At 40.1% G+C, this 144,179-nt stretch overlaps 2 protein-coding genes and 1 non-coding gene across 7 annotated transcripts; all 3 read right to left on the bottom strand.

Annotated features, from left to right (window-relative positions):
• Positions 1 to 14,931: 14,931 nt before the first annotated feature.
• pomt1 (protein-O-mannosyltransferase 1) lies at positions 14,932 to 53,968 on the bottom strand. Of its 5 annotated transcripts, none has more exons than XM_073052414.1 (20): positions 53,671 to 53,968; positions 52,435 to 52,573; positions 50,305 to 50,411; positions 44,792 to 44,842; positions 40,310 to 40,456; positions 39,566 to 39,677; positions 39,402 to 39,467; positions 35,702 to 35,795; positions 33,521 to 33,676; positions 32,088 to 32,218; positions 31,164 to 31,259; positions 30,664 to 30,756; positions 29,180 to 29,276; positions 27,532 to 27,624; positions 24,791 to 24,911; positions 24,104 to 24,201; positions 20,374 to 20,487; positions 18,780 to 18,906; positions 16,218 to 16,395; positions 14,932 to 16,049 (listed from the first exon to the last, which is right to left on the bottom strand). In XM_073052414.1, the coding sequence occupies exons 2-20, from the start codon at positions 52,554 to 52,556 to the stop codon at positions 15,875 to 15,877; spliced, it is 2,178 nt and encodes a 725-aa protein (XP_072908515.1). In that variant the 5' UTR covers positions 52,557 to 52,573; positions 53,671 to 53,968; the 3' UTR covers positions 14,932 to 15,874. The 5 variants fall into 5 exon arrangements, with proteins under 5 accessions (XP_072908515.1, XP_072908518.1, XP_072908519.1 ...); XM_073052416.1 differs by lacking the exon at positions 14,932 to 16,049 and adding an exon at positions 17,687 to 17,798 and having other exon boundaries at positions 16,261 to 16,395; XM_073052417.1 differs by lacking the exons at positions 50,305 to 50,411; positions 53,671 to 53,968 and having other exon boundaries at positions 14,933 to 16,049; positions 52,435 to 52,566.
• A 6,003-nt stretch (positions 53,969 to 59,971) lies between these two features.
• Positions 59,972 to 132,595, bottom strand: prrc2b (proline-rich coiled-coil 2B). The gene is given in 35 exon segments (XM_073052413.1): positions 59,972 to 64,919; positions 66,336 to 66,554; positions 67,844 to 67,949; positions 68,595 to 68,686; positions 70,218 to 70,397; positions 78,380 to 78,589; positions 78,591 to 78,615; positions 78,701 to 78,773; positions 78,776 to 78,827; positions 79,155 to 79,264; positions 80,676 to 80,868; positions 81,405 to 81,506; positions 82,174 to 82,260; positions 83,702 to 83,941; positions 84,395 to 84,622; positions 86,073 to 86,155; positions 90,310 to 90,487; positions 91,211 to 91,359; positions 91,890 to 92,110; positions 93,545 to 95,695; positions 96,362 to 96,572; positions 97,098 to 97,356; positions 99,863 to 100,041; positions 100,981 to 101,329; positions 103,132 to 103,306; positions 103,961 to 104,048; positions 104,520 to 104,665; positions 106,084 to 106,175; positions 108,283 to 108,527; positions 110,784 to 110,927; positions 114,488 to 114,566; positions 114,706 to 114,802; positions 115,553 to 115,730; positions 117,064 to 117,242; positions 132,328 to 132,595. Coding segments are annotated over 34 exon segments (7,257 nt in total). The 5' UTR covers positions 117,182 to 117,242; positions 132,328 to 132,595; the 3' UTR covers positions 59,972 to 64,721.
• Positions 88,090 to 88,175, bottom strand: LOC140731316 (small nucleolar RNA SNORD62). The gene has a single exon (XR_012099791.1). It is a non-coding gene; the product is annotated as a small nucleolar RNA SNORD62 (small nucleolar RNA).
• Positions 132,596 to 144,179: the final 11,584 nt, after the last annotated feature.

Genomic DNA, 144,179 nt, shown 5'->3' with positions numbered 1-144,179 from the left:
GGTCCTGTTTGCGCCCGCCCCCCCATAGATCCATGTTTTGAAGGAAATATATCTCTCCCGTGACATGGAAAAACCAAAACCACAAACAACACTTGCTTGAGCAAATCTCCTGCAAGATTTTCTAAAGATGCTGTCTATGTGCTGCTGTAAAATGCATTTTCTGCAATGTTCACACCTTAGTGTGGGAGGAGGTGAGCACAGCTCTGTCAATGTACTTCTTTCATAGTACTTAAGTTTTTAAATAACTCTCATTAAAAAAAATTACCTTGCAACCAGTAATTACTCATGACAGCAATTAATTTCTAACCACAGGGCTATGACATCTTCAGAAGGAACAAGTGGGAAAGACATTGAGAATAACCAGTAATGAGGAATGTGGAGGGAGAGTGGGAGGGAAAGGGAAGCAGGTGCAAACTAATATCATTTTCTATATATTCCTTCCTTATTAGAGATTAACATTGTCAACACTCCAAGATCATTTCTTATTTTAAAGATATACCTGTATTTATTAAATATATATAGGAAATACAACCAGGACTCCTCTTTCTCTACAGTTATTAAACCATCAAATAAATAGATTCTCTTACAATGCAAGTGTGCCATTCATGTTTGCTTTTTAATGAATATACCCACAAAGTGATTGAAAGTTGTCATACAGGATTCAGCAAAGTGGCGGCAGGTTGCTAGACTGTGGTCCTCCCCTGCACAGCCTTTGAAGTAACTGCTGAATTTAGTGCACCCCCCAGTATGTACACCTGCAACCTGGAAGTTGCTAGTCAGCAGCATTCCCTTCCAAATATCTTCTTACAGTGGAAGACCAACACCTTTTGGCCAGTCTTTCACCAGGTTGATGATCTTCCAACAGTAGTTGATATTTGTCTGAGTATGCGAACAGCCTATACACAGCTGACAATAATAGGGCCACTGCACCTTTCTCCAAAGGTTGCTGGAAAATGTACAGTCCATAAGGAGGTGGACAATTGTCATCCTCATTACAGCCATCCAGAGGGAGGGAAGGAATGAGACTCTGGCAGGGACAGGCCTTCTCATAGCCAAGCAAGGTCTTGGTGCTTGTTTGTGAATTCTCCCATTCAGCTTGGGAAAACATCTCACAGGACCCACTATGTTTCCTCATGCAGGACGTCCAGGATGTAAGCTGGTTTATTATTGTCACAAGTACAGTGATAAACCTGTTTTTGCCTACTGTTCATTCTAATGCATTGAGGCACATGGAACAGTACAGCACAGGAACAGCCCTTCCGCCCACAATGTTGTGCCAAACCAGCTAAAACCCTTAAAAACTTCTCTTCTACCTACACAATGTCCCTATCCTTCCATCTTCCTCACATTCATGTGCCTGTCTAAACGCCCCTTAAAAGCTTTTAAAGTATTTACCTCTACCAACACATCCTCTACTCTCTGAAGGTAAAACAATGGTAACGCAATAAAAGTGCAGAATAAAGAGTTGCACTTACAGAGAAAGTGCTGGACAAATGAACAATAAGGTGCAAGTTCATAATGAGATAGACTGAGGCCAATAATTCATCTTATTGTACTATATGTTCACTGATTGTTGCACTAGTGGTTAAAGATGTTTATTTGCAGAAAGTTTTTTTATTTCAAAAATATACTTTGTTCAAAACATATACAGGAAGTAACCATTGGTTTTCTAGACATGGCTGCAAGCAAAATCCAGGATAATATGCTCATCATAAAGTTGGAAGATTCTCATTTATGTTGCTGTGAAAATTCTTTACTTCAAAGAAAATTTCTCCTCTTAAAGTTAGCTTTCATTTCTGAGCTATCTTGTCTTCTTTGTGATGTTGCAAATTCACTGTATCAAGTAACTGTGAAATAATTTTTTTTGATAAGTGAGTAGTTCTGTTTTTTTTAACAAATTATTGTGGTTCTGTCAATGTGAACATCTGACTGGGTATTGGCTCCTGAGAGCTGTATAGAGCCTGATCTCCAGGGGAGAACCTGCTAGGTCAATGGAATCCCTTACCAATTGTTAGTGGTGACCTTGGGACCACCAACTCACCGGTGGAAATAGTTCCCTGCGAGTTCTATATTGGACTAGAGTTTCTGTTAGACCTCATTCAGTGATCCAGGCTGTGACTGATTTTATTTTCTTGCAAATGGAATGTTGAATGATGAGAGGCTTTGGTAAAGAAAAAGGTTACCTGATCTGGCCTGCTGACTTCTGCCAGCATTTTGTGTTTTTACCTGATCTTCAACACAGTTTGGAATTTGGAGAAATGGTGGGAAGAACAATTGTTAATATTAAACCAATATTTAAAACATAGAACATTATAGCACAGTACAGGCCCCTCGGGACCATGCACCCACCACTGCCTGTGTGGGGGAGAAAAACTTACTTCTGACATCCCTCCAATTACCTTAAAATTATGTCTCCCCATATTAGCCATTTCCATCCTGGGGGAAAAGTCTCTAACTATCCACTTGATCTATACCTCTCACCATCTTGTACTCCTCTATCATCTCCCATCCCTCTTAGCTCCAAGAAAAAAAATCCCTGGCTCACTCAACCTATCCTCAGAAGACATGCTCTCTAATCCAGGCAGCATCCTGATAAATCTCCTCTGCACCCTCTTTAAAACTTTCACATCTACTTTGTTGGAGTTAGATTTGGAAAAGTGAGTGGGGCCAGTCAGGAAATTTGTTGTTTGTCATCTTTATCAATGATCTTGGTGATAATGTGGTTAACTGGATCAGCAAATTTGTAGTGGACAGTGAGGGCTATCATGGCTTGCAGAGGGATCTGCATCAGCTGGAAAAATGACCAATGGAATTTAATGCAGACAAGTGCAAGGCTTTGCATTTCGATAGGACCAACCAGGTAAACACAGTGAATGCTAGGGCACTGAAGAGTGTGGTAGAACAAAGGGATCTGGGAATAGAGGTTCATAATTAGTTGCAAAAGGTCATAAAGAAAGATTTTGGCACATTGACCTTCATAGATCAATGTATCGAGTGCAGAAGAAGGGATGTTATGTTGAAGTTGTGTAAAATGTTGGTGAGGCATAATTTGGAGTATTGTGTGCAGTTTTGGTCACCTACTTACAGGAAAGATGTAAACAAGGCTGAAAGAGTGCAGAGAAAATTTACAAGGTTGCTGCCAGGTCTGGAGGAGCAGACATATAAGGAAAGATAGAATAGGTTAGGACTTTATTCTTTCAAATGTTGAAGATTGAGAGATTTGACAGTGGTATGCAAAATTATGAGGGGTAGAGATAGGGTAAATGTAAGCGGGTTTTTTCCAAAGTTTGGGTGGGATTACAACCAGAGGTCATTGCTTAAGAGCGAAAGGTGAAAAATTTAAGAGTAACATGAAGGGAAACTTCTTCACTCAGAGGGGTGCGACAGTGTGGAATGAGCTTCCAGCACAGCTGGTCCATGCAAGCTCAATTTCAAAGTTTAAGAGAAGTTTGGAAAGTTGAATGGAAAGTAGGGATATGGTCCAGGTGCAGGTCGTTGGAGGTAGGCAGTTTAAATGGATTTGGATGGGAAAGATGGGCCAAAGGGCCTGTTTCTGTGCTGTACTTCTCTGAATCTATGACTTTTCCTGGCAGGTTAACTTATTCTAAATCCCTTGTTGCTGAAAGCTGCTGGTGTTCCACTCCAAATGTTGTCAGTACCTATCTCAGGGAGTATAATCCACCTGAATAGCATGGTCTGCTGCAGAAACCACAGTGACTAACATAAATTACACTGTACTTGCAGATTATTGTATCACGTCTTGGTAATGCGCAAGAAGTGGGGAGCTTGTATCCTGCTCAGATATATGTAGCGTTAATTAGATCCACAGAGAACACTAGTCCAGCATGTAACATTTGCATTTAAGAATTTTTCCTTATTGATAGGTTACTGCTGAACTTTCTCTGAAACAATTGCTTCTTGTTATTCATCCAGTGATTACTCCCCAGGCTGTACTGATGAATAATAGATTAACCAGGGCAGCCATCAAGAGTTCAGATTGATTGAATTACACAACATAAATCTAATAATGTTAGTGCAGCACTGTTCCACTCAGTTGCATTATCTCTAATTTTAGTTTCACAGGACTATGGAGTCTTTCCGTTATTCTGCCCACTGAGGCCACTGTAGTACCTATTACTGACTAAGCTAGCGGAGCTCCTGTTCGATTAATTGGTGCAGAAATGAAGGAAGTAACAAGAGAATCATTGTAGTTATGAGTGACTGAACCAAAAGAATAATAAAAAAACAAAATGAATAGGAACTAATTAAGATCTATCCACAAATCTGGTAGAAAAAACGATATAAATCCATGAGTTACTAACAATATGGGAAAAGTTTAGCCTTTTCAGATCCCTGTCCATCATCAGGATTAAATATTAAGGAATATAATGCTTCCTTTGGGTCTTTCCAGTTAAGAATCCTGGAATGGAGCAGTCTGAATGTACCAGATAAAACTGTATCTGAATTAAATTTGGTTTTAAACACTTGAGAATGGAAAACCATATTCAGATAGTGAAACAAAACAGCTACTAGAAATCTATAGTCCAGGTAATACAGATGTATCCTAAGCATTTCCTACATTTGATGTTTTCACTTTGCATTCATGTATAACCTCAAATGAGTGGCTGATATATTACTGAATCTCCAGTATCAGTTAGTCACAGATCTTAATGTGATTCTTCGTACGTCTCAGTATTTAAAGACACCTACTATGGGGGCTCCATACCATAAAGCTTTGAGTTACTGGGCTATTAATCTGGAGCCCTTCCAATCCTACAATGAAATATAAAGAGACAGTAATAGTCACGAAGCCACTGAAATGTAAAAGCTGGTTAAGTACTAAAGAAACAACTGTACTCTCCCCTGATCCACAAGTGGCTAACTTTTGACTGTTCTCTGAATTGAACAAGCAACCTACCAAGCTCAGGGCTGTTGAGTTAAACAACAAATGCCTGCAATATAATGGATGTCGACATCCTGCAAAGTGCCAAAATCCCTTGAGCAGAACAGTATAGCATTTAAAATAACCTGGGAAGTAATGAAGCTCAATTTAAGTACGATGAAAAACCTGGGGCATTTATGATGAGTCTTGTGCTATGTCAGCCAAATGCAAAGTGAAAAGAAGATTAGACAAAATCCCACTGTGTTCATGACAATCCTTTGCAGAAGCACTGATGGAAACAAAAACCCTTGAGAGGAAGTTTAATACTTTGAGATTTCTCATGTAAAAGACTGGTGGGTCAACTTGCAGAAACATAAATTATGCATAATTGTTTAAATTATGCATACATTTTTAGAGCTTCTAAGCTTGGCCAGGTTAAGATGGCTTGAATTTGATAGTGCATCAAAATTTCTTTTTTCTTTTCAATTTGTTTAAACTTGAGTAAAGGATGAATTGAAGATCAGGCATAGAATCTTGATCATCTGGCATACATTTTTAGTCTAAGTATCATACATAACTGGCACATTTTGTCTGCTTTAATGCACAGGTCATTGAGGTACACTTACATCAAATTAAGCCATTGCATTCAGTGGAAGAAACAAAACATGTTTGGAAAGGCTTTTGGACTCCTTCCAAACATCTAAAATGCAACTTCCAAATGAAGCAGAGAGGGATAATGTCAAGGTTAGTGGACTCAACCCAAGTACGAAGTTTCCAGTTATCTGAATGAAAACCAATTTGGAATGTATTCCCCAAAGCATTTAAGTTTACTGCTCAACCCATTTCCTGTATCTTTCTCTGCATTTGGAACGCATGCTTTTACAATAAAATCAGTAAATTTTTCTACATTAAAATATGCTACATTTGGAGAAGATGTCAAAGCTCTTTGCTTTTTCAGTAAAGGAAGACTATTCAAATATACATCCACAAAGGAGAAACATTTCAGAAGTTTGGAAACCGTAAGTAAAAGTATCAAAAGCTAATTTGTTTGGAAGGAAAATGTTGATATTTTCACAATTATAATTTTGTATCTGTTTCCATATCTGTACTCCTATCACAAATCTTTCATACAAAGCAACCTATGTAGGAACCTGAATCAAATTTCTCTCATTTATTAGTATACTGTTTTGTCTCAATGTAATCAAGTAACCTCTGGATTTTGGAGGCAATACATAGATCATAGAAATTTACAGCACATTACAGGACCATGTAACCTACTCTAGAAACTGCCTAGAATTTCCCTACCGCACAGTCCTCTATTTTTCTAAGCTCCATGTACCTATCTAAGAGGCTGTTAAAAGACCCAATTTAAAAAAGAAATTTCTATGTCTTTGCCGGTTGACATTCTCGCTGCTTTGGAACAGCATCGACAAGATATTTTAAAGGAATTTAGAACTTCTTTCAACCAGCTGGATGTCAAATTGGATCGGATCAACGCTAGAGTGGACGAACATGCCGAACATTTATCTTGCATCGACTCAACTTCTGAAGATCTAAAACGCCGTGTCCAATATCTGGAAACCCTCTGCTCCAGCCTAGAGCAGCAGGTTTGTAAGCTTTTTTCCAAAATGGTGGACCTTGAAAACCGTAGCAGACGTTGCAATCTACGAATTCTTGGTTTGCCAGAGGCTACCGAACAGGGCTCTCCCGTGAAATTTTTTTCCGATTTTCTCTGTGAGATTTTTGGGAAAGAATTTCTTCCGACTCCACCTGAGCTTGAAAGAGCACACAGGATCTACGTTCCCCGTGCAACTCTGGGTTCCCGCCCACGGCCGGTAATTTTGTGCTTTCATCAATACCAGGTGAAAAACCGTTTGATTATGGAGGCACGCCGCAGAGGTACTTTTGCTTTTCAAAATACAGTCATTCGTTTTGTGGAGGATTTTGCCCCCCAGGTTCTGAAGATGCGTGCTGAGTTTAAAGGTGTAATGAAAGTGCTTTTTGATCGTGGTTTTAGACCCTCTCTTCGCAATCCAGCTGACCTGCGAATTACGCTTACTACTGGAGAATATGAGTGGTTTAAATCAGTGAAGGATGCTGAAGCATTTGTCGGAAGTCTTCCGGCTATCCCGTCTCCTCAGGAACCCGGTCTGACCTTCTAAAATGGTGGATAAGTACCTCTCGTAGTAAAGCTATTTTTTTTCCTGACTCAGACTGTACCTGAATAATTCAGACATTATCTATTGAGACTCTAAGGGCTGTAGACAATCTCTCCCTGGACTTGGTGCGTTTTTTCTAAATAGATAATCCGAGTTTAATGTTTCCCTGCGGATGTTTAGTTTGTACTTGTGCAATCTATTGTATTCTTGTATAACTTTATCTATAGAGATCTACAATTGACTTTAACTTGTTTTGGAGGTTGGGAGTTTTTATTGAAGGCCTCCCTGTTGGTTGATTCATAGTTTAAGTTTTGCTTTATTTTTTCTGTAAATGGTTGATAAGTACTCTCTTCGAATCTATAATTTCCCTCTTTTCTCCCTCCCCTTTTTTTTCTTTTAATCTTCTATAATTTTTCGTGGGTAAGTTAGTTTTGGTTTTCTTTTGATTTTCTTTGTATTAAGTCTCACACTTCTGCTGAAGCTGTTCCTATTTGTTATGTTTTCTAGTGCATAAACTAGTTACCATTTGCTATAGTATTTATACGGAACTGTTGTTAACGACACAGACTTGGGTTAATTTTTTTGGTAGAGCTAGCTGCTTTTTTTGGTAGCCGTCTAGTTTTGGGTTGGGAGGATGGGGTGGATTCTCCAGTTTCAACACCACTCACTGTTTCCTTTGCTTTCCTCTGTTACTCAGGACATGTTTCTGTTTTGATTCTACGAATCTATGTTTACATTTTTGCTCCCAGACTGTTATTGTACTGCTTGACTTTTTATATGCCTGCTGCCTTCTACGCACTAACAATTGATAATGGTTAATACACTTAAATTTGTGAGCTGGAATGTAAAGGGATTGAATCACCCTGTTAAAAGAAGGAAGGTCTTCTCACATATTAAACAACTCAAAGCGGACATTGCTTTCCTTCAAGAAACTCATATTCGTTGTTCTGATAACTCCCGGCTTTTGTCAAAGTGGGCGGGTCAGCATTTTCATTCATCCTTTGCTGCCAAAGCTAGGGGGGGTCTCCATCCTTATTAACTCAAATATTCCTTTTGAACTCCATAATAAGATAGCTGATACAAATGGCTGTTTAGTTATTGTTTCTGGTAAACTATATAATATTAAAGTTGTATTAGCAAACCTGTATGCCCCCAATTTTGATGATGTTAATTTTTTTGAACGTTTTTTCTCCTCACTGCCAGACTTAAACTCATACTCTCTTATACTGGGTGGTGATTTCAATTGTTGGTTAGATCCTAGTTTGGATCGATCGTCCTCTGTTACTAGACCACCTACTAAATCTGCCTCAGCTATTCAATCGTTTCTCTCTAATTATGGTATCTCTGATATATGGCGTTTCCTTCATCCTACTGAGAGAGATTATTCTTTTTTTTCACATGTTCACCATACCTTTACTAGAATTGACTACTTCTTACTCGACTTTCAACTCATTCCATTTGTCTATTCTTGTGATTATCAGAGTATACTGATTTCTGACCATGCCCCCAATTACTCTGTCTTTAAATTTTCCTGGCCTTCCTCAGAGGAATAAACACTGGCGGTTTGACTCGACTTTACTATCGGATGATGATTTTCTAAAATTTATCAAGGATCAGATAACCTTTTATTTTAACACCAATACATCACCTGAAGTGTCATCCCAGATTGTCTGGGATGCCATGAAAGCATATCTGAGGGGTCAAATAATCTCCTATACAGCAAATCTTAATAGAAAGCCCTGTGCAGATCGATTAGACCTCATTAATCAGATTAAAGAATTGGATCAACTGTATGCTCAAACTAAGAATCCTGAACTATACAAGAAACGTGTAGAACTTCAAACTAAATTTAATCTTCTGTCCACTCAACCTGTCGAACGCCAACTTCTTGAAAGTAAGAGTTGTTTTTATATTCATGGTGACAAATCTGGTAAATTTCTAGCCAATCAGCTGAGGCGTTCCAAAGCCAAACAACATATTACAAAGATCCGGAAGGAGAATGGAGACCTTACATCGGATCACTTAGAAATCAATGACGCATTTAAAAATTTCTATACTCGACTTTATTCCTCTGAATCTTTGAATGACAATATCTCTATCGATCATTTTTTAAATAATCTGAATATTCCTTCGTTTTCATCTGATTTTAAAGCCAAACTTAATGCGCCTATATCATCAGAAGAAATATCTTCTGCAATTTCTGCATTGTCCTTAGGGAAATCTCCTGGACCTGATGGGTTCCCCGTAGAATTTTATAAATCATTCTCTTCACTTCTCTCCCCTCAGTTACTTTCAGTATTATCTGACTCGTTTAACTATGGCAAATTGCCACCCTCTTTTAATGAGGCTTCTATTATTCTTTTATTAAAAAAGGGTAAAGACCCAACAGAGTGTTCCTTGTATAGGCCGATTTCATTGCTTAATGTTGATGTTAAAATCTTGGCCAAAGTTTTGGCTTACAGATTAGAAACTGTTATTCCCTCTATTATTTATGATGATCAAACTGGTTTTATTAAAAACCGTCTTCCTTTTTTTAACATTCGGCATTTATTTAACATTTTATATTCACCTCCAACTGGGATTCCTGAATGTGTTATTTCCCTCGATGCGGAGAAAGCATTTGATCGTATAGAGTGGCACTACCTTTTTGCAGTTTTAGAAAAATTTGACTTCGGTCTAAGTTTTATCTCTTGGATCAAATTGCTGTATTTGTGTCCTACTGCCTCTGTTTTAACTAAGTCTCAGAAATCCCAGTTATTTAACCTCAAACGTGGCACCCGTCAGGGATGCCTTTTAAGTCCCTTTCTCTTTGATTTGGCTACAGAACCTTTGGCGATAGCTTTTCAAAATTGTCCTGAACTGACCGGGATTTGGAGAGGGGGTGTTGAGCATAAAGTTTCTCTTTATGCTGATGACTTATTACTTTTTCTTTCAAATCCGTCTACATCCTTACCTCCAATGTTTTCACTTCTTGACCAGTTTAGCCAGTTCTCTGGATATAAACTTAATTTACATAAGAGTGAACTTTTCCCAATTAATAAAGAAGCACAAGAATTAACATTTCATGATCTCCCTTTTAAAGTAGTCCACAATCAATTTACTTATCTTGGGATTACGGTCACGAGGAAGTTTAAAGATCTCTTTCGTGAAAATTTTGCCAGTCTTTCATATACTATTAAACAGAGTCTGTTACAATGGTCACCTCTATCTATGTCTTTGGTAGGTTGTATTAATGTTGTTAAAATGTATGTTCTCCCTAAACTTTTATAATTATTTCAATCAATCCCAATTTTTATTCCTAAATCTTTTTTTGATTCTTTAGACTCTATTATTTTGTCATATCTGTGGAAGAATAAGCACTCTAGAATTAACAAAGTTTATCTCCAAAAATCTAAAAAAGAGGGTGGCATGGCTTTACCTAACTTTCGTTTATATTATTGGGCAGCCAATATACGTTGTGCTACCTTTTGGTCTTTTTTCCATGGCCAACCCGAGTGCCCTAACTGGGTGGCAATGGAGTTGAGCTCCACTAAAGAATTATCTATCTCTGCACTTCTCGGCTCTGTACTCCCTAGTAGTTTGTCCAGATTAATAGTTAATCCTCTTGTCAGACACACTTTGCGTATATGGGCTTAGTTTAGGAAATTCTATGGTTTCCATGGTTTTTCCTTTTCTAGCCCTATCTTACATAATCACCTTTTTTTTACCTACTACATATGACTCAGCCTTCCATGATTGGTATAGGAAGGGCATTAGACATTTTGAAGATCTTTTTATTGATAATCGCTTCCCCTCTTTTCAACAGCTCTCTGCTAAGTTCAATCTGCCTAATGCTCATTTTTTTAGATATCTCCAAATTAGACACTTTATTACTCCTTTAATCCCTAACTTCCCTGAAATGCCTGAGAAAAATGTTATGGACTTATTTCTTTCTATTAATCCACTAGTTAAAGGTTTAATATCTTTTATTCGTGATAAATTAGCAGCCCTACGACGTGCCCCTGTGGATAAAATTAAAATGGCACGGGAGCATGATTTAAATACCTCTTTATCCGATGAGACTTGGGACTTGATTCTCAAATCGGTTAATTCAACCTCTCTTTGTGCTCGCCATTGCCTTTTACAGTTTAAGATTGTTCATAGAGCCCATATGTCTAAATCTAAATTATCTCGATTTTACCCTAACATCAGTCCGCTTTGTGATAAATGCAAAAGGGGCGAGGCCTCTCTCATTCATATGTACTGGTTTTGTCCTAGCTTGGAGAAATTTTGGAAAGATGTCTTCATAACGTTATCGTATATTCTGAATCACCACCTAGAACCTAACCCTTTAATTGCTTTGTTCGGTTTCTGGGGTGAGACAGATTTACGTCTGAGTTCGACTAAGTGTCGAATATTATCTTTTGCCTCTCTCCTGGCTAGACATTTAATCCTTCTTAGATGGAGAGATGTTGCCCCGCCCACACATGCTCAATGGCTTAACGATATTATGGCCTGCTTAGACCTTGAAAAAATTCATTATTCAGTCCTTAATTCGGATTTAAAGTTCCATAAGGTCTGGGGACCTTTTATTGAGTACTTTCATAGCCTTCCTCTTAACCAAGGTTTTTTTTTCGGTCCCTTGCTTTCAGCTCCTTTTTTTTTGTAGTAGGCATTAATATCTTCTGTTGCTAAGTGTATTCACAGTTTTGGGGGTTTGATTGTCCTGATTTATATTCTCTATATTGTGTTGTGGTTGGTCTGGAGCTTTTTTTTGTTGCGGGGCTTGGGGAGGATACTAATTTTACATGTCTTCAATTTGGGTGCTTTCTCAATTATCTTTCTTTGTATCATATTATTATTGTATGTTTATTTTTGCACTGTATCAACGTTCTTCATTTTGATCCAGGGTTTTTTTTAATCTGTAGCTATGTAGAAAATGTATTAAAAAACTAATTAAAAAAAGACCCAATTTTATCCACTTCCATCACCACCACTGACAGTGCATTCCACGCACCCACCACTCTCTGTGTGAAAAACATACCCCTGACATCTCCTCTGTACCCATTTCCAAATACCTTAAACTATGCCCCCTTATGTTAGCCACTTCAGCCCTGGGGAAAAGCCTCTGGCTGTCCACATGATCAATGTCCCTCATTATCTTACACACCTCTATCAGGTCACCTCTTATTCTCCGTCGCTCTAAGGAGAAAAGGCCAAGTACACACAACGTATTCTCATAAGGTACGCCCTCCAATCCAGGCAACATCCTTTGTAAGTGTCCTCTGTGCTCTCTCTATAATATCCACATCCTTCCTGTAGTGAGGTGACCAGAACTGAACACGGTATCCAAATGAGGTCTGACCAAGGTCTTATATAGGCGTAACATTACGTCACAGCTCTTGAACTCAATCCCACGGTTGATGAATGCCAGCATACCATATGTCTTCTTAGCAACACTGTCAATCTGCACAGCAGCTTTGAGTATCCTATCGACACAGAACCCAAGATCTCTCATATCCTCTACACTGCTAAGAGTCTTACCATTTATAGACAAGACAATAGGTGCAGAAGTAGACCATTCGGCCCTTCGAGCCTGCACCGCCATTTTGAGATCATGGCTGATCAACTACTATCAATACCCGGTCCCTGCCTTGTCCCCATATCCCTTGATTCCCCTATCCATGATACCTATCTAGCCCCTTCTTGAAAGCATCCAGAGAATTGGCCTCCACTACCTTCCGAAGCAATGCATTCCAGACCCCCACAACTCTCTGGGAGAAGTAGTTTTTCCTTAACTCTGTCCTAAATGACCTACCCCTTATTCTCAAACCATGCCCTCTGGTACTGGACTCTCCCAGCATCTGGAACATATTTCCTGCCTCTATCTTGTCCAATCCCTTAATAATCTTACATGTTTCAATCAGATCCCCTCTCAATCTCCTTAATTCCAGTGTGTACAAGCCCAGTCTCTCTAACCTCTCTGCGTAAGACAGTCCAGACATCCCAGGAATTAACCTCGTGAATCTACGCTGCACTTCCTCTACAGCCAGGATGTCCTTCCTTAACCCTGGAGACCAAAACTGTACACAATACTCCAGGTGTGGTCTCACCAGGGCTCTGTACAAATGCAAGAGGAGTTCCTTGCTCTTGTACTCAATTCCCTTTGTAATAAAGGCCAACATTCCATTAGCCTTCTTCACTGCCTGCTGCACTTGCTCATTCACCATCAGTGACTGATGAACAAGGACTCCTAGATCCCTTTGTATTTCTCCCTTACCTAACTCTACACCGTTCAGATAATAATCTGCCTTCCTGTTCTTACTCCCAAAGTGGATAACCTCACACTTATTCACATTCAACATCATCTGCCAAGTATCTACCCACTCACCCAGCCTATCCAAGTCACCCTGAATTCTCCTAACATCCTCATCACGTCACACTGCCACCCAGCTTAGTATCATCAGCAAATTTGCTGATGTTATTTTCAATGCCTTCATCCAAATCGTTGACGTAAATTGTAAACAGCTGTGGTCCCAATACCGAGCCCTGTGGCACCCCACTAGTCACCACCTGCTATTCCGAGAAACACCCATTCACCGCTACCCTTTGCTTTCTATCTGCCAACCAGCTTTCTATCCATGTCAATGTCTTCCCCCCGATGCCCTGAGCTTTGATTTTACCCACCAATCTCCTATGTGGGACCTTATCAAATGCCTTCTGAAAATATTATATTCTGTCTTCAAATTGGGCCTACCAAAATAAACCACTTCATATTTATTTGGGTTGAAGTCCATCTGCCACTTCTCAGCCCAGTTCTGCATCCTATTGATGTCCCACTGTAACCTCTGACAGCCCTCCACACTATCCACAATACCCCCAACCTTTTTGTCATCAGCAAACTTACTAACCCACCCTTCTACTTCTTCATCCAGGTCATTTATAAAAATCAAAGAGGAGGGGTCCCAGAACAGATCTTTGTGGAACACCACTGGTCACTGCCCTCCATGTAGATTACAAACCATCTACAATGAACCTTTGCCTTCTGCGGGCAAGCTAATTCTGGATCCACAAAGGAAGGTCTCCTTGATTCCCATGCCTCCTTACTTTCTGAAAGAGCCTTCCATGGGGAACCTTATCAAATGCCTTACTGAAATCCATATACACTACATCCACTACTCTACCTTCATCAATGTGTTTTGTTACATCCTCTAAGAATTCAATCAGGTTCGTAAGGCACGACCTGCCATGACAAAGCCATGTTGACTATCCCTAATCAGATTATGTCTCTCCAAATCCTCATAAATCCTGCTTCTCAGAATCTTCTCCAACAACTTGCCCACCACTGAAGTCAAACTCACTGGTCTATAATTTCCTGGTCATTCTCTACTCCCTTTCTAGAACAGGGGAACAACATTTGCAACCCTCCAGTCCTTCAGTGCTTCTCAGGTCCCTATTGGTGATACAAAGATCATCGCAAGAGGCTCAGCAATCTCCTTCCTCGCTTTCCACAGTAGCCTGGGGTATATCTCATCTGGTCCCTGTGACTTATCTAACTTAATGCTTTTCAAAAGCTCTAGCACATCCACTTTCTTAAAGTCTATATGCTCAAGCGTTTCAGACTGCTGTAAGTCAACCCCACAATTGCCAAGGTCTTTTTGCCTGGTGAATACTGAAGTATTTATTAAGTAACTCCGCTACCTCCCCCTACTCCATGCACACGTTTCCACGATCGCACCTGATTGGTCCTATTCTCACACACCTCATCCTCTTGCTCTTCACACACTTTTTTTGCTCACTCTAGAACAGCTTGAAGATCTTACTACAAACTATCTTACCTCAGTGTTCAATTTTTAATAGATGCTTCAAGTAAACCATAGTAGTCTTAGGCTTCATTCCTTTCAGAATATATTGATGTGAGTTCTTAAATTTATTGTTGAAGTTTATCTGTTTCAGTTACAATCAGGACTGATGTTTTCTCAACTCAGAATTTACCTCAAAAGAACAGAACTTTAATGATTATGTTGCAAATATACAATCTAAATGCATACAAACATTAGTAACAATGATGTATTTCATGTATACAGTCTGTAGTCCTGATATTAACGTCAACAACGTAAACCTATTTAGAGCAAAGGTAAGGATAGTTTGAAATTCTGGAATTAATTGCACTAGTACAGTAGTTCATTAGTCCAAAAAACAATTCTATGTCAATAATTACAGAAAATTGAGAACTATTCTTCCAAGCAATTAAAATGGCATACAGCAATACTGTCCTTCTCATGTATTTCCAGATCCTTTAATGAAACTGATTATACCATAGATATCTTCACAAGCTCTTTGTGCCATTTCACAATCAGGCAACAGTTGATATTTCATACTTAGGCAAAATTGGCAGTAATTGCTCTGTTGTTATAAGGCACTAAACCTGGCACAATAATGAAGAACTTTCAAAATCGATCATAATTATTAAGGTGTGCAGGACATTATAATAATACTTTAACACTTAGAAGTCATGGAAATTTGACTCAAACTATAGTGTAATAACCACTGGGTCATGCTTAACTTAAGCATAGCACTTAAGAATTTTCCTTTATGCCCAGCATCAGAGGCAAACAGATGGTCCCACATCTGATGCACTGTACAGCTTTCAACACATGAAATGATTCTGAGATGACACTGCACTTTCAGAAGTCTGATCATTGCAAGTACAAAAGAAACAATTAATAGTCAATAACCTTACTCTTTGCCTTTTTGCCCAATTGCAAAATTAATGTAAATAGACGTATCTGTAATAATTTAAAGTGCTTGTGCAGGCTGTGTTCTGTCTGCTTTGGTAATCATTAATTGCTTGCTACCGTTTACGTATTAGAATGTCCCAGTTGTCTTTCCAGCGCAGTGCCGTTAACTCTGATGCTGAAAGAGCTGGGTATCCATAGGTGAGAGGACTAAATGTTTGATACACAAAGTAGACAGAAGAGATCCAAGCTAAGACCACGGCACTGAATGTGTTTCTGGAGACAGAAGACCTGAAATAAGAACAATGGCAGTTTAGAACTTCATACAACTAATGCTAGATTAAAATTAAAGCTCTGTTATAAAATCATGTTCTACTGTTAAGTTAGTTATTGTAAATATAAGAACGTTGAACTGGCAACTCAAAAGATGAGTAAATTATTAAAACATGAAGTACACACCTGAGAATGTGATTGTGAATGTGCTCAAGAACGATAGGTAGGAGAAGGATTTTGAAAGTGAGACCTGGCAGGTAGTGATATAGAAAAAGAGTTTTCTCCATCAAGAAGAAAGGTAGATAATTAACAGCCCATCCTCCAGTACAGACAGCTCCGGCCAGTACCAAGTGTTCCCAGGAATCTAACAGAATAAGAATATAAATAATGAGAATTCTGACCAACAATGAGACACCATGTTCAGTGTATTCTGGTTAAATGAGACACATCAGGACCAATACAATTAAATGGCGGCCCCAATTAGCTGAAGCTTAATGGAAATAGTTTAAAAAAGACAAACTACCATGAGTAACAAATTATGAATTTATGAAATACAGAACAAATTAGAACACTACCACTATTACTACGGTACTATAAAACTGTATTAGTTCCTAATAATTATCGATGGAGGAATTCATACAGTGTATGCTGCCATGTTCTTTTGATTGACAGTAAATGAACAAAAATCAGTGCAGACACCTAGTGTAGAAAATGGACTGCCTACATTGACTTCCTGCATGAAGTAGTGTCAAAAATCACTGCTTTTTAATTTGGCGTCGGTCAGTTCAAATGAATAATGTAACACAAGCATACACAAACTACGCTAATTAAAAACTGTGCAATCTAGTTTCTAGTTTGAAACTGCTACATCCTCCAAATGATCATTTTCATTATAACATTCAGGAAAATTGTCGATACCTTTAAATTCTTTGTAGTTCCTAACATGCTGAAGTGAAGAAATTGTTTCATTTTCACTCCTGGCTGTTTCTGGCATCTCCAAGCCTGAATGCTTGAAACCACAGTGAGCAAAACAATTCTGAATTGTCTTACTGCTTATTTCTCACCAGCTATCAGGGACAAAAGTCACTGATTTTTGAATATAAACACACATAATTGACACTACTTAAAAACTGTTTGCTCTAAGTACGGTGTGATGTCCAAAGGCCACACTAGTGCTTGTGACTGACGCTTAAGCACAGGGATGACTGGCTGTGCTTTATCTGCAGCCCCTTTCCCCACTTCCTGTATTGAGAGTACTTACTTTGACTGTACTACTGTGGAGCCAATTGAATTAGCACAAAGACTAAAGTTAAACTTACTGTATAAAAAATTAACATCCTCAGGTGATTATTGAAGTACCAATTAAGTGGCATAGTGTCCCAAATAAAGAAAATCCCAGCAATTTTCTTGGATTATTTTTTGCTCTTTAAGAGTTGTTCCAAATAAGTGGCTGCCATGATTAACCAATGGCCCAATTAACCGGAATCCACTGTATATAGTATTATGGGCATATCAAATTTGAATAACTTGATCAATATGAACTTGCCCAAAATTAATAATTAGCAATGGTTTTGACTGTTGAATTCAAGATTTTTCTCTAATACTGAAAGCTAATAGTACTTTAAACCAAAATACAAAGTAAAATAAGTACATACTGGGAGGTTGCCTAAAAGACTATAATCAGTAAGTAATCTTGTACTGTCGTCAAACTCCATGAAGCCAATTTTGCCGGGGAGAACACGTGCACGATGCTTTCAACCTGCTGGGCTGATTAAAAACTGTTTACGACATAGTAAATAATTACATGATTCTCTGCTGTTTAACTTCTATATTGTCAACAAATAGCAGCAACCTTGTAGATATTGGACTAGCCCAGTTAAACTATAAAGCATGGTCACATTCTAGCAGAGTGTTACTGAGTTTAAATTTATCTCACACATAACACCAGTTTTAATTTTCTTTTTAAAGGCTTGCCCTCAAGATTGGACAATTCTGTCAAAGTCATCTCTACAGAAGATCCCTAGTTACATTGTTTTTGATTTCTTTTTTTTTAAAAGAAAGGGAATTTAAGAATCCACTGAATTTGCATACCACGTATGGATGCCAACTGCCTTCTCTTAACGACGTTCATGAATGAGTTCTTAAAAAAAAAATCCCAAAATGATTAAACTCAATTTTATAAGTTGCTGCAATTGGACTGGAACTCTGTAAATGTTTTAGTACTTTAACCACTACTAATGTTGCACTTCCCAGATGAATGTAGACTAAGGCAGATAGATACATTATCACTTTTAAAATAGTGCAAGTGTCCCATTTAATAAAATAAACTTGTCATATGACTGAGAACAACGAATAAACAAACTATTTAGTTATCCTCACACTGGGAGTGCTGCACTAATTTAAATAAAGAGTTAAATTGAAACTATAACTATTCCTTCAGATTGAAGTAATGTATCCTATACTGTAGTCACTATTTTGAAGGAGCAGGTTAAAATCTCCCCCCATGTATCCCACACACCCCTCACTGATGAAACAGCCTATATTTGCACTTCAACATCAACCTCAATCAAATAGCTTATCTGGTATCTACCACATTTGCTGTTTCAGGGACATTGCTATGTGCAAAACCAGATCTAAGGTCAATGAGTTTGTTTTGAAACAAGATATTGTTTCTTGTTACTTGAAGAAGGAAAAACACTGATCTGTAAACGTATTGTTCAAAAAATACAAATTTTTCAAAAAGCTTACCTTGTGGAATTGTGTAGATTCTCCTGCGCTGGTGTAGTAGATACCAGAGGAAAAGTGTTGTATAAACAAGAATTCCAACAGTTGCTGTTGACCACGTTGCTATATTTCCAATCAACTGGATCTGTGCCTGCAGAATAGTCAAAATAATAAACTAATACCAATAATTTTAGGCTTTTCATATTTCTGGAATTATACTGATTGGACTTGAATCATGTGTTCATTCAAATTGAAAACGCTGTCTAAAATTGCTTCATGGAGTTAAATCTGCAAAGGAATGCAAAATAAACGAAGTGAACTAATTAAAGGAACACAGTTCTTTAGTGCCTTACTCAGCTATATCACTCTGCCCTCGACAGGCTGAAGTGGGACTCACACTTATTATTTTCCTCATTCAGCCTCAGATTGCAGTTAAATTTTGCAGGGAATTTCGTCAATTAGAATTAACACCACTAGCATATGTTGTGAAATTTGTTGTTTGCAGCGGCAGTACATTGCAATACATATTAATTAAAACATATAAATTACCTTAAAATATATGTATAAAAAATTAAATTAAGTACAGGTAGTGCAAAAAGAGAGGAAAAATGGTGAGGTAGTGTATATGGGTTCGTTTTCCATTCAGAAATCTGATGGTGGAGGGAGGAAGCTGTTCCTGAAATGTTGAATATGTGTCTTCATTCTCCTGTACCTCCTCGAGAACAGCAATGAGAAAAGGGCATGTCCTCAATGATGGATGCCGCCTTTTTGAGGCATTGCCTTTTGAATGTGTCCTCAATGCTGGTGAGACTAGTGCTCATGATGGTGCTGGCTGAGTTTACGACTTCCTGCAACTTTTTCCAATCTAGATTTTTTTTAAACAACTTAAAGCAATGTTATTTATTGAAGTATCCACGTCTGTGACTGTGGATTTAAGCTGAGTAGTCCTAAATGGGAATATTTGATGACTCCTTTCAAACAGTCAAAAGCGAACAGTCACCAATTCCTGGTACCATAATGAGCTAATGGTGACAAAGGTATTCTCACTAAATGAAGGAGTGCATCTAAGAGAGAGAGAGAAGTACCTGCAGAGAGGATCATTCCCACCAGAAATTTCTGAACAACTTAACATAATCACAAGGAAAACAAGTTCTAAGCTACCACAGTTCACTTTTCGTTGTTAAGTTAGATACAGAACAACTGCCGGGTGGGTAACAATCATTCCCTCAGTATAGTTTGTGGTGTAACCAAGGAAATAAATTTGTATCAATTTTAGAAGCAAATATGCTTTAGTCTCAGCATACTATCTTCTATATACAAAATGCTGGAGGAACTCAACTTTTTCTCTCCAGTCCTGCTGAAAGGTTTCGGCCCAAAACGTCAACTGTACTTTTTACCATAGATGCTGCCTGCTGAGTTCCTCCAGCATTTTGAGTGTGTTGCTCGGATTTCCAGCATCTGCAGATTTGCTCGTTTACTATCTTCTATAGACTGCCTGGCTTTTTACTCCAAAATGCTAATACTTAAACATCTGTGAACTGAAAGATAAAGGCTATAATCAAAAAGTACAGAAACAAACTGCCAATATCACAAATAAGTTTTTAAAATAAATCAGTACATTGGTGCTGGGGTGGAGCCAGTAAGCAATATTGGTGTCCATGTTTATCCACTCTAGAGGGGAAGAGCTGTACTTGTGCTCAGTCTCTTCATTCTTCAACATCAACATCTTCAGCTGCAGAAAATAAAAACAAAATTTGTATTAGAAAGAATTTACCACACAGATACAGATGAGTCAGTATGTACAATTGACCTTCACTAATCCGACTACCTGTAATCTAGTTCCTTCGATAATCCACCACTGATTTCAAATTTTCCACGCAACTGTAATTTCCAAATTTCCTGGGTCACCATACCAATCTGCTGTGTATTGTTTGGTTGCGCTAGATCTGTTCACGTGTTGGCGCGCTCTTGTAAGCACAGACAGGCGATTCCTGCTTGTTTTCCTGTATTTATTAATATCATTTGCATGAGGCACGGCCGCCTGGCACCTGCCCGTCTCACCCACCAGCGGTGGGGGAGCAGGCATGTGCTGGGTCAGTCCGCCTTCTCGCCCGCCTGCTAGCAGTCGCACATTGCCTGCTGGCGTAGCCCGGCCAGCGCTCCGTTCTTTTCTGCCTATGACCTCAGATCAGACGTGGTGATCTGCAGAATTTAAGCATATTACTAAGCAGAGGAAAAGGAACTAATGAGGATTTCCTCATTAACTGCGAGCAAAGAGGGAAAAGCCCAGCACTGAATCCCCGGCCACCTGGTGGTCGCATGAAACGTGACGTATAGAAGACCCCCTTTCTCCGACTTCTGCTTCTGCTCACCCAGATGTGTTGCCACCAACATCAACAGTTTTTCAGCACCAGTTCCTGATGCTTCACTCATTTTTCATGATGAAGATGTTGATGATCCTGACAACCCCACACTTGTAAACATGTAACTTTGCCTGAAGGTATATTAAACGTCTCACTTTAGAAGCGGAAGTGCTCAAACGTTCTAAGTTAATTCCTGTACATTTACCTGTACCCTTTATTTTATCTGTGCCTGCACAGTATGTTACTTTATTAAAATTTCACTTGCTACTCATTTAATATTTCTGTTTCATTATTATCTAACTTGTACTGATTTACAAGATATTTTAAAGGTATGATGAGGCGGTTAGCTATTGCTTAATGTGATCCTTATGTAATTTGGCATTTTCACTAATCCAGCACTCTGCAGGTCCCAATTGTGCCGGATTAGTGAAGGTCAACCTGTACTAGTAATCCCACCTAATTTAAGTTTAAACTTACCTCAATAGGCATCTAAAGATGTATTTATACTCAAAGAAGATTGACAGTTCAATTGCCTTATACTTAAGATCTATGCTTGTCTGATAATGTTCCATCATTTAAGCTTAGGATACTAATTTAAAAGAACTAGGAGTGAAAAATATCAAGAGGATACTGTTCATTTCATTAGCTGGCATTTGTCAGATTTGGAAGTCCAGAACTTTGGCCAGGTTCATATGCTACCTGACATAGTTAATTTAAGAATTGAGGATATATCAACAATACTTTCATACAATTCCTTGCATTTACAATGCCTTGGACGATTATTCAGCCCCACAACTATTTCACATTTTACTGTCCCATTTTCTAAATTTTAAAATATATTGAATTAAGATTTTAAATTAATCTACAAAACATTGTGCATCATGTTAAAGCAAATGAAAAATTCCAAGCCCTGTCAACAATTTACTAAAAATTGAAAGCGAACATTATGTTTGAAGTTGTATTCATCCCCTTTGTAATTACTACACTAACTTTCCTCAAGTGCAATACTGTGTACTACCTTACCTACACACCCAATTTGTTGATGTAGAATATTCAAGGATCACCTATTTTCAATGAATTCATAAGAATACCTCCTTTCTGTAAGGTCCAACTGTACGGTAAATTTTCAAAAGACCAAACCAAAATGAAGACAAAAAGAGCATTCAAGACAAGTCAAGAAAATGAAAATAAGGAAGCACAAATCTGAGAAAAGGTATAAGACTATCTCATAAGGCTCAGAACATATCTCAGTGCAGTCCATCAATAAAAGAGGAAAAAATAAGAAACCATAGCCACAGTGCCTAGGTCCTGCCATCCTTCTAAACTTAGTCGCTAGAGAAGAATGCACTTGTAAGAGAGGCTACTGTGATGCCAACAATCACTGAGGGAGCTGCAGATGTCAGTGCCTACAAATGGACATAACGTTCATGGCTCCACAATCTCTAAGGCCTTGCACAAAAAGGAAGAGTGGCAAGGAAGAAGCCGTGGCTTAAAAAAAAAGCACATCCTTTGCAAAGGGTCACTTAGAGGATACTGTAAGATATGGAAGAAGGTCTTGTGATTGGGTGAGACTAGAATGAAACTCCCTCCACATTGTCCTATCACATGCACCAGTGGTGACACAGAGTGACTCTGCCTCCACACCATCTAATAACACACTCCCGGGGTCAGACACAGAGTGACTCTCCCTCCACACCATCTAATAACACACTCCCGGGGTCAGACACAGAGTGACTCTCCCTCCACATCATCTAATAACACACTCCCGGGGTCAGACACAGAGTGAACCTACCTCCACGCAAGTGGAACTTCTTGGCCTCAGCACTAAGCAGTACGTGTGGTGTAAATCTAATACTACGCATCAGCCAGGTAACACCACCCCTACTGAAAAGTATAGTGGAGGTAGCATCATGCTATGGGAATGCTTTTCAGCAGCAGGGACTAGAAAACTGGGCTAGGATTGATGGCAAGAAGAATGCTGCTAAATACAGAGAGATTCTGAATAATAACCTGCTAGACTTTGTCAGAAAGCTTGGGGAGGAAGTTTATCTTTCAGCAGGACAATGACCTAAGAAGCACACTGCCAGAGCAATCATGGAGTGGCTTCAAATGAAGAAAATTGATGCCCTTGAGTGGCCCAGTCAGAGCTCTGACCTCAACCCAATCGAACATCTCTGACAAGAACTCAAGATTGCTGTCCTTCGCTGCTCCCCAACTAACCTGGCACAGCTAAACACTTAGCAAGGAGGAATGGGCAAATCTTGTTCCACCATGTCGTGCAAAGCTAATAGAGACTTATCCTAAAGGACAACTGGCTGCAAAAGCTGTGAGAGGTGGTGCAACTAAGTATTAAGCAAAGGACGACAGATACTTTTGAACTGCTGACATTTCAGCTTTTGAGTTTTTAGTTTATCATGCTTTAAAATTTTCCCTGTTTTTTTGGGCCCTATTGTGAAAAAAGGAGCACGTTATTGATAAATAAAAACTTAGTTAAATTGATCAAAATCCCTGGTTGTAATACTCATTTATGTGAACAAAGGATTGGGGACTGAATACTTTTACAAGGCACTGCATAAGCAACAGAGAACGTAGAGAACTGTTCCAACACTTACGGACTCTAGATTTAAAAATGCAAGTGTAATTTTGAAAGAGAGTATGAGTAGGGCAAATCATTTTAGGGCACTTATCCAGACTAGCAAAAAAAAAACAATAATGGAAAGCTTTAGGTTTCAAATTCTCTCATTGTTTCAAACGTTCAATAACCATGTCAGGTCTCAAACCATTCAATACCAGAAGTCCAAGTAATTCAGAACTACATTCAAGAGGGAGATTAATTTTAAGGATGGTTTTTAAAAGAGAACAGAGGGATTTAGGGGGGAGAATGACAGAGCTAACAGCAAAGCTGCCAGAAATGAACAAGGGATAGAGATGGGGGGTACACAAAAATCAAGAATATAGCTAAGAGCATAAAAATGTTTCTATTACTTGTAATTCCAGGAATTTGGCCATAAAGCTCATGTTCTTGCTGACATCCATCCGTGCTGGAGTTTGAAGCTCTAACTCTCTCTCCTTCTGCTCCTCACCTATGAGAACAAGGAAAATAAAAGTTAAATAAAACAGAGCAGACTTTGGAAATCCAAAATGATAAAGAGAAATTGACTTATCATTATTGACTCAAGCCAATTCCATTTTATTGACCAATAATTTAGTTAATAATTGCTGGCAGCTAATTGCGAGGCAGATTTAGGTGCTCAAATATCAATCTCAACAAAATTGTTTTTTGCTTTTAATTCATGTTTCTGAAGTTTGGTGACAGGGTTCTCTGCAAAGCAACTGTTAAATTTGACAGCTGATAAAGGGAGTATTAGAACAAGGAAGTAAATGTTAAGTTGAAGAGGTAGGAAAAGTGGACAGGGTAAGGGAAGGAAATAATGGGGTCCTGGTGGCTGAAATTGAGGCAGCCTAACATTGGTCACAAACAGGAGGCCAGAACTGAAAGTGATACTGTTGCAGAGTTGTGGGGGGGGGGGGGGGAGAGAGAGAGAAACAAGGCATGAAGAGATTTGAACACAAGGGTGAGATTTTCTAAATCTGAGGTTGGATCATTTGGTTTGTTTTCAGGACTTTAACTTGCTTGAACTGTTTTTGATAACCAAATAATACGAGCCTTACTTTTTCCATATCGGTGCTCTTCAACATTCCAAGCCATGTTTTGGTGATATATCTTTGAACTTTTATCTCCAACAATCTCCAGTTGGCGGTAGCCCCAATCAGGCAAAGCAATACCACTTAGCTAAATGGAAAAGTACAATTAAACATCAAAGGACTTGATGTTCACAAAGTAGAGAACCACTGGAAATGGCACTGATCATGCAAACCATTATTTTTTTTTTTTTACAAAAGATGGAAGAAATTAAAGCATAAGTTTTGCCAAACGAAAACCTTCCCCAACAGCAAAATGGAGATTAATATTTAAGGTATAATTATCTGGATAGTTAATTACATTTAAGGAGGAATGCATGATTAATTACAATCTAGAAGTTAACTTTGTGCATTGAGTTTCCTATTAGAAAACACACCTAATCCGATCTACACATTTATCCTTCAGTGTTGATTGCTATTTGAATAAGCACTTGAAGATGCTAATTCAGAAAGGCAGCATCCATCATTAAGGACCCTCACCATCCAGGACATGCCCTCTTCTCATTGCTACCATCAGGAAGGAGGTACAGAATCCTGAAGGCACCAACTCAACAATTCAGGAGCAGCTTCTTCCCTCTGTCATCTGATTTCTAAATGGACACTACTTCACTACCTTTTTTTATTTCCTATTTTTGCACTACTTATTTAATTTAACTATTTAATATAGATGTATAGTTACTGTAATTCACAATTTTCTTTTTTCTCCATCATATATTGCATTGTACTGCTGCTGCTATGTTACCAAGTTCCATGACATATGCCAGTGATATTAAACCTGATTCTGTACACAGGAAGTTCAACTTTTCAGTTTATTTATGGTAATTCAACTGGCTCCATAGCAGTACAGTCAAAGTAAGGAATCTCAATACACTAAGTGAGGAAAGAGGCTGCAAAAAAATTCACAGCCAGTTATCCCTGTGCCTAAGCAGTACTAACTGTTCTAGCATTCTTTGGGTATCCCAAACAATTCCACAGTGGAATTTCAGATATAGGCATCAAAATTAAAATAATTCAGAATTTCTTCCCCCTCAGAAGCAATTTTCTTTTGTTTTGCCAGTAAGAATGTGAATAAATTTAGCTCTAATTTTGATGCCCATATAAGTTTTCCTTTAAAAAAAAATCCAAAGCCCTCAATTTAAAAGAGTAGAGAATATTACGCCCCCCATTCTGAAAACAATCAGGAGACCAGCATGCAGGAACAGCACATAACTTACTATTTATGAGTAAGTGTCACAAGCTCACTAACAGCAACTGCTAATTGAAACACCAGGACCAGATGATCAACCAACCAGTTAAAAGGAAAATGCAGTGCAGAACTGGGATCACTACTTCACACTCTGTGATGAAAACCTAAAATAACTCAATTCCTGAATGTTTACATAGTTGTAAAGCCTCCACATAAATTCATAGCTATTCTTGGAGTTTACCCTATCTAACCCCATTTTCTATTTCCATCTTGGAAATCAAAATATTTCATTATCATTTATCATAGGCTCCAACAGCAAGAATTAATTCTGCTAATAAGCCTGCTCCAGGAAAGAAAGAAGAATTAACTAATAATATGAATTAAGCAATTTCTCTGCCATTCAGTTTCTAAATTGACATTTCACCCATGAACACTACCTACTTTTTGTTATTTTGAACTACTTTTTAAAAACTTAACTATATATATATATACACATACACACACACATGCACGTATACACACATACAGATATATATATATATATATACACACACACACACATATACACACACTTAATAGAGCTATTTTTTTCAATATTTAGTTATCATGTATTTCATTGTACTGCTGTCATAAAGTTAATAAATTTCAAGGCACATGACAGTGATATTACAACATTGAAAGGACATTTAAGCAAGTGCATGCATAGGAAAGGTTTAGAGAGATACAGACCAAATATAGGCAGACAGGACCAGATTAGGTAGGCACCTTGGGTGGCATGGACACATTGGGCCAAAGAACCTAATCCCATAACAATATGAAACTATCATACAAAAACACTGGTGGTGAACCATATGAGATTATAGGACTAAGGATCAAAAACATGGGTTTTAATGATTATTAGCCAAGTAATCTGGATGGTTAAAGGCACAACCGCAGATGGTGGATAAATTAATTTCAAGGATCAGTGAGATCAGACCTGAAGGTGTACTAATCTTAAATATAAATGAATGAGTTAACAGTAGGAGAAAGCCATTAAGACTCTCAAGTCTGCCATTGAGTAACATCATGGCTGATTTAAATAGTATCATTATTCCTGCATTCCCATCTACCTCCAGTAACCTTCTGCCACTGTGCTCATTAAGAATCTACGTAGATCTCCCTTAAACAGCAGTGGAAGCACAGTCTTCAAATATTTTTTTTAAGGAAAATCATCCTCAGAAAACATTTTGCCTCAAATCTGTCTTAAAAGGACTACTCTTATTTTTAAACAGATGCCAATAGTTCCATATTCTCCCCCAAGCGGAAACATTCTCTCCACATCCACACTCAGAATAGGGTGTTTCAATCTCCCTCTTTGATATTTAATTTCCCAAGCAATAAATAACAACATTCTGATAGCACTTTCATTAGCATTGTGAATATGGTTCATGCTACTGGTGTGACTAGTGTATGGGCACTTGAAAAACAATGAAAGCCATATAAATATCAATGCTATTAACATCTTGTGTTTACTTTACAAACTTACCTTTAATACTGCAGAGGTGTTCACATGTAAAAACTTTACTTCTGATAATATAGTTTTCCATACTTCATTCTCAGTTTCACGATTGACAATTTCCTGGAACAAAGAAAACATGCAACTAAAATATTGAGAAATATGGTTTTATAAACTTAAGTTTTGGGTCAGGATTATTCCAGAGCTCAGGAGACTTCAGTCAACAACAGTTTCCATAGGAAAACCAGAATCTAGCAAGCTTAAAAAAAAAATGCAAGTAGTGTGTTGCCACTCACTAGTCGGGGATTGAGTTCAAGAGGTGTGATGTGATGTTGCATCTCTATAAAATCATGGTCATACCACATATGGAATACTGTATTCAGTTCTGGTCACCTCATTAGAGGAAGGATGTAGAAACTTTGGAGAGGGTACAGAGGAGATTTACCAGGTTGATGCTTGGATTAGAGAGGATGCCTTATGAGGTTATGGAAGCTGAGCAGGATGAGAGGTGACCAAATGAAGGTGTACAAGAAGCATACATGGAATGGACAGCCAGAGTGGAAATGGCAAATACCAAGGAACATAACTTTAAGGTGAATGGAAGGAGAGAATATCTGAGGTAAACTTGCTTTTACAGAGAGTGGTGAGTGCATGGAACGCACTGCCAGGGTGGTGGTAGAAGCAGATATATTAGGGGCACTAAGAATCTCTTAGATAGGCACATAGATGATAGAAAAAAAAGGGCTATGAAGAATGGAAGGGTTAGATTGATCTTACAGTAGGTTAAAAGGTCAGCTCAACATTATGGGCTGTAGGGCTCTATGTTCTATGAAATCATTAACACAAAGTTACAGAAACTAATTTTAAATACAGCACTATATGCCAATCCTCAGGAAACAAAGTATGTGAGTAGTATGCTTTCAAATCAGCCTTCCTGGAACCCAAGGCAGAAAAGGAGAGATTTTAGAAATTCCCGAGCTCATTGCTTTTCTATATGTGTAGCAGAGAATTAGTGAAATTACAGCCCAGGGACAAAAAGACTATTCAGCCCAGTAAGTACCTTATTTTTATATCTTTCAGTTCACTTTTCTAACTTCCCTTGCATATTCTGTGTCTCAGCTCCATGCTGTGCAAAGTTCCTGATTTCAAATACTCTTTGTGTGGGGGGAAAAAGTTCTATCTGAATTCACCGCTGAGTTGTGATTACCATTCAGAGTTCCCAATTTTGGCATTCTTCCCCCACCAAATCCTTATCTACATATAACATAACAAAACCACATCATGATTTTAAAGTGCTCTCTCTTGGTAGCTCTCAGGCTTACTAACCTTACAATGGCCCCTTCAGTTCCCTAAGCCCTAAACTCCGGCATTAGTTCCTGCTAACTAATTTCTTTGATAACTTAAAGCACTCATGAAAGCATACATTTTGACCAGCTTTACTAATCTAGTCTAATAATTTCTACTGTATCAAATTTTTATTGATACTACATTCAAGTACTTTGAATATTTCACTATGTTAGAGATACTGTCTAAAAACAGTTGTTGCTGTACACAACACTAATATTTTTAGTTTTCAGTGTTGGGCAAATACGTTGGTTTAGAGGTCTCCCATACAAAAGTTTGAAAATTACTGTTCTATCATTTACCATGGCTCCAATAAGTATCAGGTAGCACTTACTACTTTCCATAGGTTCTGTGCTGTCATTGAAATGTTGTAATCAACATAACAAGAAATCTCTTGCCAATGAGGACTCATAGGAGCAGCAACATCATGCCTGAAAACAAATAACAGACTTCAAGAGAAAAAGAATTTTAACAAAGACAAATGTCTTGCTCTAAGTAAGAACTGGAATTCGATTGTAAACAAGGTGGCACAACAGAAATCTGATTGGATGATGAGGACTAACCAATCAGGAGGGACTGGGATGCATATATACACCACTGAACTAGACATGCCCAGGTATCATCCCTAATGAAGATGGCAGAGTTTGTCATCGAAACATTGGTTAAAATTGATAACTGTACCTGGCTGGAAGCCCGAGAAGAGTTTATTCGAACAGACTTCAAAGTTAGTAATAAACTCAGTTTTTTATTGTTCAATTGTTTTTAAATATTCAGTAGATCAAAATTCACTCTTCTTAATACTATCATCAGGGAGAACGTACAGGAGCCTGAAGACCCAAACTAAATGTTTTAGGAACAGCTTGTTCTCTTCTGCCATTAGATTTCTGAATGGTCAAGGAACACTAACTCATTATCACTCTTTTGCACAACTTATTTTGTAACTTAAGGTAATATTTATGTCTTACACTATATTGCTACTGCAAAACAACAAATTTCACAACACAATTGTTATAATAAACCTGATTCTGACATAACTTGGACAACACTCGTGGATGATGTACTTATGGCACAGTTTCCACTCTGTTCAGACACACCAACAAACTTAATATAAATAACAATCTTGAAGTTGTGGGTTTAGCAAGGAACTTGGTGCAGGACATAGTGCAAAAATTCTTAACGCCTTGCTGAAAATTTGAGCATTGCTGGGAATTCTACTAGATGTGTTTATTCAAAACTACCACACAGAGAAATTTCTAAAATTGGAGAGCTCTTTCAAACAATTAGTGCAGACAGAATGCCACTTCCTTTTGATATTACCTTTATCACCATTCTACACACATCTTGCCTGTAGATAATTGAAAGCAAGAACCAAGCAACAACCTCAGGTTACTTCTGAGTTCATTGAGGAATGCAACAAGCAGTAAGCAGAAGAAAAATATTTTCTTAACTACATTAATGTCACAAGCAGCCCCTTTTATTCATATGTAAAACTGTCAGTTACAAAGACAGAGAGAGGCTTAAATTTAAAAACCTTGGCATACCATCTACAAAATTTTTTTTAAATGCTTGTGAATATGCTGCCTATTTCCAAGGTATTTTGCTTTTATTTCCAATTTCTGGCTCTTCATTTGAGAAACGATAATGCTGTGGTTCAAGTAAATATTTCAAATATAAATTTCTACATGTATGAAATTTGCTGCTCAGATTTCATACTTGGGAACGGCAAATCTCAATTATTCAAGTGAGCAGAGTGATCACAAAAATGCAAATACAAGATAGTGGTAATGCCAGCAAGGTGACAGCAGGCGCTATACATACGTGTTAAGGTAACGAGCTGTCATTCCATGGACTAATTGCACAATATCACCGTGGCGGACTGAACGAGGTGGATTGCTGACAACCAGCTCCTGTCTGAATATAAAAGAAATTACAATACAGGGTCCATACATATAGACATAAATAACTGTCTGCTAAAAATCCAAAACAGGGAAATTCAGAATAAATATTCAGCTCCCAAACTTATCTAACATTTTTAACAATATTAAAAGACAATACCCCATTTCAAATGTGGACAAGAATATCGTTGAATGTCAAGCTTAGGAATCAAGTAAAATAAATTAATATTCTGTTACTGAAGGAAAACATTAATGATATCATTTACCTTTTGCTCTGAATTAGCACTGGTAACAGGAATAGTGATCAAACTACAAGTTAGAACTACAATTGCAGAAACAATGAATTTACAAATAAAGCCTTTTCAGCTTCCAAAAAGTGCATCTTTTTTCATTGCTATATTTAAATGCAATATTCTCACATACCTGCCAGGGTCCTTTATTATCCACCAATTATTCACATCCTTAAAAGGATAGCATGTTACTTGTTGCTGGTGGGAACTACCTCTTCCACCATCATACCTGCAAAAATCACACATCATTTCAGTAATTAAAAGCAGCTTTGACAGCATGAAATTCCCTTAGCTATGAGCTAAATATCAATTTATTGTATGCATCTTCAAATGCCTTCTTGGTATTTATCTCCTTAGGATTCACGATTAAGTGCTTTTAAGTAATAGCGTACAATCTAATGAACTAAGTCAACGCAGGCCTGCTGATCTTTTATTATGTATCCAAAACACTGATGCCTGTATTTTAACTCACATCAAATCCTCTTCACCAATCATTTACTGACCTACACTTGTGCCAGCTCTGTCAGCAATTCAGCGTTAAAATTATCACCCTTACCATAGCATAAATTGGATATAAAAACCTTCAGGAAATCTGTGCTCCTCAAATTCTGCCTTCTTGTGTGGTTATACTGTAATTTCTCTAGTACTGAACAGTGAACCCTTCAGTGCTAAAGTACTTCTGGACTCTCCCTAAACCTGTCTGCCTCTACCTCTTTCTCCTTTAAAATGCTGCTAACTTAACGCTTTACCAATCTTTTGGTCATTTGTCCTATATTTCCCTATGTAAAACAGGGGTTTGATACCTTATGTGAAACACCTTCGAGAGTTACATTGATGACACAATAAAAATTGAAGTTCTTGCATGCACAATACAAAGCCTTAATATCAAAATTTGCAGACTATTGTCGGAAGATTGAAACACAAGCCAGTTGCAGCAATTAACAGCATACACAAATTACCAGAATTATCCATAGTCTAATGCAACTTGCCTGTCAAAATCTCTGCACCCAGTTATAAACAGGATCAAAATGTTCCACTCCATCACCTGAACCATTACCTGATTGGATACATGTTCTTGTGTGAATGGAGCCAGCATGGAACAGGTTTACTCCAAGTATTCCTCAGTGTAATCTGGGACCCATAGGCTATTTCAAGAGGTTGACCCTGTGTGATTCTTGCTAGGCCACCCTGCAAAGGAAACCAAGTGTAACTTTCTAATCTGCTTGGGAAGTCGTGTTCAACAATACTTTTCAGAAAACATTTATGCTAATGCAATGAGATTTATTATTTTTGCAGACTTCTACTTGCCAAACCTGCCAGCATTCTCTTTTTCTTTCCTCCTTTCCTAAAGCTACAGATGATTCACTGTGACTCACTGTTTTCCCATGATTCTTTGCTTATGAGTTATGAATGGTGCCAGGCTAATCAAAGGCTATTTTTTTTCCTCAGCTCATTAATTTTGGCTGTTGGACTGTGGACAGATGCAGGAACCAGGCCTGTCACCCATCATGAACCAAAGGATACAGAATTCAGTGCTCTGTACTCCTATGACATTCACACTGAATTGAACAAATATTATTCAAAACATGTTATGAATGACAAATTAATGTCCTTAACTAAAACATAGGAAGAGCAATTTTTAAATTCAATCAGCAGAACACACATGTTCCATTATAATTTGTAACCTGCTTTGATATGCAAAGGTCACAGGTTAAATGCCATGAAATCTTTGAATTTAAGCTTCCTGCCAGCCTTGGAAATATCTAACTTTTGCTGTTCCTTATGTTTACCAATGAAATTATCAAATTGAACACAACCTGTTGCCAAATTAAACTCCTGAAACAATCCGAACTATCTTTTATTTCTTAGCATACCACAGCACCGGAGAAATGTCAAAATATTTTGCTTATATACCCTGCCGCTGCCAGTAAGGAGTTTGTACATTCTCCCCATGAACGTGTGGATTTCCTCCGGGTGCTCCAGTTTCCTTGCACAGTCCAAAGGCAAGCCAGTTGGTAGGTTAATTGGTCATTATAAATTGTCCTGTCGCTAGTCTAGGATTAAATCGGGCTTGCTGGGGGACGTGGTTCAAAGAGCCTATTCTGCACTATATGTCAATAAATAAAATGTGTGCGTTGGCAAAGAAAAACAATTAAATCTGTTTAAGTATACTGAAACAGTATCATCATCATATTCTTTCACAACAAAACAAATAAATGTGGAATCATAACTAGTTAGATTAACTCACAACTTCATTTCAAACTCAAGCTCTTTTCCATTTCTGACTCCCATTCTTTGGTGCTCTTCTCCTCCCTTCTGGAAGTACTTCAGATAGTCCCTTGTTTGCACTTTTCATATTAGTTATCCTCACTATATTGATATTATTGATTATTATAATGTGATATTATTTATGTGCAATTTTTCCCATTTTCTGCATTTACTGTTAGAGTAAGAGATAGCATCACTCAGCATATTAGTCAGTGATCTTACCTCCAAACTGGCTTGGAACATGCTGGTCATAATTTGATCATGTGGCCCAGTACGGTACAACAAAGTCAGGTGGATGTAGAAGAAGCCCAGATACAAGATTATTGGGAGGACTAAAAGTGCACATACACGAGCCAGAACATGATAAAGCACTGTGACCTGCAAATGAGATTCACAGAAACAGCAAAGCTTACTTTATCTTCAGATCAGATGGCATGCTGATAATAAATATCCCAACCAACTAGACCACTGTTTTCTTGAATCCACATGGGCAGAGAGTTCCTTTTTCCTGTTCAAAGTTCTGCTTTAGTTGACCAAAATGTCAACAAGCAGTCAACGTATAACTAAAATTATAATTCTAGTACCACACACTTAGCTTAATCCATGAAAGTAAAATGACAGTTCAGGGAATGAGCAAAATTCCAAAACATACTTATTAGAACAATAGCATGGAGGGAAAACAAACAAGATACATATACATTGAGCTGAAGCATTCATTTATTTCACCTCCACAGATGCTGTTTGATCTGCAAATTCTTCCAGTATTTCTGATTTCTATTTTGTTGTTTGGAGGGAGAGTTAAGCGCCAGGCCAGAGTAAAAAGTTCAGGGTGTCAGGGCCCAGGGTGAGGTACAAACTGGTTTGGATCGCTGTACCGAGACGTTTACTCAGCTCTGCACTGAACTACGGAACTCTCTTTAAGGACTTCAGTTCAGAAACGCTATTTATTTGAGGATTGCTTGTACGATTTCACTTTCATTGTACATTGGGTGTTCAATGGTCTTTTCTTATAGGTTATTTTATTTTTTATGGACATGATGTTTTTACTCTGCACATCGGGTGTTAGACAGTCTTTTTTATATACATATATATGGTTTGATTTTGGGTTTCTTAGTTCAGTGGCTGCTGTTAGAAAACAAATGGATGCATACATAGATAATGAATATACTTTGAACATCCTAAAAATCTGAGGAGTGCTATATTAAAATCGAGCCTTTGCCTGATTTATGTAGTTCTTCTGTTGCAACTGTTTCATGTTAAATGTTGCAGCACTTCTCAATGAACCAGGGTTATTTTGAGCTAGAAATTGTGCTAGTGTTCATATCTGATGCTGCTTCATGGATATGTAGTTTTTGAGGTGCCAGTTCTGTTCGGAGTCTATCCTGTTTAGCCTGATTATCATACCACTCAACACAATGGAGGGTTTCTTGGGTGTGAAGACAAGAACTGCAGAATCTACCAATGTTATTATTGTCAGATGGATCTGCCTTAACCAGATTGTTGAAGTTGGGGTTGAGTAGCTGTTGGTTCATTCATTATTTGCCACAGACCCTGTTTGAGAGATACGGCAAGTCTGTTCTACTACTAGGATAGGTTGTACCCAGGGACTGTGATGAATGAATCGGAAAGCTATGAATCTGTGATTACAACTATGTCAGGCAGTCGCTTAACTAGAAAGTTGTACAACACTCTCAATTTACACATTGGTCTCCATTTACTTGAGAGGAAGAAATGCAAAATTTAATTTTTATTTCTCTCTTTGTTTCAACAGAATAGCTATGGTATAACTGAGTGGCTTGTTGAGTCATTTGAGAGTTCTTGGTGGATCTGGATTTACAGGAAGGCTAAGCCAGGTTATTAAGTGAGAATAACAGAAATCAAAATGCTGTAAACATTATTTAAAAACAGTAAGTGCTGAAAAAACTCAGCAGGTTAAGTAGAAGACGAGGAAAGGGAAACACAGATTTAAGACACTTCTTCAGAACTGGAATTGTAATCCAGAGGTCCGGACTAACATTCCATAAATCCAAGTTTTTATCCCACTATTGTAACTGACATTTCAGTTCAGTTAACATCACACAGCAGGTCAATTCTAATGGAGTCTTTGAATTGAAGTATTAATAGATGCTGCCTGATTTATTGTGGGTTATTTAGTGAATTTAAATGCCACAACTACCATGGTACAACTTGAAATTTGATCTCTGGAATGTTAGACCTTTGGATTTGAACTCCAGTAACTTAAGCACTGAGCCATCGCCACACCTCTTTCTTACCACAGCAAAGCCAGTGCAGCAGTAGTATTAAAGATGTATATTCAGGTTCTAAAAATGCTAAACGAATTAATACACCACACAAAATCTTCACCATGCTAAACTAATGAATAACAGAAGCATAGGTACCTACATTTGATAATGTTGTATCACCAATTAACTGCCATGTATGTGTTCCAGCAATAGCCAACAGAAGTATGTATGTAAATAAGCCCATATATTTGACCCTGCAAACATATCAAAATAAAATTATCCACTGAATGTTCAGAAATCAAAAGTTTACACTTATGATTAAATAACAACTTGCACTTATACAATGCAATAAAACATTTCACATCAGCATTATCAAACAAATTTTAACAGCAAGCCATAGTGATATTACAAAAAATGACAAGAAATTTGGTCAAAAAGTCAGGCTCTAAGACAAAGAGAAAATATTGAGGGAGTGAAATGCAGAGGTTATACTTTAACAGGTTTAACACTAGTGATTCAACAATTAACTTACCTAAAGGACAATCGAAATGTAGAGACTGCAGAATATTGTGAAGGAGGATGACAAGGAGATTTTGGTGGAATAGGGAAGATGAAAATTTTGAAACTGAGGTACCATTTTTAACTAAGTATAGTGTAGTTAGAGTAGCGATGGCAGGTGAATGAGACAGGGCAAGCTGTAGCGTAAGCAGTGTTATGAGTGAAGATTATCAATTGTACATTGGGACAATCAAGGCTAGTGATAACTAGACATGGATGAGGGATCAGCAGCAGATGTACTAAAATGGGGGATGATACTGGGTGAAATATCAGATGAGATTACAAATGGAGGAAAAGGCTGATTTGAAGTAACTGGGTGAAAAATGTATCAGTTGGGTAGAAAATGGAGCTCATGAAAATAGTGACTTTGATCTTTCAAATGCTTAGCTGCTGGAAAATTATGATTCAGTTTTAAGTGCCAAACAAGTAGTCTGACTTTATAGAAACAGAAGAGGTCTTGAGTGTAGAGAGAAATGGTGGAGAGATGAATGAACCAAGAAGCTATCACCAGATTAATCCTAGTTCAGTGAGAAGTACAGAATCAGACTTATCAAAAACACAACAATTGGTGCTGCGAGGATAGCTATCACTTATGATTCTTTGATTTCAATTGAATACACAAGAATACAATAGAAAATGTTTCACCATTTATATTCTGTCATTTGAGTTTTACTTGTTATCTGTTTTGAACATTCACTATTGAAGCACAAATTAATTTAGTGGTACACATAAAAAATATCATGAAGCCTTACAAAACACAGCATGGATACATTATGGATACGCTACAATGCCTAGTTAAAATGCATCTGAAGACAAAAAGCTTGAAATGCAGGAACTGCCTTTTGTTGGAATAGAGAGGGTAAGTTGAGGCCCAATGGAAATTAATGCAAAGACATTTTGATTGCCATCTAAAGAAATGTTTCTGGAGAGTGGGTTGAAAAGCTGAGAAATCATTTAAATCATCCAACAAAAAACAAACAGATTTTAAGAGTGAAGACAAAAAAAAATCTAGCACTTCATGGAAGCTAGTCCTTACTTCTGCTCTAAAAGGTCACCCCTCAATTTTGAGGCTTGCCCTCTAGTTCTGGATACCCCCACCAGAGGAAATATCCTCTCCACATCCACCTTATCCAGTCCTTACAACATTTGGTAGGTTTCAATGAGATCCCTAGGCATTCTTCTAAACTCCAGTGAGTACAGGCCCAAAGCTGCTAAATGTTCCTCATAAGTTTACCCCTTCATTCCCAGAATCATACTTGTGAACCTCCTCTGGACTCTCTCCAATGACAATACATCCTTTCTGAGTTAAGGGGCCCAAAGCCGTTGACAATACTCCAAATGCAGCCTGACGAGCGTCTTATAAAGCTTCAGCATTATCTCCTCGTTTTTACATTCTATTCCCCTTGAAATAAATGCCAGCATCGCATTTGCCTTATTAGTGCAGACTCAACCTGTGAATTAACTTTCTGGGAGTCTTGCACAAGGACTCCTAAGTCCCTCTGCACCTCTGATGTTTGAACCTTCTCCCCATTTAGTTAACAGTCTGCACTATTGTTCCTTTTTCCTAAATGCATTATCATACATTTCCCAACACTGTTATTCTATCTGCCACTTTTTTGCCCATTCTTCCAATTTGTCTAAGTGCTGCTGCAATTGCATTGCTTCCTCAGCACTACCTACCCCTCCACCTATCTTGGTATCATCCACAAAGCCATCAATTCCAGTATCTAAATCAAAGACAAACAATGTGAAAAGTAGCTGTCCCAATTCTGACCCCAGAAGAACACCACTAGTTACTGGCAGCCAACCAGAAAAGGCCCCCTTTATTCCCACTCGCTGCTTCCTGCCTGTCAGCCACTCCTCTATCCATGACAGTATATTTCTTGTAACACCATAGGAATTTATCTTGTTATGCAGCCTTATCAAATGTCTTCTGAAAATCCAAGTAAATGACATCCACTGCCTCTCCTTTGTCCACCCTGCTTGTTACTTCCTTGAAGAACTCCAACAGATTTGTCAGGCAAGATTTCCCTTCACAGAAACCATGCTGACTTTGACTTATTTTATTATTCGTTTCCAAGTACCCTGAAATCTCATCCTTAATAATGGACTCCAACACTTTCTCAACCACTGAGTCAAGAAAGCTTATCAGCACTAATTTTTCAAGAGGTTAAAGAAATTTACAATGTTCCCTTTGATCCTCATCAATTTTTATCAATGCACCACAGAAAGCATCCTATCCAGATGCATCATGACTTGGTATGGCAACTGCTCTGCCTGTGATTGCAAGAATGAAGACCGTTGTGGACACACCTCAGTACATCACAGAAACTAGCTTCCCCACCATGGACTCTGTCTACACTTCTCACTGCCTTGGTAAAGCAGCTAGCATAATCAAAGATCCCAAATACCCCTGACATTCTCTCTTCCCCCCCTCTCCCATCCTTCAGAAGATAATTCAAAGAAAGCTTCTATCCTGCTATCATTAGACTACTGATCATACGCTACCATTGTATTAAGACAGATTCTTGACGTCACAGTCTAGCTCATTCTAACCCTGCATCTTTGTATCTACCTTCATTTCACTTTCTCTGTAACTGCAACACTTTATTCTGCATTCTGTTATTGTTTTACATTGTACTACCTCAACTCTCAATTGATCTGAATGAACATTATGTAAGACAAGTCTTCCACTGAACTTCAGTACATGTGACAATAGTAAATCAATTTACCAAATTTTTGAGGTTAATTGATTTACATTGGTGATAAAGTGACCAACTTTGAAAAGGGAACCAAGTTTATGGACAAGCTGTAGAGGGGGAATGAATTTTGCTGCTCTTAGAAACAACTACGACTGACACAATGACTTAAATAGTCTTCTATGAGGAGATAAACTTCACATGAAGTGCTCACAGGCTTAGACCATATTATAGTGATCAACAGGAGGAATCCTGGCTGAATTTTCTTTCCCCACCCTTGTACAGACTTCTTTTCAACCTGGCTGAGAGTAGACAACTCTGCTTAGAACAGCATGAAATTTAGAAGCTTTCTAATATTAATGACTCAGCAACATGTGGACACAACAAAGAAATCTCAAGACACTTTTTCACCTGGTTCTTAATTGCATTGAAATGAAGTGTATATTAAGCGTGTTGGAAATACGAAGCAATCTTAGCCTTTTAGGGTTTAAGGTGTAAGTACAGTACACTGATTTAACTGACATTTCTGGTTGCAGCCAATAGTGCTGTAATATTAGCAGATAAGTAGCAATTGCTGGTTTAAATAAATGTGAAGGAACTCACCCAACAGCAAATGCACATGCTGTTCCGGTTAAGAAAAGCCAAAACCACCATTTCACTGAAAATGAGCTGAAACAAAGTGTAAATTGATATGAGGCCTCAAATTCTTCACTGCGTGCTCTCCAAAGTTTACAACATGAAGACAACATGTTAATGCTTCATCGTACCTGCTTCTCTGCATATTGTAGAATTTCAGATAAGACAAAACCGCCAGCAGTGCAAAGAAAATAAGAATTGATTCCAGAAGCATAAACCGTGACTGGGTTATTAAGGAGTTTTCTATTTAAAAAAAAAGAGAACTGTAATATTGGAACTAGGTAAAAATTCTGCACACATACATTTTATATTCAGATTAATATATGTAGACACCACACACTGGTAAACATAAAATCTACCACACAGAAGAACAGCAGCATAGAGTGTTCTGTTATGATTTGTTTACAAACTTTACAGTTTACAAGCAGAGACGCACTAACAATCTTCTGGCATCTCATATTGTAATGTTAAAATCTGAATATTGTAACACGCTTTTAAAGAATGCTATTTCACCGCATCCAACAAACCCACCCACTGCCACTCCAGAGCATTATGGAAAAAAAAGATGCTCCATAGATCTGCCGATTAATAGCTGTAAAAATTGCTGACAATTATTAGGAACTGATAAAAAGCAATCTAAAATAGAATGTAAACAAAACAACATGCAATGGTGCTCCTGTAAATAACTTGAAAATGAGAAAATTAAACCTGTACAATAAGAGGATTCCCCACAGCACACTACGAGTAGTTATATAAATTTTCTTACCACTATATTGACCACTATGTAAAACTTTTACATGCTTTTAACACTTACTAGACAACTCAAATATCCCATTTCCCTTTAATTATGCAACCAAATTATGCTGTCGAATTACCAAACATGATAAGAAGGGCAGCAATAAGAGCAGAGGTGTGAGAATACTTGAGCTCTATGATAATCTGGTATGCCAGTGAGATGCACAGTGCTCCAGCCAGAGCTGGAAAGAGCCTCAAATTCCAAACCGGGACATTCCCTGTGTATTCTGTGAAAAAGAAAACACGTATGTTACTGTATTATAATAATTTATCATTGAAATGGTAGAAATGCAAGATCAGCCACAATTAGCAGAAACATTCTTCATCCTTGACCAATATTCCAAAGTGCACAAAGGAATAGGAGAAATAAAAACAGATAATGCTAGAAAATTTTACCAGATGTTGGACCCAGAATGTTAAATTTATTTCTCTTTCCACATATCTACATGATCTGCTGAGTGTTTCCACCATCTTCTGGTTTTATTTCATATTTTCAGTACCCGTAGTTTCTTCAGTTTACAGAGTTGGAAAATACAGAAAATATGTTCTGCCAAAGTTGCCAGGATTAACTTGCTTGTCTTGCACATTTTAAACAGATGACAGGAAAGAGACTATTAAAAGAGGAAAATTTTATATGAATGACCCAGGTCTTTGAATTTACATTGGGTTAATTTGGCACTGTTATGCCTGCAGCCCCCTCCTTTGTGAGAATCACAAGATCACTGTTGGGTTGGGTCAGGGGGCCCAGGAAATGAGAGAGAGACGTGCGGAATGTCTCGTTCCCCGGCGATGTAAAGCTACGGGACATGGCCATTGTCTCTTGGAGACAAATTTGTGGATTGAGATACTATGCTACGTGAACGTCCTCAGGCAAAGTGGGCTGGTTGAGGGAGAGATTGCATCACCCCAACCTGATTGACATCTACGACCCTGCGAGTCAGGATAAAAGAGGGTCTGTAGGAACAGCCCCTCAGACGCACCAGAAGAAACGCTAGCGATCCCATAATAGCGGGAAGCCATTTGAAGGAGGCCACGTGCGTTCAGTTCCGTTGCCTGGGACTGGTGGCTGGTACCACGGAAAACGGCTTTTAGCTAACAACGGGGAAACCAACTCCCCCGACTCAAAAGGATTGGCATCATAAAAGACCTGGGCAAGTTTAAACCGTCTCTCTTAAACCCAAAACGCTGCAGCTTGAACGAACTAACAGTGACTGTTATATTTCCATCGGACAATATAGACAACGATAGAGCTATTTCTTATTGATTATTATTATACCCGCGCTTTTAGATTTAGTATTGACGACGTATATTATCTGTATGTTTGCATTAATCTTATTTTTGTGCCCCTTTATCAATAAACACTTTTAAAAATAGTACCATCAGACTTCAATGGACCTCTCTATCTTTGTTGGTAAGTGACCCAGTTACGGGGTATGTAACAGCACACCCCTAAAGAATATAACAGCCTTCAAAAGAAAGTGATGGATGTCAAATAAGTATAATACAAGTAAGCTCCTTTTCATATAATTGATTTAAATGTATTTCATTGTTTTAAATTGTTTCCTGGCATTTAAGTGTCATTACATTTTTAATTTTTAAAAAAATAGTATTTTTAACAAATTTCATATCACATGCCAGTAATAATAAACCTGATTCTGATTTAGAAGCCCAGAAGCATCTCTACTTTCTGCGAAGGCTGAGAAAAGTCCATCTCCCACACCCCCCATCCTCACCACATTCTACAGAGGATGTGTCGAAAGTATCCTGAGCAGCTGCATTACTGCCTGGTTCGGAAATTGCACTGCCTCGGATCGTAAGACCCTGCAGCGGATAGTGTGGCCAGCTGAAGGGATCATCAGGGTCTTTCTTCCTGCCATTACAGACATTTACACCACACGTTGCATTCGCAAAGCTAACAGCATTGTGAAGGACTCCACGCACCCCTCATACAAACTCTTCTCCCTCCTGCCATCTGGCAAAAGGTACCAAAGCATTCGGGTTCTTGCGACTAGACTGTGTAACAGTTTCTTCCCCCAAGCCGTTAGACTCCTGAATTCCCAGAGTTTAGTCTGACACCAACCTACACACACACACACACACACACACACTCAGCTCCCTTTGCAATTTTTGCTCATTTTTTCTCAATTCCTGCTAAAACATTGTTTACATTTACATCATTTATTATTATATTGTAATTTGCCCTTTACTGTGCCTATTGTCTTGTTTATTAATTATTGTACTGTCTTGCACTGTTTTGTGTACTTTATGTAGCCCTGTGTAGGTCTGAAGTCTAATGTAGTTTTGTGTTGTTTCATGTAGCACCATGGTCCTGAAGGAACATTGTTTCATTTTTACTGTGTACTGTACCAGCAGTTATGGTTAAAAGGATAATAAAAAGGGACTTGACTTGAGAAACTTTTTTGAAAATCAGAGGCGGTCATTAACATTCGATCTGTCATTTCATGATCTTGCATAGGGTTTAACCAAATGTTAAAGTAATTCAAGGGTTTCATTTCTCTGTTTTGATCAAAATGGTCCTGTAATGTGCTGGCCACGGGAATTAGTGGGGGACTCCAGGGAGTCTATCTTGTGCATCTTGAGCCACAATCACCAAAATTAGAATGAAGAAAATCAAAACTGTTGAAGAAAAAATGGCCATTGGAAAGGATGGAGCTCTCAACTGGTGAAGTCCTTCCTGCACATCCTAGAAAGGATTTTGTCAAGAAATACTAATCACAGAAGCAGGGGAGAAGTTGAACTAGCTGGTGAAGAGGAACTGGGTGTCACCAGCATGTATGTGGAATTTGAATAGTTGTTGGATGATGCCAGAAGCGCAGCCAAGGACAGAAAGGCAAAGACAGATCTATGGGGACCGGCTTATGCAGGAGCTCAAGAAGGAACTGCTGAATGTTATTGTTTGACTACATGTAGATAATGAGTGTAATCTGACCCTGAGTTAATAAATCCAAGGTCAAACCATGAAGTTGATATTTGGATGTTCTCTAGCTACCAATTAAGTGAAGAACCACCACTTTAAACGGTGGAAGTTGGAATACAGATGACAGAATACAGAGTGCATGCCTGGAAGGATGCAGCTCACTAAGGAGAACTGAAAGAATAAAGGAAAAGAGAGCAGCGCACTTTAAGGACACATTTCACGTTTCTCAGTAAAAAGTGTGTTAGTGCATTCCAGCAAGAAAGAAAAAATCTGCAAGAAGAATGCACCCCCACCTGGCTAACTACAGAAATTTAAGGATGGGTGAAAGATTGAAAAAGCCAATGTACTGATGCAAAGGTTAAAGGTCAGCCAAAAAATTGGGGGATTTTTCAGAAAACTATTTATAGAGAATGAATAAGATAAGGGAGTCTGTTGAGAAAACTATAAGATAACATGAAACAAATAGCAAGAGGTTCAAAAGGTAAATATGAGAGCAGATAAAGCAACAATGAGATTGGGAACCTAATAATAGATATTAGAGAAATGAAGGAGAGAAATATTTATTTTAGATTGGTCTTCAAAGTAGAAGACACTTAAAATGCTCTTATAATACTGGATAAACAAGTGGCCTAAAGGAACTTTAAATAATTTCTGTCAACTAGAGAAAAAAGTATTAGCAGCTCTGGATCCTGTTTGTTGTTTAGGTTCTCAATCAAATCTCAGCACTATCCTAGATAAATTAATTTGTTAAATTTGTGCACTTACCATCAGAATGTTTATTCAGCTTCTTTCAACAGGAAAAAAATGAGTGTAGCAATTCAATGAAGTTACTATTGACATCATTTCCTTTTTTTGTGACCTCTGCCATGAAGATCAAAATTAGCAATGCTCCATGAAGATCAATCTGGTTAATTGATACTATTTCCAGCACGGAATCTAATGCCCCTAAAACGTAACCAAGGACTTACTGACAGCTGCAATATCAGGTACTATCTGTAAAAGGGAAAAGAACATGGTGGAAATACTCAGCAGAGTTCTGACAGAACTAACAATTCGTGTTGGTGATATTTCATCTTGATGAATTTTTGTTTTTTTATTTCAACGGTTGCTGCCCAACCTGCTAAAAATTTCTATTACTTTCTGTTTTATTTCAGATATCCAACATCTGCAGTTTACTGCTTTTAGGTTACCCACAAAAGCGCTATGAAACTATTACTTTTTAACAATATGCTTGTTTAGGGTCTGGCCTAACATTGATTACAAACATAAATATTTTATCCAAATGGATTCAATATTGTAACAGGAAAGAACTGATACAGATGCAGAAGTGCAGTCAAAGTTTCATGCATTGACACTTGCTTATCTAATCAATGCAGAAGTTAGAAATATTATGACTATGGTCACAGACAAGGGTTGAAACAGCAGAAGGCTGAATACATTTTACCTTCTCCAGTGTGAATCAGCTATACACATTTGCATAACCCAAGCCAGTAGGTGGCATATGTGCAACAGGTAAATTTATTTTGTGTGAGCTCTTGTTCTTTATATTCATTTTTGCAACATCACTTAATTTGGGCCTTCAGATTACTACTGACTTCACTACAAAATTAACAATTGTATCTACCTGCACCGATTTTATTCCAGGTGAAATTTCCATCGAAACCACCAAGATATGCTGAAAATGAAACAAAGATGTTGCATAGCAATTAATACATGCTAAAAGAATTCTCAAGTCTTTGGCAACTTTTCAGTTTTGGAAAGAGATATTAGTAATACTCAGGACGAGGAAATAAATTGGATTCATCACTGGCTTTGTGGGAGAAGCCAGAGAGTGGTAATAGATGGTTGCCTCTCTGATGGGAGTGGTGGTGGTGCTGGGTCTGTTGTTTGTCATCTGTATCAATGATCTGGATGATAATGTGGTAAACTATATCAGTAAATTTGCAGATACAGTAACACCAAAATTGGGGGCAAAGTGGACAGCGAGGAAGGCTAAGCGAGCTTGCATCGGGATCTGGACCAGCTGGAAAAATGAACTGAGAAATGGCAAATGGAAATTAATGCAGACAAATGTGAGGTGTTGCACTTTGAGAGGACAAACCAGAGTAGGACTTACCATGAATGATAGGGTACTGAAGAGTGCGATAGAACAGAGGCATCTAGGAATACAGATCCATAATTAATTGAAAGTGGCGTCACAGGTAGGTAGGGTCATAAAGAGAGCTTTAGGCACATTGGCCTTCTTAAATACAATATTGAGTACAGAAGTTGGAATGTTATTTTGAAGCTGTAGAAGACTGTGGTGAGGCCAAATTTGGAGAATTTTGTGCAGTTCTGGTCACCTACGTACAGGAAAAATATCAATAAGATTGAAAGAGTACAAAGAAAATTTACAAGGATGTTGCCAGGTCTTGAAGATTTGAGTTACAGGAAAAGGTTCAATAGGTTGGGACTTTACTCCCTGAAGTGTAGGAGAATGAGAGGAGATTTGATAGAGGTATACAAAATTATGAGGGTTAACGTAAGCAGACTCTCCATTGAGGTTAGGTGAGACTAGAACTCGAAGTCATAGGTTCAGGGTGAAAAATGAAATATTTATGGGGAACCTGAGATGGAACTTCTTCACTCAGAGATTGGTGCAAGTGTGGAATGAGCTGCCAGTGGAAGTGGTGGATGTGGGTTCCATTGCAACACTTAAGAGAATTTTCCATAAGTATGTGATGGGAGGGGTATGGTGGGCTATGGACCAGCTATGGCTCAATGGGACTCCATAAAATGACAGTTCAGCACAGACCAGATGAGCCGAAGTGCCAGTTTCTGTACTGTAGTGCTCTGCGATTCTATTAGAAAAGTGATTGCCAATACAACATATCAAAAGAAAAATAAAGTACAAGTGGCAATTTTAACTTTTGTTATTCTGCACATTATAGCTCAAGTGTTTGACTGCTTTATTATTATTGGTACATATTCCAAAATATAGTGAAAAGCTTTTGTTTGTGTGAGCAACACATACAACATGCTGGAGGAACTCAGCAGGCCAGGAAGCATCTATGGAAAAGAGTACAGTCGACGTTTCAGGCTGAAACCCTTCAGTAGATTGGAGGAAAAAAGATTAGGAGTTGGAGCTAAAAGGTGGGGGGGAGGGGAGGGAGAAACACAAGGTGATAGGTGAAATCTGGAGGGGGAGGGGTGAAGTAAAGTGCTGGGAAGTTTGGTGAAAGAGATACAGGTCTGGAGAAGGGGGAATATAATAGGAGAGGACAGAAGGCCATGGAGGAAAGAAAAAGGGGGGGAAGAGCACCGGGGGAGGTGATGGGTGGGCAAAGAGATCAGGTGAGTTAGGGAAAAGAGGATGGGGAATGGTGAAGGGGGTGAGAGGAGCCAATTACCAGAAATTTGAGAAATCGATGTTCACGCCATCAGTTTGGAGGCTACCCAGACAGAATATAAAGTGTTGCTCCTCCAACCCCAGTGTAGCTTCAATGCAACAGTTGAGGAGGCCATGGATTGACATATTGGAATGGGATGGGAAGTGGAATTAAAATGTGTTGCCACTGGGAGATCCTGCTTCTTCTTTCCACTATAAAAAAAATGGGAAGAGCATCTGCAGTATGGTAGCATACCAAACTGCACCATTTTGTAGCATACTATTTGAATATATGCAGGGCTGAGACACAATTCTTTAATGGATGATTTTTGGTACCTTTCTTTGATGTACAGTATATGAATTGCAAAAGAGCTGTTTGATCAAGGCAGCCTAATCCTTTATGTGCGTTTGAATTTTCATTAAGAATCACTGGTGATACTCAAAGAAAAACTTTAGTATATATAGACTTATGCTGCAAGGCCACTTAAGCACTCTAGTAACAATTGGTTCTAAGGTTCTCCAAGGTCTGATCATCATCTCTAATGTCTAGATCTTTCATCACCTTTCCCATAATATTCTCATGCGGTCAGAGCATGAAGATAGTCTTAGTTTTAAAAAATATTTAAATATCAATTAATGCGACCATGACCAGAGTCTTCTATCTTTAACTTAGCTATTTTCAATATAGAACATAGAAAACCTACAGCACAATACAGGCCCTTCGACCCACAATGCTGTGCCGAACATGTACTTACTTTAGAAATAACCTAGGGTTACCCATAGCCCAATATGGTCTTTCCATAACAAGAAACTAGTTGCCAAGCTCAAGACCCACACATTATGTCCAGGAACAGTTAATATCCCTCAACCATCAGGCTCTGGAACTAGAGGGGATAACTTCATTCAACCCACCACTGAACTTTTCCCAAAACCTACGGACTCACCTTCAAGGACTCCATCTCACGTACTTGATATTTATTGCTTATTTATTATTAATATATTTTTCTCTTTTTGTATTTGCAGTTTGTTGTCTCTTGCACATTGGTGTTTGTTCACCTTGTTGAGTGTGGTCTTCCATTTATTCTACTGAGTTTCTTTGTATTTACTATGAATGCCGCAAGAAAATAAATCTCAGTGTTGTATACGGTGAATGTAATGTGGATTGGCCTGTACACTATTATAAACAACGTTGTAATACAGAGACAATGGCTGAAAAAATCTGAACATGGAGTAAACAACTAATGAGATGTTTCAGCTAAGATATCCAACATGCTCATTAAATAGCCACAAGTTAAAGTTCCATTTCAGTACAACAATAAATAAACAATTTCCTCTTTAAGGAAGAATGTTCTCAGGAAGGCTAGAGACACTCAGTTTGAACTTTGCCTAGTCAATTCCAAGGGAACTGCTTCTCTTTTGGGCTGAAGTCGAGACCAGGGTGTATAATTTGCATATCATTTTACCATTTAAAACCATAATGTCAATGTAATAAAGCTTGTTACAATAAAATCTGCTTTGTACAAATCACTAGTAAATTATCATTGCAAACAATCCAATATATTATCATTGGATCAAACACTCTTTTGGTAGCATAGGGGTTAACCTACTAGACTATTATTTCAGAGATTAGTTCAAAATTAAACATAGGTAATTAAAGCTCAGTAACAATAGCTGTAGAACTATAAGATTGCCACTAAGCATGTCTGATCCAAAAACATCGTCTAGGGAAGGAAATTTGCTAATCTGGCCTATTATACTGGTCCAGACTAATGTATTGATTCATAATCATCTCCCCAGCTCAAATTAGAGATTTCAGCAACATCTATACTCCAAGAATAAGCTCTTAAAAAATCATGCCAATCAGTTCATTTTCACCTTTATGAATAAGTCTCAGAGAAGTCAATAATCTGGTTTCCTCAAAGCTGAAGAATTCATAATATTAACAAAAATTAAAATAAATAGCTATTCCATTAATTTATCAGCAATTTTAAAAGGTTACTTGCTATTCTTTAAGCAATGAGGTATTTTTTCTCTTTTAAGAAAAGGTCAGTCCTAGAAAAGTACAGCATTGAATCAGGCCCTTCGGCCCATCTAGTCCATGCCAAATCATTTAAACTCCCTGCTCCCATTGATCTGAATCGGAATCATAGCCCTCCATACCCCTATTCTTCATGTAACTATCCAAAATTCTCTTAAACATCGAAATCGAGCTTGCATGCAGCACTTGCACTGACAACTTGTTCCACACTCTCACAAGTGAAGTTTCCTTTCATGTTCCCCTTAAACTTTTCACCTTTCACCCTTAATCCGTGATGTCTAGTTGTTGTCCCACCCAACCTCAGTGAAAACACCTGCTTGCATTTACCCTCTTGGCTGCTCAGAATTTTGGATACCTCTACTCTATCAAATTTCCTCTCAATCTTTTACTTTCCAAGGAATAAAGTCCTAATCTACTCAATCTTTCCATCTCACTCAGGTCCTCCAGACCCCGCAACATCCTTGTAAATTTTCTGTATTCTTTCAACCTTATTTACATTTTTCCTGTGGGTAGGCAACCAACACTGCGCACAATACTCCAAATTAGAAGTCTTAGACAACTTTGGTATAATGTTCCAACTCCTGTACTCAATTCTTTGATTTATGAAGGCCAATGTGCCAAAAGCTTTCTTTAACACCCTATCTACCTGTGATGCCACTGACAATGAATTATGGACCTGCATTCCCAAATCCCTTTGTTCTAACACATTCCTTAGAGCTCTACCGTTCACTGTGTATGACCTACCCTGGTTGGTCCTACCAAAGGGCAACACCTTGCACTTGTCTGCATTAAATTCCATCTCCCATTTTTCATCCCATCTTTCCAGCTGGTCTGGATCCCACTCAAGCTATTATAGTCTTTCTTGCTGTCCACTACACCCCCAATCTTGGTGTCATCCACAAACTTGCTGATCCAGTTAACCACATCATTCAGATTTTTGATATTAATGACAAACAACAATGGACCTAGCACCGATCCCAGAGGCATTCCTCTAGTCACAGGCCTCCAGTCTGTAGAGGCAACCATCTACTACCACTCTCTGGCTTCTCGCACGGAGCCAATGTCTAATCCAATTTTCTACCTCATCTTGAATGCTGAGCAACTGAGCCTTCCTAACCAACCTCCCATGTGGGACCTCTTCAAATGTCTTCCTAAAGTCCAGGTAGACAACATTAACCACCTTGTCTTCATTAACATTCCTCGTAAATTCCTTGAAAAACTCTATAAGCTTGGTTATACACAACCTGCCATGCATGAAGCCATGCTGATTATCCTTAATCAGTCCATGTCTAATCAAATACTGAAACATCCAGTCCCTTAGACTACCTTCCAACAGCATTCCCACTACTGATGCCAGGCTCACTGGCCTACAATTTCCTGGAATATTTTTAGAGTCTCTTAAACAATGGAACAACATTGGTTATCCTCCAATCCTCTGGTACCTCACCTGTCACTAATGATGATTTAAATATCTCTGCTAGGGACTTGGCAACTTGCCTCCCGCAGGGTCCATAGGGGCACCTTTTCAACCCTGGGGACATATCCACCCTATTTTGCTTCAAGACAGTAAACATCCCCTCTTCGGTAATCTGTATAGAGTCCATAAAGTTAATGCCCATTTTGCCTCACCTCTGTAGACACTGTCTGTCTCCTGAGTGAAGTCAGAAGCAAAAACTCAACAAAAATTATGTGTAATGCTCTAAAACTTTATTTTAGAAGCTAGTGTCCTTACCTCCAAGAGCCAGAATCATGTGACCAAGAGGAGGTCCACTGTCGTCAATAAAAAACATTTGTTTCATATATAGTGAAACAAATTGTCCATAATAAACTTCATCAAACCTGGGAAGAGATTTTGGATGTCATAGTCAGTGAACCGCTGAGGAGTAGAGAAACACTGAGCTAAGTGCAGTGGACAGCTCGACTGATAATGGTTTCATGATGAATCCAACAAAATACAGAGACAATGTTTTTAATATTAAACAGTAAGACTTTTTTTTTTAAAAAGTGGTCCATTATCTATTAAAACCAGGTTGGTTGCCAGTGTTCTAATCTTGCAATAACACTTTGACAATATTTTTCCCCAGAGCAAATATGATGCAATGTTAAAAATAAATAAGGATTTAAAAACATAGGATTAATGCAAACTGATTGTAGACATGGACTCGGTGGGCCAAAGAACCTGCTGCTGGGTTGCATGTCTATCCTGCTGATCCAAATAGAAAAGCCACTGCCAACCCATTATCGAGGCAGTTCCCTCAATAACTGCAGGCTATCCAGGCCCTGAGGCAGCAAATCAGTCCCAAACCATGATGCTCCTTCCACCGTGAGGATGAGGTTTTGGTACTGGTGCTGTGCCCTTTTCCCTCCCAAACACAGTCATGTGAATTTCTGCCATAAAGTTCAATTTTTGTCTCATCTGTCCACAGAACGTTGGCCCAGAAGCGTTGTGGAACATCCAGGTGGTCTTTTTCAAACTTGAGATGTGCAATTTTTAAGAGAGCAGTGGCTTCCTTTGTACTGTCCTTCTATAAATACTATTCTTGTTCGGTGTTTTTCTTATAGTGGACACATGAACAGAGACTCTAGCAAGTTCTAGAGATTTCTGCAGGTCTTTTGTTGTTATCCTTGGGTTCTTTTTCACCTCCTTCAGCATTGCACACTATGCTCTTGGGGTGATCTTCGCAGACACCCACTGCCAAGGAGAGTAGCAACAGTACTCAATTTCCTCCATTTGTAGACAATTTGTGACTGATGAACACTCAGGTCTTTAGAAATGCTTTTGTAGCCTTTTCCAGCTTCAGGTATCTCTACAATTCTTCTTCTAAAGGTCCTCAAAGTTGTTTTGATTGGGGTATGGTGCACAAAAAACAGATCTTTCTTGAAGAGTAGGCTGTCAGTAACCTGACTCTCTGCGTCTTTTTTATAGGTCAAGGCACCTCTACGACCTACACCTCCAATCTCATCTCATTGATGGAAATCATCCTTGTCAATATCCTGCTCCATTGTGTAAAATTATCAACCTAATTAAATGTCATTCTCAGTAACTTTACTACCTAAAAATACTTGCCCTGAACTATAGCTTTTAAACCGACAACATTGAATTGACTTTATTTTTTTTACATCCTTCACATACATGAGTAAAAATTTTTACTTTACATCTCCATCTAAATGTGCAACGTGCAATCATAGTAATTTATAATTTAAAATAAATAGAACAGTCATTGTAATATAGAGTATACTGAAGTCAACAGTCTGATGGCCTGGTGGAAGAAGCTGTCCTGGAACCTGTTGGTCCTGGCCTTTACGCTGCAGTATTGCTTCCCGGATGGTAGCAGCTGGAATAGATTGTGGCTGGGATGGCTTGGGTCCCCAATGATCCTTCAGGCCCTTTTCTCACACCTGTCTTTGTAAATGTCCTGAATCATGGGAAGTTCACAACTACAGATGCGCTGGGCTGTCCACACCACTCTCTGCAAAGTCCTGCGATTAAGAGAGGTACGGTTCCCATACCAGGCAGTCAGGATTCTCTCATTTGTGCCCCTGTAAAAAGTTCTTAGGATTTGGGGGCCCATACCAAACTTCTTCAACTGTCTGAGGTGAAAGAGGCGCTGTTGTGCCTTTTTCACCACACAGCTGCTGTGTACGGACCACGTGAGGTCACATCACGATGATTCAGAAAAAAGTTAAACGCAGTTGTAAGATGTAAACATTATTGACATTAGTTGTTCTGGGATCAAAGTCATACAAAACAGTTTTATCCTTACATGATCATTGCCAGTGGAACAAAACGGACAATGAGGACATGAAGATGGGGATAACTTGCTTAAAAATATTATTTTTAAAACAAGCAATATCTACTTACACAACAGCTCTAGGATACTGCAGTCCCCACAGTCTGCTTCCAATTCCCAGAATAGTAAGAATGGCTAGAACCACATCAACCTGTACAGTGATTATACATGGCATTTTCAGCAATTCCATCATTTTTCCATTTAGAAGTTCTGTAAGACACAACAGGTATTTATGCAGATGAGTAGAAAGCAACTTTATACTTTCAATTAAGTACAAATATATCTATCACATTCACCTCATCAGTCGCCCACAGAACTTGAATGGAAGCCATCCTTGAACAAAGTGCAGCTTAAGATAGCACCACAGATATCAATAAAATTCACTGGTCAGTTACTCTTATCATCTGCCACAAACAGGTCAAATAGTGAGGCCAGATTTAAACGTTGCCATCCTATTATCTGTATCTTGATCAGGCAGAAGAGTTTGCATACAGCCAATATACATATTCAATTAATGCTCAACTGCTTGTATAGTTCTCATCTGATGTATGCAAAAACTTCACTGTATTCATTACATCAGCTCATCGCTGGGAAGTTATAGAGATAGAACGAGAAGAGAGCGCATGCTGATAATTAGCAGTTTCTCAGCGTCGAAGGTTATTCATTTGTAAGTTATCCTTACAGTACCATTGCAGTAGTTCACTTGCTTTTATGGCACAGCTGGTACCAACTGATTTGTGTCTGGATTAATCATTTTGGGGGAAGCTAGATTTGAAAATGTTTCAAGTTAGGTACAAAACGCCTATGCTTCATTTTTCCCATTTAAAGGAGCGCAGAAGAGGCTATTCAGAACTTCAGATCTTGCACGCTGTCATTTATATTAACTCTAGCGTTATTTTGTTCTATAAAAAAGTAGACAGTAAGTGATTCTCCGCTGAACATTTTTCTGTACTTGGGAACGGTAAACGACTTTCAAACAATCGAATTCCACTTTAACAGACCTTAAAACCAAGAATGATTTGAATTATATTAACTCCATCAGGATCCACTTAATCTCAACCGAAAGTGGAAATTATGAGCGTATATTAATTACTTTAGCCGTGGGAAATGCATAAAGACCGAGTTCAAGTTTTAGGTTTGAGTCCCTGCTCAAAAGCCAGGCTGAGTTCCACACCAGACCTGCGTTGAAAATATGTTTGCCCCAATAAAGGCGACATTATTCCAATATACCAGCATCAGTCCCCGTTTGATCGGGGGGAGATTCGATAGGAGGGGAGACAGCTGGAGGTATTTCACCCCGCACTCACTCAATGAACAGAAGAGGCAGTACGAATCGGCTGCATACACCGAAGGAACGGCAGGGCGCTCGGCGCTCGGCGCCGCACGGGTCCACAGTCCGCCCCCGGCTCACACTATCACTTTGTTCTCTGCTCACTTCGCCTCACGCTCCTGCCATTACGTTTTATTTTTTAAATGGCAATTCACGGTCAAAGTCCACTGCGGGCTACCGACTGTCCGAGCCCCGGCCTTGCGCCAGGCCGCCCCGCGTGCGCGGAGAGCCACCAGCTGCCCGGGCTGACTCAGAGGACGAGGCCGAACCTGAGTGCTGACATCATCCGCAGCGTGCCTGCATAGCAACCGTATCTACGTTACGTCTGAGATGAGACGTGAGGGCTGTCATACGTCACGTTTGTATTTGCATATTCGCACCAGAATGAGAACCAGATTTAGTATCTCTGACAGATGTTATGAAATTTGTCTTTTGCCGATATGTTGCCGCTTCATCCTGACAACATAATAAGGCAGTTACCTTGGAGTAAGCCAATCGTTCTAATGCAAATTGAAACTAAAGCGCTTTGTTTTTACATCGGGAGATACTTTACCCTACTTAACCATGGAATCAATCATTTCTTTCACACAACCTTCCTAATGGGGCTGCGTGCTTCTCTGGGCTATTCCGTTACTGTCACTTTAGCATTTCTTTCTGCACTATTCCGTTCCCTGTACAGTATTTATTATGATGTGTACTGTTTACTCTGTGCCCTTCATGCAAGCAAGGTTATAGATAGATAGATAGATAGATAGATAGATACTTAATCATCCCCATGGCGAAATTCAACTTTTTTTCCAATGTCCCATACACTTGTTGTAGCAAAACTAATTACATACAATACTTAACTCAGTAAAAAAATATGATATGCATCTAAATCACCATCTCAAAAAGCATTAATAATAGCTTTTAAAAAGTTCTTAAGTCCTGGCGGTAGAATTGTAAAGCCTAATGGCATTGGGGAGTATTGACCTCTTCATCCTGTCTGAGGAGCATTGCATCGATAGTAACCTGTCACTGAAACTGCTTCTCTGTCTCTGGATGGTGATATGTAGAGGATGTTCAGAGTTATCCATAATTGACCGTAGCCTACTCAGCGCCCTTCGCTCAGCTACCGATGTTAAACTCTCCAGTACTTTGCCCACGACAGAGCCCGCCTTCCTTACCAGCTTATTAAGACGTGAGGCGTCCCTCTTCTTAATGCTTCCTCCCCAACACGCCACCACAAAGAAGAGGGCGCTCTCCACAACTGACCTATAGAACATCTTCAGCATCTCACTACAGACATTGAATGACGCCAACCTTCTAAGGAAGTACAGTCGACTCTGTGCCTTCCTGCACAAGGCATCTGTGTTGGCACACAGGTTATTGCACACCGGTGAATATAAACTCACCTGAATCCGTATCTAAGATTGAGGCGATGCTGCAAAGATTCAGCAAACTGGTTCCTGGGATGGCTGCTCGAGTCCTAGGGGAAATTGAGTAAACGATGTATCCGTTTTGTAGAGTTTAGAAGAGATCAGCTCATTGAATATCTGGGAATAGAAAAGAAAGCTGCAGTGAAGACCTTCCGCGTAGCTGAGCCCATAACCTCTTAAATAAGTAGGCTAATTTAGTACTGGAACACGGGGTGGGGGGATGGAAATTAGACAGATAAAAGCTCAAACAAGAGAAAATTTGCCGATGCTGGATAAAAGCTCTTCACTTCTGTGAAGGGAGGCAAATGTTAGGAATTTTATATATACCCCAGAAGGCTGTGACTTTAAAATTAGAGGTCTATAGCTTTCCAGGTATTTAATCACTCGACCAAAGTATTAATTCCTTGGAAAAGGATAAGAATTGGGTAAGATTACAAAGCAGATATGATAGTGAGGTGGGCGGGGGAGGAAAGCTGCTCTCCCCAAAAAGTTAGATGTGGATCAAATAAACTTTACAACAGCTATGTACAGTACAATATTTGTTGAGTTAATGTTTTAAAGGGCATTGAGCAAAGAATGGTAAATTGAATCATAGTAAAGAAAAAAAGTGTAATCTCGCTAATCTACTCTCATACACGTGTTTTTGCGGCGATATATTGTAACTATCGGCAGTACCACCACCAAGTAAATGAAGTTTTTTTGATCGAGGAAATGAGTTTGAATACTTCAAGATTTCAGATTGTCTCCAGCACCAGAGGCACCATCCAGAAAATAGTTCAGAGTATAAACTTTAAGCGGTAACCCAAGCTGGAAGTTTCGATCTACCCAATTGTTAAATGAGGCTTCTAATCTGGGGTCCATGAACCCCTCATTTCATGGTAAGGCTCATTGGCATAAAAAAGGTTATGAACCCGTGACAAATTTTCTTACGATCCAATATCAACAGTAGGACATTTACTTCTTGAAGGCAAAGCAAGTCTAATAAACAAGGCAAAGTGACAGGCAAGAAAGAATTAATTCGGTGCCACAGTACAATATCTAAACCCAGTGGCAAAATTTATCTTTGGAAGGACTTAAAAATTATAATGCATTTCACAATTCACAACTTATAGGGGCTCTTTTTGCTTTGTTGCTAGCTTGCTTTTCCTCTTTAGAGCAGAGTTGTGAAACGAGAACGACTTAATCACTAAGCTCTCTCTCATCAAATGGATGTTTCACACTATAGCACGCACTTTTGGAAAAAAATGTGATGGTGCTAATTTTAGGATAAGATATATAAAAAACTTTCTGTATGAAACAATGCCCTGGGATCTTTTACATTTCGATGAATGGGTGTTTACTGCCTCATCCAAATTCAGTAGCTTTGTCTTATGTACTGAAGTTTCAATCAGTCTGTGTTTCAACGCTGAAGTCTCTTAAATATCTGAACTTGATTCAAATAATGCAGTACAAAATGGCCCACAATTTACATCTAGCATTGCATTTAATTTGTGTTGCTTTCTTTATGCATATCTGAACTCAAAATAACCTCCAAGAAAATTTGTGATCCAAAATACCAAGAACTACAAGACACCTAAGGATGCTAAGCCTAAGGATTTGCTCATAACAAATGAATATTGCTCAAGGAATGAAAACATTATCAAGATACAAATCTATTTAAACTAACCATCAATATTTGACAGCCTAAGCTAATGGACCAGAAACCCAGCTTCAAATAAAAATCTCAGCAATCTTGGTATTCACGGAAAGCAAGACAGAAGAAAACTTATTTTATTTCATATTATCCCAAACTACCAATGAAATTAAGATTTTAATCACAACAGAATCTAGCAAAATGTGTAGAACTACCTGCTCAGTAATGAATTTAGATTCAGAATAAAACCAAAATATTGAAATATCGAATGTCCTATTTTCAGGTTGTGCATTCTGTGACAGGTACAGTATTGTATCATTTTCTACCCCATTCCAAAGCAATCTGCTTTGTTAATTTTTCATTCTAAGTTTTGCTTTATGTCCCTAGAATAAGCTTCTGGCAAAATCCTGTCCCATTTGCAGTATCTTGGGATTTTTACTCAGATTGGAGACACTGAAAAATTGTGCACATCAAATTCACCTGGCCGTTAAACCAATTGTATATCAATGGTAGTCTTGCATGTGAAAAGTTCTCAGTTCAGTCTTGAGCCGAGTTGCCGTTTAGCCAGCCTTCTGCCACAGATTTTGAGAACTTTCAACTCTGGCCATTCTCATGATTTTCAACAGTTGCCTAAAATTCTGGAGAAATACAGTGGCACAGCTGACAGAGCTGCTGGCTCACAGCTCCAGCAATCCAGATTCAACCCTTTGGGTGTCACATATGAGCAGTTTACACAGTCTTTGTGTTTCCTCCCACATTCATCATGTGCTGGTAATTAGCTGGCCAATAAATAACGCCTGTGTATGTGAGTGACAGAATCCAATTTGGTGGGGGGAGGGGCAGATCACTTGCAATATCAGAGGAAACAACCGTTACACTACCGTGCCCTCACTTCAGGAAGTCTGATCACCTGGCTGTACTTCTATTCCCCAAGTATAGGCAGAGACTGAAGACTGCAGCACCAGTAGTGAGGACCACGAAGGTATGGACAAGAAAAGCACAGGAACGCCTTTGTATCGGTAGACTGTATTCAGGGATTCATCTTCGAATCTGGATGAGAATGTTGTAGTTGTTACCGACTTCATTAGAACTTCTGTGGATGAGTGTGTGCCAACAAAGACTTACTGTACATTCCCAAACCAAAAGCCGTGGATGAACCAGGAGGTATGCCGTCTGCTGAAGGCTAGATCCGTAGCATTCGAGTTTGGTGACCCAGGCCTGTACCAGAAAACCACGTATGATTTGTGGAGGGCCATTTCAAGGGTGAAGAGACAATTTCAGACAAGGTTGGGGGTGACATCAGATGTACGTCAACTCTGGCAGGGTCTGCAATACATTACTTCCTACAAAGCGAAACCCAATAGCATGAATGGCAGCAATACTTCACTACCAGATGAACTCAATGCCTTCAATGCGCGCTTTGAAAGGGAGAATATAACTACAGCTGTGAAGAACCCTGCTGTATTTGATGACCCTGTGATCTCTGCTTCAGAGGTCGATGTTAGGCTGTCTTTAAAGAGGGTGAACCCTCACAAGGCGGAAGGTCCTGATGCAGTACCTGGTAAGGCTCTGAATACCTGTGCCAACCAACTGGCGGGAGTATTCAAGGTAATTTTTAACCTCTTACTGCTATGGCGAAAGTTCCGACTTGCTTCAAAAAGGCAACAATTATACCACGGCCTAAGAAAACTAACGTAAGCTGCCTTAATGACTATTGCCCGGTAGCACTCGCATCTACAGTGATGAAATGCTTTGAGAAGCTGGTCATGACCAGACCGGACTCTTGCCCCAGTGAGGACCTGGATGTATTGCAGTCTGCCTATAGCCACAATAGGTCAACAGCAGATGCAACCTTAATGGCTCTTCACACAGCCTTAGACCACCAGGACAACACAAACATCTATGTCAGAATGCTGTTCATCGACTATAGCTCAGCATTTAATACCGTCATTCCCACAATCCTGATTGAGAAGTTACAGAACCTGGGCCTCTGTAATTGGATCCTCAACTTCCTAACCGGAAGACCACAATCTGTGCGGATTAGGAATATCTCCACCTCGCTGACTATCAACACTGGTGCACCTCAGGGTGTGTTCTTAGCCCACTGCTCTACTCTTTCTATACCCATGACTATGTGGCTAGGCATAGTTCAAATACCATCTTCAAAATTTGCTGATGATACAACCATTGTTGATAGAACCTCAGATAGAGATGAAAGGCCGTATAGGAGCGAGATATGCCAACTAGTGAAGTGGTGTCACTGCAACAACCTTGTACTCAACATCAGTAAGATGAAAGAGCTGACTGTCGACTTCAGGAAGGGGGAAGATGAAGGAACACATACCAATCCTCAAAGAGGGATCAGAAGTGAAGAGAGTGAGCAGTTTCAAGTTTCTGGGTGTCAAGATCTCTGAGCACCTAACTTGGTCCCAACATATCGATGCAGTTATAAATAAGGCAAAGACAGTGACTATACTTTATTAGGAGCTTGAAGAGATTTGGTATGTCAACAAATACACAATACACTCAAAAACTTCTATAGATGTACTGTGGAGAGCATTCTGACAGGCTGCATCACTATCTGGTATGGAGGGGCTACTGCACAGGACCAAAAGAAGCTGCAGGGTGATGTAAATTTAGTCAGCTCCATCTTAGGTACTATCCTTCAAAGTACCCAGGACAACCTTCAAGAAGTGGTGTCTCAGAAAGGCAGCGTCTATTATAAGGACCTCCAGCACCGAGGGTATGCCCTTTTCTCACTGTTACCATCAGGCAGAAGGTACAGAAGCCTGAAGGCACACACTCAGCGATTCAGAAACAGCTTCTTCCCCTCTGCCATCTGATTCCGAAATGAACATTGAACCCGTGAACACTAACTCACTTTTAAAATATATATTAGTTTTTTTTGCATGATTTTTAATCTATTCAGATATGTATACTGTAATTTATTGTTTCTCCTTCTTTTATATTACGTATTACATTGAACTGCTGCTACTAAGTTAACAAATTTCACAACACATGCTGGTGATAATAAACCTGATTCTGATTGTCGATGGAAATGTGTGAATAGTGCAAAAGTGTACAAGAATCCCTACTGGACTGAATGTACCCAGTGGACTAAAGGGCCAATTTTTGTGCTGAAATACCAAGATTGAAGGTATTTTTCTGATTTTAAAAAACAGTATCTGAGAGCTGCTGCCATTTTAATCAAACACACTAGAAGGAAAAAAAGTTAACACTTTATTTGGTCAAGTGAAAAAAGCATCAGCTGCTTTATTTAAATAAACCAGATCCTTTCATATGGAAAGAGCTATTACAAATCACATATTTGAAAGGACAAACAATAGGTACTGAACTGTAAACCAGAGGCTAACACCCACCCAACCAGTTCAGCCTCATTAATAAATAACTCCTCAGTGTACACAACATATCCACTATCTGCCCTTTCAAATATCAAATCTACACGAAAACACAACAGATAAGGCCAAAAGACTATTATGCACGTTTCTGGTTACAAACAAAAAAAATGGTAAATGTGTTAAGGTACACCTTCAGAGCTTTTAACTCTTCTTGAAATAGAAGTGTAACATTTATAAAAAAAATATAAAAAGGTATTGAGTTGCATGGTTCAGAAAAGATATACTCAAAAAATACACTTTAAAATACATGATGTAAAAAAAAGCCTCTGATTCCCCACCCCCACAACACAACAGGTTTTGATATGAATTTTATTAGTTATGAACAAAAAAGGCATCTTTAGTATATTTCTGCCTGCTAAGTTGAACACACATTTTTGACCAAAAAAAATATAAACTCAATCAATTGATAAATTAAAACAATCATCTCCATAGCAGGGGCAAATAATGACAAAGTTGAAAGTGATTCTGCATCAATTAAATCATGCTGGGCATGCGCACTGCAAAGGACAATTTAACAATAAAATTTAGGCAGTTTGAGGGGATTTCTTACATAAATCTTGACAACTGCACTCTCCAGATAATCTTGGATATGTTTTCTTCAATTTCAAAATTACTGCCTCTTATTGAATGAGCCACTGTACACTATACATTCAAAACTACAATTAAAACATGTAAAATAACTACCTAATGTTGTACACTGTTTCTGTCAGATGCTTGAGAACAAGAAACTCAAGTGAACATTTGCAAATGGATTATTTAAGATAAACATTAACAAATTTCTGAAAACGTGCACGGGTCTTTTGGCCCCACCATTACACAGAGTTGTCAAGACAATATATAAATAATTGATCACTGTAAAACATACCCAATGCTGGTACGTTTCAACACATCAGTACATATTAAATAATGTAGTGTTCAGGAGACCATTGATTCAGAAGAACTCACCAGTGGGACTGCTTCACTGATTACACAAGTGTTCTGAGAAATGCATTACAGGGATATCTATTTTTATAGCAAAATTGTTGATCTTTAAAGAGGGAATCTCATTTTGTACATAAGGAAACCATTCTCCTTTGTCTGCCCTGTTGAATTGGGGCAAACATTCCTGTAGGAAAAAAGACTCGAGAACGCTAGGCTTCTTGCCTATAATATTGTCAAACAGCACTAGACAATAGGGGACTGCTGGGAAAGAGAATCATCCATCAGGTGGCAAGTTGGGTTATGGTTGCAGGAGCTAAAGGGCCAGGTCTTTAGAAGTGTTGCATATCCTTACAGTATTCAAGAAAATAAGCCCATGCGTAGTGCTTAAAATTATGGAACACCACACTGTTTTGTAAAGAGATTAAAATACCAATGACAGATAACAGAAAACCAGATAGTCAAGTTGACAGTCACAAAGATCCACGTTCTAAATTTGCCCACCAGCTAACTCCTTGGAAACTCACCTTGGTTCGCATGTGGCTTCGTTGGCAGAAGAAAGCAAATGGTACACTCAGATTATAAGCACATGTTGATTAGATAACATGAGCTTTACGACAGTCATCATGGAGAGCTTTAGCACTTGACACCTTACCAACAAACAATGCATCAGTATACCCTCTTTTTACCAAAACTTGAACTTCTGTCAGTACACAAAGCTTTCATTTAACTGCAGAGGCAAAGATCACCATGATGCATTGCTACCTTCTGAAACTACAAAACAAAATGAGGACAACTCTATTTCTCAGGCTGTGGACTTGAATCTCTTAAAAGTGCAGGCACCTTTACAAAGAATCATAATGCTACATAAATACCTGATAATGAACAATTCAGAGTATTATTTTACACTAGAAGCTGTTTGAATAGCTTTAGGTTCTTTAATAATAGTTTTGTCAACCATGCCCCTCCTGTTCACTTGCTCTAATTCCTTTCTTAAACGTTCTGTTGTTTATTGAAATTGACAATGCAAGTCACTTTTCTACCAAAGTAAATTGAAAAGATACTGCAACTGGAGGTACCAGTTACTTTCTCTGATTACTCTGCTGCATTTCACTTCAGCATATAGTTATCAAGGTAAATAAACATTGAAAAATTGGTGGCAAGATTTTAGCAGTTTAAAAACTGATGTCTGCATTGACAGGCTAGAATTATAAGTGCATGCACTTGACAGAGGCTATGAGCTTTCGATGGGAAAATAGGAAAATAATGCGAGATTGCATTCAACACCAACTCAAGATGAGCCCGAGATCAAAACGATACCTGTTGTTACTTAAATTCAGTTTTAAAAACTATGTCTCATTGCTTTTCAGATTCTCCAATCACATAATTATTGTCTCCCATCTGATCCCTCCCCATTTCTCCACAAATTATATAATACAAATTGAAAATTCTAAATCCATCATCTGCAGACAACTTAAATTACACCACAACTTTGTAAAACATTGATCGACACTGTTGGATTCCTTACAAATTCACACAATGTTATGGGATGTCAAGGTTACACAACACAATAAAAATATCAAGGTGATTGTTTTGCTTTATATAAATTAGCTGTCTGTTAACACTAATGACTACTTCAAAATGTGAGATGATAACCCCCTCCCCTCACAGGAAGAACCGGTGAGACCTTTGATTAAATCTTGCTGATTTTCATGAAATTTGAAAATTATAATCAAATGTATAAAAGTGATACCAAAATTAATGAATTGGAAACTCCCAGAGTAGAAATGTTAGTATGACAACCTTTGTTATACCCTCTTATGTTAAAGCAAACAACCTGAATGAGAAGTGGAGATACAGAAAAAACTGCTCTGGAGCTCAGTAAGAGGACCTGTTCAGTTGTGTGAGACACAATAACTGAACAAACAATCTATCAGCAAAGATATTAGTGTGGGTGAATTAACATACGCACATACTTATAGTTGTCTAGACCAGTTCACTGGCAATAAGAATGTTAATGAAGTGAACCCAGCAGTCAGCTGGAATGTGCCACGTACAACACGTTCAGTATCATCACATACAGTACTAACTCAAACCCTGCAATAGTGCCAAACAGACTTGTTTCTACTAACATAACTGATGACTGCAAATAAGCTAAGTTAAATCCTTCCACCCACATTTGATCCAACATAATGGCAGGTAAAATGTCAAAGGTCATTTACCAGAATGTACTCTTAAAATTTAAACTCTTGGATTTGAAATGCACATCTCATCAAGAGAATCCAGTCCATTAGACAAATGGAGGCCAACATTCATGATATACTTGTATACTAGTGAACTATGTACAGTGGAGTACAGAACTCTAAATAACAAAGGCAAGGATAGTTCAGCCTTACAGGACTCCCTGCAGTAGTCCGACAACATTGATGCCAAAGTTGCTAAGTTATTGCAATGCGCATGATTACACATGCACATTCATTTATTATATTTACCCACATGCACTATACAGGTCATGACTTGCAAGTATGGTACTATTTTTAACAAATGAGTACCTATTCCATTTTGGTGTCATGCTCCTCCAGGAAAGGATTCTCACTTTGCAGAACCAACAATTTTTCTCAACATTTAGCACATACAGAAACTACGGTGCTGGATAAGGATTTATATTTTGGGCAGTAATATGTGTGCTAAAGTCTAATTCAAATGGTCCAATTAGCCACTTTGGAAATACAGCATTATTCATAACCCATTTTTGATTGTAAAGGAGAAAATATGATGCAAGTAGTGAAGCTTACCAGTCAAACTCTAGACTTGTTATCAAAGTTGCCAACCAGCTTCAGTTGCAAACAATTAACAAACCATTTAGGTGGCACTTACTGAGTGTACAGAAATGAACTGAAATAAGCCATCAAGCAACTAATAAAACTGCATTCAGCTGCAATTTCTCCAAGTAAAATTACTACTACTGTGGGAACTGCAATTTCAGTCATTATGAAAATCACAAGTTGAAATGCACTACATCTTGGTCAACCGATTTTTCAGTGTAACATGGCCAAAATAAACATGATTGGATTATCAAGTGACATTCAGCAACTATGTCTTTCTGCAAGTCTGTCACAGAAATAATTTATATATTCCAATTTTCTGATTTCTTTCCTCCATCACAAAAGAACCAATGATTTTAGAAGTTAGCTGATGCACCATGCTGTAAAGCTGTGACGTCAGGTGCAATTTACTGTGTATGAAAGGAAACCAGCACATCAACAACCAGAACTCAGTACAATTCTTCTATGCAGTCATCCTGCACCGTTTCAAATGGATACTCTCTTGCCCAAGTTGGATACATATCCTGAATTCAACTGTGGATACTGAATTAATAATTATCCTCTAATGAGAAGTACAAAAACTTCAAGTTCACATTACCTTGCACTGGTATCAGTTTTACTCTCTGCTTTAAAGACTGAGCAGCAAATGAAACAGCATTTAAAAAAAATGAAGTCTTAGCATTCCAGATATCCCGGGTCCTTTCTGATTTTTATATACATATATATTTAGATATATATCATTTTTTTTAAACTGTAGGGGATCCTTATGCTTCCCCATCTTCTGCTTTAATGCCAATGTGTACAACTGGTCCAGTTCAAAGAGCTCTTTCCTGTGTCACAGCCTCGCTGGCTGGGTCCTGAATGTTTGATACATTTAAGGTTGAGCTTTCTTCTCCATGGTCAGCATTAGAAGTGGCTGGTTCTACTTTCTGGGTAAGGTTAGCAAGCTTCCCCTGCTGATGCTGTTCAAAGAATTTTTGGGTCAACTGTAGCACCTCTGCCCGCTGTTTAGCCTATGAAAATAAATAAAGGCACTTAATACTTTCATTATACAGTAGACTGCCCTCAACAAGATTATCACAAAAATGGCTTTGAACCAGAAATTTTGTCTTCAGAATCAAACTGTTCTTTATCTGTCTTGTGGTAATGAACAGGTTCTGTTTTTACATATATCCACAAGTCAAATTTGTCCACAGGTTGCAAAATACACAAAAACACCTGATATGGTAATCATAACGAACAGCATCAAAAGCACTTAAGTATGACAGGATCAATGACCAAATGTGGAGAGTGAGTGAGTGAGTGTGAGAGAGTGAGAGCGAAAGAGAGAAAATAAGTTAGCTCTGTTGTTCATAAGAATTAATTCATGCACGTAGGTCAAACTTTAGAATTTCAACAATTTTATGGCAGCTCATTTGCAAGTTGTTGGTCCATAACTTGGGCATTCTAACCTGGGGAGAGTATGTATAATCATACTTTTATATCCTAGTAGTTAATAAATAATTCATAATCAATGTAGGATAATTCCCACTGAACTGCAGCTGTATGTGCAACACACACAAAATGCTGGTGGAACGCAGCAGGCCAGGCAGTATTTTGTGTGTGTTGTTTGAATTTCCAGCATCTGCAGATTTCCTCGTGTAGCTGTATGTGATTTTGTTGACATTGTAGCCATGGGAAAAAAAAGAGCAACTTTGTGGGAGTTTGGAAAGGTTCATCAAAATGATGCCTGGGACACTGCACATTGCAACAGGAAAAATTAAGCAGATCAGTCCAGTAATCTCTTCATTTTAGAAAGATGAGAGGCTTTCTCATATGAGGGGCTCTGTGTCACATTTATCAATTCATAAAGGCTTTATAAACTAGATACAAAGCTTACATTTTCCCTCCTGAATTCTGCCTGGGGTGTCTCAAACTGTGAGTTGCAGTCACAAAATAAGGGCTGGACCTTCAGGAGAGATGAGAAGGAATTTCTTCAGATGTTGGTGAAGCTTAGTAATTCACTACCTAACTGAAGGCACAGTAAAGAATACAGGGGTTTGTGCAGGAAGAGATACTGAGATAAAAGATCAGCTACTATCTTACTGAATGGCAGAGCAAGCACAGGGGCCAAATCCTGCTTATGTTTTTATTGTGCCACTGATTGATTTCCTCCAATGGAGCTCAATGAAGAGCTTTAGGTCAGCTTTCCCAATCAGGAAGAAACTCATTATACACAGTTCTTATTTATTTCCATTTATAGCAATTGCACAAGTTGCAAATAGCAGTATCTTGCTTACTTCAAAGTGGACACTGTAAAATCTGGGTAGAGTAGAAAGCTGAAGAAAACAGACACCCAAAAGGAGGGACTTCACTTTTTTTTGACAATGTAGGAATGAGACAGGAAGCAGAAAGATCTTGGTGTTTTTGCACCATTTAGACATGCTCACCTTGATATCTTCTTCTCCTCTTTCAGAGTTGCAAGCGCGAATTGCTGGCACAGAATTTTCTCGACTGGAGCTATGCATTCGAGGCGGGCGTACTGTGATAGAAGGTGCAATGGGCCCTTTGTTCATTTGCATTACAGGACGCTGTATTGGAGTTGGGTATGTTCCTACATTGGGAGGCCTCATGTGCATGATCATGTTGCCCTGGGGTGGAGGTGGTATCTGAATAAATTGAACAAGAAATCGGGGAAATAAAACAAAATTAATTGCCTTTAAGTAGTTTCATGTTAGATTCCAACAATTTAATAAATATATTGGTAAAATATAATTGTGCATAACCCATTTCCATTCCTGGCATGGCAGTAGAGATTCAGCAGACTAGTCCTAAGCTCTTTAGTGTTTAAAAGAATGAATTGAAACAAATTCATGAGAAGCTTAACAGGGCAGATGGAGATTTGATATTTTCTGTAGTTGGGGAATCTATAAAACAGCTTTTATAATCTTAACATATGGGGTGGGAGGGGTGCTGTGTGTGGTGACTATTCAGTAGCATAAGAAAGTGGTTTTCAACCATATTTTTGTGATTTTCTATCTATGAGAGCTGTGTAGGCTCATTCCGAATGTACTGAAGCCAAGTTCAATAGATCTTTCAATATTAAGGAAATAAAAGATAATGGGGTTAGTGCAGGCAATGCCAGTCAAGTTAAAGACCAGCCACAATCTTAATGAATTATAAAAGAGTCAAGACTAATTCCAGCTTAAATATTTTCCTTTGATGCCACTTGTAATCTATAGCAAAACATTGCACACCATGATTAAACTTTACTAGACCTTCAGCCAGTGGGATATTGGATTTAATATTCCAAATCTTCTTAGAATAATTTCCATCAGATTTGCAAATAGCTACTCTATTCACAAAATGCTGAAACAACAAAACTTTAGCCTAATTTTGCTCAATACACAAATGTACCCAAGTTGTTTGAAGGAGACAGGTAGTTCTAAGGGACAAAGGAAAGTGAAATGTATGTCCATTTTGCCAGGGAAAAAAATGGAAATTACCTGAATAGAGATTACAGAAGCCTGAGATGCAGAGAGGTTCAAGTGTCTGTTAGCTTTCCCATATATTTCCCTTATGCTTTGCAAAAGGAAAGTATATGGAAAAGTTAACATAATTATTTATTGCTAGAGGTACTGAATACAAAGCAGAGAGGTAATTACTTAGATATACAGGGAGACTGATATACATTATTTGTCTCCTTAGTTAAGGAAAAATGCAAGAATGTTGGAAGTAATTTAAAGAAGGTTTACTGAATGAATACCTGGAATGGATAGATTATCTTACTAAGTTTAACAGCGGGCTTGATTGAAACATCTCCTCTTATATGCTTCCAGCATGTATTAATTGCTCTCGACATCATCAGATTTTATTCAAAGAACTTTGAGCACTCTTTTGTCATATCTCATATTTTTACATTCACATCAAAGTTCTATTCACAGGCGTAATCACAAACCTGCTGGGCGTAGTGGCCCTGGATAGCTCCGGGAATATTTAGGCCCATTGTGTTAGCAGCTGGTCCGGGTCCAGAAGTTTTCCCACTTGGGCTTGAACAACTAGGTCTGAAAAATACAAGTGAACCAGAACACACTGAAGCACGAAGCAAAAATACATGCAAACCCTGAATCTTTCTTATCTTTAAATTAACAGACATATAAAATAGCACAGGGTCTAATGGTTCATGAAATTATAAAAAAACTATCTAATGTGATTAATTCTTCCTTTGGTCAGGTTTCATTGTTCAGCCACTGGTCAATTTTACAAATGCATATAAAATATTCCCTCACCAGGTGTGAAACAAGTCTGTTTTAAATTTATTTTCTCCTCCCCATTTGATGCTAAACTCCTGAATTCAATCTGTACTTTAGCTTTAAATGGGTATCAGCATCTGAATAACCATGAATATGCGCTGCCAAAATGTGAACAAGTGATTATTATACTAAAATGAAATATCAACAATCCATATAGTAATTTATTAATAAGTTCAACTCCATTCCTCTTAAATCAAATTAAAGTGAGCTGTGCATGGAACAGTCCATTCACAAAATAAAACTAGATTTATTACACATGATAATGAAGCAACACTTAGCTTAAAACATCAGATTTGGCACAAATAGTACAAATCAAAACCTATTATAAGACAAAACGACACTGAATTTAAAAATAAACACGATTACTTCCCTAAACATTTTTCAAAAGGCAACTACCTGAAGAGGTTTGGTACAGGACCTCCAGAGATTCCAGAGGAAATCTGTTTGTTGTCTGCAAATTGAAAAGCTTTCAGATCCATTTGGGGAATCTGGAAAAAAAAACACATTTTGACATGAATCTATCTTCTCTTTACATAAATATTGTGCTTTGTGACACAACCTCACAATACTGCAATTATACTTGTCCAATACCAGTATTAGATTGACAGTGAAGATCTACACTTCTACCCTTTGTAACGTGCAATAACTTTCCTTAAGCATTCAGTCTAACTTCTTTGGAATTTTATTCAATGTTTATTTACATAGGTAAAGCAGATATCAAAACAGGAACATCAGTGTAAATAGTCAATATTGGAAATTATATTCCACGTCAGCCAAACTAACGGTCAGGCAGTACCTATGCAGAGAATAAACAGTCAATGTTTTGGGCCAAGACTTTTCATGAGGAATCACCAACCTGCTTACAGCCAACCCATCCTATTTACATTAACCTGCCCTGTTTCAATAACTCTTCATTCAATATTCCTTCAACACTCGTCTAATCCAACCTATAGTGCCTATAAAATGTATTCACCCCCAAGAAGTTTTCATGTTTTATTTTTGTACAACATTGAATCACAGTGGATTTAATTAATTTTTAATGTCTACAAATTGATCTAAATATGAAACACAAATTCATCACTGGTGCAGCCAATTGGTTTTAGAAGTCACATAATTAGTTCCGTTTTTGGAGCCCCAAGGTGTTTCGATTGATTGTAGTAAAAACACACCTGTATCTGGAAGGTCTAACTGCTGGTGAGTCAGTGTCCTGGCAAAAACTACACCATGAAGACAAAAGAACACTCCGAGCAACTCCGAGAAAAGGGTTATTGAAAAGCACAAGTCAGGAGATGGATACAAAAAAAAAATTACAACATCATTGAATATCCCTTGGAGTACAGTTAAGTAATAATTAAGAAATGGAAATAATATGGCACAGCAGACAGTGCAAGAAGGGGACTAGTGAGGAAAGTCACCAGGAGATCTAAGACAACTCTGGAGGAGTTACAGGCTTCAGTGGCTGAGATGGGAGAGACTGAGCATAGATCTGTTGCCTGGGTGCTTCATCAGTCGCAGCTTTAGGGGAGACTGACTTGAAGGGGATGAATACTTAAACAATCAACTATTTTGTGTATTATATTTGTAATTAGTTTAGATCACTTTGCTGAGATCTGTTTTCATTTTGACACAGAAATGTCTTTTTTTGTTGATCAATGTCAAAAAAGCCAAATTAAATCCATTATGATTCTATATTGTAAAATAATAAAACATGAGAACTTCCAAGAGGGGTAAATACTTTTTATATGCACTGTAACTGCCATCTTCATTCCTGACTCAACCACCAAATATGTTCTGAAGGGTCTCAGCCCAAAATGTCGACTGTTTATTCATCTCCATAGATACTGCCTGACCTGCTGACCTCGTGTGTGTTGTCATGGGAATGAATCCCAGACACAAAACTCTCAGTGTAAAGGTGACTGCTCATGGATATGATAAGCACTAACAGAGGCCCAAATGGATTTTTTGATCTGCTTTTTATTTTAAATCTCCACATGCCAAAGTGAAAGCAACTGATCTGACCTCTCTGCCAGTAGGTAAAATAGGAGGCTGTGATCCTGGGGGCAAGAGTCTTCTGGTCCCTCCAACACTCATGCTCTGCGCCTGGGGAAGCTGGATGGACTGCGTTAATGCAATCAATTGTTGCTGGCCCGAGCCAAATCTAGGTAGTGACAACTGGGATCCAGGCATGGACATGGTCACCTGTAAACACAGAAAGAAAAGGTAATTTAATTTTTGAATCTAATCATACCAATGTAAATTACATGATTCATGCATTAGATTCAATATGCTGCATGCACAACAGAAATCTACCATGTCTAAGTGCCACTGGAAGTAGTAAAGAGTTAACCATTGTCACATATCATTTTAAGTGAATACTGACGTTCACTAAAAAAGAAACAAACCTTTTACAGTACTGTGTAAAATTCTTAGGCATATGTAAAAAAAATCTGTAAAGCAAAATGTTTTCAAAACTAATGAAAGTTTCTAAATATCAAAATTTTTTTAAAGAGCAGTAAACAGTAAAAAAAACTAAATCAATATTTGTATGATCATCCTTTGCATTTAAAACGGCATCAATTCTCTTAGGTAGTCATGTAGTTTTGTAAGAAAAAAATTGGCTGATAGGTTGTTCCAAGTGTCTTGGAGAACTTGCACAGTTCTTCTGCAGACTGTGCCTGTCTTGCTTGCTTCTGTCTCTCCAGGTGATCCCAGACACTGTCGCTGATGTTGAGATCAGGGACCTGAGAGGCCATATTATCTGTTGTAGAACCCTTTCTTTTCGCTGAAGATACTTCTTTATGCTCTCAGCCATGTGTTTGGGTTCATTGTCCTGCTGCAGAATGAAGTTGGGACCGATCAGATGTCTCCCTTTTGATAGTGCATGATGGATGAGAATCTGCTTAAATTTCTTAGCATTGAGATCTGAATTAATTCCAACCAGATCACCAACTCCATTTGCAGAAATACAGCCTCAAACCTGCACGGAATCTCCGCTGCATTGACTGCAGATACTCACCCATGTAGCACTCTCCAGCTTGTCTGTAACAAACTGCCTCCTGCTTGAGCCAAATGTTTCAAATTTTGACTTGTCAGTCTAGAGCACTTGCTGCCATTGTTCAGTGAGTTGCTTGGCTTTGCTTCCACTTCAAAATGGCCTTTTGGCAACACCTCTTCCATGAAGACCACTTCTGACAAGACTTCTCCGGATAACAGAGGGTGTACTTGGGTTACACTGGTTTCTGCAAATTCAGTGATGGACTTCTTCCAATTTACAAAGGACCTCAGTTTGATGTATCTCTTGTCTGCTGCACTCAGTTTCTGTGTCAACCACTGTGCTTCTGGTGCTCAACCTTGCCCCTTTCTTTGTGCTTCTTCAGAAGAGCTTGGACAGCACATCCTGAAACTCTGTCTGCCACAAAATTTCTGCTTGGAAGAGACCTTGCTGATGCAGGATGACTAACTTGTATCTTGTTGCAATGCCCATTTTTGCCATGGTGTAAGAATTGATGATTTGAAGGTTAAACTGTCACATCTGCCACACCCCTCACCTTTTAGTTTGGTTGTCCTTCGCTCAGTTTGATTCCTTCTACACCCATTTCCGTTTCAGTTAATCAGTTTAGTTCATCCAACTTATTTTATCATTGATCATTAGCATCCTGCTTGTTATCTTTGTTTAATCATACACTGGGCTATATATCTACAAAGTAATCAAGTTTTTATTTGAAAAGGTAGTCTATTACCGTACTTAATATGTTACTGTAGTGATGTGCTACACACAGCGCTGAAATAACAACACGCAGTTGGTAAGTCGTTTCGAGACTAGTTTACTCAAACTTCGCGGTGCTGGCATTTAAATCCCTAGCGCCTGCCCTCTCCGGGCGGAAATGACGTCGGAGGTGCATTACTAAAGTCTCCCCCTGCGCGCTGGCTATTTGCGAGCCGGTTCGCCTGCGCAGAAAGTGGGTCGCCACACCCCCCCCCCCCCCAGAACCGGCGATACACCCCCCAATTTCCACAATCGGGATCAGCCTCAGTTTGGGAGGTCTGCCTCTGCGCCGCGGTGCCTGAACCTCAACCGGCTGCACCAAGTCCACATGGGCTGGTTTGAGTCGGTCCACCGTGAAAACCTCCTCTGTCCCCCCAATGTCTAGAACGTATGTGGACCCGTTGTTGTTGATCACCTTGAACGGCCCCTCGTACGGCCGCTGTAGCGGCGCCCGGTGTCCGCCCCTTCGTACAAACACAAACTTACAGTTTTGCAGGTCTTTGGGTACATGGGTCGGGGTCCGTCCGTGCTGTGAAGTTGGTACGGGGGCCAGGTTGCCGAGCCTTTCGCATAGCCTGTCCAGGACTGCTGCGGGTTCTTCCTCTTGCCCCCTTGGGGCTGGTATGAACTCTCCCGGGATGGCCAGGGGCGCGCTGTACACCAACTCGGCTGACGAGGCATGCAGATCCTCTTTGGGCGCTGTACGAATTCCAAGCAGGACCCAGGGAAGCTCGTCCACCCAGTTAGGTCCTCTCAGGCGGGCCATGAGAGCAGACTTCAAGTGACAGTGGAAGCATTCCACCAGTCCGTTTGACTGTGGGTGGTAGGCAGTTGTGTGGTGCAGCTGAGTTCCCAACAGGCTGGCGGTGAACTGGGCGCCTCTGTCGGAGGTAATGTGGGCCGGTACCCCGAAGCGTGCTACCCAGGTTGCGATCACTGCTCGGGCGCAGGAATTGGCAGATGTGTTGGTGGGCAGGACCGCCTCTGGCTACCTCGTGAACCGGTCTACCATCGTTAGGAGGTACCGTGCTCCTCGGGACACTGGTAGGGGGCCCACGACATCCACATGAATGTGGTCGAACCTCCGGTGGGTGGATTCGAACTGCTGCGACGGGGCTTTAGTGTGCCGCTGCACCTTGGCTGTTCGGCACTGCGCGCACGTTCTGGCCCATTCACTGACCTGCTTGCAAAGTCCGTGCCAAGCGAACTTGCTGGAGACCAGCTGGACGGTTGTCCTGATATATGGGTGCGCCAAACCGTGTATGGAGTTGAAAACCCGCCGCCTCCAGGCTGCTGGGACGATGGGGCGAGGTTGGCCGGTAGCCACGTCGCACAGGAGGGTCCTATCACCTGGGCCTACGAGAAAGTCCTGCAGCTGCAAACCCGAGACTGCGGTCCTGTAGCTGGGCATCTCGTCGTCTGCCTGCTGCGCCTCCGCCAGTGCTGCATAGTCCACCCCCAGGGACAGGGCCTGGACAGCTGGTCTGGAGAGTGCGTCTGCCACGATGTTGTCCTTCCCCGAGACATGCTGGATGTCCGTTGTGTACTCGGAGATGTAGGACAGAAGTCGCTGCTGGCAAGTCGACCAGGGATCAGACACCTTCATGAACGCGAAGGTCAACGGTTTGTGGTCCGTGAACGCGGTGAACGGCCTGCCTTCTAAGAAGTACCTGAAATGCCGGATTGCCATATACAGTGCCAACAGCTCCCGGTCGAAAGCATTGTACTTGAGTTCGGGTGGTCGTAGGTGCTTGCTGAAGAACGCCAGGGGTTGCCAGCGCCCCTCGATGAGCTGCTCCAGCACCCCACCGACTGCTGTGTCGGATGCGTCCACCGTGAGGGCGGTTGGAACGTCCGTTCTGGGGTGCACCAGCATCGCGGCATCTGCCAAGGCTTCCTTGGCTTTAACGAAAGCGGCCGCGGCCTCCTCGTCCCAAGTAATGTCCTTGCCTTTACCCAACATCAGGGTGTACAAAGGGCGCATGATATGGGCTGCTGAGGGGAGGAAACGGTGGTAGAAGTTCACCATACCAACGAACTCCTGCAGGCCTTTGACCGTATTGGGCCGGGCAAAGTGGCGGATCGTGTCTACCTTGGTGGGCAGAGGTGTTGCCCCGTCTTTGGTAATCCTGTGGCCCAGGAAGTCGATGGTATCGAGACCGAACTGGCACTTGGCCGGGTTGATCGTGAGGCCGTATTCACTCAGTCGGGCATAGAGTTGACGGAGGTGGGACAGATGTTCCTGACGACTGCTGCTGGCTATGAGGATGTTGTCCAAATAGATGAAAGCAAAGTCCAGGTCGCGTCCCACCGCGTCCATTAACCGCTGAAACGTCTGTGCGGCATTCTTTTAGCCGAACGGCATGCGGAGGAACTCGAAAAGGCCGAAAGGGGTGATGAGTGCCGTCTTGGGGACGTCGTCTGGATGCATCGGTATTTGATGGTATCCCTGGACGAGGTCTACCCTGGAGAAGATCCGTGCGCCGTGCAGGTTTGCTGCAAAGTCCTGAATGTGCGGCACAGGTTAGCGGTCCGGTGTTGTAGCCTCGTTCAGCCTGCGGTAGTCACCGCATGGTCTCCAGCCCCCTGTTGCTTTGGGCACCATGTGCAGGGGGGAGGCCCATGGGCTGTCGGACCACCGTATGAACCCCAATTCCTCCATCCGCTTGAACTCCTCCTTCGCCAGGCGGAGCTTTTCCGGGGGGGGGGGGGGGGGGGGGGGGGGGGGCCTTCGTGCGCGGGCGTGGAGGGGTGGTCCCTGGGTCGGAATGTGGTGCTGTACCCCGTGTCTGGGCATGGCTGCTGTGAACTGCGGTGCCAGAATCGATGGGAAGTCCGCCAGGATTCTGGTGAATTCGTTGTCCGACAGCGTGATGGAGTCCAGGTATGGGGCCGGCAACTTGGCTTCACCCAGGGAGAACGTCTGGAAAGTCTCGGCATGTACCAGTCTTCTCCCTTGCAAGTCGACCAGCAGGCTGTGAGCTCGCAAGAAGTCCACCCCCAGGAGTGGTTGGGCCACCGCGGCCAGTGTCCCACGTGAACCGGCTGGCACCGAACTGCAGCTGCACTGTGCGGGTGCCGTAGGTCCTTATGGTGCTGCCATTTGCGGCCCTCAGGGTGGGTCCTGGCTTCCTGTTGCGGGTGTCGCACCCCGTCAGGGGCAAGACGCTGATCTCCGCTCTGGTGTCGACCAAGAAGCGGTGTCCCGACTGTTTGTCCCAGACATACAAGAGGCTGTCCTGGTGGCCAGCCGCCATAGTCAAGTCATTAGCTGCAGCTGGCCCTGGCCCTGGCCCTTGCAGGGCGGGCGACAACAGCGGGCTTTTGTGCCCCACCGCTGGTGGTAGAAACACCACTGTTCACTGGCCTCCTCACTCCTGCCTCTGTGTTGTGTGCGCCCCCCTGCCAGGCCTGGTCTGGTCTGCTGTTGGGTGCGTGGCCTGGTAATCTGACCAACAGACGCCACGCTCTCCCTCTTGGCTTTCCACAGCACGTCTGCCCGGGCCGCCACCTTCCGGGGGGTCGCTGAAATCTGCGTCGGCCAGCAGCAGATGTATGTCCTCGGGCAGTTGCTCCAGGAACGCTTGCTCGAACATGAGGCAGGGCTTGTGTCCGTCAGCCAGGGACAGCATCTCGTTCATCAATGCTGATGGCAATCTGTCTCCCAAACCGTCCAGGTGAAGCAGTCGGGCACCCCGCTCATGCCATGAGAGGCCAAAGGTCCCAATGAGCAGCGCCTTGAATGCTTCATATTTGCCTTCTTCCGGGGGCGACTGTATGAAATCCGCAACCTGGGCGGCCGTCTCCTGGTCAAGGGCGCTCACCTCGTGGTAGTAACGCGTGGAATCAGAAGATATCTGCCGAATCTGGAACTGGGCTTCTGCTTGGCTAAACCACATGCATGGTCGCAGCGTCCAGAAAGTCGGCAGTTTTAGCGCAACTGCGTGAACAGATGAAGAGTCGGTCATCTTTGGTCCAAATCCCGTTTGGACCGTCGGGGTCACCAATGTAGCGATGTGCTACACACAGCGCTGAAATAACGACACGCAGTCGGTAAGTCGTTTCAAGACTAGTTTATTCAAACTTCGCGGTGTTGGCATTTAATCCCCAGCGCCCGCCCTCTCCGGGTAGAAATGACATCGGAGGTGCATTACTAAAGTCTCCCCCTGTGCGCTGGCTATTTGTGAGCCGGTTCGCCTGTGCAGAAAGTGGAACGCCACATTACTTTATTTAATTCTCTGTAACATGCAATTTTTAAAGAAAATTAATGCTTGGAAATCTAAATTTTGCACTTTTCTACTAACATACTAATGCAGAAGGCAAAAAATATACATCTAAAATGAAATTTAATTTTAAAACGTAGGGTGCCTAAGACTTTTGCACAGTACTGTATCTTGAACCTTCATAATGAACAAAGCCAGGGGTTAGATCAACGAGAAATCATAGGTGCATGTGTATGGAAATAGAAAATGCTGATATTTTAGGATTTAAAATCTGAGATGACAGGTTTAGAGTCTTTTCTGTTAGTTGGTTTCTTGCAACAAGAGGATGCAAACAAGAGTATGGTCATTCAGAAGAAAAGTTGGAAGGATGTCCACATGCAGTGGATAGAAGAAAGTTGAAACCACAAAAAGCAATAGATGTTTTCTGATTTAACTACCTTAGATCCAAGACAGATTGTTTTGATTAAAGCAGGACATAAAAAGTACTGCAACCAAAGTGAGCTGGGGATTGGAGTGAAGTTACACATCTGGCATATTCTAAATGAACGGGGTAAGATGCTTGAGGACTGAAGAACATGCTGTACTTAATACAAGATAAATTTTGGTTTATCTACTGGTAAAACCCAATAGTAGTAAAAGAACCAAGATTGAGATTTGAAAGTCAGTATGATAGAGATGTGCTTCAACATATTTGTTTCTTCCCCACTCAGTGCTACATCTGATCTTCTTCAGTTTTTCCACTGTGGCATCTGCTCTTTCTTACAATCTTTTCAGTTTCCCCACAACACAGGAGGCCTCTCGGAGTATTCCCATTTCTGCTCTAATTTTCTTGTGACTATTTTAACTCTCACATGTCCACTAGGATTCCCTTTATTAGATTCTTTTTGCTACTCAGCTACAACCAACTGGCCTACCAAAAACCTTTTGGATAAAAGATAAAACCAGAGCACGCAGAGGAAACCCATCCAGTCACAGGGAGAGCATGCAAACTGCATACTATCAGCACCTGAAAATGGGATCACACCTGCGGTTGGCAGAACTGTGCGGCAGCAGCACTAGCTTCTGTTTACCCTTGATCAATCATGTTCCCATCTCCATAAATATACAATCATTCTGTATTTGTAGCCTGATGTTTATCTGACTCATAGTAAAATTTTACAAAGCGATGTAGAGGATTGAGGGGTGACTAGACAGGGATATGTGGGATCATGATGTGCATAGACAGGGTGGAAGTACAGTCTTTTTCTCAGGGAGGGAAGACATATGCTTAACATCAGAAAGAAGAAATTTAAAAGGGACATAATCGGGGCCTCTTCTTCACGCAAAGGGTAGTGTGCCATAAAGAAACCAGGTAGTGAATGAGCTGCCATAAATAATGGTTGCAGCAGGCACATAGCAACATGCAAAAGCTATCTGTATCAGTATATGAACGAGAGTTGTAGAGGGCTGCAGGCCAAGCACAGGTGGATGTCACTACCTCACTGGTTAACACAGTTAGTGGTGGACTGATGGACCTGTTTCAATGCTGTACGGCACTACAACTCTATGAAATTCTAATTGCTCACAGAAATAAAATAATGTGCTACAAAAAGAGTTTGCCAAAATTTTGTATTACCACAGGACATAGCAGTAACACAGGCTTTAAACCTATTATACCTGCTTGATCTTTTGAGCTCACTTCCACTTTTCTCCCTTATCCTCATGTTCCTCAATATCTTTAGGATCTAAAAAAATCTATCAACCTCAGTCCTGGATACATTCAATAACTAAAGTAACCACAGCTCTTTGGAATAAAGGATTTTATACTTTCAAGAACATTATCTTCCTTGTTAGGTCCTCAAAATATCGTGAGGCTACTCATCTAAAAGCAGAGAATGATTAGAATTAGACTACAATCTCTCTTCACGCATCTTTTCCAAGAGGAATCAGTTGAATTTTTAAAAAAAATCAATGTAGATTTCTTCTAGGTAAATCCATGTTTTCAAATTAATTCAATTAAAAGAGAATATAAATAAAAAGTTTTAAAATGAAAACATGGGAGCAAGAGGTTCATGGAGAAGTACAATGCATTGAGTTCAAACCAGAGCACATCACAAGTGAAAATCTTAAGATTAAATTGTTTGATGGCAACAAATTATTACTGAAATAAAATTGCATTTTATTTGAACAAAGATCACAGTAACTTCTTAAACCTGTATCAGCTGAGAGTCTAGGATCTGTGAAGTGGTGAGCCCAGGTTGGTTTAGTTGACTTTCATACATGAGTGTTTGATTTCCTCCAATTGCTTGATAATGAGACCCTGGCTGTGGCTTTACCATATCGGAGGTTGGAACTGCAGGGAAAGCTGTATATGGAGTTTTCAGAGGAGCCCCGGACAAGACCATTGTGGATGGCTGAGACAGGACTGGCATGCATATATACTTGTGACCTGTGAACAAGATAAACTTCAGATTAATTGTTTTTGTATCTGTATAGGACAATTCCGTATTATTTTGAAATGATATGACTAGTACCTGAATGGCTGCATTGAACCAAACATCTCTTGAGATTGGGAGACAGGCAATCCATTTCTCAATCCAAGGGGTGCTGGGCCTGTAAGGATGTATGTACGGGCATTGGAATCTGATGTGCTGCAGCAGCCTAAAGAAAAGAAAAACAATCAGCCATGATAACAAGCACGGCACCCTGTTACAACTGACAATACTTATTTTTGCCCCACTATACCCAGAAGCCGTAACATAATTTTAACTGGAAATGCTGATATCTGTCAACTGTGTAGTGCTTTAGGCTAACAGTATCATAGAAGAACTCAAACTGCTGCACCTGAACAATGTCAGATGTTTTAGAATATCACATTCAGAAAGGCAGCAGACACACTCTACTATTACTGGAAAGATTTTCAGACTTTAAGCTGCAAATACAGGTAACAGGCCTCATTTAAAATATGAATGAAAACGCTGTCATTACCTGAGAGAGTCCAGCCTGGAAACTTTGCTGCTGTGGAATTGATTGAGGAAGGAGGCGGGTCTGACTGGCGAAAACATGACCATCCATGTACAAAGGGGAAATATGGCTCCCTGAAAAACCACAAGAAAATGTTTTTTTCCTATTTGCAGGTTCAATGTCTAACTTACAAAGACCCAAGTTAAAAACAAATATTAGTTTCCTAAGATGATATATCATTTTATTCAGAGAAAAAGGTGAAATACTCACTCCCCACAATCACTGGAAACTTTAAAATCAAGTAAAAGTGGATTTAATCTAGTTACCTAAAACTAATGGAGGATACTCTTCAAAACAGGCCAATTTGTAAAGCAAATTCATTTTTGTAGGATTAGTTTGCTTTCAGTAATTAAAAAAACTACCAGTTAATTTGTGAGCACAAACCCTGGGAAATAAGACCTAAGACATATGAGCAGAATTAGGCTATTCAGCTTATCAAGTCTGCTCTGGCATACAATCAGGGTGATTTATTTCCCCCTCAACCCCATTCTCCTGCTCTTCCCTGTAACTTTAAACTACTTAAGTATATCAATGACTTAGCTTCTGCAGATTCAACACCACCTGTCTAAAGAAATTCCTTCCTATCTTTGTTCTAACAGGAAGTCCTTGTACTTTGAGGCTGTGCTCTCTGGGCCTAGACACTCTTGACTATTGGAAACATCCTCTCCACATCCACTCTATCTCGGACTTTCAATATTTAGTAGGTTTCAAAATATCCCCCCCCCCCCCCCCATTCTTCTAAACTTCAGTGAGTAAAGGCCAAAGTCATCAAACACTCTTCATAGGTTAATCCTTTCATTCCCAATATCATTCTCATAAACCTGTTCTGGACCCTAATGCCAGCACATCTTTTCTTATTTATGGGCCCCAAAATTGCTCTGTGATCTGACCAATGCCTTATAACATTTCACCATTACATCCTTTCTTTTATATTCTAGTCCTCACAAAATGAATGCCCTCCTTACTACTAACTCAACTGCAAAGTTAACCTTTAGGGAATCCTGCACAAGGGCTCCTAAGTCCCTTTGCACCTATTTCTGAAATTGCTCCCTATTTAGAAAATTATCTATACCTGTATTCCTCTATCAAAGTGCAATCCCTACATTGTATTCAATCTGTGCTGTACCCCAGAAATTAGCCATGTCTGGAAGGATCTATATATTTAGTTTCTTTTTAAACAAGCAACACACATAAAGTTCCTTTAATTGTAAGGACTTATATTTGCATGGGCTGCTCTAATTACTTACGCTAACAGTAAATAAGTCACTAACATGCAATCTTTGGCAGACGGAAATCCAAGAGACTTCTTTCCCATAGCTAATGCTTTATTAATACTGTGCTATGATAATCGAATAGAATGTAAGTCAACAAGAAAGCATTGCCATAATTGTTTTACAATTTGACTACCAGAATTAAAAGTCAAGCTGTCCTTTAAGGTAATCAAAAGGCAAGCATTAATGTCAATAAGTATAGAAAATTACATACCTGGCAAAGATACTGAAGGTGCAACTGACACCATGGGCATAGGTGGCACAGAAGAACATCCAATTGAGCTGTAGCCTACACCACTAGGTGGGCCAGTGTTACATGGAGTCTGTGTACTGGCACTACTGCTACCAGGAGAGCTCTGCTCAGCAACATTGGGAGAATTTTCCCAGGCTTTGCGAGCAGATTCCATCTATTCAAATATAGAGAATAGTATAAAGTACAGAAATACTAACTGAAAAGCCTTAAATGCAAAAGCACTTTCTTCCAAATACCATGATTCATCAACACACTCATTTGCAAGGTATCAGTCATAAGTATACAGGCTACTTCAGAAAAGTGTCTAGTGAAAGCAGTTGTATAGGCAAGAAAAAGTTGAAATTTCATTTAGCTCAAAGACACAATGAAACATTCATTCAGAAGGGTTCTGATACAGTAGGAAGTTTCCTGTGGCAAATGGATTAGTAATCAGATACATAAACAGCAAAAGAATTAAAGGAAATAAAACCAGAATTTATTTCTAAAGAAGGTTGTAATCTGGAATGGTGGAACAGATTCCTCAGGAACTTTGAACAGACAAATGAATATGCATTTGAGGAAAAATAATTTGCAATAATTTAAATGACAGCATTTTCAAAGCCAAGCACAGAAATGATGAACTATGGTCATCCTGTGCTGAATGATTTTTAAAAGTTGAGACAACAGATATTGGATGGAGCAATTGCTTACCTTTAATGTAAGGTCTGTGCTTGATAGGGAAACAGGAGTGAGATTGGGACCCTGCTGGAGATGCTCTCGTCGCAGAATAGGGATTGACTGGCTCAGCGTCACCTGAAAAACAGTATTGTACTAAATAAGGACTTCAACCCAGCTTTGCACAAGGAAATGTTTAACAAGCCAGGCTTGAGTCTGCTAGCACTTAGAAACACAAGAACATGAGTGGTATGGCAGGGAGGATAATGGAAATTACATTTCTCTTGTGGGAGAATCTAAAAATAGAATCTGTTTAAAAATAGGTGAGATAAAATTCTCTCTGGGGTTAGAGTCTTTGAAATTCTGCTTCCACCGCTCTTTGAGGGACAAAGTTTTTCAATAATGGTAAAGGTAGATGAATTCTTGATATGCAAGATCAGCAATGATTTTAATAAATGGTAGACCAGATTTGACGGGCCAGGCAGCATATTTCTGTCCCTAATTTATTACATGTCCACACAAAGAGAGAGGAATAGTTATATTGATAGATTTAAATGAGAAAAGATCAAAAGGAAGGATACATGCCAGTCAAAGATTTATAATTTTAATTTCAGTAAAGTTGCATATGAAAATTTCACAAAGGTTGAACAAAATGATATCTTGAAGGGAAAAAGTGAAAAACTATTGCTTTTAAGATATTTAAATCAAGATTTAAAACCACAAATATATTTCCATTGCTTGGCCTTGGAACTTCAAAGAGAATTGAAAATACGATGTTTCAATCCCTTCGGAATATAATACTCACATTGTTCACCAATACATCCTGCAATTTAGTGATTGAGTTGGAAACAGAATTCGGCACGGAGTTCTGAGGCAAATTGAAATCAGAATCCTAAAATAACAAACAAATATCTTAGTTCAACAAAGCAAAACTATCAACAGCAACACCGACTGTCAGAAACAGAAACCTTAAACATCGCCGACTGCATACATCATTGACTCAGACCTCCATGATAATTACCAAACTGACTAAACAATATCCTGACCCATGTCATCCAGTAAAAGCTTCATTGAGAATTATCCCATATTAAGAGCCTAAAATAAACCTTAATTGATGAAAAGGGTAATTTCTTTTTAATACACAGTAAATTCTAGATCAGGTTTAGTGTAACTAAAATTAAGACTACAGGAAAGTAGATCAGGAAAAATACACTTTGTTCATCAACTACTCATCATACAGAGAAAACTTTCAATATCAAATAATGTACCTTCTCCAGTAAATTTTTTAATAGAATCAAAAAGCAATTAAGTCATTGAACATCAAGGACAGCTGCGCATAAAAGAAACATCTGCAAAGAACAGTGACATATAGAAGATAATGCAATGGTACCAGAACTAAAAAGTTTAAAATAGGAAAGATTGAACTGTAAAAAGTTATTAAAACCGTGAATGTATAGTACATTTAGGGAATAAACAAGACACCATACATATAAAAGTTACTAAGAATTTAAATAGAGAAATGGGAAATTATTTTAAAGAGTGCTCGAAAGTGAAAATCATTACTGCTAGAATAGGTTAATGCAGTACAACTATGAGACTATGCAGAATATGCAGTAAAAGATGAGATGAAACAGATGAATGGCAGAATTCTGAGGAGTCCAACAAAAGCACAAAGATGACGGCCAAATCTCTATTCTCTGACTTTATTGCATATGCTATGCATGAAATACATCAGTCTCTTTTTCAATCTCTTCCTCTGTCATCTACAATATACAGTGCTAAGCATTACTTGAACACATTAGTGAGGTGTCACTAAATATTCTAAGCAATTGGTTTGTGATTTCAGACAGACAGTCATACTTTATTGATCCCAAGGGAAATTGGGTTTCGTTACAGCCGCACCAACCAAGAATAGTGCAGAAATATAGCAATATAAAACCATAAATAATTAAATAATAATGTTAATTATGCCAAGTGGAAATAAGACCAGGACCAGCCTATTGGCTCAGGGTGTCTGACACTCTGAGGGAGGAGTTGTAAAGTTTGATGGCCACAGGCAGGAATGACTTCCTATGATGCTCAGTGTTACATCTCGGTGGAATGAGTCTCTGGTTGAATGTACTCCTGTGCCTAACCAGTACATTATGGAGTGGATGGGAGTCATTGTCCAAGATGGCGTGCAACTTGGTCAGCATCCTCTTTTCAGACACCACCGTCAGAGAGTTCAATATTTACATGAGCAAAAATTACACACTTCAGAGCTGCACACCGACAATTCATGGATTCGAGAGAATAACACTAGCTATTAACTTCAGCCTTCAAATAGAACTTACCTTTGGGCTCACTCCAAACTCAATTGGTGGAACTGGAATGACAGAGTCTACGTGCAAATCCAGCCCCGTTTTGGAATTTGCTCTGTTATCAGCTGCAGTTTTTGAATTGATGCCCCCATCACTTCGCTCTGCTCCTTCTGGTTCCAGACACTCCTTAGCCTTTTTGTTTTTCAGAGATCGTTCATTTCCTATTGGTCCAGGTTTGTGGTCTTTGCTCTGCCCTTCAGCTGGGTCTGGAATCTTTTTAAACACAAATAAAGGAAATAAAATCACTTTTTGCATGATTCTAAATGCTAGAAAGAAAGTATTTCATTTATACAACTTATCAGTTTTATTCAGATGTACCACTTAACTTGAATGACATCAAGTAACCTATAATATTGTTAAATCCAGTGAAGTCGTAACACACTCTGTACCCCCACAACTCTACCACACTCTATAAAACTAAGCCAAGTAATCCCACAGAAGACATCAGATTCCCAAATTATCTCATCAATAAAGTGAATCAAGTCAGTTCACCCAGTTATCCAAATCCTTGCTATCTTACGTTAATTCAAACATGATAGCATTTCTGATTGCTCTGTGAACCATTGACATGCAAGCCAATACAAACAACAAAGCAACTTAACCATGGTTTAGTGCAGTATTAAGAAATCTCCCCCCCCCCCCCCCACCCCACAAATACTCTGTTACCTTGCTCTCTGGTCTTTCTGACTTTTGCCGTGGTTCTTTCGCATCTTCTGTTTTTCCATTTGATTTATCTACTGATGAGTCTGCACTGGCTCCACTTACTTCAGTCACTACTCCTCCCTCTGGCTTCAGTGCGCCATACGGTGAGCTTCGCTGTGATGATGTTGCAGATGAACCTTGAGAATCAGCACTGAGTTCAACTCCACTGTCAGGTTGACTTGCCTTGAAACTCTACCAGAAATAATACCAGAAGTGTTAAAGTGCTAGCAGCTTAAGATACAAAAATACAATCATGTATCTTGTGTACATGACTCAATTACATTAAAATTATGTTTCTACATTGACATATATTTAATGTATTTCCCAGGTTGCCTTTCTTCAAAAAGATAGTATTAAAAATGCTACTGAGTCACAGGTTGCATGCCCACACCGCTTCCCTCACCTTATAGATGCACAAGGCAGCATGGTAGTGTAGTGGCTAGCACAATGTATTGGAACAGGTGCCCTGGGTTCAATTCGCAACACTACCTGTAAGGAGCTTGTATGTTCTCTCCATTACCGTGTGGGTTTCACCAGATGCTCTGGTTTCCTCCCATAGTCCAAAGACGTACTGGTTGTTAGGTTAACTGGTCATTGTAAATTGTTCTGTGATTAGGCTGAAGTTAAATTGGTGGGTTGCTGTGCAACATGGCTCGAAGGGCCAGAAGTACCCACTCCAGGCTGTAGCTCAATAATTAAACAAATATTGAGATGTAAAACTGTTTAAAATATTAACTGAAAATTCTGGAAATAGTCAGCACATTTGGCAGCATCTGCAGAAAATTATCTAATTATTGAGCCCATTCATCAGAACTGGGAAGGAGATTTTTTAAGAAAGTAATTATATGTGGTAGAGAAGGTGGTAGGTGGGTGGACAGGACAGAAGAAATGTTTGAGATAGAAGGAGTCAGACTTGCCATGCTGTAAATGAAGTTATCTGGTTGATAGATTAATACGGACCAGCAATGGAACATAAAAATTGCAGAATGCAAAGCTGTAGGACTCACCCAGCAAACCAACTGTGTTAATGGAAAGAAGAAAACTGAGTCAACATCACAGATGGACTAGATACAGAGACACTGGCTGAGAATTAAAGTAGCAGGAACGATGATTCTTGCCGATGTAGACTGAATGTGAGTGCTCCATTCTAGTGTTCTTGTCTTGTTATCAAATTCTATAACTTATTTTCTCTGTTTGTATCAGAATAGGTCACTACATCAATTAAATTGACAAGTTTTCCTTCTATTAGCACTGGCTGACCTGGACGACAGAAATGCAGTCTGTATTGTGTTTACATTCATCAATTTGCTTCCTCTCTCCTCCAATTTTTAAAAAAGGACCTTTAACCTGAAATATTAACTCCATTCCTTTCAGATTTTGAATGGATGCAAAAAATTTTTTCATGATTTTCATCTAAAAAATTTGGAACTTTATTTCACAGATGTATTAAGGGATATGGGGGTGTCACAAGGCAACTGAATTTCAGAATTGGCTCAAAATAAAAATGGTATACAGCCACTAACTATTAAACAATGTAAAACATCTAGGATTTTCATGAATATTACTGTACAAGATATAGTACGTTCATTTCAGTAGATCTTTTCTTACACTAATCATGAATGTTCGATATGAATATACTTACTTCAGTGCAAGTAGATTCAGACCCTGTGTAAGAATTCAAAGGTTTCGCCCAAACATCACTGCTGGTAGCCTGAACAGAAAGAGCTGCATAAAACAAGCATTTTCAGAATAATTGTGCCTGATACAATAATGGAAGAAGTAATTAGCATTTCATTATAAAGCCATATTGATTGAACTGCTAAAATAAATTAATGAATTGAATGCTGTAATGAATCCAAAAGTATAAACAGTTGCAAGAAAATGATGGCAAATCCTTTGCAATTACCTGGTTTTCTGCTTTAGTTACTCATAAATTATGGTTGATCTCCAAAGTCACAATAATAGACAAACACAGTATGCCCAAACTAATGACACACAAACAATTGTGCTTCTTCTCAATACTGAGTACACCATTTAATCTATAACAGTCTAGGTTCAAAAAAGTAAATGAACCTCTGGGGTAATGCCTTCTGCAACAGGTGTTCCAACCAATGAGATGAGATTGGAGATGTGAGCTGTAGAGGTGGCCCACCCATTAAAAAAGACACACAAAGTCAGGTTACTGACAGAGCCTGCTCTTCTCAAGAAATATCTGTTTATGTGTACCATGTCTCGATCAAAATATCTTTCAGAGGACCTTAGAAGAATTGTAGAAATGCATAAAGCTGGAATATACTACAAAACCATTTCTAAAGACCCGAGTGTTTATCAGTGCACAGTAAAAGAAACTGTCTACAAATGGAGGAAATTCAGTACTGTTGCTACTCTCCCTAGGAGTGGGTGCTCTGCAAAGACCACACCAAGAGCACAATGTGCAATGCTGAAGGAGGTGAAAAAGAACTCAAGGGCAACAACAAGAGACCTGCAGAAATCTCTGGAACTTGTTAAAGTCTCTGTTCGTGTATCCACTATAAGAAAAACACTGAACAAGAACGGTGTTCATGAAAGGACACCTTGGAGGAAACAACTGTTCCTCCCCAAAATAAAAACATTGCTGCATGTGTCAAGTTTGCAAAAGACCACTTGGATGTTCCACAATGCTTCTGGGACAAAGTTCAGTGACCAGATAAGACAAAAGTTGAACTTTTTGGCAGAAATGTACACACTATGTTTGGAGGAAAAAGGGCAATGGCACATCAACACCTAAATCTCATCCTAACTGTGAAGCATGGTGGAAGGAGCATCATGGTTTGGGGCTGCTTTGTTGTCTCATGGCATGGACAGCCTGCATTCTTTGAGGGAACAATGATTTCAAAATTGTATCAGGACATTTTACATGAGAATGTCAGGGTAGCGGTCCAACACCTGAAGCTTAATAGAAGTTGGATGATGCAACAATGATCCGATACACAAGAGTAAATCAACAATAGAATGGTTTTAAAAGAAGGAGGTTTATATTTTGGAATGGCCAAGTCAGAGCCCAGATCTAACCCAATTGAGATGCCATGGCATGACCTGAAGAAGTCTGTTCATGCAAAGTATCCCAGAAATATTAATGAACTGAAACAGTTTTGTATGGAGGAATGATCAAAAATTCCTCTTTGCCACTGTAAGTCTGATCAGCAGCTACCAGAAACGTTTGGTGGAGGCTATTGTTGCTGAAAGGAGGTTCTACCAGTTAGTAAGTACAAGGGTTCACATACTTTCTCCAGCCAGGACTGCGAATGATAAAACAAAGTGTTCAATAAAGACATGAAAAGTACAATTGTTTGTGTGTTTAGGCAGAATGTGTTTGTCTATTATTGTGACTTGGATGAAAACCAGACCACATTTTATGAGGAATTAATGCAGAAAACCAGGTAATTGAAAAGGATTCACAAACCTTTTTTTGCAACTGTATGTTTTTGTTTAAATATATTAGATCTGAATGATCAGGTTGCACCTATAATTAAAAAAGGTATTCCTCCTTGGATGATATACATTTCCAAATATTTAATCATAATGTATAAAGATACTTTTTGTATTTTATAAATAGCAAACAGCATTTTCATTCACTTAATTAACTTAGTACTGGATTATCAATAATTCTTTTTGGTTGGTGTATCAGTAAATCTTCCTCCTCATATCCACTCCCTCGAGTATGCCAAAGGAAGGGTCAGAAGGATCCATTGGAACATCATTTACACCTACACATGCAAAACAGGCTTCATATGCATCTAATACTATACACAAATGCAAAAATTTTATGTGAACACCACTCCCTTATATAAAGTTTATCTCATATTTTCCTTGTCAATCGGGGGGAAAATATGCTTTTTACTTTGATACTGACTTGTAAAGGACCAAAATATTACATTTCAATTTCCATTTCAGGTGCTGATGCATATAACCAAGCTAAATCTCTTTAATAATCTGGAAAGATCATTTTAGGTATCATTTAATGTGATAGTTAATAGCTCAGGTCCAAGACTCAGGTCATTTTATCTGGAAAAAGTCAGGAAGTTATTTAATGTTCTTTGATCGGTCATGTTTATTTTCTGCTTTAATTTCACGTTTTCAGCATGTGTAATACAGTGGATTCTTGTTAATTGGGCCATCAGTTAAACAAGGACAGCTGCTTATTTGGGACAAAAAACAATCGAAAAAATAGCCAGGATTCCCTTCGTTTATTTGGGACACCATGCCACTTAATTGGGGCAGGAGATGTTGCCAATGTTTCTATCTAGTGTCAGTTGCACGCACTTGTGTGGCTACTAAACCATGCTTAGAGCAAACAGTTTTTAAATAGTGTTGCTTGCACATGTTTGTGTTCAAAAACAGTGATTTCTGTCACCAATAGTCAGTGAGAAATAAGCATTAAGACAATTCATGACAGTTTCAAGCATTTAGGCTTGGAGATACCAGAAATGACTGGAAGTGAAAATGAAACAATTTCACTATGTCAACAAGTTAGAAACCATGAAGAATCTGAAGGTTTCGATATTCATCTTGAATGTTACAATGAAAATTAAGATTTGGAGGATGCAATCTTCAAAAGCATTGTATTACCATTGTAACCTAATATTACCATTATTTATGCTGATTTTGTTCACAGTGAATCAAAACAACACTGCAGTGTACACTCCAAATGAATTCTTCTGTTAACTATTAAGAACTACAGTTTTAGAGTATTGTTAGCATTCTAATTTGTTCTGTATTTCATTTACCTACATAATTTGTTACTCAACTAAGCAGTACTTGTCTTTTTTAAAAATATATTTTTAAACTACTTTCAAGAAATAGGGGCAGCCGCTTAGTTGGACCAAAATATACTGGTCCCAATGTGTGCTACTTAACGACGATCCACTGTAATTTGCTGTCACCTTTTTAACAATCTGATGGTAATAACTGGTCTTAGGATTGCTACAACATGAAATGAGGCCATTCAGCTTGTCAATTACAAACAATCCAGTTAATTTCAGTCCACTGTACTCTTCCCATTGCTTTACAAATGCTTCTTTCCATTTATTTATCCAGCTCCCCTTTGAAAACTACAATTGCTCCTGCTTCCACTAATACCTCTGGAAACATAATCCAAAAACTAATCATCTGTCATATATTCCAACCCCCAAGTCCCTTAAAGTTCTTGTCATTCACTTCCATTCCAATTAACCAGTTCTTCATCACTATGACAAAGAAAACAATTTATCTTTATCTATTCTGTTTTAACTAATTATCATTGCAATTTCTTCTGTTTCAAGGAGAATATCCCAGCTTCTTTAGATGCTGGGAGAGTCCAGTACCAAAGGGCATGGTTTGAGAATAAGGGGTTTAGGACATTTAGGACAGAGTTAAGGAAAAACTTCTTCTCCCAGAGAGTTGTGGGGGTCTGGAATGCACTGCCTCGGAAGGTAGTGGAGGCCAATTCTCTGGATGCTTTCAAGAAGGAGCTAGATAGGTATCTTATGGATAGGGGAATCAAGGGATATGGGGACAAGGCAGGAACCGGGTATTGATAGTAGATGATCAGCCATAATCTCAAAATGGCAGTGCAGGCTCGAAGGGCCGAATGGTCTACTTCTGCACCTATTGTCTATTGTCACATTGCTGAAGAACCTCATCTCGGAATAATTCTGTTAAATCTCTTCTGCATCTCATCCAAAATCATTTACATCTTTCCTAAAGAGACCTGTTGAATGTACTATCTCAGTTACGGCTTAACCGGTGTTTTTATATAGCTTCATTATACAGTATTTCCAGTCCTGTTTTGCTTTGTGCCCATATTCATTGAGTGAAAGAAGTCTGCATTAGGTCAAATTCTACATTCATATCCAAGTTACCTGCACTGGAGTTTTCCCAGATTTCTGTTCCTAGACTGCTGGATGTGGACTGCACCTTAGAGAAGCCTTCCTCTGTCTGTTCAGTTATTGCATTGGAAATCTGCTGCTTTTTGACAAAACGAGGAGGAATCTTGGATGAAGATGTCCAACTCTTCTCATTCCTACTTTTCCCAGGTGCCTGATTTGAAAATCCAAAAGTGAAAATGAGTAATTCCTATCCTCATCCACCATCTCACTTTAAAAGTAAACAATACCCCCTCAAGAAAAACATCTGTCAGTTTATATCTCTAAGGTAAATGATACTACATTTCCTTCTGCATTCTACACAGAATTGTTTTTAAAGAAAACAATTTTCACTTTACAATGACCCCTTTATCATATCATAACTTAGCCATTCCCTGTGGATATACAACAACTCAAATTTTAAATGATCAAATCAGTGCCCAAATCCATTCACAGATTACATACTTCCTGAATCAGTGTCCAATAAAATCTCAAGAGCTCTGCTTTACTCCAATTCTACTCTCTTGAGCTTCTCTAATTTTGCTTTTGTAATCATACACTCAGCTGCTTAGATCTTAGTTATGGAATTAGCTCTAACTCTTCTTATTCAAGAGCTTCTTAAAATTTTCTTTTTTGATTAAAATTTATTTGCATTCTAATATTTTACTTTGCAACCAAATCTGATGTTTTTATTACATTAAAATTACTATAAAATTGGAAATTATGTTAACTTAAGAACCCTGAATGTAAAAAGACAAAATTCTCAATATGATTGCATGAATGATATGATGCCAAGTAAAATTCATTTTAAATAACTTTGCAATAAGTAATGATATATAATAATGGAATACTACTTAGCGTACAGTTACTCTTACATCATAGAAGCCAGCCTGTTTACCTGCAAAGTTTGTTCTTTCTTCCTGCGCTCTTCTTCGAGCAAACGACGGTGCTTTTTTGAGATTACTTCAGTAAAACCATCATTCACAGTTGACACAGACTGCTGTTCCTCCACAGCTACAGCTGGATGATCATCAATAATGACAACACCTTAAAGAAAATAAACCATCAGAAAGCCACCGCTGATGAACTAATTCACAGATGACTGAATAAAGAGGAACTTCCTCATGAATAGCAACAACATTTTTAGCTCAGTGAGAAATGTCAGCATCAAGGTTCCATTTGAGAGTTTAGCACACGATCCAGACTAACATCAGTGGTAGTGTCACCTATCAGACAAGATGGTACTGATTTCAGAGAAAAGCAGAGAAGTTGCCCAGACAATATTTTCTCAACCAAGCTAAAGCTGATGATCTAGTTATCATCTCTGTATCACTGGAGAAATTACCTGAGGAAAATTTAGTCTTGAATGTTTTACAATGCAATATTAGAACTTCAAATTAGCAAAGGAACACTGACATATTGAGGGACCCTGTCAAATGCAGATCCTTTCTCTCACTACTTTCAACCACTGGTAGATAAATGCACAACAAAGATATATTAGAAACTCACAGTGAATGAATAGGAATATTGTTAAATGGGAGTTAATGATGATGATGCACATAAATATCTGTACTTACTTGCATAATTATTTAAATCAAACTGAGCCAAAGCATCAGTCTTCTCTTTTGGCTTTTTCACACCAGGTTTTACATCCTTTTCCTTCTTTTTATTTGATACGTCCTTCACTGCATTTTGTACAGCTGCTGGGTCATTGGGAACCACACGCTCGATACAATATACTGTGTTGACATTCCCTCCACTGACAGCTACCTGATCACACAGTTGATCTTCTACAAACCTATTTAAATCAAAAGGTTATTGAAACTCCAGCACAAAATAGCTATTCCCTAAGCAGCAATATGTAACCTAGATTTAATTCTCAGACTGACTGGATTACCTCATTTCCTTGTGAGTAATAGCACAATGTAAGTTTGATAGTTGTTCTCATTTGGTGGTAGAAATAAAAGCTGGTATAGGGACTACTTTGTTACCCAGCCCAGCACTGCTATTCATTCAAATTCAGCAATGCAGAGGCGGTGAATGAGGTCACATTTCACAACCTCTGGACTTTAAAATGAAGAAGAAAACAGGAAAAAAATCAACACCATGTAGTATGCCTTATGGGGAAAAAAGTAAATTTAACATATAAAGGTGAAATTACACATTTGAAGAGGGGCATGAAAAAGTTGTTGCCACAAATATATTTTGAAGTACATGGGAGGTATAAAACTGCCATTCTTAGTCACCTTTATACACTCAGTGGCCACTTTATTAGACACATCTGCTCATTAATGCAAATATCTAATCAGCCAATCACGTGGCAGCAACTCAATGCTTAAAAGCATGCAGACTGGTCAAGAATTTCAGTTGTTGTTTAGACTAAACATCAGAATGGGCAAGTGATTTTGACCACGGAATGATTGTTGGTGCCAGATGGTGTGGTTTGAGTATCTCAGAAACTGCTGATCTTCTGGAATTTTCACGCACAGACTCTGAAGTTTACAGGGAATGGAGCAAGAAGCAAACAACAATATCCAGTAAGCAGCAGTTCTGTGGGTGAAAACAACTTGTTAACGAGAGAAGTTAAAGAATGGCCAGACTGATTCAAGCTGACGAAAGGTGACAATAACTATAGTAACCACACAGTTGGCTGGCTGGTGGTGCAAAAGCATCAGCACCGGATTCCGGAGTGAAGGCTCCCGAGTCCCAAGTTCAAATCCAAATCAGGTCATACCTGAGCCCGCTTTCCAACCGAGCTGGGTTGAGCGTTGAGTTAGCCACTCGGCCTCGTAAAAAAAAACAACGGTCAAGTCAGGAACATTCATATCGTGACCTGGTTAATCCGAAAGGAGACCAATCCTGACACCACACGCTAGACAAGAATGGCTGACTGTCTGGTGTGACACGCTAAAAAAAATTATAACAGAGGTGTGCAGAAGAGAATCTCTGAATGCACAACACTTCAAACCTTGAAGTGGATTGGCTAAAGCAGAAGACCACGAACATACTCTCAGTGGGCACTGGGAGTACGCTGGAAAGATATTCAATCTTTTTTTAAAAGGCATTTTGAGAAGGATGAAATTAAACCATTTAATAATCAGTCAATTAATAATCACAGCTATTAATCACAAAAATCACAGCTTGTACAGTGCCAAGCAAGCAAAGTCTAAAAAATAAGAGCTGGTACAAAATTACATTTCAACCTGCCCTCTCAAAATACAAATTAATTTACCGTTTGCTTCTTGGTGGTTGACCAGATGCTTTTTCATTTCTGGGACCAGTTCCATTCGTCTTCGGAGATTTTCCACCGTATCCCGGATTTGCCCGACGGTTTTGTCTATCAACTGGGCGTTGGCTAGAGAAACTGCGTTTAGCCAACTCTTTTCTCTGCCCAAGTCCGGTGTCTGCCACATCTATCTCAGGAGGCAAGTTATTCAGGGATGTTCTGTTCTCTCTATCTCGTCTCTCAGTAAAGTCACTACTTTCAGAAGCCGTTTCCCACTCCTCATTTGCTTGATCCGAGGAATTTTGGTTAGATAGATCTGGAGACTTATTTCCAGCAACAAGGGAAGCCATTTCCTGATCATCTGTTCTTGTAGTCACGCTAGATATATAATTGTCTGCAGGAACACATACATCATTGTTTATCTCAGTGGTTGCATCTCTTTCTTGTTTAAGTCTCCTGAATCGTGGAGGCTTGTCCTGTCGAGGAGGTCTCCTTCTTCGTGGTGGCATATCCATTGACCGCTCCCTTTTGGGTGGCTGATCTTCTATGGCCGAGGTTCCAGAAAACGAGAGTTTGTCAACCACTCCATTTTCCTCTCCAGCATTTTCTAGTGCCACTTCCAAAGCCCTGTTAAGCGCTTTTGTAGATTCCTTTGGAGGCTGCCTTTTAGACAACATCAGGGAAGATGAAACATCTCCATTTAGCTGATAGGTACCATTTAGCTTGAACATACCTGTTCTGTTTTGTCTTGAGGGCATTCCACGAGGAACAAAGTTGCGCCCTCTCCCAGAGTTACTTAAACGAGGAGGTAATGCCCTCTCAAACATTTTTGATGGTCCTCTTTCATCTTCCATTTCACCAATGACAGTCCCATCAGGTATCCTCTTGGATCTCCTCAGAGGGTCTTTGAACATATTTTTACCCTCTCTGTCAGAATATGTTGACTCAATTGTGGCATCATTGCCAGTTCCAGACCCCCTGTGCCTCCGCCGCTTTGGTATATCTTCATATTCAGACCCTTCACTGCGTGTCTCACTAGCATTTCGACGTCTGTTGGAGTTCTTTTGTCCATCTTCTAATGAATTACAGTACTCCTTAGGATTTTGCCGACTTCCTCTGCTGAAATTATTGTAAGAGCTTCTGATCTCTCCAACTCTGCCAGAGAAATCTCCTCGACCTCTACCCCTTACACGCCCTTGGCCTCGATTACTAAAATTTTGTTGATCTTCATCTTCAATCCAGTTTCCCCTCTGTGGTGGAGGGAAATCAATGTTCTCTTTATTCATAGGTCTCATTTCCCATGCTTTATTCTCCTTTCTTTGTGGTTTCTCTATTTCCCAGTCAAATTTAGCTGGAGGCACTGGTGAGACAGACAGTTCTTTATGTCTGATGTTCAAACATGACATGGCAGTTTGTGATGGAGGTGCAATGCTTCCATTAGATTTCACCACCTTACCATCAGTCTTTATCTGTTCAACTTTATTCTGAAGGGTTTTCTGAAAAGATTCCAATTTTACTTTATCTGCCTCTTCATTCTTTTCAGTCTTGAGGTCTTTAAGAACTGGTTTTTTAATTGGCCCTGATCTCCTACCTATCATTTTCCCGACAGTCTCACGACGATCAACATGGTTTCCTTTTAATGATTGCTCCCACTGAGATGCAGGTTTAGACTCTATCTTTGACAACTTATCAGTTTGCCATATTTCAGTTCTAAAGCTTTTTTCCTCTCTGGTATCATCATGTTCATCATCCTTTGGGCTCGGATGCTCTTTCTGATGCACATAATCCCAGGTATGAGATACAATCTCTTCAATATTTTCAACACACTTTGTTGGCTCAGTGCTGTCTCTAGAAGGCCCATTCAGTCCATCCTGCTCGGATTCGGATGAGAAGAGTTCTTTATGAAGTAATGGGGGATTTGTTTGATGCTGGAAAAGAACATCCCTTCCAAGCACTGCTGACATATTTGGAGCCACTTCAGGTCTTTGATCTTTAATTAGCTCAGTCTGTGATTCTAAGCGAACTATATTTAGCAATTTGTCTGCTGGTGCAACCCTATATTCTTCAATCTGTTCCTCAAATGGATCTCTCTGTATCTTCATGGTTTGCTGGGAAATCGGATCCGCTCTCACAGGTGGAGTGGGAAGTCTTTCATTCCTACAATAAAGAAGATTTGCCAGAGTGTTAATTAAATTTTGAATTTAACAGAACAAAAATCCTAATTTTTCCTATTTCAGAAAATATAATTGATGTGTCACAGGATTATCAAGCCAATTGTTTCTCTTTTGTTGGTATTATCAGTGCAAGATTTTCTTTGAGTACAGTGATAGGACACCCAGAACGATCCACAGAAATATTATTTACACCAATTGTTTCTCGACAATAAGGAGCTGTAAATTATAATATCATGGCTATAATACCTTACAGCTGCCCTATTAACTGGTGGAAATTGTACCATGGCTTCTAAAGAACAGTAGATTACATTTTCCTTTTCAACCAAAATTCTATCAGGCCATGGCTCTTTAACTGCCTGCAAATATATCAAGCACTACCTGTGATTCAAAATACAATGGTGATATTTAACCAAGCACAATTGGCCTGACAAATGAGAACTTTAAACTTCAAATTTATTTTTAAACGGAAATAAATTTGTAAAAAATTACTGATTTAGGAAATTACAGTATTTTCTTCTGTCATCAGAGCCACATTAAAAATATTGTGAAAGAAACTTTCTATTCTATCCCACCTACTGTAGGTTTTTAATGGAACAGGTCCAATCCCAAAGTGGACACATTTTAATACCAGTAAAGCAAGGATACTCACCTCGTTCCTCTCTCTTCTGCAGCACCATCCTGAGAATTTAACATAAAAGCCCTGTTTTGAGCAGTTGAGTAGTCGTCTTGACTCCAACTGAATTGTGGCTCTGCCGGTGGAGTTCTTTTTTCTTGTAACAATATGGGGGACCTCTCTTGCTGCTCAGATCCTGAAGTAACATTGTCAGAGTGATCGGGGCGCATCACTGGCTTCATCATTCCTACAAATAATTAATATGTAATCAACTGAAAATTAGTTTGAGATCATCTATATCCTCAACTTAAATATTGACAAAAAAAATTTCTGATTTGGTTAAGTCTTGATGACTTTCCATTAAATCAAATCTATCAGCACGAGACGATAGGACAAGGCAGATAATCGCTTGCTTTCGTGCATTACATTTATGGACTAGAGATTGGACTGTAGCTTGCCAGCTATCCTGGTTCCAGTTTGTGGATGGTCCAGAATGGTGTGGTGCACAAAGGAAAAATAGTCAATACAATTATCATCCTGTCCTCTATTATATAAAGTTATTTCTGATCAACTTGGTAATAGACAAATAAGACTTTGAATTCCACATTTGTAGCCACATTACAGTATCAAATGTAGCATGAACACTGATAACTGATAGACAATAACTAACAAATCTACATGTATTAAGCAAAGCTTAACGCTTTAGTGGGAAATGGCAGATTTTGTCACAAGGAGAAAAAAATAGCACAAATTTGACCATCTCACAACTTACCAGAGGGAAGAACACTCGATGGGTAAAAGTCAATGGGTGCTCTCCCAGGGGTCAGTCGAGGATCCATATACGAAGGCATCATCATCCAACGAGGATCATAGCCAAGCATGTGTGGAGGGGGTGGACCAACTGGACTTGGATAGACATGCCTCTGAGTGTGGGAATGTGGTGGTGCAACCGGTGGTGGTATTAAAGGTCCCTGTTGTTGATGTTGTTGATGTTGTTGCTGCTGCCTCTGCTGCATCTTTAATAGCTGTTCCTAATTGTGCATGAACAGGCCAAGAGAAAGAAAAATATTTAAGTGTACATCATATTACTTTGCATATCCGTTTCTTTTTTATAAATGCTCACATTCCCCTGCATAAAGAATACAATCCCCATCCGAAAATTATAAGTCATACAGTGCAGAAACAAGCTCTGTAGCCCATCTTATTCACACTGATTATCAAGAACCCTGCTTATTAATCTCACTTAACAGCACTTGGTCCAAAGCCTTTATATGCCTTGGATAAATCAAAATTGTTTAGTCTTTCATAATAGGGGATAACACTCTAACCCCCAACCCAATATATCACTTCTTGACTGCCTGTAATGCTAATTCCAGCACAGGTCTTTGGCAGTACCAGACCAACAAGTTTTCTGCATCACTTGATGCTATTCCTATTGTTAACAAACCGCACTTTTATTTCATTTTTCCTTTTCGTGTTACATTATAGTCAAAAATTTTCAGTGAAAAGTATGAAAATATTGGGAGAATTTATGCTATACAGATTTCTAATCTCCAAATCTTTTATTTCCTGGTGAAAGAGCAGTTTAGCTTGCTACCTAATTGAATAGCATGACTAAATTTTATCATAAAACATAGGAGCTGAATTAGACCATTCGGCTCATCAAGTCTGCTCTGCCATTCCATCATGGCTGATTTACTATCCCTTTCAACCCCTTTTTCTTGGCATCTTCCTGTAACCTTCAAAGCCCTTACTGATCAAGAACCTATCAATCTCCGCTTTAAATGACTTGGGCTTCATAGTCATTTGTGGCAATTAATCCTGCTTAGAACAATGCAGAAGGAAAATGTAAACATTGCAGGTATGTAAGCAGCCTACCATCACACAGATAATTATTGCTGTAGAGGTGCTTCTGTGAAAGGAGTTAAATGTGAGTTATATATTTGGAAAGCAGATGAAAGGTCACTGATTTTAAAACCGTTTCTTTGTAAGAAGTTTAGTTCTTTCATTAATTACAACCGTTACCTGTTTGCTTCATTTACATAATACATTTAAATAATAAAACTAGCTCATCACTGGGCAAAATTTAACACTGAGGCACAAAGTCTTGTTCAAATATTAAAGAAGTTTTTAAGGAACATCTTATGGGGAAATAACTTTAGAGTGTGGGGGGGGGGGGTGAGGGAGAAATTGCACAGGATAAGCCACAAGTACAACTGTTAATAAAGTGGATGACAAAATCAGGTAGGCTTGGAATATACGCCAAAAACTGAGAGGCTGGCACAGTGAACTTGCTCTTTGTTAAAGAGTAGAAAATTTGGGAGAGGCAGATAATCTTCAGCCTTTCTGAGCACTAAAGAGTCACTAGCACGGTTACTGAAGCCCCGCCAGTTCCATTGATAGACCGAGAAATTCAGTTTGCTTACCTTATAGCAGCAAGATTCTTGGGTCAAGCACAAGAATCACAAATTTATGACAACTGACAAAAAGCCAAATAATTGGAAAGAAAAATAACTTCATGATTTAGAAATTAGAGTACAGTCGGCCCTCCTTATCCGCGGGGAATTGGTTCCAAGACCCCCTGCTGATACCAAAAAACGCAGATGCTCAAGTCCCTTATTTAACCTGTCTCAGTGCGGTGGTCTTCAGGACCCAGTGGAACCCTGGACATTATTTAACCTGTCTCAGTATGATGGACATTAGGACCCAGCGGTGCAGTTCTGAATCCGCAGTGTTTCTGTTCACGAAAATAATCACGATTACGATTGAAAATAAGGTGGAAGAAATAAAGCAATCAGAAAGAGGTGAAATGCCATTGGTCATTGGAAAAGTGTTAGGCTACAGTCAGTCAACAATTGGAACAATTTTAATGGAGAATGTAAAAGGCCCTGCCCCGATGAAAGCTACAATTATTACTGAGCAATGTAGTGGTTTAATTATTGAAATACGTATGTTTCTTAAGTGTTTTATATGCATAGAAAGGTAAAATATGTACTGTATACTACAACAAACGTTTGACTAACTGACGCTAAATAATACTAGATGTACCTGTTCCGACTTCAAATCTGATTTAAAGACGGACTCAGGAATGGAACTCGTTCATAACCTGGGGACTGCCTGTACTTTTAAGTCATTTCCAGATTACTTATAATACCTAATACAATGTAAATGCTATGTAAATAGTTGTTATACTGTATTGTTTGGGGAATAATGACAAGAAAATATAGTCTGTACATGCTCAAACAATGAGTGCTGGAGAGAGAACTTCCAGGTTTTCCTGATCCATGGTTGGTTGAATCCGCACATGCAGAATTCGCGGATAAGGAAGGCCGACTGTATGTTAGGATAGTGAAGCATGTTTAGTAATGGCTTTTAAAATGCACTGGACAAGTACTGAAGAATAAAAGCTGCACAGCTACACAAGCACAATCTCTTTGAATGGTTGAGAAGGCTCAAAAGAGCAAGCAGTCATTTGTGATCACATTCACAACCTGAAGTGATTGAACCAAACAATTGGTCTGCTTTATTGATAGCTACCTGTTGTTGCCGTTGGAACCTAGGCGGCAAAGACTTATGGAACTTGCCATAGTTCTGAATTGGCGGTGCAGGCTCAATACCCTGTGCATTGTTCTCATCATCGCTTTCAGCAGTGGCTGCAGGAACTTCTTTTTTCACCTTGTCCTCGGCATTGAGTTCCACAGACAGCTCACGTTTTTCTGAAATTCATCCCAGAAAAATCAACTGTTAGTTCAAAGATCCAACATTCCAAATAGAAATGAGGTCAATACAAAACCGGCACTACTTAGATCTCCTGTATAAACACCAACTTTCTACTACCCTGAGAATATTGGAACAGTATAATATAAAATATACACTGTTGAATTCCACAGCCTCTTTAATCATTAACATTAATCTATACACAACACCCTTAGCCCCAACCTCATAAATTTCTCAAAGGACTCTCTTACATCTCTTGTCGTAACAGCTAGTCTCTACTGGGGTTTCAGTACTTTGCCATTGTTTAGACTTAGAATCTCAAAATATTCTCAATCATCCTCATTTCTCCATTCTGCTTCATGGAAGTTTCTCTGAAATTCACTCAAACTTACCCAACTGACTGTACCCTGGGCTACCCTCCTTAACTTCTTGGAAGTCTGCTTGCTTTGCAAAGTGCCTTACATGAAGGTAGCTGTAAATCTGGATGAAAACATCTGAGGTTTGACTATAATGTTATGCATAAAATAATCATCCTGTCATGGCAAGTTTTGACACTTTTGACCAGTGGACAATGAAGTTGGTATGATGTGGATTTTTTTCATGCATGATGATACTTTTTTCCAGGCTATTACATTACTGATTGGTTCACACTAACTGCAATTATTGTAAATAACACACTCCCATTCATTTTAAAATGATGCTTTTAACATTTACCCAATTTAATTTAGTAAAAATACTGGTTGCAAGTACAGCACAAAAAACAATGCAGGATTCAGTGATCCTGATTCAACATATGCAGTCATATCATACTTAATTTGACTATTATGAAAATCAACAACATTGCAGATTTCCCACAACTTGTATCTATATTTCCTTAAAAGAAACAGTTTTAATACAAGAAATTGTTTTAAATCCAGTTCCTTAGTTACTAACTGCACCTTTTGGTAAACTCTGCTTGTTCTCAGTGTAGGGCTTCTGCTGTGTAGACAGAGGTACAGAGTCCTTGCTTTCCTTAGTTTCAACATCATCTTTTTTCTGCATGTCAAACTTAACAGAGTTCTCTACCACTCCACGTTTTTGATCGAGTTTCTTTAATTTCTCAGCACAAGCAGCTAGTCTCTCTTCCTGAGCTCGACGTTCCTCTTCTTCACGCCTCCTCCTGACTCGCTCCAATGCCTCAGAACGTTCATTGGTACCAGAATTTGGCCTCTGTCGCCAAACTTCGTCTTTCTCAACATGAGAATCTGCCCACCTATTAGCTCCTGTCAGTTTTTGGAAGACGCCAGTCTGAAAAGAGAAACAGTAAAAAGAATGAAACTTCAGTACTGGTCAAACTGAAGCTCTATATTCCATAGTGCTCCAATGCACATAATCTAGCTAATCAACTCTTTCATTTATTCCACATCCAAATTCATTCTGAATTTTGTAATATTGCTCTGAAACTCAAACTTCAACAATACATCCCTGAAACAATCCAAAATATGTAAATTTTATTATTCAAATTATTACAAGGTAATGGGGTGAAAAAGGTCTATGTAAAGCACACTAGTGAGACTACTGGACAACTGTTTCACTCAACTTACTTGAGGAGGGTGATGCCTGCATTGAAGCAATTCAGAAAAGTTTCACCAAGTTGACTCCAGGGATTAAGGATCATCTTACACCAACAAACAAAAAAGGAATAGGACATTTGGCCTGTCAGGCTGGCTTTACCATTTAATTTTATTATGGCTAAACTGACTGTAATCTCAACACGCCATTCCCATCAAGCCAAAGTAACTTTTCACCTCCTTGCTTATAACTATGTATCAATCTCTGCCTTGAAAACATTCCAAGACTGCTCCACTGCCTTTGGTAGACTGTCAAATAATCAAAACATTGTAGAAGAAACGTTCAGTAGTTCAGAAGAAATAGAGGCTTTATTGAAACATTTGAAAGACTAGTCTGCTGTGGTTTTAATGCTTCCCCTCATCGAGCTAGGGGCATAGTTTCAAAATAAAGACATTTGCACAAGAATTTATTCCAAGAGTCTCAGCTGTAACAGCAATCCAAAAAAGACCCACTCTTTTGCCCTGTCCCTACACAGTAATTTACTTCCTTTCACATATTTAATCAATTCCCACTTGAATGCCAGAATTGAATATGCCTCCACTAGTATCTCTGTCCCACCTTTCAAAGTTTAAATGTTCAGTAGTTTTTTTTGTTAATTTGGGTACTTGCACATTAGGAAGAATGAAATAAGTCTGACTAAAATTTAATAAATCACTATCTGATTTTCATCTAGAGCACTGTGACCCATTTCCTGGCACCACATCGTGAAAAGAATGTCATGGGTTTATGGAGGTCATAAAATGGCGCCAGGCTTGACATCAATAAGCAATGTGAAAACTGCAGAAAAAGATGTAGGGGGAAATAGGACACAAATTAAGAAAAAAGAATGCAAATATGGCTTTTTTCTAACAGCAGTTAATGCTGATCTGGAATACTGCCCGACAGTAATATAGAAACAGATTCAGTAATAACTTCGTAAAATCAAATTGATTTATAAAGAAACAAAAGAAAATCTGCAAATGCTGGAAATCCAAGCCCCACATACAAAGTACTGGAGGAACTTTGCAGGCCAGGACTGATGAAGTATCTTGGCCTGGAATATTGACTGTTACTCTTTTCTATAGATGCTGCCTGGGCCGCTGGGTTCCTTCTTTGTGTGTGTTGTTTGATTTATATAGTAAAAAGGGTGCCACAATAGTGTGGTGGTTAGCACGACACTATTACAGCCTGGGGCATTGGTGCTTGGAGTTCAATTCCGCCATCCTTTGTAAGCAAGTTTGTACATTCCTTCCCATGTGCATATTGGTTTCCTCCGGCTGCTCCAGTTTCCTCCCACAATCCAAAGATGTACCAGTTAGGAAGTTAATTGTTCATTGTAAGTTGTCCAATTTTACTAGTCAAGAACATAATATTGATAGTGTTAAAAATCTGTACCATACTGAATGAAATTCCTGCAATAATGTTGGAAGATTGTTTGCCTTTCAGCTAGAAATTCAGTTTACATGAATAAACATGAACTGATTTTTAACAGAAAATACCCTTGTCTCAGCAGTATTCAAGCTCCAACGTGGCTCAGCATCTTGAAACCCATGGCTTGGTTGGTTGGAAGATAATGTGTTGCCCCAAATGGATTCACTACAAATGGAGGGTTCCACCTTTGCTTCAAGCTTAGCAGTTAAAGAGCGTTGGCGTACCACTTTCATATCCCTTTCCCTAGATGGTATAAAGTATGAGTGTTAGATTAATGCTTAATGTCAATGTAGATTCTGCAAGTAACACAGCATAACTAACCAATTACAAGTAAAGGCCCCTAATCACAATGAAGTATGAATTATCTGGTATCTAATAAACAATTTAAAGACAGAGCTAAAGATGAGGTGAAGAAATACACAACTGGCAATTATCCTGAGTTATTTCAGCATTGTTGGAGGGGGTAGAAGCATGAAGTGATGATCGTAAATGGGAACTGGGATGACAATTAGCACAATCCTGGAATGCAAAGATTATCAAAAATTTCAAGAGATATGGGAGTTTTGGGGAAGGCATTATAATTTGATGGGTAGATCTGATTCAGATTTAAAGGAAGGAGACAACATACATAGAGAAGGGACAGTGCGCATCATGAGAATCATGCTGAGAGCAGCGGTGGTGGAAGGTGGCAATTTAGTACAAAGGGGGATAAGGTTGTATCTCACTGCAATATTAAGCATTCTGGGGTTTCCTAAGGTCACAAAGATATCAAAAGAAATGATTTTTTTTTCTTTTCAAAACTAGATGAGCTAATGACCCAAGGACACCGCTACATTGTCATGTACCTCAAAAATAATCAAGGTCTCTGGATGTAATCACTTTTCAAGGCATACGCACCATTTTTCTTTCCTCTCTCTTGAGACCTCTTCATCATCGTCATCACTGAATTTAAGTTTTTCTGAATAATCCACTTCCTCGTGTTCACCTGATCGAAATTAAACATTATTGGATAATGGATCAGAATCCCACATCATAAGAACTAGAAATCCAAATTCAAATAAGCATACAACAATTAGGAGCTTGAACAATGCATATAAACCACAATACAGGAAAGGGCAGGCATTGTAGCTATCACAGCACATCTAATTTCAAATTGGTAGTTAGCCACTAACTACACTTTTGATTGAACAGAAAATAATATCCTAAGAAGCTGACAAGACAATGTCTCTATATTTGAACAACCATGATTCAGAACAATCATTTTTATGAGAGGAAAGCAAAACTTTGATAACACAGCTAAATTACCATCAGTACTTAGGACTCTTATCAACTCAAAGTCTGTCATTGATTGTAATATTTATAATGACCCTCATGGTGCATGTAGTTTTTAATAGATTTCAATGCATTTTTGAAATAATCTTTGAAACAAATGGTTTAAATTTTGTTACATTCCCACCTGCCCAACCATCTTCTGTTTCAATATCCAGCTGATCCAGTTCTTTCAGATCATCAGGATTAATGATGGCAGGTCGGTCAGCAGGCTCACCAGGTCGCCGAGCAGGCCTAACTGGGCGTACAGAACGAGAAACTCCACGGGGATATCTGAAGATAACCACAATCTGAATTAAAGGATGGGCCACCTATGCAGCTTGGCTCATGCTTATTTATTTCTTAGAGACAATAAAAATCAAACATTTGCAGTATTAGGAGAGCAACTTTAAGGAAACAAAAGTGAAATATCGAAACAAGTGATCACCACAGTGATCTACATTACTATGTACAGAGCTTAGGCTGAATGAACTATCTAACATAGACTGACTAGGTTTATGACTATGCAAGTATTCTTCAACTTAACATTTTATGAATTTTCATTATAACGCAATTGACTCTTCTGTGCACCCTTGTGATGAGGCCATTTCACTGTAATGGACCATGCTTAATGATACAAAATAAGCTTCAACTGAAGTCCCAGGCAACTAAAATCCTACTTCAGCAATCTTTGTTGATACAATTACCCAAGAATTGGTGGGGTTAGGAAAATGGAATAGGAAGTGAGGAGAAGGCGGAAGGGGAAGCAAGGAGAATGTGGAAGGGGAAAGGTGTTGGGAGAAAGGCAAAGGGAATTTAGGGAGAGTAAGGGGAAAACAGAGTGGGAAGTTGAGACTCACAGCAGAGAAAACGTGGACAACAAGAGTTGAGAGTGTGGTAGAGGACAGAGTAACAGCTGTGTTGAATAGAGAGGACCCAACAAAAGAGATAGGAAGCTAATGAGGTTGTAGTTTTGGGAGGAAGTGTGGAGAGAAAGAGGACCAGTGAGAGCCTGGGGAAAGAGAAAGAGCTGGCAGGTGAAGTGAGAAGGAAGGCAGGGAGGTTCAGCTGGATCTGGTGGATAGAGAAACAACCACCAAGAGAATCGGGAAGAAAATCAGAATCAGACAGCTTTATCATCACTAACATTCGTTGTGAAATTTGTTATTCTATGGCAACAGTACAATACAATACATAAAAATTACAGTAAGTTGCAAGAAATAGTGAATCCGAGATTCGGTCAACATCAATGGAGTCACTGGCGTGTGTAAGCTGGGAGACAGAGAGCAAAAGATAGCAGGGAGAGAGATATCTTGTTTGTTGCAATTATTTATGTTTTTACCACTTGATTATAAAATTAAACTATTAGCAAAGAACAATTTTACTTTGAATTTATTTATTGATTTTGTTTGTGTTTGCATATTTTTGATTAAAATCCTTTAGATTTGAATCACAGAATTTTTACATGTTTAATGGGAAAAGCTTTATCAATTTATAAATTTTCACCTCATGCAATTATCTTCCAGTAACATATCCTCTGCTGAAATTGAGGGAAGGCAGTACAAACTTCATCACACAACGTATTTGTTTAAAGGAGAAACTAATTTTTGCAGTTGGAAATGTTTTAGACAATCACAGAATATTCCACTGTATTCAATATCAATAATATACAAACATACAAAATATACTGCAGAGATTGCAGATATCCTTACTTTATTGGCTCAGGTGGCTGGAACGGGTACTGTAAAGACCCTTGTGGACCAAGTACAGGGGTAGACTGAGGTTGTGATTGTGGTGGGCACATCTGTAGGAAAAAAAGAATCTACTTTAGATACTAATAGAGAGAAGTAATAATGAGTAGCTCCCGTCTTCAACCATCTCGTCCTGTGGAAGATAATCATAACAACCACCTTCACCCATTCCCCGTGAGTAACTCTACTTACCCTCCTTAACAAATAATTGAAAACTACCTAACCATCACAACCAATAAGACTAACCCTATCCCAAGGAACCACCTCAATCCTTGTCAGAAAAAACAATTCCTCTACCTCACCCTCTCCACAAGAGGGTGTATGACCCTGACATCCTCAAGGGTGAACATTAACCCATCAGAGTAACCATAACCCTAACTCTGATTTAAAAAAGCACCACTCTGTTATCAGTAGAACAAAGTTACGAGTCACTGAACGTAACCATTACACCCCTGAGAGGAATCATCATTCCAACCCTCATGAGGGAGAATCTATTCTTGACTCCACATTAAGGAATAAAGTCACTAAGGATGAACAAAGCTCTCAATCCACAAGAGAAAGCACAGCAGTGACTCACCAGAAGAAACATACCTTGCATCACATGATTCCTTACTGAGAGAAAATAAAACCCTGTCCTAAAACTCCTACGAGCAACAGTAGAAACACCATGATTTTTTTCCTTCCCCGCTCTTAAGTGTGAACATTCAACCACGTTAATCTCCACAACACATCATGTCAGTTACTAACAGAATTGACTGAAAATAAGAACGCGATTCACCAAAATTCCAATTTGGGAGGAAAAAGAATCTTAACAAATTATGAAATAAGAAAGGAGAAAAAAGTTTCTAAAAAGTCACGACTTGCACTTGGAAGAAAATTGACTAAAGGTTTACAAATATGAAAGAAAATGCAGGGCTCATTTCTCATTTATTGGGGGGGTGTTAACAGTATTATCCCAGTTGAAAGGTAAAAATTGGGAACTAAGTCATGTTAGTGTGAATATGACCAGATTTAGAACACTACAGTTAAAATCTAAGAATAAATCATCACTTCAAGAAGTAGGTAGTCAGAATTAAACTGTCAGGAGCGAGACTGAGAGCACCCAGATGCCTTTTCCTAATTCCCAAAATAAAGAATCTTCAAAAATACCCTAGGCTCTTCATTATTAAAGAGTAACTGTAATCTATTATCCATATGAAGTATAATAAGCATCAGCTAGAAGGTCATTTATTTTAAAAAGGTTATCATTGTTTCAGCATCAATCGTCTGCTTATGATAGCCCAGCCATCATGAATGAGCAAACAAATCACAAGTGGCAGCTGGTCTTTCCTTGCTCCTTTTTAAAATGTTAATAATACCTGCTAAATCCTGCCCACTCACCTTTATGTGCTTATTCATTTGTCAAAAAACAAAATCAGAATTGTGCTTTAGCCTCAGAATAGAACAGTGTCCCTTTAGAACAGAGATGAGGAATTTCTTTAGACAGTGATGAACTTGTGGAATTCAGTGCCATATACAATTAGGTATATTTAAATTGGAGGCCAATTGATTCTTGATTAGTAATGGAATCAAAGGTTACAGGGACAGGGCAGGTGAATGGGATTGAGAGAGAACACAGCCATGATCGAATGGCAGAAAAGACTCAATGGACCGAATAGCTACTTCTGCTCCTATGTCTTATGTAAACACTTTTTATTTGATTACACTACACTATGTCAGCTATTACAATTTAGCCATAGCCCTAAACAACTTGCAGCAAGTTTCTGAATTTCCTGCTGGCTCCATTGCAAACTTACGTACATTAGCACAAGTTTGGAGTACTACAGTAGCGTAGTGCTTAGCGTGACACTAGTACAGCTTGAAATGTCAGAGTTTGGAGTTCGATTCCAGCGTCCTCTGTAAGCAAGTTTGTACATTCCTTCCCATGTGCGCGTGGGTTTCCTTTAGTGCTCCAGTTTCTTCCCACATTTCAAAGATGTACCAGTTAGTGGGTTAATTAGTTATTGTAAATTGTCCTATGATTAGGCTATGGTTAAGTTGGTGAGATGCTGGTCAACACGGCTCAAAAGACTGGAAGGGTCTGTTTGAACTGCATCACTAAATAAATAAATAACTGTGTTGATCATCACTGACAACTTAGAAAATTTGCAATCAACTTACAAATGTAGGCAGCATATCACGGTAGGTAGGTGGGAACTGGTGAGACCCAGTCTGCAACATTCCTGATCCTCTCCTCAGTGGAGTAGCAGGCCGTAGGGAAGGTTCTTTTGGCTCACTTGATGACACTGGCACATTTACCGGTTCATCTTGGCCTGAGCTTTTGGCTTCCATCTCTGGTGGTGATATAGTTGACGCTGCTGTGGGGTTTAGGTTTCGACCACCACCCTCCCTCCAAATAGCTACATCTGAAAGAGAAAACATCACAAAGGTCCTGTAATGTGGATTTCAAGCCTAAAATGTCTCCATTAAAAAATCTCCAAATAGATGACAATTAAGTCAATCTACTATGTTATTTTCAGGTCCCAGGACAAACCAATTACTTTACAAACAAATTAGATTCACTTACCTATGCAGGCTAGCTTTTGGCAAAAGAAACACTTAAGGTGACCTAGATGTTTTCAAATTACTTGCTAGGATGATTAATATTGACATCTAATCATGGTACTGTGCAAAAATCTTAGGCACATATAGACTACCTATAAAAGATATTCAACCCCCTTGGTGGTTTTCATGTTTTGTTGCTTTACATCATCAAATCACAGTGGATTTAATTGACATATAGGTAGTATTTGGCACCCTACCTATATGTCTACGACTTTTGCACAGAACTGTATAGATTCCTGTAGCTATAATTCTATAAAACTGGTTTTGTTTTTCCTTCTTACCTTTTTTTTCCCTTTCTCTTACTTTATCCTTCTATAATATTTCGCGGGTAGATTAGTTTTGGTTTTCTTCCGATTTTCTCTGTATTAAGTTGTATATCTCGGCAGAAGGTGTTCTAATCTGTAGTTATGTTTCCTAGTGCATAAACTAGTTACTGTTTGTTATAGCATATATACGGAACTGCTGTCAATGACACAGATCTGGAAGTTGTATTTGGGTTAATTTCTTTGGTAGAGCTAGCTACTTGTTTTGGTAGCCGTCTAGTTTTGGGTTGTGTGGATGGGGTGGGTTTTTCCAGTTCCAACATTTCTTTATTGGTTAGGACATGTTTATATTTTGACCTTACGAATCTATGTTTACATCTCTGCTCCCAGACTGCTATTGTACCGCTTGATTTTTTATATGCCTGCTGCCTTTTATGCATTAGTAATTGATAATGGCTAGTGCACTTAAATTTGTGAGCTGGAATGTAAAGGGACTGAACCACCCTGTTAAAAGGAGGAAGGTATTCTCACATATTAAACAACTCAAAGCTGACATTGCTTTCCTCCAAGAAACTCATATTCGTTCATTATTCAGTTCTCAATTCGGATTTAAAGTTCCATAAGATCTGGGGGCCTTTTATCGAGTACTTTCATAACCTTCCTCTTGACTAGGGTTTTTTTTTTCTTTTCGGTCCCTTGCTTTCAGCTCCCTTTCTTTTCTGGTAGTAGGCATTATTATCCTCTGTTGCTAAGCGTATTCACAGTCTGGGAGTTTGACTGTCCGGACTTATACTCTCTATATTGTGTGGTGGTTGGTCTGGAATTGTTTTTTTTTCCTTGTGTTGTGGGGTTTGGGGAGGACACTAAGCTCACTTGTCTTTAATTTAGGTGCTTTTTTGTTAAATTCTCTTCCTCTGTAGCATATTGATATTGTATGCTTAACCTTGCTCTGTATTAATGCTCCTCATTGGGATTTGGGGTTTTTAATTTTGTAAAATGTTTTGAAAAACTAATTTAAAAAAAAATTTAAAAAACTGGTTTTGCACTCATCAAATGCAAGTGCCACAGGTGAACATCTCTCACTTATTTAAGCTGTATTTTACACACCAGAAGTAAAATGGAGCTTATTTGAAATTAATTTCATATTTGAACATTAGTTTCAATACCCAGCATCAATCAGCTCTATTCAAAACTACTTATAACAGCTGGATCCAATTTCCAACCAAGGGATCAGATTTGTTTGCTCTAAGAAGAATTGTATCTGTGGAAAAATAAACAACACTGTTCAAAGAATAACAGGATTACATTTTGTTCAGCAATATAAAATTGTTTATTTTAGACACCACTATGAATTAATGTGATTTGAAAATTTTCAGTGGAGGAGGCAAATTTTCAGACTTCAAATTATATTTATTTTATAATCCAGGATTAAAAAACAAATCAAAACTGGCACTAGATAGGGAACTACATAAAAATGTTAAATCCTGACATGAGCGGTTTAAACTAGTAAAAACTACCACGCTATCATGTAGGTCAGCACAGTTGGGCACCTAGTAGAGCTGCTTCCTCACAGGTCCAGTGATGCATGTTCAGTCTATTTTCTCTGATGTCGTCCATGTGGAGTTTTGCATTTTCCCTATATATTTTAGAAATTCAAGGTAACAGTCTTCTTCCCTGAAAACTCCAATCACCCCCATATTCAGCACATTTTCAAATCCACAGACCACAAATCTTTTCCAGTACGTGTCATCACACACGAGCAGTTTTACCTTCTCAATTACTGTTGTGACTTACTTTGTGGGCGGAGGCTTGGTCCTGGCCCATATGACTGATCTGTGGTGTCCTTTTCTTTTCCAGCCTTTTCCTGGTCTCCAGCTGCTTTCAGTGTTGGAAATTCCTCGTGAGAGAATGGTAACTGCTTGTTTAATCCCTTTGTGCCTAAATCAAACAGCAACAATATAATTCTCAATCAGCTCACAAGCATGTTTATTACACTTTTCAAATTAGTCCCAGCTTTTCAACATGTCAGGTTTCTCTTCAGCAATGTTGGTTATCATTAGCTATGGAATTGAAGGAAAATGGGAGAATTTGAAAAAAAGTATTTTGCAATGCAGCAAGGTGGCTAAAGCCTGCAATAACTGATTAAGATGACATGAAAGACATGAAAAGTGTGAAAGTAACTGCTGAGATAAAATGGAATAAAGAAAGAAAAATATTTACATGGCTCAAATTATGGGCCTGGTGAGTGAAAGATTTAGCACAGAAAGGAAAAGGAGTACAGTTGAAATAAGAGTTTATGAAGCATTATTGGATATTTCAACATAGACTGCAGTCATTTTGTCTTAAGGTACCAGCTCTCCTTTAGATCTGTAGACCAGAAAGCAATTTCCCTGATTTTTTTTCCCTCAACCCCATTATTGGCAACAATGACTGCAGAAAGATCCAAAGAAGGTTCCAGTTAGTCATAATGCTGGCTCAGTATTCTAAAATCTAAAAACTTCTCAAAGAGCATGCTCATTTGTTATGACAAGATTGAGAGTAAACTAAGTCTGCATAAATAATGGACTTCATTTGTCTTTGGAGCAGTAGCTATTGACACTCAGTGTTCATTATAAAAACCTGCTTGCTACCATTTCTTCCACTGCAAGTCAGGAAATGGCATGGAAACTAATTATATACCAAAAGGACCAAGGCCCCTGTGCCAAATATGATGACTACATCAATGCTTACAAAAGCACACAGTTCAGTAATGTTGATTAAGACCGGGAAAGTAGCAGGTACGTTACTGGAAAAGCAAACCAGATTCGTACTGATAATTCCAACACACTAGTACAAATCTCATCATAGTTGCTGGGACATTTGAACTTGGTTTATTAACTATGACTGGAACAAAAAAAAAGGCTAGCCAAAGCAATGATGATTGTGAAATTACTGGACCTATTTCATAATACCAGAGCAGTTAACTAAATTACCATGCAATTTTATCAGACCGTCATGAAGGACGCTGATAATAAAATCAAGAGAACCATCCAGTATCAACTCAGACCACCATACCCAACTGCAATGCTTCCTATCCTTTGGTAACTAAACTTAAATTAGGGGAGTGTACATATAAAATAACAATGCAACAAGTTGATTTATGATATTCTAAGAATCTTACATATCAAGCAACATTGCAGCTTCTTAAATCATCATCGAGTATGGTCTTTTTGTTCCCACCTGGGTATGTTTGGAATGAGGTTGCAGCAGATTGGTGTACAAGAAAGAAAGAGGACCCGGGGAGTCCTAACAATGATCCCAGATGCCACAAAGCATAATGATCTCACATTGAGCATGAGCAATAGAAAGTATCAACTTTACTACTGTAAGATATCTAAAGTACTTTATCAGCAAATGAATCACTACAATTCTATACTATGAATCACTAGGAGGAACAGAGAGTAACCAAGTCACAGAATGTACAATGGATGCAGGGCTTCAATATCCATCAGCAAGAGGAAGCGTTAATGCTGACTGTGTTGGCAAGGTCTTGAAGAGCATTGCACATCTTCAGCAACAGCTCTGTTTCTATCTTTGATATCTCAACCTCCCCCCCCCCATGTTCTTTTGAAGACCCTGACCTGGAGTTACACGCTGACTTTGGTTCTTTGTGGAAATGGGACCCGTTCTCAGGGCCTCATGACTGGCCACTTTTTGATATGCCAAGGATGCGGCCTGGAAGGCTAGCACGCTTTCAGGGTGCCGGATTTTCGTGGTTCTGGAGGTGGGCAGATTCAAGGCCACTGCCACAGCCTGATACGTCGGAGGAAACGGAAGATTGTAAGCAGCAAGCTGGCTGCCGACTATGTGCCCAGAGACCTGAGCTCTTTGGGAACAGAGCTTGAAAATAGCGACGCAACAGACTTTTAACACCATAAATCAGTGAGTTGCTTTGTTAAGTGTCCCCGTCACTGTGTAACGGGGACACCTCTTTTTCTCTTATTAGGGAGAGAGAGAGCCTGTCGTATGTTGAGTTACCGGGTGAACAAGTAGTCTTTGGGGTACTACAAGTCTGTGTCTTTACTGATGCTTTGCTGCATGCTTGAATGCTCGGTGAGGGGTGCTGATGCTTTTTAGCTGGTGGTGGGGGGTTGGGGTCATTGCTTTGCTACTTATGCGTGGGGGTGAGCTGGGGAGGGGCTTTGGGGTTCTAACATTTAACTGTCATTCATTCTTTGGGGCACTCCTCTATTTTCGTGGATGTTTGCGAAGAAAACGAATTTCAGGATGTAAATTGCATACACTTCTCTGACATTAAATGTACCTACTGAAACCTGTTGGTTCATAATCTACTAATACCATTAAGCCAGATATGTTTCAGTAAATACTATAGTGAGGAAAAAAATAGGGGTAACTAACTTAACAAAAAAAAGAGCATTGTTTGTTTTCCCACAACCAACAATGAAATTCATAGTTCTGCACATCCAATTGTGATTTGTAAACAACACATGGTAAAAGGTGCTTCCATAAAGATCCCTATGCTTCATAGCTAGAAAGTAAACCATGTTATTGTTACAACCAACAGCAAAGCAACAACCATATTCAGACAGAAGTATACTGTTACAATAATCCTATTTACCCCAGTCAAATTCTCCATCATTACAGAAGCTAGTGGTTAGTCCACTGATTCAGATCCTCTGAAACCAGTAGATATAGCTAAGTTTTGAGCTTTGACAATAACACAGCTTAAGATCCAGAATGGTCCCTCTTCTCAAGATGTTCCAGTACTAATAATAACTTCTACAAGAATAGAACTGCCCAAATGGGACCCATTTAAGTCACTGTTGTTGAGGAACAAAACAGCCATCCTTAAAAAGGCTGGCCCATTTGTGATGACAAATTTACCACATTTGATTGACACTTAAATTACAAAAATGTACAGCTGAGGTTATTGGATCAGCCATGATTTTATCAAATGGTGGAGACAATTTGAGGAGACCATTCCAATATTTAACGTCTGCCACTCCCATCAAAATTCAAAGTAAAATCTATTATCAGAGTTCACCACATACAACCCTGAGATTCTTTTTTTGCAGGAACACGTAGCAAATCATCCATAAGAAAACCTTGCTATGGCATGCATAACAGCACCTCACAAATGCCTGATTGTGATCATCTAGAAGGAACAGCAGTAGCAGGTGCATAGAAAGACTACCACCTGCACATAGTCCCATCCAACTCAGAATTGTATCCTTATTCCTTCATCAACACTAGGTGAAAGTCTTGAAACTCCTACCTAACAGCAATGTGGGATGTTATCACCACATGGAACATAACAGTTCAAGCATGCAACTCGCACAACCACCTTAAGGACAATAACGCTTAAAATAAATGTTTACTTTGACACTGACAAGCAGATCCCAAGAAAATTTTTTAAAACTTATCAAAGTCACAAAACGAATCCACTTGATTCACAATACTTGAATACATCAAATTATCTCAAAGGGCAATTAACTCACCAGCTCCAGGCCCTGGTCCTACTGGCTTTGCTTTTAATTGTGCCCACGACTTTACTCCACCTTGTGTTGAATTTGTGCTCTGTTATTAATTGAGCAAAATGGGTTATATTTAACCAACCAACAGTTCAAACATCAGAGAAACGATACTGATCAAAGCAGAATTTTGATAGATTGTTTTCTCTTCGATTTGATAAATATTTGTCAAATGCTCATCTTACCTCTTGGACTGGAGCTGCTTTTGCCACATTGGAGGCAGACATTTGTGAAACTGGCTGTGACAGCGACTCCGGCTGCTGTGCTGCTGATACGCTGGTACTGTAAAATATAATGTTATCATCACACGAGGCAACTTCAGGATTCTTCAGAAGTTTAAACAATAAAACTGAAATATCCTTTTGTCATGTAACAGAGGACAAGTAAATTCTACTAGACAATTGGGCAAGTAAAAGGAACCATTTACATTATGGCCAGTAAAAGTTAGATTACTGGACCAGCAACCGAAGTCCAGAGGCAATGAGCAACACCTGAGTTTTGGGACAGCACTGAAGACAAGTGGCCTTCTGTGCTTAAAAGACAGTAGTGGAGACAAAACACCCTATGGGTTTAGTGTCGTATGTCCTGAGTGAGGATGGCAGCTCCAACAGGTGCTTCCAATATACAAGATAAATCCAATTTCATTGGTATGGAAATCACACCAATCTTCCACAGAAACTGACAAAGTTAATAGGAATTTCTCAATGCATGACAAAACAACTCTGAGCAACTAGCAGATGATGAGACTGAAGAAGAGGGCAATTCATGGTCTACCACTTCCAATATACTGCCCCAGGGGTATACCACTCACTCCTCAATCTTGGTGTTCCAAGACTAATTATCTATTTAACCTTCTATTCCCACTAACTGAGGCAGAGAAGTTGCTCTGTAGGGATGTCAATTCATGCAACAGTGGCAAAAGAGGGAAAGCTCAATAGTTTCCCCACTTTCCACTGAAGCCATAATGGGCAATACCAGAGACTTGTTTTTAAAAAAACCCTCCAAGTTAAATAAGTAATGAAGAGATCTTACTTCTTTTGGTCCGGCTGCTCCTGTTTGCTTGCCCATCCTGTTCCGTCTTTTGGTACAATTGTCACGTTTGGATCGTTTCCTTTGTTTTCAGCCTTCAAGCTGGGAAGATTTGCAGGCGGTGGCATGCGCCGAGCAGCAGCCACTTTACCAAGACTTTGCAAGCCATGTCGAGGAACAACTGAAAAATAAAACAAACTTTAGGGTGATCTGGAGAACATAGGATTATGTAGAAAACTCGTACTCAATACAAGAAGGAAATTTAAAAAAGCAACCAGGAAATGTACAATGAATAGAGCAAATACACTACAACAAATTCTGTTGACTTATTTCTGGGGGAAAAATGCTTGTAATCAGTAATGATGATGATGTTGAAAGCACTAGGTTGTAGCAAAAACCCAGAAACAGTTCTACTGTGCCTTCTAAGGGAAAAAAAAAATCTGCTGTCCTTAACCACTCAGTTATTTTTGGGACATCAATGACAGCAACTTAGTTAGTTCTGAAGTAGGTTAGCAAAGCATTCATCTTAAGGGTAAATAGAAATGGCACACATCCCATCAATGATATATATTTTAAAAAATCAGAAAACATACATCATCTCCCTGCCTCAAAATGATTTGTTTCTTTGTTATTCTCTCCTATATGCAACTGGACACATTTTTGTGATAACACTACTTGGACTGAAAAAGGACTAATAATAGAATCATTCTAGATAATAATGGCTGTTATATGTACATTAGAAAATGACAAGTCACCAATAAAACCAGGACCCAGTATGGCCTCCCTCCAAGAGGACCACAACCTTGTCGTTAGGTTTGGAGGCTTGTGTGCCTCAATAAGCCCCAGAGAGCTATGTTGGCTGGAGTCAGGACTTTATGCTTTAGCTCTTAGAAGGGGCATGACTGACTGTAAACCAAGAGGAAGCACCTCACTCAATGAAGGAAGCTGTGAATGCTGCCAGAGACAGATGACCTTTATTGCTGCTCTAAATGCCAGTGCAGTAATAGGGTAGTGGGTAGTGGCGTGACGACATGAGTCCCGGGCTCAGCTGGCTCCGGCTGACAGTACCCGGTATGGGCCCCTATCCAGGGTTACGGATCCCACTGCCTTGTGGGCATCTTCAGGAGAAGAGAAGGCTAAAGAGTAAACCCTACACAAATCCGGAGTGGAGGCCCTAAGGCGGTTGGATGACATATCACGTCACCTCCCGGCAACTCCTGCAACCAAGCTGATGCCAAATGTACTGCTTCGCATTCCTTTGGACCACATCCATGCAAGGCCAAGAGACAGCCCAGGACCTCCATATTCATCGCCCAGGTGTGCGCCCCAAACTACTTAGACAGAGCCGTTAATTAATTAATAGCAGTACCAGTACGGCTCATCACCACCAGGAAACAAAAATGGTGTTTCTTATCCTGATTCCGAGGGTTTTCCCAAAATACAGAAAATCATAAACCCCAGAAAACACCATATCTGGTAAAAAAAAAACACACAAATTCTTTCTTGTTACTTACCTCCTGAATGTTTCTGGGTTTCTAATGACTTTCCTTTATACTTATCAAACAGACTGAGGGAGGAGTACTTCGCTTTTCCATCCTTCCCCTTGGTAGTTGGCCCCAAACGCTCTGACATCGCGCTGGAATGTCATCGAGTACCCTGGTTGTTTTCAGCACCGCTGAGAACGTGCCGCTCACTGAGAGGGTGCAAGGGGAGGAAAATCAGAAACAGGAACAAATAATGTTCTTTGCTCAGTTTCAAAATGAGACTTTTTAAATTTCACACAAAAAAATTACTCTTTCAAAAAGGAAACAAAGCAATGATAACATAAGGGCTTATAAATAGTAAAGATAAATTGATTAGCACAAAGTCGCATTTGAGGGAGAAGTTATTACCTTTTATGGATATGTACTGGACATAACTAAGAGTTGTAATTTGAATATATCTCAACAAACTTATGACCAATGTACAAGCAGGGTTCTACACATCACTCAAGAGCAAAAGTGAGGATTAGCACAAAGGAGAATAGAATTAGTAAGCTAATGAATACTAGTTCCACAATTCAAAATGATCCACCTCCTTCCATATTCAAGTTGTCCAGATCGGGCAGCGAGAACAATATGAAAAATTTATATCACTCATTATCCTTATTCTCAATGAGGATGGATATGGATTTTCATATTAACTCTTTGAAACCCGACTACAGCTGCTCAAGGGATCAGCAGCTTGATTCTGCTGAATTCTGATCTTCATGCCCCAGCACAGAGTTCAAAACTGCTCATCCTTTCACCAACGAAAAATCAAGGATTGCAGTGATGCAAACTTTGCTAACAGTTCAGAAAGTCAAAGTGGCAGATAGTGAAGTATCCAGTCAGGACCTGTGCTGTACCAATATTCTCTTCAATGCTCATCTGAGAAATAGGTGATGATGGAGTGACTCATCTGTTCAACTTCAGATCCCTCCAAGGTAAGTTGAAAAAATAAATTTAACACAATTGGTAACAAGTGGGTTACCATGAGAAAATGATAATGAAACCTAAACTGGCTCATTAAATCCTTGACATTATCATTGTACCAGATCTGATGTAAAGGTGACATCAATCCTCCATTGACCAGTTCACGGTTCAGTTAATACTGTCAGGATAAAGAAGTTACAAAGCTAGAAATGTAAGTTATATGTTCATCAATATTGGATCAATAGTGATGAAATCAGACAATACCGCAGGAGCGAGATTGGACCATACCTTATAAAATTCCCCTTAAGCGTTTAGTTCCTATGCACAACGATCTGGAATTCTACATAAATTATGAACTGTTGTCTGGAGATAATAATTACAGAATCTGGAAACTGATCATCACTGGATTTTGCAGCCTTGCATGCAGTTGTTGTAACACAAAATCCATGTTATACATTTAAACATTTTCTGAGCTTTTTTTTTGTTTTTATTGTTTTATTTTATTGAGATGGCACATGGAATGGGCCCTTCCAGTCCTTCAAGCCATGCCGCCCAATAGTCCCCAGATTTAATCCTAACCTAATCACGGGGCAATTTACAATGACTAATTAACCTACCAACCGGTAGATCTTTGGACTGTGGGTGGAAACTGGAGCACCCTGAGGAAACTCACCACCACGGGGAGAACATGCTAACTCCTTATGGGCAGCAGCGGAAATTGAACTCAGGTCGCCTCTACTGTGAAGTGTTGTGTTAACCACCACGATACCGTGCCAACCCATTGAGCAAAGCGTCCTCATTGGGCCACTGGAAGTTCTACCAAGCTCTAAGATTGGATACATTAAGCTAGCAAGCATGGCATCTGCACCTGGTAAGTACAGGTGTGGGACAATACATGATGATTTTTTTTTGCATAGACCAGCTTAGCAAGATCAAGACAATTCATTTGAGCAGAATCGGGTTTATCATCACCGGCATGTGACGTGGAATTTGTTAACTTAGCAGCATTGGTGAGCATTGAAAATATGCAAAAGACAAACTACCCAAAATGCAAAATGACAATTATTTATAATTTCTGGTCATCCAGTCACGATTCTCCTTCAACTCCCAGGCAACTGTCCTGAGATCAGTAGCAAAATAAAGAGAGATCTGTTTATTTATGTTTGTGCAGCCATTTAACTGCTATCATGACTAAGGTATAGAAAAAAAAATTCTTAGAACAATGCACAATTAAGCCCCTGCAAACTTGCAGTAATATAAATAATGTGATTAGAGCTCAATTTTTAACAGCTTCAAAGGGTGGTAGGGAGGACAGGAGGCTAGAAAGATGCCTCATTCAACTATGAGTTGCTATTCTCACTCACCATAATTGCAAATACTTCCCTTAAATCTCCTCCACCTAATCTGAGGTACAATATTAGAATGCATCCTACATGAAAGGATGTGCTCATTCAACCTCTAATACCACTTCCTACATACAAGATGCTATTCATAATGCTGGCTCTATAATAAAGTTTTGACACCACTGACCTTCAGAGCTTTACAGAAACTGTTTAAATATCCCCCAAATCACTGCCACAATTAGACAGGCACCACTGATTAATCATAATTTCATCTAAAAGGCAATTTTTTCCCATTAAAGGACAGTGTTCAGGGTCAGCAGTTCATTCTAAGGGAAGCAACAGAAATTGTTCTTCAGCAAAACCCACTGCAGGAACTCAATGAATCAGGCAACACCTGCTGAAGGAAATGGACTGTAAACATTTCAAGTCAAGATGCTTCATTTGAAAGGAATGTCAACTGTCCTCTCCGTCCAGAGATGCTGCTCAACTTGCTGAATCCCTCCAGCAATTTGATATTTTCTTGCCCCAGATAACAGTATCTGCAGTCTCATGTCTTCAAAAAATTGCTTCTATGTTTGCCTTGACTAAAGTCTGCCTTAACTTTATGCTTTGCAAATTATTTTTGATGTTTAGTCCCCTGTTGTGGTTGGAATATTGTCTCAACATTTACAGTTAAAGACCACAGTGAAACATCATCCTATTTCTTTGCTGTTTCTGCTTTCCTGTACATACCTTCACTGTCAAAGCACAGAAAAGTGTATCTAACCAACGTCTGACATCCAGAGTTTGGATAGGCTCCAATTCCTTTGGAATATCAATTTAACAGATCTGGCATGAGAAAGAGGTCACAGTTTAACAGTTTGGACTTCAGCACTAGCAATGCAGTCTACATTTCTTTTTCTTCTTTGTCCCTCAGGCTCAGGGAAGAATTGCTTCCATTCCAGATCTATAGGAACTAAAACGGCTGAAGAGACCTATATTGAATTGCCAAGCTCTGTCACACCTATCAGACCTATAGGTGATAGGTAGTTTTAGCATCTTTTCCTTCTGTAAGTGGATTCCACTTGCCCTTGCCAGAGAAAGTTGAGTGTGTTCCTTTCAGTTGCTCCTCTGTTCTGCAGTCAGACCCTCATGAACATTAAACATGTATTCTGCATTTGACATACTACCAAGGAGACAGAAGAATTTTCCTTTGAATAATCCTCAATGTCTTCGAGGAAATCTCTTTCATGACAGAAATTGGGCTAGCATGTTTGCCTTGAGAGTGCTGTTGAGTATGTAAACATTGTGGCCAAACCACCAGACTAATCAAGCACAACCAAGTCTCGGTAGTGGGAATATTGACCCAAGAAAGGCAATTGATCTTGGGATTTTTCAGAGACAGCATTGGTATATTTATCCAGTGTTTTAGTGTAGGTTGCCCACCTTCACAATATTCAAGAGGACAGAGACAACTGCTGCTTAGTCAATCAATAGCTAGCTGCTGAGCTACATGGCCATGGTCTACAAATATCCCTTTTCCTCAACTAAACAGAAGTACTGGAAGAACTCAAGAGTTGACCAATTTGGTCAAGGGCCTTTCATTAGAATTAAATAAGTGTTCTAAGATGCAGAAAGCATGAGAGTAGAAAACAGAGAGAATGATGAGAGCACAACTTCAAATTATCAACTTCCTTTTTTAGGTCCAAATATCCAATGTTTGTCAATTTTTTGCTCCACCCCTTTCTTCACTTGGCTATAGGCTTTGCTGGGATACAAACTGGTGATGCTCTTATCAATGGCTGCTTTTGCTAACCACCAACTCCAGATATACAATTACATGTACAGTTGATTCTGGTTAATTGGGAAACATAGGGACCAGTACATTTTGGCCCAATTAAACAGCTGCCCCAATTAACCAAAAGTTTCAATGATTGTATCCTCCAAATCCTCATTCTCATTGTAACTGAAACACACTGGTTCTGTCAGCTGCATAAGTCTAGGGAAGAAACGTTGGCCTCGCTAAACATGTGAGATTGAGGTGTAAGCCCACCCCAAAACCCCATTTGTGTGGATGCTGTGTGATTTGTTACCGTTACAAATCAGTACCACGAAATAACAGACAGTACACCGCATACAATTACACAATTTAGCTTTATAATTCTTAATTTGTCTAAAGGGTTAGTAAAGAAAAAGCAAAAATAAAATGGCCCATTTTAATGAAACAGTCTAATGTGCACAAGTTGGAGCTCACGGTTTCCCCTTCGTCGATCCTCCTTCGATCTCCCTGGCCTTCGTTGGATCATGGCCCCGCTCCAGGTCAACTCCTATGACCTCTTCTCTCCGGCGTCTTCTCCCTTCATCTCCCGCTGAACCAAAGACCCAGCTCACACACCAGTGTCAGGCACACAACACAAAAAACACACTCCTTTCATTGGACGGCTCACATTCCTGTATTCTAACCATTAGGATGATTGTCAATGCCATCAGATTCTTCAGTTTCTAACTTGAAGCAGTGAAACTGTTTGATTTCCACTCCCAGCTGTTTGTCATCTCCATGCCTGAATGCTAAAACCCACAGTGAGCAAAACAGTTCTGAATTGTGTTACTATTTCTCACCAACTATCAGTGACAAAAATAATTGTGTTTTTTTTTAAAAACACAAGCACACACACACTGACACTATTTTAAAACTGCTCCAGGCACAGTGTAGTGTCTAATGGTCACGCAAGCGCACATGACTAACGCTTGTTAGAAACTGTTTGACAAGTCTCCTGGCTATTTTCTTGATTGGTTTTTGTTCTTTAAGAGTTGTCCCAAATAAGCAACAAGTGCACCAATTAACCAGAATCCACTGTATAATCAAGTTAATTATAATTTTAGCTAATGGAGTAAAGCTGAAGGCAGATTCTTTTCTTGCTAGCCCTGTAGATTAACTCAACTCCAGCTATAATCAAATTGAAGGCTAGATGCACTATTGCTAAAACAATGGAAAAGAAATGGATTTGGGTCTGTGGTGGACTCATTGGTTGAGATCTTGGCTTGTATGTAGAATCAGAATTAATGACCAGGGAAGATCAATATGGAAGGCTTCATTATAAACCCATGTGATTAGTGGTCTTAAAGAATTTTGTGATATTGCAAAAAAGGCCATACAGTGGTTGGTGTTGACCTCTATTTCTCTTGGGGTTGTCACATGGTAAAGATTATGCTCATTGCAACCCTGGCTGGGCAGAATCAATGCTGTGATACTGAGAGGAGCTCTTTGACCATTTGGAGAAGACATGTGAAGAGGATCCCCAAAATGATTTCCCCCCACACCAGATAGCAGGATTATTATCTGTAATTACCACAATCAAATTTGTCACTGTTGTTGAAGAAACTCATTGTTAGCAAGTCTGAGGTTGGTGTCGTGATCCCCTCTACCAAGGTGAACGAAGTGAGGTGCCAATATATGCCAGAAGTACTTCTCTGCCAAGTTTTAGTACTTTGGCAGGGGTTTCTTCTGTGATCTTGAGGCTTTAAAGGTTTTCAGCTGCTGGAAGGCATTTTTAACCTATTGCCAGTCTGGATAGTGCCAAATTCTAGGAAGAGCTCCTTCCAGCAGAGTCTGATGTACCTCTATTTTTGATAAGCTTTCCTTAGCTCCTGAATGTCAGTAGGGATCTTTGGGTGTTTGGGCATCACAGTAGAACCACCAATTGAATAAGGTACTTTACAGACCATGAGCTTTGTATTGTTTTATTCTAATTGTGTTCTTTCTTCTAAAAATTGTGCTGAATTTATATTTTTCTTCTGAATGCTGCTACTTACTGCTGCAGGCATATTTTTCATTCCATCTGTGCATATGACAATAAACTCAACTTCTGACTTTGTTTTTGTGACTGTGAAATTTAGCATGGTACAGAAAACAATCCCTCAAAAGCAGCAAAGATCCCCAATCATACCTCTGAAGATGCAGTTTGAGGGGAAAACAATGAGAAAGAGTGAACTGCAATTTCCCCAAAAACGTTACCTCAGGAAAATTGGAGAAATAGCCCAATTTGTGTTTCCTTTCCATACAGTACAGGTTCAAATAATGAGCCAGTAAAGACTTTGCATAAGATCAAAGAAATTTAATCAAGATACATATAAACCTTTGGCAGAGTAAGTATTGGACAGAATTAAAGCAGAGCACTTCAAGAATTATTTCCTAAAGTGTATCTTTCATACTGGAGCACCAAAGGTGTCTGTTTAGTCCACCGAGATTGCACTTGCTTTCTGTGAAGCTACCTGCTCAGTCCCAATCCCACACCCTTACTTTATAGTCATATCATTTTCCATCCATTATGTTCTTACCAAATAATTCAGATTCCATCACCCCTACAGACTGGGAGATTAAGGTCATTAACACTTACTACAGAGAAGGCTTTATTGTTTGTATTCTGTATTTCTCCTGCATTCTTTGCTCATCACTTTGTATTTTTGTCTTCTGGTCCTTGAATTACATTGTAAATGGAAAGGTTTACCCAATTAAATGACATTGTTTTGTACACTTCTATCAAATCTTCCCTCAACCTTAATCTGCTCTTAAGGGAGAGTGACCACAGCAGCAGACTTCTAGAATGTCTCCTCTCGTCAGAAAAAAAGTGGGTGGGGATCATTAGAAACTTTTAAATAAGATAGATGTTGATTTACTTAAGTAACAATATTCCAGACAAGCAGTCGTGACTGCTTGGTTATCCCTGATCTGTATGATGACAGATGCATTTGTTCTGTCCCTATAAAACATACTAAAAGCACAAAGTGGGGGAGGAAGAATTGCACATTGTGAAATATGCATGCACCAGACATCATGCTCATAACTGGGTACAGTACATCTGTTGCCAGGACTGTGTAGATTCGCTCCCAGCAAAGACTTGGCCTTTTGCTGAAACTGGCACCTCTCAGGACAAAATTCTCAAAAAAGGCTTACCACAATCTACTGCTGCCAGACAATGTACAGTTAACTGAATCACCAAGGTAAGAAATGTTGGATGGAATGGCAAAAGAGATGAGGAGGCACCTACCCAGTAGCTCTTAATAAAGGATCAGAACCCAATGGAGTTCAGTCATCACTTCTGGTTCAGATGGACCCAGCAGTGATGTATGTCAAGAATAGCTGTTTTTGTAGGTTCATAGGGATGGCTTTGGAACAGCGCAGGGAGTTAGGAGTCAAATCAGAGTTTATGGACAGGGATGAGGGGGAATTAGATGTCAGGCTGAAGTCTAGGTTAGAGCGCTTTGTGGTCAAACATTAGCAATTCTGCAGACAGATGTCAGCTCAGCAAGTGTTGTAGCAAAGACCAAAGATCCTCATGGTCAGTGACCGAGGTCGGTGGGTCCGTGCAGTGCAGGCAGGAGGCATGAGAGCCGGTGACTTCCTCTCAGGTCAGAACTTCCCACCTTTGGAGGTCCATATGAATCCAGAGTTTGAGTCTTGGAAATCAGGAGAACCATCATCCGTGAGTCCTGAGGTCAATACCAAAGACTGAAGACCGATGTTTGCAAGTCGGAAAGTCGAGATCTAATGGTCAAAGTCCTGGGACGGCATGTCCAGAAATCAGAAGCCCAATGCCTGCCAGACTAACGGAGGCTGAAAGCCAGAGGCTGCTTGTTCTGAGGCATGTGTGTGAGAGTCGGTGGGTGGATCGGAGGAAGGAAAGGGGCTTGATTTGCTGTTGTTTTGCTGTTCTGTTGAACACTGTGACCAAGCTATGTTGGCGCCGGAACATGTGGCTGCTCCCAGATACCTTTAGATTGCACACACAAAATACTGGAGGAATTCAGCAGGCCAGGCAGCATCTACAGATAAGAGTACAGTTGACATTTCAGACCGAGACCCTTCAGCAGGACTGATTTCCAGCATCTGCAGATTTTATCTTGTTTGTGATTGAATACCTTTAGGTTGTGCTGGTCGTTAACATAAACAACAAATTTCACTCTATGTTTCGATGCATATGTGATAAATAAATACATTGATTTATTTAGCCTCTCTTGGGAGTGTTCCATAAAATTACTTCCTGCAGCTACCAACAAGACTCCTCAATGCTGCACAAGACAAGTTCAACAGGCACTTACAGCTCAAAATAAAAGACGTGAATTTTTACAATGCGTTTCACAATCCTAGAATGCTTCAGATACTTTGCAGTCAATGAAACAATGTACTCGCTATACAACATAGTAAGTACAGCTGCCAATTTATACACATCAAGCTCCTTTAGAAAGCAATGAGATAATGACCAGATAACCTGACCGTGTTTAGTTACATCAGTTGAGGAATACTGTTGACAACTTCCTCTACTATAAAATGGTGCCTGGGGATCTCATCTACTTAGCAGAAAAACTCCTGGTTTAAGGACTGATGGGATCCCAGAAATACAGCAACTGAAAAATCAAAGAAGATTCTAGAAATCTAAAATAAAAGCTGGAAATGCTGATGAAACTCAGCAGGTCAGGCTGCAACTGTAGGAAAAGAAATAGACTTAAATGTTTCAGGTTAAAGACCCTTCAGAAGGCATTGAGCTTGAGCTCGACTCTGGATCAGAGCTTTAACTTCCGTCCTTCTCACTTACACACCACCAGTAGTGCAAAGAATAGAGGAGTGTTATCAGCATGTTTCATCTCCTAGCCAAGGGAATGAAACTTGAAACCCCACTCAACTCCTCAATCAGTGCAGGTACTGAGAGACTGCTCCACTGTCAAAGGTAATTCAAATTAAACATTGACAAGGTACTTCAGTTACTCCCGGAACAGTTTATTTTTTAAAAATCAAAATATACTTTATTCAAAAATAAAATTATATACAATAAACCATTCAATGACTCTCAGTCCTTTACAAATGTTTCCATTAGTCTTTACATTTCCACACTTTAGCAACCCAGGTGGCACTCTGTTACTTCATATTTACATACACTTGTATACTGGTATACACCCCCACCCCCCAACTGCCATGGGAGAACAACCCTAGACTGTGGTCCTTCCCCACTGCGCCCTTGCGGTGGCTACACCAAGTTTGAGTGCGTCCCTCAGCACGTACTCCTGCAGCCGAGAATGTGCCAGTCAGCAGCATTCCCCCATGGACATCTCCATGTGCTGGAAGACCATCAAGTTTCGGGCCAACCAAAGAGCGTCTTTCACGGAGTTGATGATCTGCCAGCAGCACCGGATGTTGGACTCCGTGTGCATCCCCAGAAACAGCCCGTAGATCAGAGAGTCCGCTGTTACGCAGATGCTGGGGATGAACCTCGACATTGTCCCTTCCATCCTCCTCCACACCTTCTCCGCGAACCCACAGTGTGCGAAGAGGTGGGTCACCAACTCCTCCTCACTGCAGTCCTCCTGTGGGCAGAGGGGTGTGAAGACGACATTCCGGGCGTACAGGAGGGATCGGACTGGAGTTTATAATCAAGAGCAGAGTGACACTATCCCAAATACCCAAGTTCATGTCTGAACTCAAATACTGTCTTGGTGGAGTCTGCGTCGTCACCCAAAAGTTAAAAGTCCTATGCTACCAGAAATCATTGAACAGGTTGTCTTAAACTATCTACTTTTACTATCACCAAAACAGATGAACTGATCATGAACATCAACATTATTCCTGCCTTTGGATGAAAATAATGCAAATTGCAGTGAAAGCCAGATTTGTTAGTGTAGTGACAAAGGAAAAGACCAAGAATATATAACTCCAGAACAGCAATACAATAAAAACCTAAGAAACTGGAATCAGAGGTTATTTGGCTCCCGGTGTATGTGATTCTTGGCCTCAGCTTTGCTTTCCTCTCTGTTCTGTTGACAAAAATTCTTGGCTTGCAACTTTCTCAATGATTCACCTTACACAGCTCTCTGGAATGGAGAATTCCAAATATTCACGAGAATTTAGCCTAGGTTGATATGAGGTGGTGGCAACTGTTATACTCCTGATCAGACTGGTGGGAGTCTAGCGAAAATCCTCCTCACAAGTCTTAAATGAACAGCCCCTTATTCTGAAACCAAGCCTCCTATTTTAGATTCTCGTGTGGGGAAGACACCCTCTTAGCATCTAGCCTATCAATTTCCTTCAGAATGTTTTATACTACAGAAGTAATGTTGCTCATTCTCCTATATTCCAATGAGTATAGGACAAAAGTACTCAATCACTCCTCATAAGATAATCCTGTATTCCAAATCCACCTACTCAATGCCAGAACACACCTCCTTAAATAGGGAGAGCAAAAACATGACATGCTCCAAACATGTCCTCACCAAACCCTAATAAAGCTTTAACAAAATCTTACATTTATGCTCCATCTTCTTTACAATGACCAACTTCCCAATTACTTACTCGATTTGCACACTACCCTTCTATTCCATGCACAAGGACAGCCTTTGCATCACACAATTTCCGCATTTCTATTCTTATCATGTCTCATTATTCTCATTATACCCAACTAAACCTTTGCACATTTGTATTTTTTTTTGCTCTGCACCCTCTTCATGAATTCCTCATAACTTGTTTTTCAAGCATCTTTAGTATCAGCAAATTTCACTACAATCACTCAGACCCGTATCTAGATTGTAGATTGCTGAGGCTCAGCCCTTATTGCACGGAACTCCACAAGCTGCAGCCTACCAACCTAAAAAAATCCAATTGCAAGGACTCTGTTAATTAGCCAATCTTATAAGTCATGTCAATAATACAAATCTGAACATGTTCGTACCTTATGCATTTCAGTGCTACTCTATTTAATGACTTTGGAAAACCCAAAAAGAATACATCCAAGTGTTCACTCCAATTTACTTTTTATAAAATGATGCTCAATTCACTTAGTTGTGTAATGATTTTCTAAATGGCCTGCAAGTGTATCCTAGCAATTTCCCAACAGGCATCAGACTAACTACTGGTTTCTGGTTTGTGGCTCTCCCCCGTCCTAATTCCAATGTTAACTACCAAAAAATAGAATTGCTTTGCTGAAAGACAGAGCTAAACACATTAAATCTTTTATCACAAATCTTGCACCCACCTTAAAAGCAAAACCAATCCCACTCTCATGGACTGAAGGAAAACTGGATGCCATCCAGATCCCCCCCCCCCCCCACCCCACAACCCTATCAAGAAAAAAGTGGCCACACCCAGGACAAGGGTAAATCAGGCAAGCTCACATGTTCAAAGGGGAAACCAGGCACACCTCCCCTGAGTCAGGGGTAAAAAAAACTCCCCAAGTCAAGTTTAAATGAGATGCTTTTAGACAATTTCTTCCTCAGAAACAGGTCAGTTTCTACCTCACAAAACAGGCAAAACAGACCTTCCATCAACCAATATACAGTCAAGGGGAAATATAACTCCTAAGAATCTGCTAAACCAGATGCCCTACTCCCACCAAACTGGTGAATGATAAATCTGAAGACCATCTTCCCAGGTTCAATGGTAAACTAGATGAACACACTTTATGTTATGAATAAACAATGTTCTCCTAATCAAGAGTGAACTAATGGAATCAGTCTCAAATTTGGAAAAGTCAGGGGAGTGGAAAGCTTGGTATCCACATCTGCCCAAGGCTGGGGACACATGAAGTTCACCAGGCTCCCAGGTTAAGGAAATACTTGGAGCCCCACAACCTCCTAGAGCTAATAAATGCTCAGGCAAGGGTGAATATGACATCCTTTGACCTGCAAGATGAAGGTAGACCAGATAACTTTCCAAACCTGGGCATTTGCTACATCCTTGACATCCTAGACTAAAAGTAAACTAAATATCCTCACAGATAAGGGGATTTGATAACAATTCTTCTGTAGTTGGTGATGATTTGATTTAGGAGTGAAGTTTAAAATCTTGTTGAGTGTTGCCACAACAACCTCTCAACGTCAGCAAAACCAAAGAGCTGATTGACTCCAGGAGAAAGAAGTAGGTTCATGAGCCAGTCGTCATTGGGAGATTGGAGGTGGAGAATTTGCCTACTGTTACAACTATGCTATTTCATTGGCTCTTCACTCAATCATGGAACATCTGAACAACAAAGCGGCATACATCCGTCTTCACTGACAAACAGCTTGGCATTCAATGCTATCATCTCCACGAAGCTAATCAAGAATCTTCGATTCCTAGACCTCAATACCTCCTTCTGCAACTGGATCCTTGATCACCTCACCTTCAGATCCAGTCACTTCAGATTGGCAACAACTTTGCCTCCACAATCTGCATCAGCACAGGTACACAAGGCTGTGTCCTTAGCTCCCTGCTCTACTCTATTTATACTTATGACCGTGAGGCTAAGCACAGTTCCAATGCCATATTTAAGTTTGCTGACAATACCACTGTTTTAGGCAGAATCAAAGGAGGTGACAAATCGGCATTTCAGAGGGAGATTTAAAATGGTGTCACAACAACAGCCTCTCCTCAATGTCAGCAAGACCAAGGGGCTGATTACTGACTTCAGGAGGAGAAAACCGGAGGCCCATGAGCCTGTCCTCATCGGGGGATCGGAGGTGGAAATGGTCAGCAACTTTAAATTCGCCAGCGTTATCATTTTGGAGGATCTGTCCTGGGTGCAGCACACCAGTGCCATTACAAAGAAAGCACAACAGCATTTCTTTCTTTGTTGTTTGCAAAGATTTGGCAAGAAGTCTAAAACCATGACAAACTTGTATAGATGTGCAGTGGAGAGTATATTGACTGGTTGAGTCACAGACTAGTATGAAAACACCAATGCTCTTGTATGGAAAAGCCTACAAAAAGTAGAGGGTTTGGCCCAGTTCAACATAAGTAAAACTATCCCTACCATTCAGCACATCTACAGCAAATGCTGTTGCAAGAAAGCAACATCCATCATCATGGCCCTCCACCATCCAGGCCATGCACTCTTCTTGCTGCTGCCATTAGAAGGTACAGGGGCCTCAGGACTCACATCACCAGATACAGGAACAGTTGTTACCCTTCAACCATTAGGCTCTTGAACCAGAGGGGATAACTTCACTCAATTCCACTTGTCCCATCTCTGAACTGTTTCTACAAACAATGGACTCACTTTCAAGGACTATTTATCTTATGTTCTCAACATTTATTGCCTACCGATTTATAATTTCTCTTTCTTTTTGTATTTACAGTTCTTTTTTTAAAAGCACATTGGCTGTTGTCTGTCCTGTTGGTTGTGGTCTTTCATTGATTCTATTGTGTTTCTTGTATTTACTGTGAATGCCCACAAGAAAACTTTGGCAAACTTCTGGAAATGCACATTGGAAAGTATCCGAACTGGTGCACGACAGTGTGGTATGGAAACACCACAGGAATGTGGTCATGCCCAGGAATGGAAAAGGCTTGGAAAGATTATGCAAAGCCCTCCTCAACAAGTGCATCTACATGGAACAGTGCCACAAGAAAGCAACATCATCAAAAACCTCCACCAAGCAGGAAATGCTCTCTTCTCATTACCACCACTGGGCAGGAGGCAAAGAAGCCTCAGGTCCCAAACCACCAAGTTCCAGAGCATCAATAACCTACAACCATCACGTCCTGAACTGGGACAGATAATGCTATTTTGAACTGATTCTATGATCAAAACTGTAACACACTGCATACGCACCTTGGTGATGATTTTATTTTACATGTTGAACTTAAACCTGATGACCCCCAATCCCTGATCAAAGGCAACACACATCAAATTAGATGAGTAAATCAGATATCTTCCGTTACCAGTCACACACACACACCAAGGGTACACCACACTGCCCCATTCCGAACTAATGGTACACTACATGATGAGTTTGGACACACCAGAGTGCCCCAGCATTGGGTTAAAGTCACTAGGTTACCCTGTTGTGTACAAGTACACCATTCAGTATAAATCATTTTGAAAGGACACTCATTATACTACTCCAGCAAAGGATACTCAAGATGTTTCCCATCTTAGATCCAGGGAACACCAGACAATTCCATTCTGGGAGTGAGCAGACATCTGCCTCCAGAATTAATAACGTTAACCCTGACGAGTTCAAAACCCCTAGATTCATTGTGGTGTATAAGGCGAGCACACCTTCACCTCGCATGAACATCCTGAGTGAACACCATCCAGTGCCCAAGATCCTCAGCTGGTAAAGGAGACACAAATCCCTACCAAAATGTACAGTAAGTGGCTTCTCCTAGATCGAAGGTAAACTAAACACATCCCCAAGCCTTGCTTGACACAGCACGGTTAATCAACCACATCGGTCACCGAGAGGGTAGCAAACACCGCCGCATTCCAATGCAGGTTAAACCAGACAGCCGCACTCGGATTAACCAGACGGCGCCCGATCCCTCAGTCTCTCAATGTAAACAAAATATTCGCCTCTTCCCTCTCCTTCCCCCCCCCCCCCCCCCCCCCCGCCATCACCGTCACCTCCCTCCATCCAGAGCAAGCCAAACACACTCAGGTCACCGTTACCTACCACCTCTCCTTTCCTCCTCCCACCATCCCAGACCCCCGGCCACGGAATTGCCCTGTTCGTGCATCCCCCCCCCCCACTCCTCCCCGGTCGGTCAAACCCAGCGGGGTTGCGGGGAGAGGACGAGAGGACACCGAATCCCTCGGCCTCAAGAAAGGTGAACCCAAGTTCCAAGCGGATGGGGAGGCCGGGACCCTCCATCTCCCCACCCCCAAACAGAGACCGTACAACCGGCTCCGGAATTCGCAACCAGCACCCGATGCCCTGGGCCCGGGATTTGCTGTAGGCTCAGGCCGGCCGGCAGGCAGCGGCCCGGCCTTGTCCGCCCGGGGGTCCACGGACGGGACGTAGGGGTCGGCCCGGACTCGACAACCTCCCTCCGTTCGACGCAGCCCAGGAAATCAAGCGGAAGAGTCTGTGGGCCGGGCCGGCCCGGCCTCCACTCCCGGAGCTGAGGGTCCCCACACCTCCCCCCGCACTCTCTGCACCGTTTTGTGGGGAATGTGAGGAAAAGATGGCGGCGGGATGCCGCCGGGAACAAAGCGGGAGAAAACCTCCGGATCGCAGCCTAGCGAAAGCGCTTTACCTCAGAAACACCAACCTCGGCTCGTTCCCAGGGCTTCCGCAGCCTCAACTACAACGGGAAACGGGGATCGGCGCCGAAAGACAGCCCGATGGAGGCGGATGGAGAAGGACCCAGGGCCTAAGCAAAAGGATTGAAGAGAAATCGACTCCGGCCTCGGAAACCGGGCTCAGAGACTGAGCCTCCGTGCCGGGCGACATCTGGCGGCGGCTCTGGGAACTGCAGCCGCAGAAACTACGCCGTGACGACACCTGGCGACAGTCCCGGGAATTGCAGCCGGGGAACGGGCGCCGTGGCGTCTCTTGCGTAAAAGCGATGATTTGCAGTAAAGGAATCAGACAGACAGACAAACTTTATTGACCCCGAGGGAAATTGGGTTTCGTTACAGCCGCACCACTAAGAATAGTGAAGAAATATAGCAATATAGAACCATAAATAATTAAATAATAATAAGTTAATCATGCCAAGTGGGAAAATAAGTCCAGGACAAGCCTATTAGCTCAGAGTGTCTGACACTCCGAGGGAGGAGTTGTAAAGTTTGATGGCCACAGGCAGGAATGACTTCCTATGACGCTCAGTGTTACATCTCGGTGGAATGAGTCTCTGGCTAAATGTACTCCTGTGCCTAACCAGTACATTATGGAGTGGATGGGAGTCTTTGTCCAAGATGGCATGCAATTTGGACAGCATTCTCTTTTCAGACACCACCGTCAGAGAGTCCAGTTCCACCCCCACATCACTGGCCTTACGAATGAGTTTGTTGATTCTGTTGGTGTCTGCTACCCTCAGCCTGCTGCCCCAGCACACAACAGCAAACATGATAGCTCTGGCCACCACAGACTTGTAGAACATCCTCAGCATTGTCCGGCAGATGTTCAAAGACTTCAGTCTCCTCAGGAAATAGAGACGGCTCTGACCCTTCTTGTAGACAGCCTCAGTGTTCTTTGAGCAGTCCAGTGTATTGTCCATTCGTATCCCCAGGTATTTGTAATCCTCCATCATGTCCACACTGACCCCTTGGATGGAAACAGGGTTCACCGGTGCCTTAGCCCTCCTCAGGTCCACCACCAGCTCCTTAGTCTTTTTCACATTAAGCTGCAGATGATTCTGCTCGCACCATGTGACAAAGTTTCCCACCGTAGCCCTGTACTCCGCCTTATCTCCCTTGCTGATGCATCCAACTATGGCAGAGTCATCAGAAAACTTCTGAAGATGGCAAGACTCTGTGTTGTAGTTGAAATCCGAGGTGTAGATGGTGAAGAGAAAGGGGGACAGGACAGTCCCCTGTGGAGCCCTGTGGAATCAACGCCAAGATGTTAATTAGCTGCTGAAAACAATTGCAACCTTTAAAAAATACAACCGTAAATACTGAAAATCTGAAATAAAAACAGAAAAAAGCTTAAAAACACGCAGCTAATAGACAAAATCTGTAAAAAAAAGTTAGTTATACCCCTTGGTTCAGTCTCTTCCCACCTATATTCACAGCTTCACTTTCTCTCCATCTCTTCAACAACTTTCAATTCCCTGGCCCTGACCACCTTATTTTCACCGTGGATTCCAGTCTCTGTAGATTTACAGTGCTCCGCTTCTTCCTCGGCAACAGACCCAACTATTTCCCCTCCTCCAACTGGTTCTCACCCTCAACAATTTATCTTCCAGCTCCTTGCTCTTCCTCCAAAGCAAAGCTCTATCAATGGGCACCCCACCAAGGCCCCAGCTATGCCAGCCTTTTTGTTGGCTATGTGGAGCAGTCCATGTTCCAAGCCTTCAATGGTAGCACTCTCCAACTCTGTCCGTATTGAATTGACTTTATTTCTTACATCCTTCACGTACACGAGGAGTAAAAATCTTTACGTTATGTCTCCGTCTAAACGTGTAATCATAGCAATTTATAATAAATAGAACAGTCGATTCAACATAGAACTACACTCAAATCAGTGTGAGTTAATCAGTCTGATGGCCTGGTGGAAGAAGCTGTCCCAGAGCCTGTTGGTCCTGGCTTTTATGCTGTGGTACTGTTTCCCAGATGGTAGCAGCTGGAACAGTTTGTGGTTGGGGTGACTCGGGTCCCCAATGATCATTCAGGCCCTTTTTACACACCTGTCTTTGTAAATGTCCTGAATAGTGGGAAGTTCACATCTTCAGATGCACTGGGTTGTCCGCACCACTCTCTGCAGAGTCCTGTGATTGAGGGGGGTACAGTTCCTATACCAGGCAGTGATGCAGCCAGTCAGGATGCTCTCAATTATGCCCCTGTAGGAAGTTCTTAGAATTTGGGGGCCCGTACCAAACTTCTTCAACTGTCTGAGGTGAAAAGGGTGCTGTTGTGCCTCTTACACCACATAACCAGCATGTACAGACCATGTGAAATCCTTGGTGAAGTGGATGCCGAGGAACTTAAAGCTGTTTACCCTCTCAACCCCAGATCCATTGATGTCAATAGGGAGTTAGCCAGGCATTAGTAATCATCTTTCAAGAATCATTAGATTCTGGAATGGTTCAGAAGACTGGAAAGTTGCAAATGTCACTTGGCTCTTCAAGAAGGGAGAGAGACAGAAGAAAGGAAACTATAGGCCAGTTAGTCTGACCTCAGTGGTTGGGAAGATGCTCGAGTTGATTATTAAAGATGAGGTCTCAGGGTATTCAGAGGTGCATGATAAAATAGGTCATAGTCAGCATGGTTTCTTCAAGGGAAAATCTTGCCTGACAAATCTGTTGGAATTCTTTGAAAAAATAACAAGTAGGATAGAGAAAGGAGAATAGGTTGATGTTATATACTTGGATTTTCAGAAGGCCTCTGACAAGGTGCCACACAAGCTGTTTAACAAGCTATGTGCCTATGGTATTACAGGAAAGATTCTAGCATGGATAAAGCAGTGGCTGATTGACAGGAGACAAAGAGTGGAAATAAAGGGAGCCTTTTCTGGTTGGCAGCCAATGACTAGTGGTGTTCCACAGGAGTCTGTGCTGGGACTGATTCTGTTTGTGTTGTATGTTAATGATTTAGATGATGGAATTGATGGCTTTGTTGCAAAGTTTGCAGACAATATGAAGAAAGGTGAAGGGGCAGGTAGTTTTGAGGAAGTAGAGAGGCTACAGAAGGACTTAGACAGGTTAGGAGAATGGGCAAAGAAACAGCAGATGGAATACAGTGCCGGGAAGTGTATGGTCATGTACTTTGGTAGAAGAAATGAAACGGTTGCCTGTTTCCTAAATGGAGAGAAAATACAAAAAAAGCTGAGATGCAAAGGGACTTGGGAGCCCTTGTGCAGAATCCCTGAAGGTTAATTTACAGGTTGAGTCTGTGGTGAGGAAGGCAAATGCAATGTTAGCATTCATTTCAAGAGGACAGGAATATAAAAACAAGGATGTTGTGTTGAAACTTTATAAAGCACTGGTGAGGCCTCACTTGGAGTATTGTGAGCAGTTTTGGCCCCCTATCTTAGAAAAGATGTGCTGAAACTGGAGAGGATTCAAAGGAGGTTCATGAAAATGATTCCAGGATTGGATGACTTATCACACGAAGAGCATTTGAAGTCTCTGGGTCTGTATTCACTGGAATTCAGAAGAATGAGGGGTGACCTCATTGAAATGTATTAAATGGTGAATGGCCGTGATAGAGTGGATGTTTCCAATGTGGGAGAGTCTCAGACCAGAGGACATAATCTCTGAATAGAGGGGAGTCCTTTTAGAACAGAGATGAGGAGGAATTTCTTTAGCCAGCGAGTGGTGAATCTGTGGAATTCCTTGCCACAGGCAGTTGTGGAGATCATGTCTTTATGTATGTTTAAGGTAGAGATTGATAGATTCTTGATTGGTCGGGGACAGAAAGGGATTTGGGGAGAAGGCAGGAGGTTGGGGGCCAAGAGAAAATTTGGATCAGCTGGTGATGAAATGGTGGAGCAGACTCAATGGGCCAAATGGTCTAATTGTACTCCTATAACTAATGGTCTTACCTACCACCCCATGAACCTCCACTTCCAGCACATCATTCTCCACAACTTCTGCAGTCTTCAACAGGATCCCACCATCAAACACATCTTTAACCCCTCCCCGTACTCTTGGCTTTCTGCAGGAATTGCTCTCTCCGTGACTATCTTGTCCATTCACCCGTCCCCACGCATCTCTCTCCCGGCACCTATCCCTGCAAGCAGAAGAAGTGTTCTACCTGCCCGTTCAACTCCTCCCTCAGCTCCATTTAGGGCCCTGAACAGTCCGTCCGGGTGAGGTACTTGTGAGTCTGTCGGGTGCTCCCGGTGCAACCTCCTCTGATCGGGGAATGGTTTGATCGAGCTCCTTTGCTCTGTCTGTAACGAGCAGGATTTCCCGGTACCCGACCATTTTACATCCGATCCCCATTCCCAGTCTCTCACGTCGGTTCATGGCTCCTCTACTGATGAGGCCAAACTCAGGTTGGAGGAGAAACCCTTCCTATTGCCTCCAAACTGATGGGATGAACATTGATGTCTCTAACATCCAGTCATTTTTCCCCTTCCCCATTCCCTTGTCTCTCATTCCCCACTTTGGCCTTCCTTTTATTCCCACCCTTCTCCTCTCCTGCCCATTGCCTCCCTCTGGTGCTCTCCTTACCTCACTTCCTCCCATGGACCGCTCTCCTCTCCTATCAGATGCCTCCTTCTTCTTCACGGCCCTTAACCTTTTCCTCCTATAAAGTCCTCTTTCCTTTCTGATTCTGGCTTCTTCACCCTTCCTTCCTAGCCCCAATGAGACGCCATAGCCCAACACATCAGATACTCGTTCCTCTCCATAGATGCTGCCTGGCCTGCTGAGTTCCTCCGACATTTTGTACGCATGTTACTCTGGATTTCCAGCATCGGCAGAATCTCTTGTGTTTAAAATGTGACAGGTCTGAGACCTTTAGTCAGAACTGGGAAAGAGAGAAAACAAAGTTAGTCTTCAGTAGCAGAGAAGGTGGGTGGGGTGGATGAAAACACGGGAACATCTATGTCCGATTATGTATCAAAGTGAAAGTGTCTGCAAGTGTGTAAAAAGTGGGAAAAATAGCCCCTGAGATGGAATCAGAGCATGAAGCTTCATAATGATTCACATTTCAGCCAGATTGACTTCTGAATACTGGAGCCCAAGAACTGATTGTTGTTAACAACTTGTCACATGTGAAGATCCAATTTTTCCTGTTGATTGTTTTCTGACTGTTAACCAACATTCATCCCGTGTTGGTATGTTAATCACATGTCTCACTTTGTTCAGTAATGGGACTTCATTAATAAGCTAAAGAAAATCCAAATGCTTCAAATCCCCCGGCTCCCATCTACTCTACCTGATAAATTCAAAGAACTCTGGTAGGATAGCTGAACCTCATTTCCCATTCATCAATCAACATTGAATTTGATCAATGATAGTTTTACTATCAAAGTGTCAGTTTCAGACTTGTTATCTTGTCTGTAATACCACTTTATTGACATTAATTTCTTTATATTGCTTATTTGTGTGGATGCTTTATTCTTCAGTATTTCTGAAAGTTTTTTTAAATGTCATTTCCCATGAAGACAGACACACTACATCAGTATACTCCCTCTTACTACTGATGGTGAGGACGTGGATGTGGTGAGGACCTACAGTACCTGGGGGTGCACCTGGATGACAGATGAGTGGAACACCAACACAGAGGCTGTGTACAAGAAGGGCCAGAGTGGCCTCTACTTCCTGAGGAGACTGAGGTCCTTCGGAGTATGCAGGCCTCTCGGTCACATGTTCTACCAGTCTGTTGTCACCAGTACAATCTTCTATCTGGTGGTGTACTGGGGCAATGGCATCAACACGGGTGATGCTAACAGGCTCAATAAACTGATTAGAAAGGCTGGCTCTGTTATCGGAGTCAAACCAGACACACTGGAGGCTGTGGTAGAACAAAGGACCCAACGGAAAATCCTGGCAATTCTGGACAATGTTTCTCACCCTCTGCATGCCACCTTGGCTGAACAGAGGAGCACTTTCAGCAATAGACAACTGCGCTACTCCAAAGAGCGCTATATGAAGTCATTCTTACCCTCAGCCATTAGGCTCTATAACGAGTCAACCGAGAGCCGGGGAAGTGATGACCTCTCCTGTTAGACTGTTTGAAGTAATATTTTGTTTTCTTTCTTACTTCTTTTCTAATATTTGTATATTTGTATTATCTGTGCACTTGTAATGCTACTGTGACACTGTAATTTCCTTTGGGATCAATAAAGTATCTATCTGTCTGTGTAATGCCTCTGCTTTCTCCTTATTCTCCCGTTATAAATTCATTCCATTTCCATCCGTAGGGATGGAGAATTACATCCTACTTGGCTTATCTCCGGCACCTCTCTCCCTCTCTCGGAAGACAGATGATCAAGTTCAAGTTTATTGTCCTTTTAACCATAGACGTGTCTACCACCAAATGAAACAACATTCCTTCCAACCAAGGTGCACAGCACATCACACACAACACATAAACTCATATAACCACAAATAAATTAACAAATAATGAGGTGCATCTACAACTCCAATTGAGAAGTAATTTCAGGACATATGCCAGTGATATTAAACCTGATTCTGGTTCTGAAAGTAAATAGTATATAACGCTACTGGCCCTTCATAAGTGGTGAGACCCGGCAGGTTGCGGGGAGTCCAGTAGTCTGGTCTGGTCTGGGGGAGGGGAAGCTGTTTCCCATTCTGACTGTCCTTGTCCTAACATTACGGTTCCTCCTGCCTGACGGTGATTATTGGACGATGGGAGGGATGTCAATGCTGAGAGCTCTGGGTGAGCAGTGCTCCTGATAAATACCTCGGATGGGGGAAGAGCAACCCCAAGGATCCCCATAGCAGACCTCACTATCCTTTGTAGGGTCTTGGTCAGGACCCTCTCAATGGTGCTCCTGCAAAAGTTGGTTAGCACGGTTGGGCAGGGAGCCTCGCTCGCCTCAGGAAGTGGAGATACTGCTGTGCTTTCTCAACTAAAGAGGTGGTGTTGAGGGTCGTCGGTTACGTGCCCTCCCAGGAACTTGGCGCCCCTAACGCTCACCATGGAGGAAGCGTTTATGAGCAGTGAGTGGCAAACCCGCACCTCCCCAAAGTCCACAATCTTCTCTTTAGTCCTGTCCACGTTCAGACTCAAGTTCTGCTCGGACCGTTCTGCTGGCCCCTCCTTCTCGGCTCTGTTAGTCGTCTCGTTGTCATTGTTAATGAGACCATCTTGATTCGGTCTGAACCGGATCTAGTGGTACAGTCATGCATCAACAGTGGGCCGAGCAAATAGCCCCGAACCCATTACAAAGAGGATTTTCGCTTTTACTAATGTTTTTCCCATATAAATCAATGGTTCTTGGCTTTATGCCATTTTGGCTTAAGAAAGGTTTCATACAAACACTCTACCTTTGTAAAGGGGGGGGGGGGGGACTCCTGTACATTGAATAGATTAAAAAAACATGTAAAGACAAAAATACTGTATATTAAAAGAAAGTGAGGTAGTGCCCAGGGGTTCAAAGTCCATTTAGGAATCAGATGGCAGAGGGGAAGAAGCTGTTCCTGAATCGCTGAGTGTGTGCCTTCAGGCTTCTGTATCTCCTTCCTGATGGTAACAGTGAGAAAAGGGCATGCCCTGGTGTTGGAGGTCCCTTAGTAATGGACGCTGCCTTTCTGAGACACCACTCCCTGAAGATGTCCTGGGTACTTTGTAGGCTAGTGCCCAAAATGGAGCTAACTAGATTTACAACCTTCTACAGCTCCTTTCGGTCCTGTGCAGTAGCTCCTCCATATCAGACAGCAATGCAGCTTGTCAGAATGCTCTCCACGGTACATCTATAGAAGTTTTTGAGTGTATTTGTTGACATACCAAATCTCTTCAATCTCCTAATGAATATAGCCCCCATCTTGCCTTCTTTATGACTACATCGATATGTTGGGACCAGGTTAGATCCTCAGAGATATTGACACCCAGGAACTTGAAACTGCTCACTCTCTCCACTTCTGATCCCTCTGCGAGGATTGGTATGTGTTCACACCCTTCTCCACTTTCCACAGGGATCTCTGTCTCCACAAGGCCTGTTTGTTTAGGCCTCCCTAACAATCACACTCCAGGCACCCAGGCAAAATCTCCCTCCTCCCTCAGCACCAGTCAGAGCTCTAAACAGCCCTTTCAGGGGAGGCAGGAGACTTGCACCGTGAATCCACTGGTGTCATCTACATCTCCCGGTGCAGCCTCCTTCACAGCATGAGACCTGGCACAGAGCGGGGGAGCACTTTGTCCAGCACCTTTTGTCACGATGTGCGCTGGCAATGTCGGAACCCTAGTGCGGAGGAAAGACAGACTCCAAGGTAGAGACAGCGACTGAAGTTTGAGTTCCAAGAAAACATCTGTGGCTCGGCCGAGCGACACCACAAGACATAACATTCTCAAAACTAGGACACCACAATTAGCACTAACTGGGTGCTTGCTTAAAGAATACAGGAGAGGTAAAGGTTAAGGTTCCTCCTGCACCTCACTTGGCGCATCGGGTGACAGCTTTGCCGTTTCTTTAAGTCTGATTTATAGTTGTGCGTACTGGCTATGCCATAGGCCTGATTTTCACTTCTGCGTCGCTCTACGCCATAGCGAGCGTCCGTTGGTGTGTGTCAAAACGCTAGTTGGTGGTGGGATTTCTTCATGAGAGACATGGTCGAGGAAATGTATTTCAAACATTTTCGCACGTCAGCAGGTAGATTTGACGATTTGGTTAATTTACTTCACATCGGTGTACAGACGTGGTGGAGAAGAAGCAACCAGAAATGCATAGGAGGAAATGCGGTGCTACCAAGCGGACCGATCACAGCTGTTGTGGTCTGCGTCGCCGCGATATGTGTATTTTTGGGGGAGGTGCACATCATCCTACGGCGTATGGTATACGTACCTACGGTGTAGATGAGGCGCAGTAGTATAATCTTTTTGAGAAAGGCGCACATCACCCTACGGTGTAAGGTACGTGGTACCTACGGCGTAGATGAGACGTAGAAGAATACTCTTGACTTTTGGTGGAGGCGCACGTCACCCTACGGTGTATGTACGGTGTAGCTGAGAGGCAGTAGTAATTTTTTGAGAAAGGCTCACGCCACCCTACGGCGTATGTACGGCGTAGCTGAAAGGCAGAAAGAGTTGAGAAAAGCGCACGTCACCCTACGGCGTATGGTACAGGGGCGGCACCTGCTGGAGAAGCAAGGGACTGCAGCTGGGAAACTAGGCCACAGCGGCACTTGCAGGAGACACAGGAAACTGCAGCGAGAAATGGCGCTTGGCGGCACCTACTGGAGGCACAGGGAACAGCAGTAAGGAAACGGCATCGGGGCGGCGCCCGCTGGAGGTACGCGGAACTGCAGCCGGCAAACGGCGCCATGGCGGCACCTAGCGGCTAATCTGCGGATTGTTGTAGTTCTCATCATTAACATTTGTTTTGCTTTTGACGTAGTCACTCACGAAGCAAAAATTCCGTTAGTTAATATTTTCCATTATTTATAATCGCTCCAGAGCGCCATTAAAAAAATTAGAATGACCTGCATCTAGTGAACAGCGCTGGGAAGGAGCTGAAGGCAATGCAGGAAGATTACCCCAGGGAAACCAATCTGTTCATGTTGAAGGCTGCAGTTGTGAAACGGCGCTGGTCGTATATGGTGACTGTGTTGCCTTTAAGGCATTTGTTTAAGTTTATTATATTTTCGCTTTAGTAATTCGTTTGTAATCGTTTTCAAGTTAAGGTGGTTTAAAATAAATTCGTTGCAAGTATTTATGATGTAAATGTGATGTCAAGAAGGAAACAAATACTGTATATATTTTATATTGTTTTATCAACAGTTTTCACCATACGTTAATGTGGAAGAGTGAACAGTAGACGGTTAATCTTACTGGGACCGCCTTATTGACTGGTTTATGCTTGGTGTTTAGTTCAGAGTTCTTTTACACCTGTGCAAGAACACTACAGTGACATACATGTACTTCATCCCCATGCCTGCCTCCCCCTCCCCAATTCTGCAGCACTGTGGTTTCTGCTGCCTAGGACCAGCATTGGTTAATTATGTCCTGTCCCCCTTCTCAACTCAAGTTTCATACCCAGAACCAAGCTGCATCTATCTTAGACCATGAGATTCTCAAAAAACTACACAAAACCAGGCCACACACAATATTCAACCAGTACCTGTCAGTAACTCCAGGTGAACTTTGTCTTTTTGTGTGTTTCCCCCTAGCTGTCAGTCTGTGGTTTTGTATTGCCATGTGCTCTTGTTTGTTTTCATGCCCCGTGTGCTTCTGTCTCACTCCTGCTCTACTCCAGCCCCTGTGTCACTGAGTACCCCGCCTCCCACCTGTTTTTCATTGTTACCTGTTTAGCTGCCACTTGTGTCTCATTGTGCTCCACCTATCATCTGCCTCTCTGGTTATTGCTCAGTGTATTTCAGTCCTGTGTTTTCACCTGTTTGTTGCCAGATTGTGCCAGTGAATTTTCCTGGGCCTTTTCCAGCATTCGTATCTGTACTCTGTCCGTCTGAATATCGACTCTGCCTGTCCTGGTTTTTGGATTTCTCTGGATGTTTTGATCTCTGCCTGGACTTCGACACTGATTTTGTTTGCACCTTGGGATTTATTACTCAATTAATATCACTGCGTGCACAGTACTGGGTCTGTGATTGAATCCCTGCTCCAGCGTCCTGACAGGACCTTATTAATGGCTTCATTGGGGCTTGCTATAAATCAAAGATATAAAAACTGAAAATGCTGGAGGTCTGAATAAAGTGAGGAAAATATTAGAAATAATTAACAAGTCATGCAGCATCTGTAGAAAAACAGAGTTAATGTTTTAAGTGTCTGAAGGGCCTTCGATCTGAAATGGTGACTGATTCTCTCTCCAAAGATGCTGCCATTTTGGTGTTAATCTTTTACTTTTGCATATTTCCTTGTATATTTTTCCTCCCATTATGGAATCCAGATTTGTATGTTCCTATTAATAGAATCTTTGGACTAATCTTGCTGGCTGTGACTGTGGGTAGCTTGCTGAGCCACCAACAGTTAACTTTGCCTACACAAGCAAGTCCTAGATTTCTGTACATCCCAGATAAACTGACTGACAGGTTCCCCTGATCCTTCACCACCAGAGTTGGGATGAGACTGAAAACCCCGTTCACTTCAGCCTGGGAAATGGGATAGGTTGGTAATATTAAAGTATTTTAATTCTATTTAATATTTTATTGGTGTGTGTGTGTGTTCATGACTTTCAATAACTTTATATTTTTGTAGTTTTTTAAAAAAAAGAACTACTTCAATGTTCTTAATTTATAAATGTTATTGAGCGTCAGAGATTTAAAGTGTAAAAAGCCTTTCCCAGCCTGGGGTCCACAGACCCCTTGTCTAATGGTATTGGTCCATGGCATAGAAAAGGTTGTGAACCTCTGTTTTAGCAGGAGATGGTGCTGCGGTCCAGATCGTTCCTGGAGCAGGTTGTCAGAACCAACGACCCCAGGCCTAGCGGTCTCTGGAGTGCAGATAGCCAGCACAATCAGATCTCCTGACGAAGGGTCTCAGCCCGGAACGACGACTGCTCATTTCTACGGGTGCTGCCCGACCTGCTGAGTTCATCCAGCTTGTTTGTACGTGTTGACAATCAGATCTCTCTGCACGTGGTTTAGGAGCAGATGGGGAGGGTGTACGGGCAGCAAAACGATCCAGAGTGGGAAAATGATGACAGTGTTTACTTTTATTCAATGGATGTTGCAGGATCAGTAGTAACAGCAATGTTATCTCAATTCCTGAGTGGGTGTTCGCATTATTAGTGTTCTCATCATAGGAGCAGAATTAGTCCAACCCGGTATTAATATGTCCCAGTGATAAAACT

The sequence above is a fragment of the Hemitrygon akajei genome, chromosome 7 (genome assembly GCF_048418815.1).
Source record: "Hemitrygon akajei chromosome 7, sHemAka1.3, whole genome shotgun sequence".
NCBI classification, from domain to species: domain Eukaryota; kingdom Metazoa; phylum Chordata; class Chondrichthyes; order Myliobatiformes; family Dasyatidae; genus Hemitrygon; species Hemitrygon akajei.
This window is presented reverse-complemented; position numbering and strand designations above follow the sequence as displayed.

What these genes read in the sequence shown, in the direction of transcription:
- pomt1 (XM_073052414.1), bottom strand. Translation starts at nt 52,556, where the DNA reads ATGATGGAATTGCTGAAAATGCCATGTATAATCACTGTACAGGTTGAT. An exon ending in GCATGTGCATTTGCTGTTGG is followed by an intron (nt 35,796 to 39,401) that starts GTGAGTTCCTTC and finishes ATATGTTTGCAG; the next exon opens with GGTCAAATATATGGGCTTAT. An exon ending in AGAGCACCGATATGGAAAAA is followed by an intron (nt 24,202 to 24,790) that starts GTAAGGCTCGTA and finishes TTGTTCTCATAG; the next exon opens with GTGAGGAGCAGAAGGAGAGA.